At 46.1% G+C, this 114896-nt stretch overlaps 1 long non-coding RNA gene and 2 pseudogenes across 1 annotated transcript; 2 read left to right on the top strand and 1 right to left on the bottom strand.

Moving 5' to 3' along the window:
• The first annotated feature begins 895 nt into the window (after nucleotides 1-895).
• On the top strand, nucleotides 896-1585 carry LOC119341269. The gene is made up of 4 exons (XR_005165007.1): nucleotides 896-932; nucleotides 1121-1210; nucleotides 1348-1390; nucleotides 1539-1585. It is a non-coding gene; the product is annotated as an uncharacterized LOC119341269 (long non-coding RNA).
• An 8801-nt stretch (nucleotides 1586-10386) lies between these two features.
• LOC119339109 lies at nucleotides 10387-11156 on the bottom strand (annotated as a pseudogene).
• Nucleotides 11157-48344: 37188 nt separating this feature from the next.
• LOC119339108 lies at nucleotides 48345-83494 on the top strand (annotated as a pseudogene).
• The last annotated feature ends 31402 nt before the right edge of the window (nucleotides 83495-114896 follow it).

The raw sequence follows: 114896 nt of genomic DNA, 5'->3' as shown, positions 1-114896 counted from the left end.
TTAGGATTGAATACAACAAGAGACGTGCCCATTTCTGTTATAGTACCCCTGAATAAAATGGTAAATACTGCAGTTATCATATACAATCTCTCAGGAGTGAATACCACAAGAAGCGCATTTTTGTTAATATCCCCTGCTTCCTGATGTATTTGTTTCTTGGTAAAAGTGAACTTCCAATGAATATTTTTGTGCTGGAGCAGGCTGGAGGGGTATTCGGCTGTGCACATTTAATTATAGTATCTGGTGGAGATACCCTGTTCAAGGACAGGGGGGCGGGGGTGTGAACTTTGTGAAATCCTGTCCTATTGATGACTTTGCAAACTTATCAGGAGGTGGTGTTAGGAAATCTAAACAGTTTAAACTATATAGGAAGACATTTATAGGTTAGAAACAATCTGTTCTACTTCTGCAGATTATCTAGATAAGTGATGAAGTTTACTTAGTATAGTAAATTTTTTTTCTGTCACTTCTTTATCTACCAAAAGTGTGAACCCATGGTATGATCCACTAATGCAAGCATCGTCATTCTTTTCTGAGTTTGTCTAATTCACATCTAAATGTTTTCTAAGGATGTCACATCTAAGCTCCCACAAATAACGCAGCAACAAGGAACAAAAAAAAAGCTGGGGCAAAAAAAAAACACCACAAACATAGTGGACACAAGGTTAGACGTGACATAAATGTGTCCTAGACAGACCCTTCTTTTCTTAGTGAAACATCAACTTTCCAAAGACAATATTCCAAACTGGACAATTGATACATAGAGCTATTTTACTTTAACATTTAAAGTGTGGCTGCAAATCTGGGATGCAGGAGGTGAAAATTCATTGTCTAATCTGTTTCTCAGTTTCCTCTTTCAGAAACGAGAGATTTTTCAAGACCTTGGTCCACTGCCGTGGCACTCCTTTGGCACTGTTGCTGCACTGCTCCAGGTAGGTTACAGTTATTGCACTGTTCTAAATTCAGTCGCAATGGCAAGAGTACATATGTACTTGTGCAGTTCTTGTTATTTAAGTAAGGGTGGTTGTCCATGTGTATTGATTATTTCAATATGAAATTATTGATGGTTTTGTACATTTTCCTTATTCAGTCTGTCATGCTGTTTTGAAAATTTATGCAGGAGATTGTGTCAATTTACCCTTCACTTTCACCTCCTACTTTGTCGCCAGTTGCATCAAACCGTGTCTGCAATGCACTTGCACTTCTTCAGGTATGCTTTTACATGAGAAAGAAAAGGAAACCCTCACTCCTGGTGGGCCTTGTGGTGGATTGAGAATACTACTGCTTTCATATCATGCTTGCTTGCCATCTGCCCCTCAATTTCATTTTACTTTTTTTTAATTGCAGTGTGTTGCTTCACACCCTGAGACCAGGATCCCGTTCTTGAATGGTACTGAGCGCTGCTGTTTCTATGCCAAGTCTTAAATATTTCCATTGTTTATTGTTAAAAAGCTTTCCTCATTTTGGTGACTTTACAGAATAAGTAAATCTTAACTAGCAGTGGTTAATAATTAAGTCTTCTTCTTTTTCCTTTGCAGCTCACATCCCACTGTACCTGTACCCGTTCCTGAATACTACCAGCAAGACAAGACCTTTTGAGTACTTGAGGCTTACCAGCTTGGGTGTTATTGGTGCTCTTGTTAAGGTAAATTAAAACTAGATACTTATGCAAGCTAGGAATGGATGGTCCATATAGATTTTTGCTTTAAATGGTGAGAGGGTTGAACCAGAGGGGAAAACAGTGATGGGGATTGGCTGTATTCTTTCTTTTTTTGTAGACTATATCTTGTTCTTTTGGTATTCTCATTCCAGTAATCCAGTCATTTTAATCAAATGGACTGGTTGGGATTGGATCCCAGGAATCTCAATAGGAACTGTTATTTTTGAAGCAAACAGGCTAATGATTTGTTAGAAATTATATTGTTTCTTCTTTTGGATATCCGATTCTGATATGTCAGAAACACAACATATCAAAAGTTAGCAATGACCAAACTGGCATGTAACAGAGACACTATAAAAGATAGCCAACATCCAGTTAGGCCAACATAACAGTGAACAAAACTACTGTCAATCAGCTCAGTTCTAGTGCTGTTGGATTTTTCTCGATTGTATTCTTGCAGTTTTGAAAATTCAGTTTATTCGGTTACTGAAAATTCAGTTAATTCAGTTAGGCACACAAATTTCAGAACTTTTGTGTGCCCTAGTACTTGGTGTTTGTAGAAAACCAGGAGTGTCAATGGGACTAGAATTCACTTGTTCTTATCTGGGTTTGTAAAACTTGTTCATGTACTGAACTACTAATGCCTTGTGATGCTCTGAATTACTTGTGATGCCTCTGAATTACTTGTGATCACATTGAGAAAGACTTGTAAAGATGATGATCATCTTTAACAGAAAACAATTTGTGATGATTTTGCTAGTTTGCTGGGTTTTGTCTCCGACCATCGTGTCGTGATGATTTTGCAGGTACACCGAGAGGCCCTTGAGTTTGCCGGAATGTCGATTAACTTCCGTTCCGGCAAATTCGGGTACTCCATATGTCCTATTTTCAGCAAAGGTCATGCTGAAATTTTCCGTGAATTTTAGCATGACTTTGCTAAAAATAGGACATATGGGGTACTTGTGACTAATGCATGGGCCGGGGTATCTTAGTAGTTAATTAAGTAGGATCAAGTGCCCCGGCGTACTTGTGACTAATGCATGGCTTTTAGGGTGCCTCGGTGTCGATAAAAACCGAAATGATGAAAAGTTAGGCTTTTAGGGTGCCTTGGCGTCGAAAAACCCTAAATGATGAGACCATGATCTTGTTCCTTGACAATAACCAACTTTTTGACCAAACTTTGTTTCTATTTAGAGAGAAACATGGCCCACAACGATGAGGCCGGGGGTTCGGGCGGCAAGGCATTCTGGGAGCTGTCCCAGGAGATGGAGGAACAACCTCACTTGTATGAGGCCGCCGCCTTCCCCACCGATCCTGAGACCACGGATGGTGCCACCGAGGATGACCACACTGATGCCACCACTGATGGTGCCGCCGAGGATGCCACCACTGATGATGGCGGCGCACGCACAGATAGCAGCCAGCCGAAGAGGCAACGGAAGGACCGGCGCCCGATCGTGCTCCGCACCCTCAAGGAGGAAGTTACTGAAGTGGACTCCAACGGGAATCCAACGGCGCCCGAACGAATAGTCAAGGGGTACTCGCTTCAGCTCGGGTGCATTGTCCGGAGCACCGTCTCGATCAACACCGAGAACCTGAGGCATCCTGACCGGGGGAATTTGCGCCACCTCCTCTTCACGAAGCTGCACGAACGATACAAGTTCCCCGCTGAATTCGAAAACACAAGCCTCAAAGGGAATAAAGTGAACAATGCTGCCCTCACAAAGATGAGCAAGGCCCTGTCTACTTGGAAAAGCAATGTGAAGAGAATGATCGAGAAAGGTGAGAGTTATGAGAAGATCAAGGAGAAAAATCCTTCGATCACCGAAGATGACTACAACGACTTCAAGATCAATTGCTCGAGCACCGCAAGCTCCCAATCAAGTGAGTGGGGGAAACAAATGCGGGAGCTGAACATAGGGGAACACACACTCGGTCCCGGCGGTTACACAGTGGCGGAGCCTATATGGGACAAGGAGGAGGCGGACCGTGCCGAGCAAGGCCTACCGCCCCTCTTCGATAAATACGGTGACAAGCAGACCAGGAACTTTGTCAGGGCCCGGTACAAGAAGGACCCGAAAACAAAGGAGCTTACCACGGATCCGAAGACCAGGCGGCTTGAGGTTGTTCTGGTAAGGAATACACCCCCGCGTAATTAGCTCCATATGGTTGCATTCTAATTAATGAAGCCGAATTTCTAAATGGTTCACATTCCTTCCGCAGGCGACTGAAAGCAGTAGCGCAGGGTCGACTCAGAGCAACCCTTGGGACACCACTCTAAATAGGGGGTTGAATATAATGAAGAACAAGGATAAGCTCAGTAAGCCGACGTCAGCTGGTCGTGTGGCCGGCAAAGGCTTGTCGACAAAATGGGGGTCATACTATACCGCTGGTGTGCGGAAGGAGAAAAAGACCAGCTCGGAAAGCCAGGCGCGAGAGGTTCAAGAACTCAAGGCACAGGTGGCGCGGATTCCGGAGATTGTCCAAGAGCAAGTGGAACAACGACTCGGAGCGACGATCACCGCCCTTGTGCCTACCTTGATCTCGGGGTTGAGTGCGTGGATTGCGGGCGGCCAACAGGGGCCGCCCCCGATTCCTAGCTTCACGGCCAGCAACTCGCATAATGCGATGGCGGGGCCATTGGTGCCTCCGGCGGAGGCGGCATTGGTGTCTCCGACGCCGGCACGGGAGCTTAATGCACCCGGGTGTACGCCGGCCGGCACCGCTTCAGCAAGCGGCCGCTCCGTCAACTGCACGACCGCCGTTGGCGGTGCCTCGACATTAGTCGAGCTCGACGCCATCATCACGGTAACTAATTAAGCCTCTCTCGGCCGAGGACTTCATCTCCTTGCCTTTGACTGGGCATCCCTGACGCCCTACATGTTTTCGCAGGGTGCCGCCGACGTTCCGTGCAGTCTCCTCCACTTCGTGAACAACGAGTTGGTCGATGTCGCCAAGGGCAAAATCGTTCAACCGGGCAACCCCTTGTTCCACGGTACCCAGATGCCACCCAATTTGTTTAGGGTTCAACTGGTTCGGGTGCTGCCAGGCTGCGACGACTTGTTACCTCCGATTCGACCCGTCGGGGCCGACGATGATGACGTGATGACCCTCAACGCCTGCCTGAGCTGGCCCCTGCTTTGGCCGAAGAGCCAGATTCGTTTGGGGGCGGGGGACACCACCCCAAAGACAACACCGCCAGTCGTGCCGGCGCCAAGTCGGCCCCATGGCAAGACCGCCTTAACGGTGCCGGACATCCCTATGCCACTGGATCCAAACATGCATATGGCACAGGATCAGAACGACGACGACGACGACGATGATACATTTGGCAACGTCGATCAGTACTTTGCCGAGCATGGGTACGATGGCGACTTCATGGGGCCTCCTTCTCAAGAACCAAACCCAACAAAAGACGTGTGCGATCTAGCTCGTACCGCGGAGAAGCCAAGTTGCAACAGGCGCCGTCTGGCGTTCAGCTCTCAGGAGACGCCTCCAGCTGCCGACTTCACCGAGCTTCAGATAGGCGAGGTGTGAAATATTATCAGCCCCAACACACTCAAGAAGGCGGTCTGTGAGCAGAACTCGGTCCCATTATAGGAGAAGAAGAAGGCACGCAAAAGAAAGACTAAGAAGGGTGCGAGCCAGCCGGCACCGAGTACGATCCGTGCTTAGGACGGGCCACCTTCACCGCAGGATATCTCGAGGAGGGTGCATGTGGCGGGTAGGGTGATGCTACCACCAAATATGCTCAATGCTGCAACCGGTGCTATGCGGAGTCTGCACGACAGTGTTCTTTCTTTGGAGAAGCGGCGTCTCAGAGAGAAGGATGTGGCATACCCGGTTTTCGTGGCCAAGGTGCCAGAGGGCAAGGGCTTTGTGGATGGCGACATCGGGGGTACGATCGTCCTGCGGTTTGATGACATCTTTGCTATGTTTAACCTTCATCCGCTGCACTACACCTTCGTTCGGCTATTTTCGCTGAGTATGGAGATGCGGATCATTCGCGACAAGACCCCGGACATCGTGATAGTCGACCCCTTCTACATGCGTGCCAAGATCTTGGGCAGCGCTGGGGACCGGCAAGTTGCGAGTTCTTACCTCGAAGGCGTCATTCTGGCAAACCAAGATAAGGATAACTTCCTCGTGCCTTACTTTCCCGAGTAAGTCCTCCCCTCAACCGGCCCGTAACATATGAATTCTTACTTTTCGATCGTTTTTCTTTTAACATTCCGTGTTTTCTGCAGTGACACACGTTGCACGCTCATCCTCCTAAGCCCCAAATATTCCATGGCCACGTATTTCGACCCGGACCGTCAGTCGAACGTAGACTACACAAATGTCAAGAAGGTTCTTGATGATGTTCTCCCCGGCTACGCCCAATCTGGAGGCACCTTCACCAGGCCTATTCGTAAGTACGGCAAGCACGTGTTCTCCCACAATACGACGTTCTGCTGCGTCAAGCAGCCGCCTGGCGGTCAGAAGGGTGCCTACTACGCCATCCATCACATGCGGGCGATCGTACGGGACCATCATCAACTTCTGCTACCGAGTAAACTCCAAGATTGGGCCGCGAGCGTGTCGGCAATCCAGGACGCGGACCTCCGACAAGAATTCTTTCGCATCCAGTCGGAGTTTGCAGAAATCATCCATCAAGATGTCCTTCGTACCTTGGGGCAGTTCTACCTCAGAAATCAACCGTCCAACAGTGACATCGACACAATGCTACAAATGCAGGATGACAACGCCCGTTCTTTCATGACTCCCACGATAGACGGCGGCTTCATCCACGCTCCGGTCCCTTGAGTCGAGTTGTCTAGTTCTGAAACATCGATTGGCTCATGTTGTAATTAAACTTTAATGAACTTGTAGTATGTCTCTTTGGTTTCGAGAGTCGTTCAACTTAGATGTAATCGATGCTATTAATGTCTTGCTTTTCTCTTCCGATCGTTCTGTTGCATAATTATATATTGCTTATGTATTGTCTGTGAATTGGTACTAACGTTTTGTTTGGCTAGTGCATAGCGATGCCGACGTATGTCGTGTACAAGGGTAAGGTTCCCGGAGTCTACGATGACTGGGAGGAGTGTCGGAGACAGGTTCACCGATTCAGCGGTAACAATTACAAAGGGTACACCACTAGGGCCGAGGCCGAATCTAGATACGCCCGCTATCTAGCGGGAGAGGGGAGGGAGCGTTGGAGGAACCGGATGAAGACGAGTTTCATTGTGATGATGCTCATCGTGATGACCGCAGCTCTCTTCTATGTGATGGTAGTTTAGATGATCGATATCGACTTGTAATGCGAAGACAAACTCGCTACTCGCGGTCTCGAGACTTGTAATATAATGTTCTATCTTTGTTCGGTCTTTTTAATTCGGAGACTAATATGATGAATTGTATTCGGAGACTAATATGATGAATTGTATTCAAAGACTAATCTTCTATTGTATTTGATGAATCTATTGTTGATGTGTGCTGTCTATATTTTGTCAAATTATACATTTTGTAACCTGTGCAAAAAACAGAAAATAAAAAAATAAAAAAAAACCTAATATTCATACTAATGGCGCATCACACGACAGTGCGCCATTAGTATGACAGTGCGTACTAATGGCGCATCACCGGGTGGTGCGCCATTAGTATGCTGCGGTTACTAATGGCGCATCCAGAGGTGGTGCGCCATTAGTATGCCAAAGCACCTAGGTATACATGCCCCCTGGGAGGCATACTAATGGCGCACCCTCGCATATACTAATGGCGCACCAGGTGGTGCGCCATTAGTATACCAGATACTAATGGCGCACCAGGTGGTGCGCCATTAGTAAAAATTACTAATGGCGTGCTATCAATGGCGCACCAGTGATGCGCCATTAATGGCCATATTAGGTGCGCCATTAGTAGTGGTATTTCTAGTAGTGTGATCGGGAGGGGTGTGGCGTACCGCAAAATGGACGAAACAGACCTCCTACGGTCGAAACGGGGGTCCTGTTCATTGGGAGGGGTGTGGCGTACCGCAAAACGGGACTCCACGGGATACTGTTCATCTCCACCGTCGACCTCCTCCAGCCTCCACGGGCTCCTGTTCATCCAGCCTCCAACGCGCGCTACTCCACCGGCTACTGTTCAACCACCCCTCCACGGGCACCCCTCCACCAACTACTGTTCATCCAGCCCTCCACACCACGGGGTCCTGTTCAACCACCCCTCCACGGCCACCCCTCCACCATCTACTGTTCATCCAGCCCTCCACAACACGGGGTCCTGTTCATCAAGAGGCAACGCCGCCGCTCACTGTTCATCCAACCCCCCCCCCACCGCAACACTCACGTTGTTCATTCAATCGATCGGCTTCAGTTAGCAGCAGTAGCGAAGGAATCGCTCGATCAGTTTCAGTTAACAGCCATCGATCGATCACTCTGGTTCGGTAACGCGTAGCCTGCAGTGCAATCGCTCGGGTTTAGTTAGAGCCCAACGCCTCGCTCAGGTTCAGTTAGAGCCAACGCCTCGCACACATGCGCGTACGTGTACCAGAGAAACGCGCATCGCTTCACCCTCGACCTCCCACCATAACCGGGAACTCCCCGAAATTTTCCTCCCCCTCGCTTCTACCACAGTTTTTTTCGTCATGGACGGCCCAAAGAATGTCATGCACCTGCGTCTCCGGCCCGCCCAGGACGAAAAGCCCATTTTCTTTCATGATTTTTTGTCATAGAAGTAGGATCCCACCACATCTATGATGATACCGGGTTTTGTCACAATTATCGTCATAGAAGTGTCATATGTATGACAAAAAAAATCGTTCGGCCCCAAATGTCACGGATGTGTCTTTTTTTTGTAGTGTGATATCAAGCAGAGCACAAATTGAGATAAAGTTGCGGTCCAGGAACTGACCTTCCAAGGGAGCATCATGGTGTGTCTGGTGCATTCATCTCGGGTCACAGGTCGGGTTGTGGGCTGCTGCTTTGCTTCCCCATATAGCACACCTGGTTATCCTAAGATAGCGAACTGAAAACACAAAACATGATTAGGGAGTTGGGAGTTGGTACATAAGAAAAGGAATTCATGCACGAATGGCATATACAACTAAAAATTCAGGCATCACATATTATTAGAATTGCATATTAGATGGCTGCAAGGTAAGTGTTTCTTCATATAAAGTAACTAGAATTAGCACCCAATAGCTAGATAGCATATGGTGGTGATACTAGTTTCAGCTTATCCAGAAATACCAGCATTGTGCACACCAGGATAAAATCAAAGAATCCAAGAACAAGACAATTGGAGCAACCAACTGATGTAGTAACAAGCTTTGATGGTGCTAAATGCAACAGGTTTGCATAACCTGATTCACAAGGCTTCGAGTAAATCGAGTGTCCAGCTCATGGACAACTAGGAATAGAAGGGGGGAGTCAGTCATATCTCACAACAAGGTTCGAAGGTTGTCCTTTAATAGGTGAACGGTGGCGAGCTCATTGACCTACAGCTTTTGTGGAATGGCGACGACATAGATGTGCCACCGTGGGTTGGTGCCCACAAGGAAGCCCACGATGAGAGCCACAACAAGGGATCCACCGGTGGACGCCATAGGCTACAGTGTGGAGAGAGGGTGTACGGCGGCTGCTGGTCTACACGCAACTACGAGGAGGAGCATAATCAATGAGAAACATGGCAAAATTGATAAAGAATAGAAAGCTTTAGGCGAAAGACAACATTTACAAAGGGACTGAATATGAATTCTTCTTCAATAGGACATAGCACAGATAGCTCAGCGGACGAGGATATAAAAAAATAAACTGACATATTTTAGGACAAACAACCACAACCTGAAATAAGCCTGCAAAAGACAGCATGTACACTTGGATTTACGGCTGTAGACATGTATGTACAAATGCAGAACCAGTTAAAATAGTGTACAAGAGTTGATGATCCTAAGATCCTCCTATATATCCAGCACTCAAATACAAAACTTTTAGTATTAACCGCTAAATATACATGTTACGAGGGGTGATAAACAATTTCACATCAAAAGCATCATCCTCCATGTTCCCATAAAAATATATTCCCCGAGATTAACTACTGACAACAGGAAATAGGGGAGTTGACAATCCTATTATCCTACAGACCCAACACTCAGATGCATACATAACAATCACATGACGTTCAGAGGGGGTGATGCTACCAGCCGCGAAGGGAACATAACATGACCCCTGTGTAATCAATTATAATTCTAGTAATAAAACATTGCTAAATAACAAAGCAACACTAGCTGATGGTACCTTGCAATGCTCTCTAAGCATATGTTCCTTGTTCCAGCACTCAAAACAATAACACAATGCAGGTCAAGCAAGCTGACAATTTGATTAGGTGTTGTAGTAATGTTCCCAGCATGAATTCAGCATTTTATTGATGTGTATCCCTTGGATAAATTATCATACAACGGATACAAATGTCTCTTGGCAAGCAAGATCTTTGTTCTCCTAAAAGACCAATACCAACACAAAAGACCTAAAGTTTCTTCAAAAAGTATGTGTACAGATCATGCCTATGCGTCCGATGTGAGAACAAGCAGACTGGTGCTACAACCGGACATAACAAACAGGGACATGCATGCTTATCAGACATGTGTGCCCTCTTTTACAGAACAAAATGCTGGCATACTATGTCCAAACTCTAACGAAGGCACGTAATTAGGGAAAGGAAGTTGGTATACCTGGGTGGGCAGACTACATCGGCACATCGAGAGGGGATTCCTTCTGCAGTACAAGGAGCGAGAAAATCATCAGCATGGGGTCACAAATACAGTACAAATCATCACCGAGTAAGCACGAGGGAAAAGATTTTATCCGACCTTGGTGGTGTACACCTTGACGCCCTTCTCATTGATGTAGTACTGGAGATACATCTTGGTTCAAGGCGCTGGGATCAGTCCTGAAAACTCGAGCAGAAGCAGCCGTATCTGTGAGATCGTCGAGAATCACAATCGCTGATGGAGGCGGGATTGGAGAGGGGAGAGAAGAGAAATTACCAGGAGGTTGGCAGAAGCGGCGGGCAGGAGAAGGAATGCGGCGGCATTATAATTGTGTTCCTCGTCGCCCTCCATCCCAACCACACGCTTGATGACGGCCTTGCGCGGGTCCTCGAGCGAACGAGGAACACGATGTCCCCCGGCGCCACCCGCCCGCGCCGTGGGCTCACCTTGTGCTGAGCAGCACGTCTGTCGCCATGTTCAGCACCGGCAGCATGCTGGGGCCGTGCGGGAAGAGCCGAGGATGTGCTCGCTGACGACGTGGACAGCGCAGAGGCCCTGTGCTATTAGCAAGACGACGGAGGAGGCCTCCCCAATGATCTGGCGCCCCAGGATGCCGACGAGCACGGGATCTGGCGCCACGGGAGATGGGGTTCGGGGCGGTAGCTAGTGGGTGGCGGTGATGATGGTCTGCCGCGTCGACTTGGCCAGCCGCTGCAGGATGACGATGAGCTTACTGGCCGACATGGAGTCCAGCCTGGACGTGGGCTCATCCAGCAGCAGGAGTAACAGGGAGAGGGGAGAGACACCCTATGCTTGTCCGCTTCCTCTCGGTGCCCGATACCCGATGAGAAGGTGGCGAAAGGGGGAGGAGGGGCGGCGATGGAGGGAGACGTCATCGTCGATCTGGATCGGGGAGAGGGGGAGAGACAGGCGGTGACGGGTGTGTTCTTAGAGAAAGGGGAGAGGGGAGAGAGATCCGGATCTGGATTGAGCGACAAGAGGGGCTGCTAGGGTTTGGGTTGGGTTGCTGAGTCAATGAGAGACGTTGGATCCGTCGGGTGTGGACGGTTCAGATCGGCTACAGTGGGGTGATCCGTGAGAAGAGCCCTGATTGGTTCAAAAAATTTATGATTTAAAATAGTTTTTAAGTACTAAAATTAGGAGGATTTTGTGAAGCAGCTATCAAAAATATTTTGCAAAATGGCACAAATAAAACTTTCACTCAAGTTAGACCACATTTTATGGATGATCAGCAACTTGCATACATTTTTTATCTTTCTAGCTATTTTTAATCATTTTTTGAGTGCCCAAAATAAGTTTTTTTGTGAAGGACCTATCATATTTGTTGCAAAATTGGACCAAATCAATTTTCTAAAATATTAGGCCATATATAATGTACAATTGACCAAATGGTTGGGTGTCAAAAGTGTTGATCCACCTCTTTTGAAAAAGACAAATTTCCGCCGATTCAGGTGGAAGTGGATCAAATTTGAACTGCAGCTACCTTATAGTTTGCTCTTTATTTTTTTTCAAAAATCATTTTTAGGTACATAAGTATCTATTTAATCAGAGAAAAACCAAAAGTTTTCCAAGATTCAACTAGTAGCTAGGAACGGTCATGCCCGCGGTTTTGACCGCATGTTGAAACGGGCATAAAAAATTCAAAAAAATCAAATAATTAGAAAACCTATGCATTGTGTCATTATATGTGACCAAGTTTCCAAAAAAATAATAAACTTGTAATACGGTAATTATTTTAAAGAACGTGTTCTCAAAAATGAGCTATCATGTGTGAAGATTCATGGCTTCCAAGCCAAATTAATGATCAATCTTATGGCCACATTCATGACATAGTTTGTTCAAATGACCTCATATCGTGAAGAAGGGTGTACCTTGGAATGGAAAACAATGTTTCCTAAGGAAGTTTTCATTTTCTTTGGACAAAAAAATTGATTTTCCATTTTTTGAGTGCCCAAAATGAGTTTTTTTGTGAAGGACCTACCATATATTTGTTGCAAAATTGGACCAAATCAATTTTTAAATATTAGGCCATATATAATGTACAATTGACCAAATGGTTGGGTGTCAAAAGTTTTGTTCCACCTCTCGTGAAAAAGACAAATTTCCGCCGATTAAGTTGGAAGCGGGTCAAATTTGAACTGCAGCTGCCTTATAGTTTGCTCTTTATTTTTTCCAAAAATCATTTCTAGGTACATAAGTATCTATTTAATCAGATAAAAGCCAAGAGTTTTCCAAGATTCTACCAGTAGTTAGGAACAGTCATGCCGGCGGTTTTGACCGCATTTTGAAATGGGCATAAAAAAATAAAAAAGGAAATTATCTGCATTGTGTCATTATATGTGACCAAGTTGCCATAAAAAGTAATAAACTTGTAATAGGTAATTATTTTAAGAAAGTATTCTCAGAAATGAGCTATCATGTGTGAAGATTCATGGCTTCCAAGCCAAATGATCGATCTTATGGCCACATTCACGACACAATTTGTTCAAATGACCTCATATCGTGCACAAGAGTGCATCTTGGAATGGCAAACAATGTTGCCTAAGGAAGTTTTCATTTTCTTGGATGAAAATTTCATTTTTTGTTTTTTCGAGTGCTCAAAATGAGTTTTTTTTAGAAGAACCTACCATATATTTGTTGCAAAATTGGACCAAATCATTTTTATAAAATACTAGGACATATTTAATTCAAAATTGACAAAATGGTTGGGTGTCAAAAGATTTTATCCACCTCTGGTGAAAAAGATAAATTTCCGTCGATTCAGCAGGAAGCAAGTCAAATTTGAACTGCAGCTGCCTCATAGTTTGCTCTTTATTTTTTCTAAAAATCATTTCTAGGTACATAAGTATCTATTTAATCAGATAAACACCAAAAAATTTCCAAGATTCAACCACTGGCTAGGAACGATCATGCCCGAAGTTTTGACCGCATTTGAAATGGGCATAAAAATTTCAAAAAAATCAAAAAATTGGAAAACCTCCGCATTGTGTCATTATATGTGACCAAGTTACCAGGAAAAATAATAAACTTGTAATATGACAATTTTTTTTAAAAATGTGTTCTCAGAAATGAGCTATCATTTGTGACGGCGGAAACGCACCCTTGCAACGGCGAGGCTGCGGCGCTGCAAGGTCGCCGGAGAAGCAGAACGGCAGCAGCGGCGGAGAGAAGACAAAGAAAGAAGAGAATGAAGGAGTGGGAGGCGAGCGCATGTGCGTCTGCCGCTCCCCCTCCTCCCCCTTCTTATAGGCACGGTGCGACGAAGCCGAGGGGGTGGGACGTGGGGGGCATGAGATTAACTGCGCCCACTACCCCACGACCCACGATTATTGCGCCTTAAAAGCGCGCGGCAACTGCCACTAGAAGGCAAACCGCCCGCCTCGGCCATAGAGGATCCGTGCATGGGCCGAGGCACGGTGGTGGCGGGCCCAGGCCTGCAGCAACGTCTCGTCACGTGCATGGACTGGCAGGCTGAACCAGCTGAAGGGTGCAACGTGGCACGCGGACGGCAGGCGGCCGGCCCGCCACCTGGCGCATGCGCCAGCTGGTTCCCGCCTTCGGACTCCAAATCTTTCCAGACGGCGCGTCTGATCGAGGATGGCTCCTAGCTGCCTGCTGTTCAAGATAGGAAACTGCCCTGGCTTGTCGTCCCCCTTTCAACCGAAAAGCCCGGCCAGATTCGGGGACTACTGTCGGAGTAAATGACCACGGGTAGCCTAACCAGCTCCCTCTGGCTCTTCAAAAAAAGATCGGGCCAACTGCGCCCTCCAACATACAAGATGCAGGGCCACCTTCTCCTTGCCGGCTGTCCAACCGGCCGGCTGCCTGAAGGCGGCAATGCTCTACAAGCCCTCTCAATAAGGGCCGACTCCTAGCAGCCGGCCATCAGAGGGCCGGCTCCTAGCAGACGGTCCATCTCACATCCTCTAAGTTTGCGCCCACATAACGGCGATAAGACGGGGCGTGGCTACAGTGAAGCCTGCCACCCCCGAATCCCGGAGCAAGCGTGGCCACAGTGCGCCGTATGGGGTAGCCACTCCTCGTCCGGCGTGGCACTGTTGCCATGTTGACCATGACATCACCCATGACAGGCCGTCAGTACGGCCCGCAGGCGATGGGCCCCTCCAGCCAGAGAGATACCAAAGGGCAGCCAAGCTCCACCAGTCGGCCTAGGGGGGAGCCGGCTCCTAACAGCCGGCCCATTCCTGCCCTATAAGTTTGTGCACCATTAAGCGGATAACACTGGGTAAGGCTACAGTGAAAGCCCACCAGGCGGCGGCACTGTAGCCATGCTTACCCCGACAAAGCCATCGTCACAAAGAGTGAGGCTACAGTAACCGGCAGCCGGCGGGACCCACCAGTCGGCGGGCCTTAGTGACCGGCGGAGAAGCCAGCGACTACAGACACTGACTGCCTGGACCCGCATCCAGCCGGATTACCATTGTACCCCTAGGGGGTAGGCCTATATAAACCCCCAGGACACCCATGCAAAGGGTTGATCTCTTAGAGTTTTAGACACCACATAGAGAGAAGAGGAGAGCTAGCCTTGCCCTTCTTCTTCCTCTAGCCGAACAGCTCAAGGAGCCTCTTGTAGCTACTTGTCTTGATATAGTGATCATGCGGAGACCCCGCAGAGCAGGACTAGGGGTGTTATCTCCACAGAGAGCCCCAAACCTGGGTAAGATTCGCCGGCGTGCATGTCTTCGCCTTATCCTGTTTCCAGGCACCGGCGATGTCTTACTGGGTCCCACAATGATAAGCCACCCGTTGGCATATGTCGCACCTACCACCCGACAGTGTGTATAGAAAGGATGATTGTGGTAATCTAAAAATCAAAGACTCAAATCATACAAGATGCTCCAAGCAAAACACATATCATGTGGTGAATAAAAATATAGCCTCAAGTAAAGTTACCGATAGACGAAGACGAAAGAGGGGATGCCTTCCAAGGCATCCACAAGCTTAGGATTTTGGTTGTCCTTGAATTTACCTTGGGGTCCCTTGGGCATCCCCAAGCTTAGGCTCTTGCCACTCCTTATTCCAAAATCCATCAAATCTTTACCCAAAAACATGAAAACTTCACAACACAAAACTTCAACAGAAAATCTCATGAGCTCCGTTAGTATAAGAAAATAAACCACCACTTTAAGGTACTATAATGAGCTCATTCTTTGTTTATATTTATGTTAAACCTACTGTATTCCAAGTTATCTATGTTTCATACCCCCCGATACTACTCATAGATTCAGAAAAATAAGCAAACAACACACGAAAAACAGAATCTGTCAAAAATAGAATAGTCTGTTGCAATCTGTAACTTTCGAATACTTATGTAACTCTAAAAATTCTGAAATAAATTGGTGGACGTGAGGAATTTGTCTATTAATCATCTGCAAAAGGAATCAACCTAAAAGCACTCTGCAGTAATAAAATGACAGCTATTCTTGTGAGCGCAAAAGTTTCTGTTTTTTACAGCAAGATCGCAAAGACTTCACCCAAGTCTTTCCAAAGGTTCTACTTGGCACAAACACTAATTAAAACATAATAACACATCTAAAAATAAGCTAGATGAATTATTTATTACTAAACAGGAGCAAAAAGCAAAGAACAAAAATAAAATTGGGTTGCCTCCCAACAAGCTCTATCATTTAACGCCCCTAGCTAGGCATAAAAACAAGAATAGATCTAGATATTGTCATATTTGGTATGCAATCCATAAGTGGCTCTCATATAGATTCATAAGGAAATTTAATTTTCTTTCTAGGAAAGTGTTCCATGCCCTTTCTTAATGGAAATTGGAATATAATTTTTCCTTCTTTCATATCAATAATTGCACCAATCGTTCTAAGGAAAGGTCTACCAGGAATAATAGGACATGTAGGATTGCAATCTATATCTAGAACAATGAAATCTACGGGAACATAATTCCTATTGGCAACAATAAGAACATCATTAATCCTTCCCATAGGTTTCTTAATGGTGGAATCCGCAAGATGCAAATTTAAAGAACAATCATCAAATTCACGGAAACCTAACACATCACATAAAGTTTTTGGAATCGTGGAAGCACTAGCACCCAAATCACACAAAACATAACATTCATAATCTTTAATCTTAATCTTAATAGTAGGTTCCCACTCAGCATAAAGTTTTCTAGGGATAGAAACTTCTAGTTTAAGCTTTTCATCATAAGATTGCATCAAAGCATCAACGATATGTTTAGTAAAAGCTTTATTTTGATTATAAGCATGAGAAGAATTTAACATGGATTGCAACAAGGAAAAACAATATATCAAAGAAAAATTATCATAATTAAATCCCTTGAAATCCAAAACAGTGGTTTCATATCTATGTAAAGTTTTGACCTCTTCAATCCCACTTTTATCAATTTTTGCATCTAGATCTAAAAACTCCATATCATTGGGACGCCTTTTAACTAAAGTTGACTCATCTCCAGTCCCATCTTTATCAAGATTCATATTGGAAAACAAAGATTTAATAGGAGTAACATCAATCACTTTTAGATCTTCATCATTATTATCAGGAGAACTAGAAGAACACGCTTTTACAAACCAATCTTTTTTAGCACACATCCTAGCGGTTGTTTCTTTGCACTCATCAATGGAAATTCTCATAGCTTTGAGAGACTCGTTGATATCATGCTTATGTGGAATAGATCTATGTTTCAGAGAATCAACATCAAGAGAAATTCTATCCATGTTCCTAGCCAACTCATCAATCCTAAGCAATTTTGCTTCAACCAAAGCATTGAAATTCCTTTGCGAACTCATAAATTCTTTAACACTATTCTCAAAATCAGAGGGCATCTTATTAAAATTCCCATAAGATTTGTTGTAGGAATTACCATAATTATTAGTGGAATTACTAGGAAACGGACTAGAATTAAAATTTCATCTATACGCGTTGTTACCAAAATTGTTCCTACCAACAAAATTCACATCCATATATTATTATTGTTCTCAATCAAAGTGGACAAAGGCATATCATTAGGATCAGAATGAACACTTTTATTAGCAAACAATTTCATAAGTTTATCCATCTTTCCACTCAAAACATTAATTTCTTCAATCGCATGAACTTTTTTACTAGTGGATCTATCGGTGTGCCATTGAGAATAGTTAACCATAATATTGTCTAGGAGTTTAGTAGCTTCTCCTAAAGTGATTTCCATAAAAGTGCCTCCCGCGGCCGAATCTAAAAGATTTCTAGAAGCAAAATTCAATCTGGAATAAAAAATTTGTATACTCATCCAAAAATTCAAACCATGTGTAGGGAAATTACGTATCATTAATTTCATCCTCTCCCAAGCTTGTGCAACATGCTCATGATCAAATTTCTTAAAATTCATAATATCGTTCCTAAGAGAGATGATCTTAGCGGGAGGAAAATACTTAGAGATAAAAGCATCTTTGCACTTATTCCATGAATCAATACTATTTTTAGGCAAAGAAGAGAACCAAGTTTTAGCACGATCTCTAAGAGAAAACGAAAATAGCTTCAATTTAACACTATCATTATCCACATCTTTCTTCTTTTGCATATCATGCAAATCAATGAAGTTGTTTAGATGGGTTGCGGCATCTTCGCTAGGAAGGCCAGAAAATTGATCTTTCACAACAAGATTCAACAAAGAGGTATTAATTTCACAAGATTCAGCATCGGTAGTAGGAGCAATCGGAGTGCTAATAAAATCATTGTTGTTGGTATTGGAAAAGTCACACAATTTAGTATTATCTTGAGCCATCATGACAAGCAATCAATCCAACACACAAGCACACAAGAAGCAAGCGAAAAGAGATGAACGAAAGAGGGGCTAAGAAAAGGCAAATGTTTTCACAAAGCATTTTAGAAGTGGGGGAGAGGAAAATGAGAGGCGAATGGCAAATAATGTAATGCGAGGGAGAACAGTTTATGATGGGTACATGGTATGGCTTGACTTGGCGTAGATCTCCCTGGGAACGGCGCCAGAAATCCTTCTTGCTACCTCTTGAGCATTTGTTGGTTTTCCCTTGAAGAGGAAAGGGTGATGCAGCAAAGTAGCATAAGTATTTCCCTCAGTTTTGAGAACCAAGGTATCAATCCAATAGGAGACGACACACAAGTCACCTAGTACCTACACAAACAATCAAGAACCTTGCAACCAACGCGATAAAGGGGTTGTCACTCCCTTCACGGCCACTCACAAAAGTGAGATCTAATAAGATAGTAAAGTAAATATTTTTGGTATTTTTGTTGTATAGATTGGAAAGTAAAGATTGCAAAATAGTAAATGAGATGCGAAATAATGGAAAAGAGATGTAATATAATAGGAAAGAGACCCGGGGGCCATAGGTTTCACTAGTGGCTTCTCTCAAGATAGCATGTATTATGGTGGGTGAACAAATTACTGCCAAGCAATTGATAGAAAAGCACATAATTATGAAGACATCTAAGGCAATGATCATGAACATAGGCATCATGTCTATGTCAAGTAGACTGAAATGATTCTGCATCTACTACTATTACTCCACACATCGACCGCTATCCAGCATGCATCTAGAGTGTTAAGTTCATAAGAAGGGAGTAACGCAATAAGCAAGATGACATGATGTAGAGGGATCAACTCAAGCAATATGATATAAACCTCATCTTTTTATCCTCGATGGCAACAATACAATACATGCCTTTCTGCCCCTACTGTCACTAGGAAAGGACATCGCAAGATTGAACCCAAAGCTAAACACTTCTCCCATTGCAAGAAAGATAAATCTAGTAGGACAAACTAAACCGATAATTCGAAGAGACTTGCAAAGATATCAAATCATGCATATAAGAATTCAGAGAAGAACCAAATAATATTCATAGATAATCTTGTTCATAAATCCACAATTCATCCGATCTCGGCAAACACACCGCAAAAGAGTATTACATCGAATAGATCTCCAAGGACATCGAGGAGAACTTTGTATTGAGAATCAAAGAGAGAGAAGAAGCCATCTAGCTAATAACTATGCACCCAAAGGTCTATGGTAAACTACTCACGCTTCATCGGAGAGGCTATGGTGTTGATGTAGAAGCCCTCCGTGATCGAAGCCCCCTCCGGCAGATCACTGGAAAAGGCCCCAAGATGGGATCTCACGGGTACAGAAGGTTGCGGCGGTGGAAAAGTGGTTTCGTGGCTCTCCCTGATGTTTCTAGGGTATAAGAGTATATATAGGCGAAAGAAGTACGTCGGTGTAGCTACGAGGGGCCCACAAGGGTGGGGGTGTGCCTACCCCCCTGGGCGCGCCCTCCTTGAAGGAAATATGCCCTAGAGGCAATAATAAAGTTATTATTTATTTCCTCATATCATGATAAATGTTTATTATTCATGCTAGAATTGTATTAACCGGAAACATGATACATGTGTGAATACATAGACAAACATAACATCACTAGTATGCCTCTACTTGACTAGCTCATTGATCAAAGATGGTTATGTTTCCTAACCATAGACATGTGTTGTCATTTGATTAATGGGATCACATCATTAGGAGAATGATGTGATTGACATGACCCATTCCGTTAGCCTAGCACTTGATCGTTTAGTATATTGCTATTGCTTTCTTCATGACTTATACATGTTCCTGTAACTATGAGATTATGCAACTCCTGTTTACTGGAGGAACACTTTGGGTGCTACCAAACGTCACAACGTAACTGGGTGATTATAAAGGAGTACTACAGGTGTCTCCAAAGGTACATGTTGGGTTGGCGTATTTTGAGATTAGGTTTTGTCACTCCGATTGTCGGAGAGGTATCTCTGGGCCCTCTCGGTAATGCACATCACTATAAGCCTTGCAAGCAATGTAGCTAATGAGTTAGTTACAGAATGATGCATTATGTAACGAGTAAAGAGACTTGCCGGTAACGAGATTGAACTAGGTATTGGATACCGACGAACGAATCTCAGGTAAGTAACATACCGATGACAAAGGGAACAATGTATGTTGTTATGCGGTTTGACCGATAAAGATCTTCGCAGAATATGTGGGAGCCAATATGGGCATCCAGGTCCCGCTATTGGTTATTGACCGGAAACGTGTCTCGGTCATGTCTACATAGTTCTCGAACCCGTAGGGTCCGCACGCTTAACGTTTCATTAACGATATAGTATTATATAAGTTATGCATGTTGCTAACCGAATGTTGTTCGGAGTCCCGGATGAGATCATGGACATGACGAGGAACTCCGGAATGGTCCGGATATAAAGTTTGATATATGGGATAATAGTGTTTGATCTCCGGAAGGGTTCCGGAATTCACGGAAGGGGTTCCGGATGTTTCCCGAAATGTTTGGGTATGAGAACGCGTTATTTGGGCCAAAGGGGAAAGCCCACAAGGTTTTTGGAAAGCACAAAAGGAAGTTTTGCGGAGTCCAGGGGCCAGACGCCAGGGTCCCTGGCGTCTGGGTCCAGACGTAGGGAACCCTGGCGTCTGGCCCTGGAGTCCGAGAAGGACTCTTGCCTTTCGGGTGAAACCGACTTTGTGGAGGCTTTTACTCCAAGTTTCGACCCCAAGGCTCAACATATAAATAGAGGGGCAGGGCTAGCACCAAAGACACATCAAGAAACACCAAGTCGTGTGCCGGGAACCCTGTCCCCTCTAGTTTATCCTCCGTCATAGTTTTCGTAGTGCTTAGGCGAAGCCCTGCGGAGATTGTTCTTCACCAACACCGTCACCACGCTGTCGTGCTGCCGAAACTCATCTACTACTTCGCCCGTCTTGATGGATTGAGAAGGCGAGGACGTCATCAAGCTGAACGTGTGCAGAACTCGGAGGTGCCATGCGTTCGGTACTTGGATCGGTCGGATCGTGAAGACGTACGACTACATCAACCGCGTTGATAAACGCTTCCGCTTAGCGATCTTCAAGGTTATGAAGATACACTCCCCTTCTCGTTGCTATACATCACCATGATTTTGTGCGTAGGAATTTTTTTGAAATTACTACGTTTCCCAACAGTGGCATCCGAGCCTAGGTTTTATGCGTAGATGTTATATGCACGAGTAGAACAAAAGTGAGTTGTGGGCGATACAAGTCATATTGCTTACCAGCATGTCATACTTTGGTTCAGCGGTATTGTTGGATGAAGCAGCCCGGACCGACATTACGTGTACGCTTACGCGAGACTGGTTTTACCGCCGTGCTTTGCACACAGGTGACTAGCGGGTGTCTGTTTCTCCAACTTTAGTTGAACCGAGTGTGGCTACGCCCGGTCCTTGCGAAGGTTAAAACAGCACTAACTTGACGAACTATCGTTGTGGTTTTGATGCGTAGGTAAGAACGGTTCTTGCTCAGCCCGTAGCAGCCACGTAAAATTTGCAACAACAAAGTAGAGGACGTCTAACTTGTTTTTGCAGGGCATGTTGTGATGTGATATGGTCAAGACGTGATGCTATATTTTATTGTATGAGATGATCATGTTTTGTAACCGAAGTTATCGGCAACTGGCAGGAGCCATATGGTTGTCGCTTTATTGTATGAAATGCAAACGCCCTGTAATTGCTTTACTTTATCACTAAGCGGTAGCAATAGTCGTAGAAGCAATAGATGGCGTAAATACAACGATGCTACGATGGAGATCAAGGTGTCGCGCCGGTGACGATGGTGATCACGACGGTGATTTGAAGATGGAGATCACAAGCACAAGATGATGATGGCCATATCATATCACTTATATTGATTGCATGTGATGTTTATCCTTTATGCATCTTATCTTGCTTTGATTGACGGTAGCATTTTAAGATGATCTCTCACTAATTATCAAGAAGTGTTCTCCCTGAGTATGCACCGTTGCGAAAGTTCTTTGTGCTGAGACACCACGTGATGATCGGGTGTGATAGGCTCTACGTTCAAATACAACGGGTGCAAAACAGTTGCACACGCGGAATACTCAGGTTAAACTTGACGAGCCTAGCATATACAAATATGGCCTCAGAACACGGAGACCGAAAGGTCGAACGTGAATCATATAGTAGATATGATCAACATAGTGAGGTTCACCATTGAAACTACTCCATCTCACGTGATGATCGGACATGGTTTAGTTGATTTGGATCACGTAATCACTTAGATGACTAGAGAGATGTCTGTCTAAGTGGGAGTTCTTAAGTAATATGATTAATTGAACTTAAATTTATCATGAACTTAGTACCTGATTGTATGTTGCTTGTCTATGTTTGTTGTAGAGAGATGGCTCGTGCTGTTGTTCCGTTGAATTTTAATGCGGTCCTTGAGAAAGCAAAGTTGCAAGATGATGGTAGCAATTACACAGACTGGGTCCGTAACCTGAGGATTATCCTCATTGCTGCACAGAAGAATTACATCCTGGAAGCACCTCTGGGTGCCAGGACTGCTGCTGATGCAACTGACGATGTTAAGAACGTCTGGCAGAGCAAAGCTGATGACTACTCGATAGTTCAGTGTGCCATGCTTTACGGCTTAGAACCGGGTCTTCAACGACGTTTTGAACGTCATGGAGCATATGAGATGTTCTAGGAGTTGAAGTTAATATTTCAAGCAAATGCCCGGATTGAGATATATGAAGTCTCCAATAAGTTCTATAGCTGCAAGATGGAGGAGAATAGTTCTGTCAATGAACACATACTCAAAATGTCTGGGTATAATAATCACTTGATTCAACTGGGAGTTAATCTTCCTAATGATAGTGTCATTGACAGAATTCTTCAATCACTGCCACCAAGCTACAAGAGCTTCGTGATGAACTATAATATGCAAGGGATGGACAAGACTATTCCCGAGCTCTTCGCAATGCTAAAAGCCGCGGAGGTAGAAATCAAGAAGGAGCATCAAGTGTTGATGGTTAACAAGACCACCAGTTTCAAGAAAAAGGGCAAAGGGAAGAAGAAGGGGAACTTCAAGAAGAACAGCAAACAAGTTGCTGCTCAAGAGAAGAAACCCAAGTTTGGACCTAAGCCTGAGACTGAGTGCTTCTACTGCAAGCAGACTGGACACTGGAAGCGGAACTTCCCCAAGTATTTGGCGGATAAGAAGGATGGCAAAGTGAACAAAGGTATATGTGATATACATGTTAATGATGTGTACCTTACTAATGCTCGCAGTAGTACCTGGGTATTTGATACTGGTTCTGTTGCTAATATTTGCAACTCGAAACAGGGACTACGGATTAAGCGAAGATTGGCTAAGGACAAGGTGACAATGCGTGGGGGAAATGGTTCCAAAGTCGATGTGATCACGGTCGGCACGCTACCTCTACATCTACCATCGGGATTAGTTTTAGACCTAAATAATTATTATTTGGTGCCAGCGTTGAGCATGAACATTATATCTGGATCTTGCTTGATGTGAGATGGTTATTCATTTAAATCAGAGAATAATGGTTGTTCTATTTATATGAGTAATATCTTTTATGGTCATGCACCCTTGAAGAGTGGTCTATTTTTATTGAATCTCGATAGTAGTGATACACATATTCATAGTGTTGAAACCAAAAGAAGTAGAGTTGATAATGATAGTGCAACTTATTTGTGGCACTGCCGTTTAGGTCATATCGGTGTAAAGCGCATGAAGAAACTCCATACTGATGGACTTTTGGAATCACTTGATTATGAATCACTTGGAGACCCTCTGTCCCCTCTCTTATTTGTGCTGGCTGCTGATTTGCTCCAGTCAATTCTCAATAAAGCCATGCACTTGAGTTTGCTCACATCACCTCTGCAAGTGGAGTCATGCCCTGATTTTCCTACTATCCAGTATGCTGATGACACTCTGGTTCTCCTCCAAGCTGATGCAAAGCAGCTCCATTGCCTAAAAGCACTCCTCAATACGTTTGCAGATGCTACTGGTCTGAAAGTGAACTACAACAAGTCAAGCCTCATCCCAATTAATGTTTCAGAAGACAAGGTGGAAATTTTGACAAATACCTTCCACTGCAAAAGAGAATCATTTCCCATTCAGTACTTGGGAGCACCCTTGGGTCTTCATAAACCAATTGTGGAGCAATGCTTTCCACTTGTCACACGACTGCAGAAGAAGCTTGTGGGTTTATCTTCCTTCATGACACTGGCTGGCAGACTGTTACTAGTAAAATCTGTCTTAAACTCTCTTTTGATCTACCTTATGGGATGCCTTGATGTCCCTGTGACTATTAAAACCCAAGCTATCAAGTACTTGAGGCATTGTTTATGGAGAGGTCCTGATCTAGAGGACCACAGGCCTGCTATGGTTGCTTGGAGTACTATTTGTAGACCTAAGGATCAATGAGGCTTGGGGGTCAAGGACATTTTTGTTCAGAACAAAGCCCTTCTTCTCAAGAACTTGCACAAGTTTTATAATAGGCACAACATCCCATGGGTCAATTTGATTTGGGAAAACTACTATAGTAATGGTGTGTTACCTGGCAATTCTTGGGTTGGATCATTTTGGTGGAAGGCAAATCTCAAGCTCATTGACAACTTTAAATCATTGGCCAGATGTCACATAGGGGATGGTAAAAGTGCTTTATTTTGGTCTGATCTATGGCACTCAGCTTGTTTACAAGACTTGTTCCCACACCTCTTCTCCTTTGTGAAGAACAACAACACTACTGTGCACACCATTATTCATACTGAATTCCTGGAAGATTTATTCCACCTTCCACTCACTGTGCAAGCATTCCAGGAATTTGAAAATATGGAAGACATTTGTATTGCTTTAAGAACCTCTGCCACCCTGGATTGCACTGACACCCGGAGCTACATTTGGGGCAATGACCAATTCTCGGTTGCTCAGGCTTATAAAGTAATGATGGGAGTTAAAATAGTGCCTCAGCAGTTTAACTGGATTTGGAATAGTTCTTGCCAGCCCAAGCACAAGGTGTTCTTTTGGAGATTACTTCATGATAGGCTTAATACCAGGAACCTTCTGCGCAGGAAAACATTCCATTTGGAAAGCTACAACTGTGCTGTCAATAACTGTCCTCCGGAGGAAACATTGCAGCATCTCTTTTAGACCTGTCCTTTTGCCTCCCAGTGCTGGGATCTATTATGCCCTACAAGACAAGCTAATGTTTCTGTGCTTGAAGCTTTTGATGATCTCAGACAAAAATTACATGTACCTTTCTTCATGGAAATCATCATCCTAGCCTCTTGGGCCATCTGGATTTCAAGAAATAATCTCATCTTTCAAGCAATTCAACCTTCAGTTCAGAGGTGGAAAGCAATCTTCCTTGAAGAGATTAACTTGCTCAGATTCAGGATTAAAAAGAGTTATGCTAGGGCTTTCTGTGATTGGCTTGACAATCTTGTTCTGTAATTTGTAATTTATTTATTTTTAGTTTGTTTTGGTACCTCTTTCTTTTTCTTTCTAGGGTTTACCTCAAGCCTTAGTACTGTTTGACCCTTGTTTTTTTCTTTTTGTATTAATAAAAAATTGCAGTGGGGTTTTGCCCTACTGTGTACAGTCAAAAAAAAATGAATCACTTGGTACTTGCGAACCGTGCCTCATGGGCAAGATGACTAAAACGCCGTTCTCCGGAACTATGGAGCGAGCAACTGATTTGTTGGAAATCATACATACTGATGTTTGTGGTCCAATGAATGTTGAGGCTCGCGGCGGGTATCGTTATTTTCTCACCTTCACAAATGATTTGAGCAGATATGGGTATATCTACTTAATGAAACACAAGTCTAAAACATTTGAAAAGTTCAAAGAATTTCAGAGTGAAGTGGAAAATCATCGTAACAAGAAAATAAAGTTTCTATGATCTGATTGAGGAGGAGAATATTTGAGTTACGAGTTTGGTTTACATTTGAAACAATGCGGAATAGTTTCACAACTCACGCCACCCGGAACACCACAACGAAATGGTGTGTTCGAACGTCGTAATCGTACTTTACTAGATATGGTGCGATCTATGATGTCTCTTACTGATCTACCGCTATCGTTCTGGGGTTATGCTTTAGAGACGGCCGCATTCACGTTGAATATGGCACCATCAAAATCCGTTGAGACGACGCCTTATGAACTGTGGTTTAGCAAGAAACCAAAGTTGTCATTTCTTAAAGTTTGGGGCTGCGATGCTTATGTGAAGAAACTTCAACCAGATAAGCTCGAACCTAAATCGGAGAAATGTGTCTTCATAGGATACCCAAAAGAGACTATTGGGTACACCTTCTATCACAGATCTGAGGGCAAGATTTTCGTTGCTAAAATCGGATCCTTTCTAGAGAAGGAGTTTCTCTCGAAAGAAGTGAGTGGGAGGAAAGTAGAACTTGATGAGGTAACTGTACCTGCTCCCTTATTGGAAAGTAATTCATCACAAGAACCGGTTCCTGTGACAACTACAACAATTAGTGAGGAAGCTAATGATATTGATCATGAAACTTCAGATCAAGTTTCTACTGAACCTCGTAGGTCTACCAGAGTAAGATCCGCACCAGAGTGGTACGGTAATCCTGTTCTGGAAGTCATGTTACTTGACCATGATGAACCTACGAACTATGAGGAAGCAATGATGAGCCCAGATTCCGCAAAATGGCTAGAGGCCATGAAATCTGAGATGGGATCCATGTATGAGAACAAAGTATGGACTTTGGTGGACTTGCCCGATGATCGACAAGCCATTGAGAATAAATGGATCTTTAAGAAGAAGACTGACGCTGATGGTAATGTAACTGTCTATAAAGCTCGACTTGTTGCGAAAGGTTTTCGACAAGTTCAAGGGGTTGACTACGATGAGACTTTCTCACCCGTAGCGATATGCTTAAGTCTGTCCGAATCATGTTAGCTATTGCTGCATTTTATGATTATGAAATTTGGCAAATGGATGTCAAAACTGCATTCTTGAATGGATTTCTGGAAGAGGAGTTGTATATGATGCAGCCAGAAGGTTTTGTTGATCCAAAAGGTGCTAACAAAGTGTGCAAGCTCCAGCGATCCATTTATGTACTGGTGCAAGCATCTCGGAGTTGGAATAAACGCTTTGATAGTGTGATCAAAGCATATGGTTTTATACAGACTTTTGGAGAAGCCTGTATTTACAAGAAAGTGAGTGGGAGCTCTGTAGCATTTTTGATATTATATGTAGATGACATATTATTAATTGGAAATGATATAGAATTTCTGGATAGCATAAAGGGATACTTGAATAAAAGTTTTTCAATGAAAGACCTCGGTGAAGCTGCTTACATATTGGGCATCAAGATTTATAGAGATAGATCAAGATGCTTAATAGGACTTTCACAAAGCACATACCTTGATAAAATTTTGAAAAAGTTCAAAATGGATCAGGCAAACAAAGGGTTCCTGGCCGTGCTACAAGGTGTGAAGTTGAGTCAGACTCAATGCCCGACTACAACAGAAGATAGAGAGAAAATGAAAGATGTTCCCTGACGTATGCAATGCTGTGTACCAGACCTGACGTATGCTTAGCAATAAGCTTGGCATGAAGGTACCAAAGTAATCCAGGAGTGGATCACTAGACAGCGGTCAAGAACATCCTGAAATACCTGAAAAGGACTAAGGATATGTTTCTCGTATATGGAGGTGACAAAGAGCTAGTCGTAAATGGTTACGTCGATGCAAGCTTTAACACTGATACAGACGATTCTAAATCACAAACCGGATACGTATTTTTTTAAAATGGTGGAGCTGTAAGTTGGTGCAGTTCTAAACAAAGCGTCGTGGCGGGATCTACATGTGAAGCGGAGTACATAGCTGCTTCGGAAGTAGCAAATGAAGGACTCTGGATGAAGGAGTTCATTTCCGATCTAGGTGTCATACCTAGTGCATCGGGACCAATGAAGATTTTCTGTGACAATACTGGTGCAATTGCCTTGGCAAAGGAATCCAGATTTCACAAGAGGACCAAGCACATCAAGAGACGCTTCAATTCCATGCGGGACCAAGTCCAAGTGGGAGACATAGAAATTTGCAAGATACATACGGATCTGAATGTTGCAGACCCGTTGACTAAGCCTCCTCCACGAGCAAAACATGATCAGCACCAAGACTCCATGGGTGTTAGAATAATTACTGTGTAATCTAGATTATTGACTCTAGTGCAAGTGGGAGACTGAAGGAAATATGCCCTAGAGGCAATAATAAAGTTATTATTTATTTCCTCATATCATGATAAATGTTTATTATTCATGCTAGAATTGTATTAACCGGAAAACATGATACATGTGTGAATACATAGACAAACATAACGTCACTAGTATGCCTCTACTTGACTAGCTCATTGATCAAAGACATGTGTTGTCATTTGATTAATGGGATCACAACATTAGGAGAATGATGTGATTGACATGACCCATTCTGTTAGCCTAGCACTTGATCGTTTAGTATATTGCTATTGCTTTCTTCATGACTTATACATGTTCCTGTAGCTATGAGATTATGCAACTCCCGTTTACTGGAGGAACACTTTGGGTGCTACCAAACGTCACAACGTAACTGGGTGATTATAAAGGAGTACTACAGGTGTCTCCAAAGGTACATGTTGGGTTGGCGTATTTTGAGATTAGGTTTTGTCACTCCGATTGTCGGAGAGGTATCTCTGGGCCCTCTCGGTAATGCACATCACTATAAGCCTTGCAAGCAATGTAGCTAATGAGTTAGTTACGGAATGATGCATTACGTAACGAGTAAAGAGACTTGCCGGTAACGAGATTGAACTAGGTATTTGTCGTGGATTTGTCACGGCAGATGTCCTAGTGAAAGGACTTAGTCGTGGAGCCGTCGCTACGGGTTAAGTTGAAGGGGTTAAAGCGGACACAAAGACACAAGGGTTTATACTAGTTCGGCCCCTTCGATGAAGGTAAAAGCCTACGTCTAGTTGTGATGGAATTGATGTGGTTTCGATGGCTAGGGAGCAAACAAGCTTCTCCTAGGCTCGAGTTGTTGTTGTCTGTCTTTGAACCGCCGCCGGGTCGTCCCCTTATATACACGGGAGACGCCCGTCGGTCCATGGAGTCCCATACCGGTTCATATTCGTATCCCGGTTGGTCTCCCTCTATTCCTAAGTTACAGTACAAGTTTACATATCAAGCCGGTATACGGCTACAGGCTCTAAACCGACTACAGGTCTTGGGCCTTCATCTGCTTATACTACTAATGAAGTTAACCCGGCCCAGGTAGGCCGGTTCACGCCCAGTGGTAATATCCCCAACATTAGGCCCCAGATTGATTTGAACTGGTTCATGTCAATCCTTCACAAAAATCTTTGTCTTCAACATCTTCTGGTAATTGGTAAACTGCCATGTCGTCATCATCTCTGGTTGTTGTAAACCGGCATGACGTCATTACGAAGTTAACATTTATGACGCCTTCTTTTAATAGATCTGCGACACCCAAGGCCTCAGCTCCACTTCCGAAATTTTGGCTCCTGGATTCGCGCGCCTGACACATGTTCGTTGCCTTATAAATAGGACCGAAGGGTCATTTCCTTTTCTCCCCTTCGTCTCTTTCTCTTCATCTTCCTCGCGTCGCCAGCCTCAGAGCTCCGCCGCCGCCGTTGACCTCTGCACCGTCTTGGGCCGCTGCATCAACCTGAACACACCAGAGCACTGCGGTAGCCTTCCGCGTCTTCTTCGATTCTGGTAAGTCTTCGGTTCTTCTTTACATAGATCTGTTCTAGGGTTTCATGTTCTTGCCGTGTTCGTCGCTTGTTCGTGCTCGTACCCAGACTCCTGGATAGATCTGTGAAACCCTGCTCTAATTAGCAGTAGCCTTTTAACATCCGCCTGTAGTTTCACGCTCAAGTCCATAGATCTCATCTACATGCCTGCCCATTGATTCACTTCCGTTCTGCTTTACTCTTTTGAATATTTTCTATTTTTCTGAACTTGCTTCAGATCCATTGCTGCAATAAGACCTTGTGAAACCTGTTTCTGCATACTTAGCCATCCGCAACCTCAATTGCTTTCAATGTTTAGATCGGGCGGTTTAACTTAATATAGAAAAAGTTAATAAACCGGTATATACCATTAGTCCCCTTGTTGAACCGCCAGAACTCTGTAGCCATATGATGCCGCTTCATAGAAATCTGGTTTAAATATACTGCCTCCGGTTTAACATTGTTCATACCAGCGCCTTCTTTTATCCAACATGTTCTTGAACCGGAATCACCTATTTCTTGTAGATCTCACCATGTCCAAACAAGTATATAAGTGCAACTGGGTTCCTTCTCGTGTCACAGAAACTCAGTTGGATAATTTAGTCTCGATCGGCGCTTTAGACAGCAAAGAGACTATCCACTGGAGGGTTCCTGGTGATGAATGTCCTCCCACCCCTCAAGAGAGAGAGGTTGTGATCTTTGCGGATCATTTAGCCCGGGGCTTCAAACCGCCCGGCTCTAAATTTTACCGGGATGTGTTAGCCAACTTTCAACTCCGCCCGCAAGATACTGGCCCCAATTCTGTTACCAACTTATGTCACTTCCAAGTGCTCTGTGAGGTATTCCTTGAAGAGGAACCCACAGTTGAATTGTTCAGAGACTGCTTCCACTTAAACCGCCGCATAGAATTCACTGATGGTCCCAATACCGAATTGGGCGGTATGGCAATTCAGAAAAGGAAAGAAATCACTTATCCCCATGCCAGACTACACAGTCACCCCAAGGAGTGGAATGCAACATGGTTTTACTGCAAAGATACTTCCCCTGATGATGAAAACCCTTTGCCTGGCTTTCGTCCGGAGCGGCTCAGCAATACACACCCCTTCCCACAAAGGTTAAGTGCCAAGGAGAGCAGTAAATACGCTCCGCAATTATCCAAGCTCCGAGCCTTCATGGCCAACGGTTTAACAGGAGTAGATCTCGCACGCTGTTGGATATCATGGAGCATACTGCCTCTCAGCCGGCGCTCCGGTTTAATGTGCAAGTATACTGGTAGTGTTGATGACCCACTCCGACACACCAACATCCAGGTCTCTGATGATGAAGTCACAGAGGCTGTGAAGAAAACGCTGAATGAACCGGAGCACCTCTGCGCTCAAACCAGCCTGCTCCCTTTCTGTGCTACCAACAAACCGCCAGCTATAAGATTTTGATTGTACTTTTGACTGAACCTGTTATTGCTATCTCTGTCTAACATCAATTGCTGCTTAACCAGGGTGATAATCCGTTTTGGAGCAAGAAGCTTCTACAAGACAAACCGGAGAAAGCAGAACGATCAACCCGGCCAAAGACCAAGGTCATCAAGAAACCTGCTAAAAAGAGGAAAACCACTGCTTCCTCTGATCCGGCTGTTGATGACGATGTGGGTAACTCGGACCTTGTGGTAGAACTCGATTCACTAGGCTTACTTTTTACACGCCTTATTGATGATGATACTTGTCAGGACGACACTGAAGCCAGTAATGCTGATGTCACTGAGGTAACTATTCTTTCTTCCGATTCACATCCTTTGCCTTTGCCATAATTTCGCCAGGCAAACCGGAAAGTTAAATTTTCTCATCCTCTTGCTTACTTGGATCCCACATTTCTTATGAAGACTCAGCAACATGAAGCTCGCCGCACAACCCGGCACAGCGGACAGGTAGTTACCTCCGTCGGTTTACCAAACAGTCCGGTTCGAAAACGCCGCTCCGAGGTCTCCGACCTTTTTATTAATTTATATCCTAAAGCGGGTTTAATCCGTCAACCTCTTAATCCGTCTGACTCTGATTATCAGGTTACTTCTCATTCTTCCTCTGGTGAATCATCGGGCACTCAGCTGCCACCACTGAAAACGGTTCTCGAGTAAGCTAGACTGAACATATGCTTCTGGTATACCACGTTATAACTTATATTGTTCCTTGATTCTTTGTTTCTCTTTTAGGGCTAAACCTAAACTGAGCAAGAAAGCCCGCCTGGATAAAGCGGCCGAGGAAGATGTCGCCCCTGAATAGAATAAAGCACCAGATCTTGAAGTGTTCATTCATGAGGATATTCCCAATGATCCTCCCTTGCAAGATGATGCTATTCCTGAGAAAAGGCCTATCAATACCTCAGTCCCTGTTGACCAGCCTGCCATCTCCGTCCGGATTGAAAGATCCCGCAGTCCTTCAAAGCCTGCCGATAAACCGACCACGCCAACGCAAACCGGCGAGTCCAAGGATGATGACTTTGTAATTACCGGCGTAGGTCAGTTTGTACCAGGGAATCCTGTCGTTTTAGCCAAGCATACTGTGAAAGAAGATTTTTCTGCCATGAACAAAGGCAAATGGGATGTTGTACTGGAAACATATGCTGCTCTGAGTGCCCAAGATCTTCATTCTGGTTACTTGAACCGGCTATATACTAGTCATGACTATGAAGCTGACCTGGTAAAGATGATGAGAGATAAATTTGAGGTAACTTCCTTGTGCTTCTTCTTCCTTTAATTACTGCCACTGTATTTATCCTCCTAGCCCCCAAGGGCCGGTTTGTAACCTTCTTCAAGTCGGGACTTGAATATTGTCCTCAATACTTTGAAATCCATCAATGTAGCCCCCAAGGGCCGGTTCAACTTAGTATAGTTAAACCGGGACTCCAATAAAGATTCGAACATGAGAACATAACTGAGCAAATAGCCATTAGCCCCCAAGTGCCAAGTTGAATACCTGTATATAGCTTGGGACTTTGCAATTTTGAAATAGATGAAAATTGAAGGTGCATTAGCCCCCAAGTATCAAACGTATAACTTGTTATGTGGTTGGTACTTCAAATTCTTATACCGTTTGTTTAAAGCCAAGCACTGTCTTTATGCAGGCTAAAGTGAGGATCAAAGAGGACCGGATTACTGATCTGCAGGAAACTTTGAAAACCCAACAAGCTGAAACCGACAAGGCGAGGGAAGAATTAACCAGCGCTTTGAGCATCACAGAACAACTGAAGGAGGGATTCAAGAAGGAGCGGGCTGATTGGGCCACTGAGAAGGCCGCTTTAATAAAAAGAGCTGAAAACGCTGAAGCTGCCCTTAAACCGGTGGTAGATGAACTGACCACCGTAAAGCGGCAAGTACATTCCATGACCGCTTCTATCTTTGGTAAGCTCCTTTTGGTTTCTTTGACAACTCTGGCCTGCTTATAATAGATCCGGTTTGTGATCTTTCCTGTATTGTTGCAGGTACACGTATTGGTCACTTAGGGTCAGATGTTCGGAAGAAGTTGAAGGCTGCCTACACTTTAATTGAACAGTTGTATATCGAAGTGCAGCGGATCATCACCACTGCATCTCATAACAATCCGGCACCCTCTTTAATCCAAGACACTCTTAATAGGTTGTCAATGCTTCCTGCTCGGATTGAAGAACTGAAAAAATCTGCTGCTCGAACTGGAGCCATTAATGCCTTGACCCGGGCAAAAGCATGGGTGCCGGATTTCGATCCTATTGAGGTAGCTCAAGGCTATCCCAGCTTCAAGGAAGATGGCTCAGAGTTCAATGAAGATGACTTGAGGACGATAAACCGTGCGGTACGCCCTCTGGCTTGTCAATTGGCTGAAGAGGCAGACTTGTCGCATTATCAAGCTCAGTACAATGATCAGAACAAACGAGTGCCTGCACCAACTCTTGAAGCGGAGAATCTGATTCCTCCAATCCGTAAGCATACTTACGCTCCTGATATTGAACCGTCTTCTCTGATCCACGAAGAGGCTGTCTGTCAAGCTTTAATGGGAATCGACTGGACCACTGTTGATTTCCAGCCAATGGATAGAGATGAGGAAGCTGAAGCGGCGCGGGACGACCCATGACCATCAGACCGGGGCGATGAACAGGCTTGAACCGGAAGCCGGTTTAAGTAGCTGCTTTATTATGATCCGCCAGAACAACAATGATCTTATTTCGGCACCGCGTTGCCTTGTAATAGGATAGTCAATACTTCTGCCTTGAATATGCCTTCCTGCATAAGTACTTATGCTTTTTCTTGAAACCCTCAATTTATATTTCCTGCAATCAAAAAATCTTGAACTGCCATCGCTGGGCATGAAGTTGGTTTAGCCAGGCTTGAAACGGAGTATTTATAAACCGTTATCATCAAAGGGGAGAAAACAACTCCCATATAAACCATGTTGGGTCATTATGAGCCCCCCTGCTACTTCATGATGTTAACAGGAAAGTTAAACCGGGCATATTTCTCCGGATTACAAATGAACCGAATTCCGTCAGCTGAACCGGTAAAAAAGTGTTGTTGGTTTAAAGGAAACACAACAAAAATTGAAGAATAGTCATAAAAGAGATATGGAAGCAAAGGCAATGATAAAAACCGTTTGCAAAAACATGCTTTACTGAGCTGATCAGATGGTGTTACCATGGTCGGACAGGACCAAGCCCCCAATAGGAGTGACAATGGTTCAAGTCAGCCAGGTCCCCAAATGAAACCGTGGCATTTATGCCGATCAAAAGGCGTGGCAATGGTTCGGGTTCGACCAAGCCCCCAAGTGATTTTGTGGCCTTAGGCCGATCAAGAGGCGTGACTGGTTCAGACTTGACCATGTCCCCAAGTGATCTGGTGGCTTTCGCCTATCAAAAGGTGTAGCATTGGTTCGGACACGACCAAGGCCCCAAGTGATATCACAAAGCTTTTTTGAAAAGCAAATTTCAAGGGGTAAACCGGAGGCCGCTTTAAAGTAGAACAACTCCATGTAACCACGCATGATATGAAAGGACAGAGACCCCGCTTTAGCTGAGGCTCCGTATATTATATAAATGATAATATATACACTGTCATAATATGTACACAGATAGAACCGATGGCTCCAGTGTAGTAAGGCCGAAGATGAGCTATGTTGCACGACCTGTTGGTCTCCTCCTCTGATGTGCGTGAGTCTTTATGCTCTCGAATATTGATCAGATAGTATGACCCGTTGTGCAGATTCTTGCTGACCACGAAAGGTCCCTCCCAAGGTGGGGATAACTTGTGCATATCTGTCTGGTCTTGGATGAGCCGAAGCACCAAATCTCCTTCTTGAAAAGCTCTGGTTCTGACCCGGCGACTGTGATAGCGACGAAGATCTTGTTGATAAATCGCCGAGCGGGCAGCCGCTATGTCACACTCCTCATCTAATAGGTCCAAAGCATCTTGCCGTGCTGTCTCATTGTCCGCTTCAACATAAGCCACCACACGAGGCGAATTGTGCCGGATATCACTAGGGAGAACCACCTCTGCTCCATAGACCATGAAAAACGGCGTGTATCCTGTAGATCGGTTGGGCGTAGTATTGATACTCCATAGCACAGACGGTAGCTCTTCAACCCAACAACCCGGTGTTCTTTGCAATGGAACCATAAGCCGGGGGTTTGATGCCTCGCAAGATCTCTTGATTAGCCCGTTCTGCCTGCCCATTGGACTGGGGGTGAGCCGCTGATGATACATCAAGTCGGATGTGCTCACGTTCACAGAATTCCTTCATAGCACCCTTGGATAAATTGGTACCATTGTCAGTAATGATACTGTGTGGAAAGCCAAACCGGAAAATCACCTTTTTAATGAACTGCACCGCTGTAGCTGCATCACACTTGCTGACAGGCTCCGCTTCAACCCACTTGGTAAACTTGTCAACTGCCACCAAAAGGTGGGTTTTCTTATCCTTGGATCTTTTAAAAGGTCCGACCATATCCAGCCCCCATGTTGCAAACGGCCAAGTAATTGGAATCATCCTCAATTCTTGAGCCGGCACATGAGCACGCCTTGAAAATTTCTGATAGCCATCACACCGTTTAACCAAGTCCTCCGCATCAGCATGAGCTGTCAACCAGTAGAACCCGTGACGAAACGCCTTTGCCACCAGAGACTTTGAACCGGCGTGGTGACCACAATCCCCTTCATGGATTTCGCGTAAAATTTCACAGCCTTCCTTAGGAGAGACGCAGCGTTGAAACGCCCCTGATACACTGCAATGATGCAATTCGCCATTGACAATTGTCATAGACTTGGATCGCCGGACAATCTGCCTGGCTAGAGTCTCATCCTCTGGCAACTCTCCCCGGTTCATGTACGAAGATAAGGAACTGTCCAATCCGGTATAATATGCAGGGCTGCCACCAATTGAGCCTCCGGATTAGGAATAGCCAAATCCGCTTCACCCGGGAGCTTGACTGACGGGTTGTGCAACACATCTAGAAAGACATTAGGCGGGACCGGTTTACGCTGAGAGCCCAACTGGCTTAAAGCGTCCGCCGCTTCATTTTTTCGACGATCCACGTGCTCCACCTGATAACCCTTGAAGTGACCCGCAACAATATCCACCTCATGACGATATGCAGCCATAAGCGGGTCCTTAGAATCCCAAGTGCCAGACACCTGTTGAGCCACGAGGTCCGAGTCACCGAAGCACTTAACCCGACTTAGATTCATCTCTTTAGCCATCCGGAGACCATGGAGCAAAGCTTCATACTCAGCTGCATTATTAGTACAAGGGAACATTAAGCGGAGAACATAACAAAACTTATCACCTCGTGGCGAAGTTAATACGACTCCAACCCCCGAGCCTTCCAATTGCCTGGATCCATCAAAATGGATAGTCCAATATGTGTGATCCGGCTTCTCCTCTGGTGCTTGCAACTCAGTCCAATCATTGATGAAATCAACAAGTGCTTGAGACTTCACCGCCGTCCGAGGTACGTACTTCAATCCGTGCGGCCCAAGTTCTATGGCCCACTTGGCAATCCGGCCAGTCGCCTCCCGGTTCTGTATGATATCGCCCAAGGGAGCTGAACTGACCACTGTGATGGGGTGCCCTTGGAAATACTGCTTCAACTTCCGGCTTGCCATGAAAACTCCATATACCAGCTTCTGCCAATGCGGATACCTTTGCTTGGATTCAATAAGCACCTCACTGATATAGTAAACCGGCCGCTGAACCGGATATTCCTTGTCCGCCTCCTTGCGTTCTACCATAATAGCCACGCCAACTGCGCGAGCATTGGCCGCTACATATAGTAACAACGGCTCCTTGTCGACCGGAGCTGCAAGAACGGGCGGATTGTCTAATTGCCGCTTCAAATCCTCCAACGCTTCATCAGTAGCCGGACTCCAGATGAATTGATCTGTCTTTCTCAGCATCTGGTATAAAGGGATGGCCTTCTCTCTGAGGCAGCTGATAAACCGGCTCAGCGCGGCAATCCGACCCGCCAAACGCTGAATGTCGTTGATACACTTCGGTTTAGCCAGGGAGGTGATAGTCGTAATCTTCTCCAAATTAGCCTCAATTCCTCTGTTGGACACAAGAAAACCCAATAACTTGCCTGCCGGAACACCAAAGAAACACTTGGCCGGATTAAGCATCATCTTGTAAACTCGCAAGTTGTCAAAGGTTTCCTTCAAATCATCAACCAGCGTCTCCTTCTGCCTTGACTTGACTACAATATCATCCACATAAGCGTGCACATTACGGCCAATCTGTTTATGCAAGCAGTTCTGTACACACCGTTGATAAGTGGCTTGGGCGCTCTTGATCCCAAAAGGCATAGATACATAGCAGAAGGCTCCAAAGGGAGTAATAAACACCGTCTTCTCCTGGTCCTTAACCGCCATTTTGATCTGATGATATCCAAAATACGCATCCAAAAAACTCAAATGCTCACAACCCGCCGTGGCATCAATAATCTGGTCAATGCAGGGGAGGGCAAAAGGATCCGCTGGACAAGCCTTGTTAAGATCCGTGTAATCCACACACATATGCCAAGTGCCGTTTTTCTTAAGAACCAGCACCGGATTAGCAAGCCACTCTGGATGGAACACTTCAATGATAAAACCAGCTGCTAAGAGCCTGGCCACTTCCTCTCCAATGGCTTTGCGCCTTTCTTCGTTAAACCGGCGGAGAAATTGCTTTACCGGTTTATACTTAGGATCAACATTAAGAGTGTGCTCAGCGAGTTCCCTCGGTACACCTGGCATGTCAGAAGGCTTCCATGCAAAAATGTCCCAATTCTCATGGATGAACTCGATGAGCGCGCTTTCCTATTTAGGGTCCAAGTTGGCACTGACAGTGAACTGCTTGGACGAATCGCCGGGCACGAAGTCAACAAGCGTGGTCTCAGCTGCCGATTTGAACTTCAGATCTGAATCATGCTCCGTGGTCGGCTTCTTCAAAGGGGTCATGTCCGCCGGATCAACATTGTCCCTATAATATTTCAACTCCTCTGTGGCACAAACCGACTCTGCATAGGCCACATCACCTTCCTCTCATTCCAAAGCAATCTTGCGGCTCCCATGAACCGTTATTGTCCCTTTGTAACCCGGCATCTTGAGCTGCAAATAGATATAACAAGGTTGTGCCATGAATTTGGCATAAGCCGGCCGCCCAAACAAGGCGTGGTACGGGCTCCGGATTTTCACCACCTCAAAGGATAGTGTTTCGGATCAGGAATCATGCTCGTCCTCAAAAGCCACCTCCAGGGCTATCTTACCAACAGGGTATGCTGATTTGCCAGGCACCACACCATGGAACACCGTATTAGACGGTCTGAGATCATTGTCTCTTAGCCCCATGCGGCGGAATGTCTCATAGTACAGGATGTTAATACTGCTCCCTCCATCCATGAGCACCTTGGTGAATTTATAACCTCCCACCTGAGGGTCTACCACTAATGCCAACTGGCCCGGATTGTCAACCCGGGGGGGGGGGGGTGATCCTCCCTGCTCCACACGATAGGCTTCTCCGACCAGCCTAAGTAACGTGGTATAGCTGGTTCAACAGAGTTCACCGCACGCTTGTGAAGCTTCCGGTCGCGCTTATCCAAGCTAGTTGTGAAAACGTGATACTGCCCATTGTTCAACTATTTTGGCTGGCTCTGATAACCCGACTGCTTCTGCTGCTGCTGTTGGTTGAAACCCCCTTGACCGCTCTGATTATTCTGGTTACTATTACCGCCCTGATTGAAACCTGAACCGGAAGCTCCATCGTGACCCGGCCCATGGAAACCGGATCCTGAGCCACCACCTGACCCACGGTCATACCGGAAGGCATTAGAGTTTTTAAATTCCTGCATAATGTAACAATCCTTCCAAAGGTGGTTAGTCGGCGCCTCCTTCGTCCCGTGTTTTGGGCAAGGCTGATTCAACAAATAGTTTAAGCGATCCGGGTTAGGATTTGGAGCCCCATTACGATTCGCCGCTTTACCTCTGCGCCGCTGACCCTTGTCCTGCGCATTAGTGTTAGCCACAAAGTCCATGCTGCCATCCGCTTTACGCTTGCCTCCGTTTCCATGGCCCGCCGGTTTGTATTGATGCCCCTTGGAGTTGCTATTCTTCTTTCCCTTCCCTGCTTCGTCATCGTCAGTCTCGGGATCCTTGGTACTATCAGAATCAGCATACTTCACTAAAGCGGCCATGAGAGTTCCCATGTCATTACAGAACCGCTTCATACGCCCCAACTTCAACTTTAAAGGCTAAAACCGGCAGTTGCCCTCCAGGGTTAAGATCGCCGAGTCAGCATTGATCCTGTCAGACGAGTGCAAGACTTCCGAAATGCGGCGTACCCAATGGGTTGTTGATTCTCTGTCCTCCTGAACACAAGCCGCCAAGTCTACTATGGACTTAGGCTGCTTACACGTATCTTTGAAATTCTGGATAAACCGGGCCCGCAACTGGGCCCATGAACTAATAGAATTAGGCGGTAGGCTTTTCAACCAAGTATGGGTCGTGCCTTCAAGCATCATGGTGAAGTACTTTGCACACGCGGTCTCATCCACATCCAGCATCTCCATGGCCATCTCATAACTCTCTACCCACGCTTCTGGAGATAAATCAGCGGTGTAATTCGGCACATTGCGCGGACCCTTGAAGTCTTTGGGCAGGCGTACATTGCGTAAAGCGGGGACTAAACAGGGCACTCCCAAGCTAGATGCGACCCCTGGCCAGGCTGAGGTGGTAGGACGAACCGGTGTAAGCTGATCCGCCTCGTTCTGTGCTGCTAACTCGGCCTCCCTTCGTGCCCGGGCCTGGTCCACTACATCCTGAGCATCGCGAACACCACCTGCCGGGTTATTGCCACGGGCTGCTTCACGGCCCCGCGCATTGCTTGATATGGCCGGTTCATCTAGGCACCTACTATAGCTCCGTCTTGGACAAGGTGTGGAATGAATCCGATCGCGGCTTTATGAATATGCCTCTTGTTGAATCAAAGCGGTCCAGAGAAGTTCCTTAACCCGGCGCATCTCTATTGCTTGTGGAGAGTCTCCTTCGACCGGGATAGCTTCTAATCGCGCAGCAGCTGCGACAAGATTGTCCATAGGATTAGAATAATGACCCGGAGGTGTCTGGACCGGCGGAGGAATCACAATGTTCTGCCGAGGAGGTTTCATCAGGTGGGGTTGGACCGTCGCTCCTGGCCCTGGTGCCTCGACCCGGTTTACCTCCTGGTGCCCCAGCGGATTACTGGTTCCAGCTCCCGGAGTGCGAAAGAGATTTCGAGGGTCGAACCCTAACGGCAGGCGTGATCTGTGCTTCCGCTTCAAGACCTCCTGTGATGCGTTCTGGTCGAGCATGAGCTTATAGGCCTGGGCATACAAAGGGGCCCACTCTGCGGCCATCCTGTCCTTCTCTACTGCCAGGTCGGCTTTGGCCTGCATGATCTGCTCTATCACCTTTGCAACCTCCGCATCATGGGCCTCCTGATCCGCCGGATTGGCATCTGCCATAAGTACCACTAGTGCGTCAAACAGGTCAGACAGAACTTGAACCGGTGGGTGCACAAGGCCTCCTGCCGCTGCTGCCGCTGCCGCTGCTGATCTGGAGAGCATTGCTGCTGCGGTCGAAGAGTGATTCGCCGCCTGCGTGCCGGCCATGAATATTCCAACCCGGTTGATCTGATCTGGGGGGTCCGGAATACTGTTGCCATCGGAACAACCCCTAATCTGGTCATCTTGCAACTGGTATAATGATTCAGTCTCTCCGGTTGAGGACTCGTCGCCGGAATAGACGACGGTCTCACTACCGTATTCTGAATCGTCCTCATGCTCTCCTCCGTGGATGACTCCGACGAAGGCACGCTTCATGGCCGGTTTAACCTGGGTAGATCTCGCACGCTGAGCCGTCTCGACGAGGTCGGTGCAGATGTCCGGCTCAGGCCCAGGCTCACCGATCTTGCCGATGAAAATGTGTATGCCGCCAAAGGGGACCCGGTATCCGTACTCGATCGAGCTGGCTTCGGGACCCCATCCTGAATCGTCGATGTAGAGCTTGCCGCGACGACTCTTGGTCATCCGGCCCACAGCATAGCCTTCGAGTCCTTTGAGCTTCCCTCCAAGATCATCAAACCGTCGTGCGATAGCCCCACGGTGGGCGCCAACTGTCGTGGATTTGTCACGGCAGATGTCCTACTGAAAGGACTTAGTCATGGAGCCATCGCTACGGGTTAACTTGAAGGGGTTAAAGCGGACACAAAGACACAAGGGTTTATACTAGTTCGGCCCCTTCGATGAAGGTAAAAGCCTACGTCTAGTTGTGATGGAATTGATGGGGTTTCGATGGCTAGGGAGCAAACAAGCTTCGCCTAGGCTCGAGTTGTTGTTGTCTGTCTTTGAACCGCCGCCGGGTCGTCCCCTTATATACATGGGTGATGCCCGTCGGTCCATGGAGTCCCATACCGGTTCATATTCGTATCCCGGTTGCTCTCCCTCTATTCCTAACTTACAGTACAAGTTTACAAATCAAGCCGGTATATGGCTACAGGCTCTAAAACGACTACAGGCCTTGGGCCTTCATCTGCTTATACTACTAATGAAGTTAACCCGGCCCAGGTAGGCCGGTTCACGCCCAGTGGTAATATCCCCAACAGTATTGGATACCGACGATCGAATCTCGGGTAAGTAACATACCGATGACAAAGGGAACAACGTATGTTGTTATGCGGTTTGACCGATAAAGATCTTCGTAGAATATGTGGGAGCCAATATGGGCATCCAGGTCCCGCTATTGGTTATTGACCGGAAACGTGTCTCGGTCATGTCTACATAGTTCTCGAACCCGTAGGGTCCGCATGCTTAATGTTTCGTTGACGATATAGTATTATATGAGTTATGCATGTTGGTAACTGAATGTTGTTCGGAGTCCCGGATGAGATCATGGACATGACGAGGAACTCCAGAATGGTCCGGATATAAAGTTTGATATATGGGATAATAGTGTTTGATCTCCGAAAGGGTTCCAGAATTCACCGGAAGGGGTTCCGGATGTTTCCCGAAATGTTTGGGTACGAGAACACGTTATTTGGGCCAAAGGGGAAAGCCCACAAGGTTTTTGGAAAGCGCAAAAGGAAGTTTTGCGGAGTCCAGGGGCCAGACGCCAGAGTGGGTCCAGACGCAGGGAACCCTGGCGTCTGGCCCTGGAGTCCGAGAAGGACTCTTGCCTTTCGGGTGAAACCGACTTTGTGGAGGCTTTTACTCCAAGTTTCGACCCCAAGGCTCAACATATAAATAGAGGGGCAGGGCAAGCACCAAAGACACATCAAGAAACACCAAGCCCTGTGCCGGCAACCCCGTCCCCTCTAGTTTATCCTCCGTCATAGTTTTCGTAGTGCTTAGGCGAAGCCCTGCGGAGATTGTTCTTCACCAACACCGTCACCACGCCGTCGTGCTGCCGGAACTCATCTACTACTTCACCTGTCTTGCTGGATCGAGAAGGCGAGGATGTCATCGAGCTGAACGTGTGCAGAACTCGGAGGTGTCGTGCGTTCGGTACTTGGATCGGTCGGATCATGAAGACGTACGACTACATCAACCGCGTTGATAAACGCTTCCGCTTAGCGATCTTCAAGGGTATGAAGATACACTCCCCTTCTCGTTGCTATACATCACCATGATCTTGCGTGTGCGTAGGAAATTTTTTGAAATTACTACGTTCCCCAACACTCCTGCCTTGTGGCCTCCTTGTGGCGTTCCAGACTTCTAATCCAAGTCTTCTGGTTTGCTTGCAGTCCAAGAAAGATCATCGCGAAGGTTTCATTCTGTTTGGACTCCGTTTGGTATTCCTTTTCTGTAAAACTCTAAAATAGGCAAAAAAAAACAGAAACTGGCACTGGGCCTCCAGTTAATAGGTTAGTCCCAAAAATAATATAAAAGAGCATATTAAAGCCCATTAAACATCCAAAACAGATAATATAATAGCATGGAATAATTAAAAATTATAGATACGTTGGAGATGTATCAAGATTGCATCTACATACCCTTGTAGATCACTAAACGGAAGCGTGAAGAAACGCGGTTGATGTAGTCGAATGTCTTCGTGATCCAATCATGATCCGTCCGCGAACTCCCGATCCAAACGTTGAACGGATGGCACCTCCGCGTTTAACACACGTACGGCTTGATGACGCCTTCACCTCCTCGATCCAGCAAGCAAGGATGAAGCAGTAGCTCAAGTTCCCGGCAGCCGACGGCGTGGTGGCGGTGGTGGTGGAGCAATCTCGGCCGAGCTTCGCTAAGCGTACCAAGAGAGAGACGAACTACGAGAGAGTGGGAAGGCAGCGCTGTGGCATAGATGGGTGCGGCTGCCCTCCCTCTACCCCTCTATATATAGGGGGAAGGGAGGAGAGGGGCGCCCCTAGGGTTTCCCCAGGGGGCCGGCAGCCACAAGGGGCAACCCTAGATGGGTTTGGGTGGCCCCCCTTAGGTGGCTTGCCCCCTAAGCAAGGGGGAGGCAGCCCTAGGGGGAGCACCACCCTTCCTGGCCTCATAGGATGGGGTGATGGGGTCGCACAGCCCCTTAGTGGGCTGGTGTGCCCCTCCTCTTGGCCCATGAGCCCCCCAACACTTGTCGGGCCCCCTGAAACCCCTTTCGGTCATCCTAGTCATAACCCGGTGCCCCTGGAACACTTCCGTACTCCAATACCCTTCGTCCTATATATCAATCTTCACCTCTGGACCATTTCGGAGTTCCTCGTCGTGTCTAAGATCTCATCCGGGACACCAAAGAACATTCAGTTACCACCAAAACAACTAAACTATACTTATATCGTCACCAAATGTTAAGTGTGTAGACGCTCCGGGTTCGAGAACTATGCAGACATGACCGAGACACCTCTACGACCAATAACCAATAGCGGGACTTGGATTCCCATATTGGTTCCTACATATTCTACAAAGATCTTTATCGGTTGAACCTCAATGTCAAGGATTCAGCTGATCCCATATGTAGTTCCCTTTGTCTGTCAGTATGTTACTTGCCCGAGATTCGATCATCAGTATCGCCATACCTAGTTCAATCTTGTTACCGACAAGTCTCTTTAATCGTTCCATAATACAAGATCCCGTGGCTAAATCTTTATTCACATTGCTTGCAAGCTGATTGTGATGTTGTCTTACCGAGTTCGCCCTCAGATACCTCTTTGTCATACGGAGTGACAAATCCCAGTCTTGATCCATGCCAACTCAACAGACACCCTCAAAGATACCTGTAGAGCACCTTTATAGTCACCCAGTTACGTTGCGACATTTGATACACAAAATGTACTCCTCTGGTGTCAATGAGTTGCATGATCTCATGGTCATAGGAACAGATACTTTGACATGCAGAAAACGATAGCAATAAACTTGATACAATCATATGCTACATTTATAGTTTGGGTCTTGTCCATCACATCATTCTCCTAATGATGTGATCCCATTATAAAATGACTGCTCATGTCTATGGCTAGGAAACCATAGCCATCCTTGATCAACGAGCTAGTCTAGTATAGGCTCACTAGGGGCACGTTGTTGTCTATGTATCCATACATGTATTTGAGTTTCTGGTCAATACAATTATAGCATGGATAATAAACGATTATCATGAACATGGAAATATGATAATAACAAATTTATTATTGCCTCTAGGGCATATTTCCAACAGTCTCCCACTTGCACAAGAGTCAATAATCTAGTTGACATCGCCATGTGATTAACACCCAATGAGTTCTGGGGTTTGATCATGTTTTTCTTGTGAGAGAGGTTTTAGTCAACGGGTCTGCAACATTCAGATCCGCATGTATGTCGCAAATCTCTATGTCATATTGTAGATGTTGCTACCGCGCTCCACTTGGAGCTATTCCAAATGGCTGCTCTACTATACGTATCCTGTTTGCTATGCAGAGTCATCCGGAATGGTGTTAAAGCTTGCATCGACGTAACCCTTTACGCCAAACTCTTTATCACCTCCATAACCGAGAAAAATTTCCTTATTCTTCTAAGGATAATTTTGACCGTTTTCCAGTGATCCATTCCTGGATCACTCTTGTACCCCCTTGCCAGACATGTGGCAAGGCACACATCAGGTGTGGTACACATCATGGCATACCATATAGAGCCTATGGCTAAGACATAGGGGACAACCTTCGTCCTTCTTCTGCCGAGGTCGAGCTTTGAGTCTTACTCAACTCCACACCTTACAACTTAGCCAAGAACTCCTTCTCTGATTGATCCATTTTGAACTCCTTGAAAATCATGTCAAGGTATGTGCTCTATGAAAGTCTTATCAGGCATCTTGATCTATCTCCATAAATCTTGTTACCCAATATGTAAGCAGTTTTACCCAGGTCTTCCTTTGAAAAACTCCTTTCAAACAACCCTTTATGCTTTCCAGAAAAACTATATCATTTCCGATCAACAATATGTCATCCACGTATACTTATTAGAAATGTTGTAGTGCTCCCACTCACTTTCTTGTAAATATAAGTTTCTTGCAAACTTTGTATAAACCCAAAAGCTTTGATCACCTCATCAAAGCGTATGTTCCAACTCCGAGATGCTTGCTCCAGTCCAAGGATCGTTGGAGTTTGCATACCTTTTAGCATCCTTAGGATCGACAAAACCATTTGGTTGTATCACATACAACCTTTCCCCCCGGAAACTGTCAAGGAAACTTTGTTTTGACATCCATCTGCCAGATTTTGTAATTGAAAATGCAGCAACTGCTAACATAATTCCAACACACTTTAGCATCACTACGACTGAGAAAGTCTCATCATAATCAACTCCTTGAACTTGTCGGAAACTTCTTTGCGACAAGTCGAGCTTCATAAATGGTGACATTACCATCAGTGTTTGTCTTCTTCTTAAAGATCCATTTATTCGCATACATGGATCATATCTTGGATTTAATGGCTCCCAGCCATTCGTTGGAATTCGGGCCCACCATCGCTTCTTCATAGTTTGTAGGTTCACTGTTGTCTAAAACATGAACTCTTGTAACAACCCGACCTCAAACGGTCAAGCCTCTGTGTATCTGTGCCATCACTATGAGTAACAAGTTTGGTGCTGTTGATAGACGTCCGGAACAACTTGCTTGTGGCAATTTGGTTGGCTCATGTGGAGGAGATCCAATAGCTCTCTTTGTCTTAATCCAACGATAGGGGAGGCGGTCAATCTTTTCCATTGCTTCAACCGGTCGACCTAATGATTGATAGTTTTACACTCATCTACCTTAGTTTAAACCGAGATATTTTATTTAAAAAATAGATATTCGCTCTGATATAGCCACTAATGACTAATGAACACAAAGAATTTCACAAATCCTCTCTTTGATGTGTTTTCATAGGAAATGGGCTAAAAGGAAAGAAATCACGTGTGAAAATGGAAAGGAAGGAAAATGAAGCAAGAATGAATCTGGAGGAGGCGTGCGAAGACAGAGCAAAAGACAACGTTCCATACGGGCGCAAAGAAACCGAGGCAAATCTTCTACATGAACAACTTTTATAAAGGGGGCCCATCAAAATGTCAAATGTGGAGCGTCGATAGAAGTCAGAACATCATCATCTTCGTCCACAAACCCTAGCCACCGCCATTCCCATCTATATAGCCGTAGTGACCACCATAGTGCTTAGAGGGATCGGTACAAAAGCTTGTGTCGGCAGCTTGTTATACAGCGCCGGAATCTCTAGTTCACTGATGCACGAAAAAATGGAGAACCCTTTTTGGCGCGTTGGTTGCCAATAGGAACAATGCCACACTCCTACCTGCTGCGTACACTTGGGCCAACCCAGCTAGAACCTTCCCTAGTCGATTTCCTTTTTTCTCATTTTTTTCATTTTCATTCTTTCCTTTCTTTTTTCATTTTCATTTTTTCTTTGTTTTATGATTTTCATGTTTTACGTTCCATGTTCCTTTTTTCTTTGACGTATTTTTTGTTTAATTTTTATTTTTATTTTTATTTTAAATTTTGATACATCTTCAAATTCATGAACATTTTTGGAAATTATGATTTTTTAATTCAGAGAAAGTTTTTTGAAATCATGAATTTTTTCAATCCATGATCATTTTTTGACAAATTCACAAACATTTTTCATTTTTAATTAACAACTTTTTGAATCGACGGCCATTTTTTGAAATTTGGGAACTCGCAAACATTTTCTGAATTTTGTGCATATTTAGAAAAATCCTTGAACATTTTTTGAATTCATGAACATTTTGTTCATAATCACGAACATGTTTTGAACAAGTGACCTTTTTTTCGAAATCATGTGTAAATTTTTCCAAAATTTTGAATATATTTTGAATTCGAGGAGTTTTTCAAAAAAATATGAATGTTGTTCGAATCTCAAACATTTTATGATTTCCTCAACATATTTTAAAATCATGAACTTTTTGAATTCATGAATATATTTATGATTTTTTGAACATTATTTGGAAATCTGGAACTTTTTTGAATCCTGTATGATTTTAAGGAAGAAAAAAACAAAAAACTAATAAAAAGAATGAAATGAAAAATAAAAGGGGTTAGACTAAAAGGGCGTGCTTTCGTCGACGTGGGAGAAAAAAGAATGAAGGCCGGCTTGGTGGACGTGGATTGTGCCTTGCATGATTGGCCGGGCCCAATTAAACTGAAACGCATGGACTAAAAAACAAAGACATTAAACAGAAGCCGACCTTTCGGCCTGCGATTTTCCTTCCGTCGTCCCCAATTTACCGGTCGCCGCCCCACAAGAAACCGAGTGGCCAAGGGGGAGGAAAGCAAATCGACTCAGACTGACAATGCATGGCAAGCGTGATTGTCGCATCGCCGACCACAATTCTCCGGGCTCCACGGAGGAGAAGCGGGATCTATGCGTCCTGCATGATCACATCCATGGGTTCTACAGGAAGGCACTCGATCGGCTTCCGATGGGAGCGATTCCCTCGCTGGCCCCATGCCTCCTCAAGGCCAGCATTCCCTTCGGCTTTCTCAACCCGGTCACCAACATCATCGCCAACACGATCGTCTACGCCCCTTCACCGACGCCTGGATCCGACGATGACGAGGTGGCGGTGCCGGAGTGGGTCCTCTCCAAGATCATCACCAACACAAGCGACATATTCGTCTTCGAGCTACCGCTTTGCCGGCACAGGTCCCATGGCATGACCATCGCGCGATGGTCGCTGGACGGTCTTGTCAACTTCCTCACCACCCGCTTCCCCTACCTGTATGCTAAGGAAGCCCTCCGCTACCTGCTGATAACCCAGAAGTATAGAGGGATCAATTGTAGCCTCTTTCGATAAGTAAGAGTGTCGAACCCAACGAGGAGCTAAAGGTAGAACAAATATTACCTCAAGTTCTATCGACTACCGATACAACTCTACGCATGCTTAACGTTCGCTTTACCTAGAAGAAGTATGAAACTAGAAGGACTTTATAGGTGTTGTTGGATAGGTTTGCAAGAATATAAAGAGCATGTTTATAAAAACTAGGGCTGTTTAGATAAAGAAGCAATAAAGTTAGTATAGCGAGTGTGGAAAAGTGGTGGTAGGAGTTGTGAAATTGTCCCTAAGCAATTGACTACTTTACTAGACCGATAGCAAGTTTTATGTGGGAGAGGCCACTGCTAGCATGTCATCCCTGACTTGGAATTCTATGCACTTATGATTGGAACTATTAGCAAGCATTGATGTATACTATGCAACCTTCTTCTTGTAGACTTTGTTGGGCCTCCAAGTGCAGAGGTTTGTAGGACAGTAGAAAACTTCCCTCAAGTGGTTAACCTTAAGGTTTATCAATCCGTGGGAGGCGTAGGATGAAGATGGTATCTCTCAAACAACCCTGCAACAAAATAATAAAGAGTCTCTTGTGTCCCCAACACACCCAACACAATGGTAAATTGTATAGGTGCACTAGTTCGGCGAAGAGATGGTGATACAAGTGCAATATGGATGGTAGATATAGGTTTTTGTAATCTGAAAATATAAAAACAGCAAGGTAACTATGTCAGGACCCCGACTCAATGCCACATCGATCTAGCATGTAACACCTCATATCACTTTGTGGCCCCACGCACGGTATTCCCACGGGTGTCGCCTTACCTTTGCCCGGGACCGTTTGTGCCTTTTGGCACACGTATATGATAGTGTCGCTAGCATCCATATGATGAGGAGCCCGGGCTGACATGGCTAGTCGTAAACCCAAAGTGGCACAAACTTACAGGGACAGGCATCCATGACCCAGCATCGAACATGTCGGTCATCAGCGAGTGAATCCAGGCTGTAGCACTGGGCTAGCAGGACTCCGGTGAACCGGGCTGTAGCGGGCTAACAGGACTCCGGTATTCATCGCGCGACATTTCCCCGAAGGGACAGACACAGGAACGAAGAAGGACACATGCCGGCCAGCCTAAGTGTTCCGGAGCAGTAGCAAGCTACCATGGCTCAGTGGAAACACTAGGAGACATTTCCCGGTAAGAGAGGCTACTAAGGATAAACAACTAGATAGTCAGATCCCACACATACCAAGCATTTCAATAACATACACACAATATGCTCGATATGTGCAAATACAACATGGCATCACAACATGACTCTACGACTCAAGTATTTTATTCAATAGGCTCCGAGGAGCGAGATATTACAAACATGGGTCTCATGACCCAACATTCATAGCATACAAGTCAAAACACAAGCGGAAGCTATCATGTCTGAGTACAGACATCTATAAATGAAAAAGGCTGAGAAGCCTGACTGTCTACCAGATCCTGCCGAGGGCACAAGATCGTAGCTGAGGTAACAAGCTAAACGTCGAAGTCCACGCAGAACTACTAACGAGACTGACGTCTCTCTGCAAAAACATAAAATAGGCAAACGTGAGTACAAATGTACCCAGCAAGACTTACATCAGATCTAGCTACATATGCATCATTATCAACAAGGGGGGTGGTGGGGTTTAACTGCAGCAAGCCAGCTTTGACTCGGTGGCTATCCTGAACTATGACTGCAAGTAACTCTTCTGAGGTGGTGCACACGAGTCCACATATTCACCATATCAATACACCACTATGGATCCGCTCCCGTCTCCCTACGAGAACGCCATCCATAGCACTCACGCTTATCTTGCGTATTTTAGAGTATCCACTTTCACTTGTCTATGAACTGTTATAGGCAACCCAGAAGTCCTTTACCGCGGACATGGCTATTCGAATAGATCATATTAACCCCGCAGGGGTGTACTTCTTCATACATGTTTCCACCACTTAGCGTCTGCACACGACATGTGCTCGGCAGACTTCAAGCAAAAGCCGACGTGGGTGTAGACCACGACCTACCTAAACACTCAAGTCTCTAGTCCAGGTTTATCGCCTATTCGGGTTCCATCCGCGAGGATATCCGGCCGGAGTTTCGCTCACAGCCCCAAACGATGTGTGAAGGGTTCCCGAGACACCAAACGGGCGCCCGGTACACTGTGCCACGTGCCTACCGCATCACAGCCCACCCCTCTGGTCAGCGCTGCGCATGGCCTCCAGCATACTACAAACACCAGAAACTACTTGCAACTCCTGGACAGAGGACAAGGGTGATTAAGAAGTCGAGCGGGGTCATATTTCAGGGCCCAATGCATGGTAGTAGCTGAATCATGGATCACAAACATAGAACTCAGTTCCTAAGGACGGCTTCAATGAGACAACCCACCATGTACTCCTACATGGCCTCTCACCGATACCTTTACCAAATCGTGTTCACACACCTCTGATTCACCCCCGATGAATCAGACCTGACTCAACTCTAAGCAGTAGCAAGCATGACAAACAAGCATGAATGAGTAGGCACAACAGGGCTCAAACAACTCCTACTCATGCTAGTGGGTTTCATCTATTTACTGTGGAATGACAGGTCATGCAAAGGATAAAGGGGTCCAGCTACCGCAGCAAGTAACAGGGGAATCGTTGTTGTCCCAATGCAGTAAAAGAGAGCAGGAGCGAGAGAGTGGGATTGTATCGGAATGAACAAGGGGGTTTTGCTTGCCTGGCACTTCTGAAGATAGTATAGTTCTTCATCGGTGTCATCGAACTCGTCGTCGGAATCATGTCTATCGAGAGGGAATAGATACCGGCAACACAGAAAAGAACACAATCAATGCAATGCGACAATATGATGCATGCTATGACATGGCAATATGATGTGTGATAGGTCTAATGCAACTTGGGACATAAAGGTTTGAGTCCATTTGAACCAAGGATTCAAATGATCACCCAAAATAATAAGTGATATAAGTGCATTAGCTTGTTTCACCTAAACAGCAAGGTTAAAGTGTTCTGACATGCATGAAACTACTACAGATGGAAAGATTGGATATTTCTGATCATTTTTCATATATAATTTGTTTCATTTGGAGTTACAGATTAATTTCTATGATTTTTAGAAGTTTATACTAATTTCTGGAATTTCCTGTAGAAGAATAATTCCAGTAATTAAATTACTGCGTCAGCATTACGTCAGGATGACGTCAGAGGTCAACGGGGAGGTCCAGGTCAAACTGACCAGTGGGTCCTGCATGTCAGCAGTTAATTAAACTAACTAATTTTGGTTAAAAATAATTAGATGTAGTTAGCAGAGGGGGGGCCACTTGTCATTGACTCGGAGGAGTCAACTTGGGCCCACCCAGTCCACGTAAGGGGTCAAACCCGCCGGTCAACAGGTCAAAGCCTGCCGGCGTTTAGCCGCCGGCGGGGCCAGACGCGGCGGCGTGCTGCGGGATTCGCCCACAGGGCCCCATTTGCTGCGCGGAGAGCAGCCACGGGTAGCTGGTGATCGCCCGCACCCAGCCATGGTGGTGGCTTGGCCGGGGAGTGGCCGGAGCTTCGCCGGCGACGAGGTCAGGCGGAGGCCGAAGCTCGGCCAGCTCGTGCGCGGGGCTGCGGTGGCCTAGACGGCGTGGCGCTAGCACCTACGGCCTCTATGCGGTGCGAGGGGTGTGACGGGCACAAGCCCGTGACCAAATGGTCACCGGAGCAACACCGGCGACGTGGTCAGGCGGCGGCGCGTGCGGTGAGCTTCGTGTGCTCACTGTGTTGCAATAGAAGGAGAACGGAGAAGATGGGGAGGTTCAGCAGCTCACAGGGAAGCCGCAGGGGAGGTCGGCGTGCTCGGGGAAGACTCGGTGCGGTCGGGACGACGACGGCGATCTGGGCGGCCCGAGGTTGAAGACGACGGCGGTGGGGATGATGCAGTGGCTCCGGCGTCGTGTGGCTTGGCTAGTCGGCGTAGTCGACGACGGCGAACCGTCCGGACACGGTGAAGGGGCTCGGGGACGGCGTTGGACGCGGTTTTACGGTGGCGCGGGCGCAGCAGCGTCGGCCATGGCGGAGGGAGAGCGAGGGAGAGGAAACAGGGGAAGGTGCGGGTGTCGGCGAGGTCGGGGAGAGTGAGAGAGTTCGTTCCCACGTCGCCAGCTCGACGAGGGGAGCGGCGAGGCGACGGCAGCTGCGTGGCACGCATGCCGTGCTCGCCGTCGAGCACCTGCCTGCCTGCCTGGCCAAGTCAAGCAGCTCACAGAGCGGTGGCTGGGCTGGGCCGGCAGGTGGGCCTGGTGGGTGGCGCCAGGTAAGTGGCCCGGGTGAGTCTCTCTCTCTCTTTTATTTCTGTTTTCTAATTTTCTGCAACTTTGTGACTTTATTTAAAATACTTAAACAGATCCAAAAATCATGAAACTAATCATGGCTACTGTTTAGAATATATCCAACAGTAAACATTTTAGTTTATGATTATTTGAGTATTTAAAATATTTCATAGTATTTAAATGCCCAAATGAAAATACCATATGATTTAATTCAGAGCCCAAATATGTCATGGAAAAATGTGCAACACCCCTGGTTATGTCTCCAGCATTTTCCAGAAATGATGAACATTTTTAAAAGCTATTTGGACTCTCTGAAAATATTTTAGTTGAACCTAGTTGAATTCATTTGGTGCTAGGGTTTAGGCAATCCCCATTTCAAGTTTCATAAAATTTAAACATGATGCATGGATACTACTGCAAAGACAAGCAAGGCCTGGACTGGGGCTGTGACAAACTAATGATAAAAGTGAGCGTAAACGGTATTGCAATGGTAGGAAACAAGGCAAAGAGTTCATACTTTCACTAGTGCAAGTTCTCTCAATAATAATAACATAACTGGATCATATAACTATCCCTCAACATGCAACAAAGAGTCACTCCAAAGCCACTAATAGCGGAGAACAAACGAAGAGATTATGGTAGGGTATGAAACCACCTCAAAGTTATTCTTTCGGATCGATCTATTCAAGAGTTCGTACTAGAATAACACCTTAAGACACAAATCAACCAAAACCCTAATGTCACCTAGATACTCCATTGTCACCTCAAGTATCCGTGGGCATGATTATACGATATGCATCACACAATCTCAGATTCATCTATTGAACCAACACAAAGTACTTCAAAGAGTGCCCCAAAGTTTCTACCAGAGAGTCAAGACGAAAACGTGTGCCAACCCCTATGCATAGGTTCATGGGCGGAACCCGCAAGTTGATCACCAAAACATACATCAAGTGGATCACGTGATATCCCATTGTCACCCCAGATAAGCACGGCAAGACATACATCAAGTGTTCTCAAATCCTTAAAGACTTAATCCGATAAGATAACTTCAAGAGGAAAACTCAATTCATCACAAGAGAATAGAGGGATAGAAACATCATAAGATCCAACTATAATAGCAAAGCTCGCAATACATCAAGATCGTGCCATAGAGAGAACATGAGAGAGAGAGAGAGAGAGATCAAACACATAGCTACTGGTACATACCCTCAGCCCCGAGGGTGAACTACTCCCTCCTCGTCATGGAGAGCGCCGGGATGATGAAGATGGCCACCGGTGATGGGTTCCCCCTCTGGAAGGGTACCGGAACGGGCACCCAGGAGGTTTTTGGTGGCTACAGAGGCTTGCGGTGGCAGAACTCCCGATCTATCTTCGTCTTTGATGTTTTTAGGGTACGTGGACTTATATAGGCAAAAGAAGTCGGTCAAGGGAGCCTCGAGGGGCCTAGGAGAAAGGGGGCGCGCCCTCCTATCTCCTGGCTTCCTCGAACCTTCCCTAGCTTGAACTCCAAGTCTCCCGGATCATATCCTTTCCAAAAATCACGCTCCCAAAGGTTTCATTCCATTTGGACTCCGTTCGATATTCCTTTTCTTCAAAATACTGAAACAGGCAATAAAATAGCAATATGGGATGGGCCTTCGGTTAATAGGTTAGTCCCAAAAGTAATACAAAAGTGTATAATAAAGCCCATAATCATTCAACACATATAATAAAATAGCATGAATGCTTCATAAATTATAGATACATTGGAGACGGATCAGCATACCCAAGCTTAATTCCTACTCGTCCTCGAGTAGGTAAATGATAAAAGAAAGAATTTATGAAGTGTGAATGCTAGAAGGTGCACAAGTTTGATCAATGATAATTTCAATCACCTTTTCTAGCATGATTATATGTCATAACAGTAGTTCATCTCATAAAACTTCTCACGATCAAGTAACAAGCTATTCACATGTTAAAGCATAGACCATAAACTTTCTTGAAAACTAGCAAACTTCATTCTTAGTCATCAAACAATTGCAATTCATCTTATTTTCAGGAAGGGTCTATGTCAGAGCTTTGATTTAGCAAACTCCACATACTCAACTATCATATAGTCTTCTACAATTGCTAACACTCACGCAATACTAATGGTTATGGAGTTTTAATCAGACACTTAGAAAGATAGGGGCTTATAATGTTGCCTCCCAACGTATTCACCTTTGGGTGATGTCAACAATAATAATTCATGCTAACTTACATCCAATTGGATATATATATCAGGATCTTTCCAACACGAGGTGCTTGCCAAAGGATAAAATGAAAAAGGGAAAGGTGAAGATCACCTTGACTCTTGCATAAAAGTAGAAGATAGGCCCTTCGCAGAGGGAAGCAGGGATTTGCAGAGGTGCTAGAGCTCAATTTTGAAATAGAGATAAATAATTCTTAGAGGTATGATCTCATTGTCAACATAACAACCATGAGTTCCCAATATCTTCCATACTACATACATTACAGGCGGTTCCCAAACAGAATGGTAAAAGTTTTTACTCCCCCTCCACCAACAATCATCAATCCATGGCTTGCCCGAAACAACGGGTGCCTCCAACTAACATCAAACCTGGGGGAGTTTTGTTTGCAATTATTTTTTATTTGATTTTGATCTTTTGATCATGGGGCTGGGCATCCCGGTTACCAGCCATTTTTCTCTTGAATGACAAGCGGAGTCCACTCATCTTGAGAATAACCCACATAGCTTGGAAGATACTGACAGCCCCTAGTCGCTACATGAGCGATTCGGGCATACAATACAGATTATCATTTGAAGGTTTACAGTTTGGCACATGCAAATTTACTTGGAACGGCAGGTAAATACCGCATATAGGTAGGTATGGTGGACACTCATGGCAAAAACTGGGTTTAAGGATATTTGGAAGCACAAGTAGTATCTCTACTTGGTGCAAGGAATTTTGGCTAGCATGAGGGGGAAAGGCAAGCTCAACATGTTTGAACGATCCATGACAATATACTTTAACTGAGATGTGAGAAAACATAACCCATTAAGTTTTCTTCCTTGTCCAACATCAACTCTTTAACATGTCATACTTAATGAGTGCTCACAATTATAAAAGATGTCTAGGATAGTATATTTATATGTGAAATCTCTCTTCCTTCAATAATCTTTCATGAATTGTTCAAATGACCAATACAATGCTTGCTAACCTTCAATAAATTTACAACCTCTACTTCTTAGATGTGAAGTCATTACTCCCCATAGGATAAGCTAATGAAACATATATAATTTCAGATTTATGATTTTCAACTCATTCAACCATTTACTCATAGGATATAAGTGAAGCACACGAGTAAAATAACAAACTACTCCATAAAGATATAAGTGAAGATCAATGAGTAGCTAAATAATTTTGTAACTATGTGAAGACTCTCTCTCATTTAAGGATTTCAGATCTTATGTACTTTATTCAAGCAGCAAGCAAAGCAACATAAATTGGCATTGCAAGGATAGCACAACTCATGTGAAGAAGCAAAAACTTAGGCTCAACCGATACTAACCGATAGTTGTTGAAGAAGAAAGATGGGATGCCTACCGGGGCATCCCCAAGCTTAAATGCTTTAGACTTCTTGAAATATTATCTTGGGGTGCCTTGGGCATCCCCAAGCTTGAACTTTTGTGTCTCCTTAATTCCTCTCATATCATGGTTTCTCTTTTTATCAAAAGCTTCATCCACAACAAACTCAACAAGAACTCGTGAGATAGGTTAGTATAAACCAATGAAAAACCTTATCATTTTCTACTGTAACAAATCACTAAAATTATTATTCAACATCGCATACTAAATGCCTCTGCATATTTAATACTCCTATCCTTAAATAGAATCATTAAACAAGCAAACATATGCAAACAATGCAAACATAACAGCAATCTGCCAAAACAGTATAGTCTGTAAAGAATGCAAGATTCATCATAATTCCTAACTCCAAAAATTATGAGAAAAATACTACGATGCAGAAGATTTATCAAAGCTCAATATGCAAAAAGTTTCAACATTATACCATTCTCTGACTTTTCTAGGGAATTTTTGCAACAGCGGTAAACTTTCTGTTTTCAAACAGCAACATGTATACTAGCAAAATAAGCATGGTAAAGGCTATCCTTGACATTTTTATTGAAAATAAAGATGCAAAACATTATTCTAAATAACAGCAAGCAAATACTAACAAAAGAAAATGACGCTCCAAGCAAAACACATATCATGTGGTGAATAAAAATATAGCTCCAAGTAAAGTTACCGATGAACGAGGACGAAAGAGGGGGTGCCTTGGGCATACCCAAGCTTAGGCTCTCGCCACTCCTTATTCCATATTCCATCGAATCTTTACCCAAAACCTGGAAACTCCACAACACAAAACTCAACAGAAAACTCGTAAGCTCCTTTAGTATAAGAAAACATAACCACCACATAAGGTACTGTAATGAACTCATTCTTTATTTATATTGGTGTTAAACCTACTGTATTCCAAGTTCTCTAAGGTTCATACCACTTAATACTAGCCATATATGCATCCAAATAAGCAAACAACACACGAAAAACAGAATCTGTGAAAAACAGAACAATCTGTAGTAATATGTATCAAACGTATACTTCTGGAACTCCAAAAATCCTAACAAATTAGGAAGTCCTAAGAAATTTGTGTGCTAATCCAGAGCAAAAATAATCAGATCAGAATCATGTTTCTGTTAATTAACAAAACTAATTTACTGGGTGCAAAAGTTTCTGATTCTCAGCAGGATCAACACAACTATCACCGTAAGCTATCCTAAAGGTCTTACTTGGCACTTTATTGAAACAAAAGCTATAAAACATGATTACTACAGTAGCATAATCATGTGGACACACAAAAACAGTAAGGGTAAATATTGGGTTGTCTCCCAACAAGCGCTTTCCTTTAATGCCTTTCTAGCTAGGCATGATGATGACAATGATGCTCACATAAAAGATAAGAACTGAAACATAACGGGAGCATCATGAAGCATATGACTAGCACATTTAAGTCTAACCCACTTCATATGCATAGGGATTTTGTGAGGAAACAACTTATGGGAACAATAATCAACTAGCATAGGAAGGCAGAACAAGCATAACTTCAAAACTTTAAGCACATAGAGAGGAAACTTGATATTATTGCAATTCCTAGAAGAATATATTCCTCCCTCATAATAATGTTCAGTAGCATCATGAATGAATTCAACAATATAACCAGCACCTAAAGCATTCTTTTCATGATCTACTTGCATAGAAAATTTACTACTCTCCATATAAGAAAAATTCTTCTCATTCGGAATAGTGGGAGTATCATAAAAGACTTGAATACTATAAATTGTTTCCACATTAAAAGAGTAATGTTCAGAAAAAGGGTAATCATAATCATGACAAGTTTTATAAATATAATCATCACTACTTTTTATAGCATAAGTTTCATCACAATAATCATCATAAGTACCAACCTTGTTCTCATCATAATCGATTGAAACCTCTTCCAAGATAGTGGAATCATCACTAAATAAAGTTGACACTCTTCCAAATCCACTTTCATATTCATCACAATAAGATCCAACATCCTCCAAAATAGTGGGATAACTACTTCCTAAAGTTGACACTCTTCCAAACCCACTTTCATCAATATAATCATCATAGGTAAGGGGCATGCAATCATCATAACAACTTTGCATATCAAAACTTGGGATGCTAAAAATATCACCTTCATTAAACATAGCATCCCGAAGCTTTGGACAAACATTAATTTCAGCAAATATATTCTCAAATATTTCATCCTCATCAAACATAGCTTCCCCAAGTTTGGGCCCTTTCATATCATAAGCATAATCACTCTCATCATTAAAAATATGGATAGCACCAATTGTATAGCAATTATCATCATCACAATGAGTAGTAGGAGCAACATAATTTGGGAGGGATACCTTTTTACCTTTGTTGCTCCTTCTTTTATTTTTCTTCTTCACATTATGTGTGGGTTCAACCTTCTTCTTTGAGCTCCTTATTGACGAGATTGGTTGAATAGAAAGCTCCTCTTCGTTACCTGATTCATCATAAGAAATAATAGGAGGATATTGGGAAGTCTCTTCCATTTCATTAGTGTTCTCTTATTCTTCAATTTGCTTTCTTTTCTTTATGTAATTGGCAATATAAGGATTTTCAATGCAATTCACCGCACAATACAAATAAATCTTCTCTAGATCAAAATCAAGAAATCTATCAAGATTAAATTTTTGAATCCCTCAGTTATATGTTCCATTTCTTCATACCCCAAAAGAAGACTAAGCTCTTTATGATGCTCAAGGGTAATCAAGTTATCACAACTTTTGGACACGATTCGATCATGAAACAATTTGCATTGGAGATTTAAATGACCACGTTCATTGCAAATTTCACAAGGGGTGCCAAAAATATTGAATTTTTCAGCACAAACATCAAGACTTTCTTGCAACCGTTTAGTTTCTACATGCTTATGCCTCTTGCAATATCTATCTTCTCTATTTGGTGTATCTATGCAAACCCAATGCTCTCCACAAAAATCGACATGCTTATAGGAGACATTTTCATCATAACTAGTGCAATCATCATATATTCAAGGAGTTCATACTAACAACATTGAAATCATGCTCATCATTCAAAGATTTAGTATCAAACATTCTATAGATTTCTTCTTCTAGCACTTGAGCACAATTTTCCTTTTCATCATACTCACGAAAGACAATAAAAAGATGAAGCGTATGAGACAAACTCAACTCCATTTTTTTGTACTTTTCTTTTATAAGCTAAACTAGTGATAAAATAAGAAACAAAAAGATTTGATTGCAAGATCTAAAGATATACCTTCAAGCACTCACCTCCCCGGCAACGGCGCCAGAAAAGAGCTTAGTTGACGGGGTGTGAGTGCCGCTTACCTAGCCTCCCCGGCAACGGCGCCAGAAAAGAGCTTGATGTCTACTATGCAACCTTCTTCTTGTAGACGTTGTTGGGCCTCCAAGTGCAGAGGTTTGTAGGACAGTAGCAAATTTTCCTCAAGTGGATGACCTTAAGGTTTATCAATCTGTGGGAGGCATAGGATGAAGATGGTCTCTCTCAAACAACCCTACAACCAAATAACAAAGAGTCTCTTATGTCCCCAACACACTCAATACAATGGTAAATTGTATAGGTGCACTTGTTCGGCAAAGAGATGGTGATACAAGTGCAATATGGATGGTAGATATAGATTTTTGTAATCTGAAAATGTAAAAACAGCAAGGTAACTAATGATAAAAGTAAGCATAAACGGTATTCCAATGGTAGGAAACAAGGCATAGGGTTCATACTTTCACTAGTGCAAGTTCTCTCACCAATAATAACATAACTGGATCATATAACTATCCCTCAACATGCAACAGAGAGTCACTCCAAAGCCACTAATAGCGGAGAACAAACGAAGAGATTATGGTAGGGTACGAAAGCACCTCAAAGTTATTCTTTCAGATCGATCTATTCAAGAGTTCGTACTAGAATAACACCTTAAGACACAAATCAACCAAAACCCTAATGTCACCTAGATACTCCATTGTCACCTCAAGTATCGGTGGGCATGATTATACGATATGCATCACACAATCTCAGATTCATCTATTAAACCAACACAAAGTACTTCAAAGAGTGCCCCAAAGTTTCCGCCGGAGAGTCAAGACGAAAATGTGTGCCAACCCCTATACATAGGTTCATGGGCGGAACCCGCAAGTTGATCACCAAAACATACATCAAGTGGATCACGTGATATCCCATTGTCACCACAGATAAGCACGGCAAGACATACATCAAGTGTTCTCAAATCCTTAAAGACTTAATCCGATAAGATAACTTCAAGAGGAAAAATCAATTCATCACAAGAGAATAGAGGGGCAGAAACATCATAAGATCCAACTATAATAGCAAAGCTCGCAATACATCAAGATCGTGCCATAGAGAGAACATGAGAGAGAGAGAGAGAGAGAGAGATCAAACACATAGCTACTGGTACATACCCTCAGCCCCGAGGGTGAACTACTCCCTCCTCGTCATGGAGAGCGCCGGGATGATGAAGATGGCCACCAGTGATGGGTTACCCCTCCGGCAGGGTACCGGAACGGGCTCCCGAGAGGTTTTTGGTGGCTACAGAGGCTTGCGGTGGCGGAACTCCCGATCTATCTTCATCTTTGATGTTTTTAGGTTACGTGGACTTATATAGGAGAAAGAAGTTGGTCGGGGTAGCCTCGAGGGGCCCAGGAGACAGGGGTGTGCCCAGGGGGTGGGCGCGACCTCCTATCTCCTGGCTTCCACGAACCTTCCCTGTCTTGAACTCCAAGTCTCCCGGATCATATCCTTTCCAAAAATCACGCTCCCGAAGGTTTCATTCCGTTTGGACTCCGTTTGATATTCCTTTTCTTCGAAATACTGAAACAGGCAATTAAACAGCAATATGGCTGGGCCTCCGGTTAATAGGTTAGTCCTAAAAGTAATATAAAACTGTATAATAAAGCTCATAATCATTCAAAACAGATAATAAAATAGCATGAATGCTTCATAAATTATAGATAAGTTGGAGACGTATTAAGTATCCGCAACTACTAAGGTTCATTAAGGTAAAACCCAACCATAGCATTAAGATATATTGGTCCCCCTTCAATCCCGTATGCATCAATTTCTATGCTAGGTTGAAGCTTCTGTCACTCTTGCCCTCCAATACATAGTCCTATCAACATACAACTAACCCTATGGTGTGATCCACGCGCGCGCTCATATGATGGGCACCAAACACTACTAGGGAAAACCTTATACACAGAAATATAGCAACAGCGCGGGTCAAAAAACTGCGCTAGTGCTATATAGCAGTAGCGAGCAAATAAAAACCGCGCTACAGACACAAACTTAGCAGTAGCGCCTGTTGTAAAGAAAGCGCTACTACTAATATTCCCATTGGCAGAATGCTAGGCTACGCATAGCAGTAGCGAGCTTAACAGAAACGCGCTACTGCTAGAGCACAGTTAGCAGCGCGTTTCCAAAGAAGAGCGCTACTACTAACGGAAATAAAATAAGATGATAAACAAATAGAAATTTAAATGAAAATGAAAGAAATAGAAAAAGGAGAAAGGGAAAAATAAAATGTAAAGCAAAATAAACGAAAAAGCGAAAAATCGGAGGAAGGCATAGCAGCAGTGTTTGTTTGTAAGAGGAGCTATAGCTAACATAGCTGCAGCGCGTGCCCTAGACCCCCGCTATAGAAACAGAATAGGAAATTAGCTATAGCAGCAGCGCGTTTTAAGGAAAGTGCTATAGCTAACTTAGCTATAGCGCGTTTTGCGAAACGCGCTACCGCTAAGTTTGACTTAGCCAAAAAACCGTTTCCCCCCACGGCCACCACTTCCCCCAAATCCCTCAAACCCACCCCGGCCCGCGCGCGCGCCGCCGTCTCCCCGATTCCTCGCCCCACACTTCGCCGCCGCCAACGACGCCACCAGAGTCGTGCGCCGTCAACGACACCGGAGCCGCCCCCAACGCCACGGAGCCGCGCGGCCTCGTCAACGCCACCGGAGCCACCGTCGACGCCACCTACCTCGCCGTCACCGGAGACGCCCCTGCCTCCCTCGCCACCACACTGCCTCCGTCGCCACCACCGGAGCCATCATCTGTAAGCCCCCACCCCTCCTCTCTCTCTCATGCATAGGTTAGCCAGTTTAATTAGGTTAATTATCTAGGTTAGGGCAAAAATTTAGTTAGGGCATTGACAGAGAAGTAGTTAGGTTAACTAGTTTAATTAGGTTAATTATCTAGGTTAGTGCAAAAACTTAGTTAGGGCTTTGACAGAGAACTAGTCAGGTTAACTAGTTTAATTAGGTTAATTATCCATGTTAATTAGTGCAAAAATTTATTTTAGGCTTTGACAGAGAACTAGCTGCGTTAACTAGTTTAATTAGGGTTAATTATCTAGGTAAACTAGATTAACTAACTAGGTTAAATAGGTAGGTTAATTAGGTTCGTTGGATTAAGAAGCTAGGTTAAGTAGATTGGCAAAGGTTTTTGATTTTTCAAAAGACCACTATTTTTCAAGGAAAAGAATTTAGGCAAATTTTATTTTTCATTGAAGTGGTCATGTTATATCTTTTCATTGAAGTTGTTCGATTGTGCCCAAGTGGTGGCTTTGTTGTTTCCAGGGAATGATGCTGAGTGGCCTATGTTTTGCCGGAATGTTGATTAATTTCTGGTCCGGCAAATTTCAGGTTCTCGATTTGTCCACTTTTTAGCAAAGGTCATGCCGAAATTTCCCGTGAATTTCGGCATGACTTGTGCTACAAACTAGGACATATCGAGTGCCCGGGATTTGCCGCACCGGGAAGGAGTCAACATTCCTGCAAAACAATAGTCCTTTTTTATGTCATTATTCATTTTATTAGGTCTAGAATTAATTGACTAGATTTAATCATAGGAAACATGGCTAGCAACAATGAAGGACAGGGTTCTGGTGATTGCGACGACGTCTACCGGGCGGCAGACGAATTTTTTAGCTTTACCGACGATCAACAGATGTTGTTGCTGGGCCCGGCATCGGGTGGAGAGGTTAGGGACAAGAAGAGAAGGGGCGGCAGGGCCGCCTTCAGCCATAAGACCGACTTCTGCTGCATCCAGCAACCGAACAATTCTCTTAATGATGGATTCTATGTCCTACACCACATGCTGGAGTACAGACGGGATCACCAGAACCTTCAGCGTCTCGACATTAAGCCTTTCACAAAGCTCGATGACTATCTCCCTGACTTGGATGGATGGCACGACATGATGGAGTGATTGTCGATATATGACAATGTGTCCGTTTAGTCCATACTTTCTTTTATGACAAAACTTTGAGTTATGCACGGTGAAACTTTATTTGTGATGTAATTAAACCGTCCTCCTCGACTAGCGAAAATCACTCTAGTTAGGTCATTTGGGTACGATGAACTTTGTTATTTATGCTTATGATATGTTGTTTCTATTTTTGCCAAGTCTGTCTCTTTGTGTTGCTCAACTATATATGTTGCATATCATCGACTCATGTGACGATGCAGGTGCATAGATCATAAATGGCGAAGAAGTGCTATGCCAGGAGTATATATACGACAAGTGGCCGGAGTGTCAGGCCCAGGTGTACCGGTTTTCGGTTTCCGAGCGACACGCAGTACTTAGTTTAGGTTCACGCTAATGCGAGAGAGGGATACGAACTCATGTACTCAAAGTGATAGCTATTCTCGTGTATATCATTGTTTAGATGGATGACGATGTATTTGCAAGTAATCAAGACTTGTATCGCTATTTTCGAGATTGATGACGAGAGACCACTTTGTGTTGGATGATGATTATGATGATGACATGATTTGATGAGACTAATTGTATGTATATGCTATGATTACATTTGTATGTGGATGATATGCTAAAGATTATTGTATAAAGCCTATTCAAATGCAAAACAAATAAAAAACAAATCTGCAGGAAAAAAACTAATAAAACTAGTAGTAGCGAGGGGGGGATTTAGCAGTAGCGCCGACTTACCAGTAGCGCTTACCTGTAAACGGCGCTGCAGATAATACCAGTAGCGTCCTTTTCTGAAGAGTGCTGCAGCTATTCATGTGTAGCAATAGCGTGTGTCAAGACGCGCTACTGCTATATGTTAGCTGTAGCGCCTTATTAGTAGCGCCGGTACCCGCGCTACTGAGAGGGCCAAAACCCGCGCTGCTGCTAGGCTTTTCCCTAGTAGTGAAAGGACAACAACATAACCACAAGCAAATTAAACCAATCATAGCAATTCACCAATTACCGACAGGACAACGAAAATCTACTCAGATATCATAGGATGGCAACACATCATTCGATAATAATATGAAGCATAAAGCACCATGTTCAAGTAGAGGGTACATCGGGTTGTGGGAGAGTGGACTGCTGTAGATAGATGGGGGAAGGTGATGGAGATGTCGGTGAAGATGACGGAGGTGTTGGTGTAGATCACGGTGATGATGATGGCCCCAACAGCGTTTCGGCGCCACCAGAGGCGAGGGCGAGAGATCCCCCCTCCTTCTTCTTCTTCCTTGACCTTCTCCCTAGGTGGGAGAAGGGCTTCCCCTCTGGTCCATGGTCTCCATGGCGTGGGAGGGGCGAGAGCCCCTCCGAGATTGGATCTGTCTCTCCGTCTCTCTCTGTTTCTGCGTCCCCAGATTTTGCCCTTTCACCATTTCTTATATTCCCGGAGATCCGTAACTCTGATTGGATTGAAACTTTGAACACGATTTGTTTCTGGGTAATAGCTTTCTTGCAGCGAAAGAAGGGAAACAACCGCCTTACAGGGTGTCCATGAGGGTCAGGGACTCGCACTGGGCACTGGATCAATATGTTAGTCCCAAAAATAGTATAAAAAAGTTGACAAAAGTATATGAAAGTTGTATAATATTGGCATGGAACAATCAAAAATTATAGATACAATGGAGACGTATCAGCATCCCCAAGCTTAATTCCTGCTCGTCCTCGAGTAGATAAATGATAAAAGAGATATTTTTTGATGTGGAATGCTACCTAGCATAATCTTGATCATGTAATCTAATCATGGCATGAATATTAAGACACGAGTGATTCAAAGCAATAGTCTATCATTTGACATAAAAGAATTAATACTTGGGCATCCCAAACAAGTAATCATGTCTTTCAAAATATCAATGCTAAAGAATGCTATCCCTTCAAAATCATATAGTCTTGTATGCTCCCTTTTCTTAACACAAGGTACCCCTCATGCCCATCCCAGTGTCAGCCAAGCAATTGATTCATACTTTTTAATGCGCTTCAGCTTTTCAACCGTCACGCAATACATGAGCGCAAACCATGGATATAGCACTACAGGTGGAATAGAGTATGATGGTGGAGGCTGTGTGGAGAAGACAAAAAGGGAGAAACTCTCACATCGATGCGGCTAATCAATGGGCTACGGAGATGCCCATCAATTAATGTCAATGCGAGGAGTAGGGATTGCCATGCAACGGATGCACTGGAGCTATAAGTGTATGAGAGCTCAAACTGAAACTAAGTGGGTGTGCATCCAACTTGCTTGCTCATGAAAACCTCGGGCATTTGAGGAAGCCCATCATGGGAATATACAAGCCAAGTTCTATAATGAAAATTCCCACTAGTATATGAAAGTGATAACTCAAGAGACTCTCTATATGAAGAACATGGTGCTACTTTGAAGTACAAGTGTGGTAAAAGGATAGTAGCATTGCCCCTTCTCTCTTTTTCTCTCATTTTTTTACTTTTTTGGTCGACTTTTTTGGCCTCTCTTTTTTATTTGGGATTCTTTGGCCTCTTTTATTTTTCATAAAGTCCGGAGACTTATCCCGACTTGTGGGGGAATCATAGTCTCCATCATCCTTTCCTCACTTGGGCAATGCTCTAATAATGATGGTCATCACACTTTTATTTACTTACAACTCAATATTACAGCTCGATACTAGAACAAAAATATGACTCTATATGAATGCCTTTGGTGGTGTACCGGGATGTGCAATGATCTAGCATAGCAAAGATATCAAAAATGGACAAGCCATGAAAACATCATGCTAGCTGTCTTACGATCATGCAAAGCAATATGACAATGAATGCTCAAGTCATGTATATGATGATGATGAAGTTGCATGGCAATATATCTCGGAATGGCTATGGAAAGCCATGATAGGTACGTATGGTGGCTGTTTTGAGGAAGATATAAGGAGGCTTATGTGTGATAGAGTGTATAGTATCATGGGGTTTGGATGCACCGGCGAAGTTTCCACCAACTCTCGAGGTGAGAAAGGGCAACGCACGGTACCGAAGAGGCTAACAATGATGGAAGTATACGAGTGCGTATAATCCATGGACTCACATTAGTCATAAAGAACTCATATACTTATTGCAAAAGTTTATTGGCCCTCGAAGCAAAGTACTACTACACATGCTCCTAGGGGGGAGGTTGGTAGGAGTTAACCATTGCACGCGCCCGACCTTCACGCAAAGATAAACAATCAAAATACAGTGCGCGCCAATTTGGTTACATAGTTAGGAGACCATACGTGCATGCTTCGGGAATCACAAACCTTAACAGCAATATTCTTACTACACACAACCATTTACTAGAACATCCCACATATTATCATCTCTATATCGCAAAACTATTGCAAGGAATCAAACATATCATATTCAGTGACCGACAAGTTCTATGTAGGATTTTATGACTAACCATGTGAATGACCAATTCCTGTCATCTCTCTAAATAGATATAAGTGAAGCAAGAGAGTTTAGTTCTTTCTACAAAAGATATGACCACGCTCTAACAAATGTAAGTGAAGCAAAAGAGCATTCTACAAATGGCGGTTTTCTATGTGAAGAGAAACAGGAAATCCAAACTTCAAATGATATAAGTGAAGCACATGAAGCATTCTATAAAGCCATACTCAAAAGATTTAAGTGAAGTGCATCGAGCATTCTATAAATCAACCATGGACTATCTCATACCAGCATGGTGCATAAAAGAAAAATGAAAACTAAATGCAAAAGACACTCCAAGATTTGCACATATCGCATGAACGAAACGAATCCGAAAACATACCGATACTTGTTGAAGAAAGAGGGGATGCCTTCCGGGGCATCCCCAAGCTTAGACGCTTGAGTGTCCTTGAATATTTACTTGGGGTGCCTTGGGCATCCCCAAGCTTGAGCTCTTGCCTCTCCTCCTTCTCCTCATATCGAGACCTCCTCGATCATCCAACACTTCATCCACACAAAACTCAACAAAAAACTCGGTAAGATCCGTTAGTATAATAAAGCAAATCACTACTCTAAGTACTATTGCAAACCAATTCATATTTTGTTTTTGCATTGTAGCTACTGTAATATAACTTTTCCATGGCTTAATCCACTGATAGAAATTGATAGTTTCATCAAAACAAGCAAACTATGCATCAAAAACAAAATCTGTCTTAAACAGGACGTCTGTAGTAATCTGAACATTAACCATACTTCTGTAACCAAAAAATTCTGCCAAAATTTTGAAAAGTAAACAAATTGTATAGAAAGACAGTGCAAAAAGTTTCAGAACCATTTGACGTTCCAGTAAAAAAAATGTAAAATTGCGCACTACAGCCAAAGTTTTTGTCGTGCACCGCACAAACCAACAAGCATTGTAATCATCCTAAAGGCAAACCTTGGCACATTATTTTTATTATTAAACTTTATAAAAGCACACAACATAAATAAATGACTCTCTAAAACTTCCGGGTTGTCTCCCTGGCAGCGCTTTCTTTAAAGCCATTAAGCTAGGCATATAGTGCTCAAGTAATGGATCCACCGTATCCCAAGGTATATCAAAGCCAATTTTAATTAACAATGATTTGTAATTTAGTAGTGAGCACAAATTAACATATATCAAGAAACAACAAAGTCTAACTCTCTTCCTATGCATCGGCATGTCATAAAAGAATAATTCATGCACAAATAGTAAAGGCCAATGCATAATATAAGAAGTTTCTTGCAATTCTATCATGTTGGAAACATAGAGAGGTGGAGATATAGTTCCTCTCTCATAATAATTGCAAGTAGGAGCATCAAGCACATGCATATTATATCTATCAAAATCATCATGTGCAACAGTAAAATGCAACCCATCAACATAATCCTTAATAAGAGCAAACTTCTCCGATATAGTGTAGTTTGGAGAATTTAAAAAGATAATAGGACTATCATGCGTGGGTGCAATAGCAACAATTTCTTGTTTAACATAAGGAACTATAGCAAGTTCATCTCCATAAGCATAATTCATATTGGCATCTTGGCCACAAGCATAGCAAGCATCATCAAAAAGGGATATTTCAAAAGAATCAATGGGTTCATAACAATCATCATACCATTCATCCTTCGGTAAGCATGAAGGGAAATTAAACAATGTATGAGTTGAAGAGTTACTCTCATTAGAAGGTGGGCACGGGTATCTAATCTGCTCTTCCTCCTTTTGTTCTCCGCTCTCCTCATCATCTTTTTCATCCAATGAGCTCACAGTTTCATCAATTTCTTCTTCCATAGACTCCTGTAAAATATTAATCTCTTCTTGGACAGCGGAGGATTCCTCAATATATGGATTAACATAGGCATTAGAAGCATAATTATCATAACAATATTTAAGTATGGCAAAACTTTCAGATTTGTAAAGAGTAGCATCATACTTTTCAATCAAAGAAGCAATTTCATAAGCACCCTTAAAAGCAACAAATTCTTCAATTTGTTGAACATCATAGTAATTATAAACACCCTTAGCATATGAAGATACGATTCCATTATCACTAAACTCACATTGGTACGGAAGGTGTTTCTCAGGGTTTTCAGAACAACAAGTAAAATCATATATTTCATATAAATTCCCAGCATAGCATTGCAAATGATGAATTTGATCCAGTAAAAGTTTCCCTTTTTGAGATAAGAGGTGTCGCACATAAGAAGCATGCTCATCTAAAGATTTGCCCTCAACAAAGATAGTTGGGGTTTCAGCACAAGCACATAGGGATCGAAGATGATCCAAGTAAAAAGCTTCAGGAGTGTGATAGATTTTGAGTGGTTCTTCAACCATTGGTGTAGTAGGTAGGTACAACTATTTTGTTTGGTATTTTGCGTTTCCTACCAATAACTAAAGATAGAGAACAACTTAGAACAACAAATAAAATCTACTTAGTGATAAAGCAAACAATCACACATGAGAATATTCACCCCATGCAATAACTCCCCGGCAACGGCGCCAGAAATAGGTCTTGATAACCCACAAGTATAGGGGATCAATTGTAGCCTCCTTCGATAAGTAAGAGTGTCGAACCCAACGAGGAGCTAAAGGTAGAACAAATATTACCTCAAGTTCTATCGACCAGCGATACAACTCTACGCACGCTTAACGTTCGCTTTACCTAGAACAAGTATGAAACTAGAAGGACTTTGTAGGTGTTGTTGGATAGGTTTGCAAGAATATAAAGAGCACGTAAATAAAAACTAGGGGATGTTTACATAAAGAAACAATAAAGTTAGTATAGCGAGTGTGGAAAAGTGGTGGTAGGAGTTGTAAAATTGTCCCTAAGCAATTGACTACTTTACTATACCGATAGCAAGTTTTATGTGGGAGAGGCCACTGCTAGCATGTCATCCCTGACTTGGAATTCTATGCACTTATGATTGGAACTATTATCAAGCATCCGCAACTACTAAGGTTCATTAAGGTAAAACCCAACCATAGCATTAAGATATATTGGTCCCCCTTCAATCCCGTATGCATCAATTTCTATGCTAGGTTGAAGCTTCTGTCACTCTTGCCCTCCAATACATAGTCCTATCAACATACAACTAACCCTATGGTGTGATCCACGCGCGCGCTCATATGATGGGCACCAAAGGACAACAATATAACCACAAGAAAATTAAACCAATCATAGCAATTCACCAATTACCGATAGGACAATGGAAATCTACTCAGACATCATAGGATAGCAACACATCATTGGATAATAATATGAAGCATAAAGCACCATGTTCAAGTAGAGGGTACATCGGGTTGCGGGAGAGTGGACCGCTCTAGATAGATGGGGGAAGGTGATGGAGATGTTGGTGAAGATGAAGGAGGTAATGGTGTACATCGCGGTGATGATGATGGCGCCGGCGGCGTTTCGGCGCAACCGGAAGCGAGGGGGAGAGAGCCCCTGAGGGAGTCCTAGATTAGGGGGTGTCAGGATGGCCAGACTATAGCCTTTGGTCGGACTCCTGGACTATGAAGATACAAGATTGAAGACTTCATCCCGTGTCCGGATGGGACTTTCCTTGGCGTGGAAGACAAGCTTGGCGATACGAATATGTAGATCTCCTACCATTGTAACCGACTCTGTGTAACCCTAACCCTCTTCGGTGCCTATATAAACTGGAGGGTTTTAGTCCATAGGATGAACAACAATCATACCATAGGCTAGCTTCTAGGGTTTAGCCTCTCTGATCTCGTGGTAGATCTACTCTTGTACTACCCATATCATCAATATCAATCAAGCAGGAGTAGGGTTTTACCTCCATCGAGAGGGCCCGAACCTGGGTAAAAACATCGTGTCCCTTGTCTCCTGTTACCATCTGCCTAGACGCACAGTCTGGGACCCCCTACATGAGATCCGCCAGTTTTGACACCGACATTGGTGCTTTCATTGAGAGTTCCTCTGTGCTGTCATCTTTAGGCCGATGGCTCCTCCGATCATCAACAATGATGCGGTCCAGGGTGAGACTTTTCTCCCTGGACAGATCTTCGTATTCAGCGGCTTTGCACTGTGGGCCAATTCGCTTGGCCATATGGAGCAGATTCAAAGCTACGCCCCTGGCCATCAGGTCAGATTTGGAAGTTTGAACTATACGGCTGACGTCCGCGGAGACTTGATCTTCGACGGGTTCGAGCCACAGCCAAGCACGCCGCACTGTCATGATGGGCATGATCTAGCTCTGCTGCCGGACAGTGCCCTGGAGGCCGCGCAAATGTCCGCTCCGACTCTTAGCTCGGAGCTGACTGCGCCGATCGAGGATGGGTGGCTGGACACCGCCTCGGGGGCTGCTATCCCGACGGCGATTGAGCCGAACACCAACCCTGTCCTTCGTGAAGCTCGCGACTCCAAGGTGTCAGACTCCTCTCCGGACTCCGAACCTTCCGCGCCCCTGCCAATCGAATCTGATTGAGCGTTGATCATGGATTTCACTGATGCGTACATCTTTCAGCACTTGCCCTTTGGCGACATCCTGAATTCGCTAAAGTTTCTCTCTTTATTAGGAGAGCCCTGGCTGGATTATGGTCAGGAAGGTTGGGATGCGGACGACGAAGAAATTCGAAGCCCACCCACCACCCACTTCGTAGCCACTGTGGAAAGTTTAAACGACGTGCTCGACTTCGACTCCGAAGACATCGACGGTATGGACGACGATGTAGGAGACAAACATGAACCAACACCTATAGGGCACTGGACAGCCACCTCATCTCATGATGTATACATGGTGGACACACCTAAAGGAAGCGACGACGAGGAACAACGGGACGTCACGAGGGATCATTCCCTCGAAAAGCAGTCAAAACGGCGCCGTAAGCGCCGCTCAAAGTCCCGCCTCGACAAAGACAACAACCATACAGACCCAGCCATAGAGCAGGGCGAACCGGTGGATGACGAACATGCTACCGAGCAACAGTCCGAAAAGGACAATCTGGATAAACAACCCGTCCCCAGCGAAGATAACAGTCCGGGCGATCTCATGCCGGACAAGTTACTAGAGTAGAAGAACCTCCACAAAAGGCTCGTCGCCACTGCGCGTAGCCTGAAAAAGCAGAAGCGGAAGCTCAAAACAGCGGAAGATGCGCTCATAATCAGATGCAGCAAAGTACTCAACACCGCAGACAAATACGGCGATAGTCGCCGAACAAAGAGCTACCCGAAGCGAAAACTACTGCCCGAATTCGATGAGGAGGCCGTAGAGCCTCCGCAATCAAAGAACAAGGAGGCCACTCGGTCGGATAGACGACCCCATGGCAGACATAGAGCGGCAAACGGCGTCGCACACAAGCCGGCCCTCGATCCGCACACAAATTCGCATGAAAAAGATGGCCCAGATAGATCTATCTACGGGACAAGAAAGCAAGCTCTAGTAAGCAATGCAACACATCAAGTATCCGAATACTATGGTACACCTAAACACAGGGGTGCTGCACACCCCCTATGTTTCACCAATGAGGTTCTGGATTATAAATTTCCAGCGGGATTCAAGCCCGTAAACATAGAGGCATACGACGGAATAACAGACCCTGGAGTCTGGATTGAGGATTACATCCTCCACATACACATGGCTAGAGGAGATGATCTACCCGCCATAAAATACTTGCCCCTCAAGCTCAAAGGGCCAACTAGGCATTGGCTCAAAAGCCTCCCCGAAAACACCATTGGAAGTTGGGAGGAGCTCGAGGATGCCTTTCGGGCAAATTTTCAAGGGACCCATGTCCGACCTCCGGATGCAGACGACTTAAGTCACATAACTCAACAACCCGGAGAGTTAGCCCAAAAATTCTGGAACAGATTCCTTACTAAAAAGAACCAAATAGTCGACTGTCCGGACGCCGAAGCCATAGCAGCTTTCAAACATAACGTCCGAGACGAATGGCTCGCCAGACACCTCAGCCAAGAGAAGCCAAGAACAATGTCCGCATTAACAAGCCTCATGACCCGCTTTTGCGCGGGAGAGGATAGCTGGCTGGCAAGATGCAGTATCAGGGATGGAAATGGGAAACCACGACGCAGCAAGGAACAGCGTCGGACCAAGGGCAATAGCCCGAAGAGCACGACAGTCAACGCCGGATTCAAAAGCTTACGGCAGAATCATAAAAAAACTTCCCCCTAAGGATAACAGGGACGAGCTATCTAACTTAAACAAAATCTTGGACAAGGTATGCCAAATCCACAGTACCCCCGAGAAGCCTGCAAATCATACCCACAGAGATTGTTGGGTCTTCAAGCAGTCCGGCAAACTCAACGCCGAACACAAGGGGCTCGACACACCAGGCGAGGACGATGACGATCCCCACAAGCAGAGCACCGGAAAACAAAAGAATTTCCCACAAGAAGTCAAAACAGTAAACTCACTTCGCGTGACAAAAGGTAAAAATAGAGCGGCGCCCATAGAGGTATGCGCCATACGACCTACCCAGAGGAGTCCCGCCACTGGTTGTTAAAACCAATCACCTTCGACCATCAGGATTACTCTAGAAGTCTCCGGAATGCAGGACGGACTGCCTTGATATTAAATCCGATAATTGACGGACTCCAATTTACACAAGTCCTAATGGACGGCGGCAGTGATTTAAACCTGCTATATCAGGACACAATCCGCAAAATGGGGATAGACCCAGCCAAAGTTCACCATAGCAACACTTCCTTTCAAGGGGTAATTCCTGGCCCATATGCCCATAGTACGGGCTCTCTACTGCTAGAAGTTGTGTTCGGCTCACCCGACAACTTCCGCCGCGAAAAGTTAAACTTCCATCTCGCCCCATTTGCAAGTAGCTACCAAGCACTCCTGGGATGCGAAGCTTTCGCCCGCTTTAACGCAATACCGCATTATGCATCCCTTACACTTAAAATGTCCGGTCCGCGAGGCATCATCTCCTTAAAGGGAAATATCGAGTGTTCCTCGAGCGCGGAAGATTGTGTGACTGCCTTGACAGCCACACACTAAACTGGCTTTATCCAAGCACCTACACAGGTCGTTCAGACCCCGGACACGGTTAGACGAGTCCGGTGTAAGCATACAAGGGCTTACCAGCCGCATACCACCGCACAAGGGGCTCCGCGCATATACAGCAAGAGACAATAAAGCTCAATTTCCTCCCTTTTACAGATGAACACCATGCTACACCCGTCCAGGATACGGCACAACGGAGACACAGGCGCAGACGTGCAGTAGGGACCCGTTGCAAGGATTATTTTCAGATTAAGACCCTGCATAAACCCTTTTTTACTGTCTCTTGTTGATACACATCCCCTGGTTTCTTGCTATAACCAAGGAGGAGGCTGGCATTTTGGCATGGGCCACGTCAGAATTTTGCGCGTACCTAGACACCAGGGGCTTATTACCAAGGGCGTTGTTCGGCCCGTTTTCATAAAGACCGAATACCTTAGGGAGTGTTCGGCGTCTCGAGTTAGGCCTTATATGCATCCGCTCCGAATCATGTCTTTGGTCAAATGTTGGGTTTTCCCGGCTCCTATGTTTTGCCGCCTTACGTTCCGCTCTCTTGGTTAACGCGGCACCAGGAGAACTACTGCGATTTTGCCCCGGTTCGTCCAGGCGAGCACCTCAGTAGAGAAAGCCGAAAACTGACTGTCATGATATAGCGTGAGACTGGTCAACCACTCCATGACCCGCCGAAATCTTTAGGATTCCTCCGCATAGACGAAGGGCTGTTTCCCGGTCAGGCACATACGCGCCCCGAATTCGGGTGAGCGCGGTGCCCCTAGGGGCTATATAGTAGCCCCACTGTCAAACTCCTATGGCTAAGTGAAAGTGATAAAGCATTATAGTCCGGTTGCCTAGTTTGCTGCGCTACCACCTCCTTTATAGGACCAAGACGTTGGATAAAGTGTGAAAACGCACCTTTTGCAAACACCCCCGCATTATATGCGTGGGGGCTGAAGCCGAAGACTGCCATCTTTCAGGTTATATACACATATACATTAACGGCCACACAGGAGGTGCTTTAATTCTTGAAGGCACAAGTATAAAAAGCTTTTATATTTCATTGAAACATTGTTTCACAATAATACATGTTATTCGAACATAATATCCTTCGAGCACTGCGTCTCTATTAAACGAGCGCCCTGCAGAACTTCCTGAAAATAGTGCTCGATAGGCACTCGGCTTCCGTCCAAATCTTGGGATGCAACATCGGTGGCCTTCATCTCCGCCCAGCATGTCTTGACACGGGCAAGAGCCATCCGCGCACCCTATATGCATGCCAACCTTCTCATTGCATTGATATGCGGCACCGCACCAAGGAACTGCTGCACCAAGCCAAAATAACTCTTTGGCTCAGGCCTCTTCGGCCACAAAAGACTCACAACATCCTTCATGGCAAGTCCGAATAACCTATTCAGCTCCGCCCATTCGGCCAAGTGATCGGTTAATGGAAGTGGGCGCTCTGGATTATGGAACTGCAACCAAAAAACCTTTGCCATTTCATGATCCTCTTGATCTCGGAAGTGTTCGGCCGCGTCCGCGCCACTTGCCGCCAAGTCCAGATAAGCATCCTCCGCACTCCATAGCCGGTCCAACTGAGCATATTTAGGATCCATGAATTTCCTCCGGAGCAGAAAGGGCTTTCCAGCAGCGATATCTCCGGCCTGACGCAGCTCCTCCTTCATAGCTCTCATCGCAGAGCGACCATCCTTGGCCACGGTAGCGGTCTTCTTCAGGTCCTCTTGTACCGCTCGATCTTCTTTTTCAAGAAGCTTGCAGCGGTCGGCAGCATTCTTCAACTCCACGGCCATCTCAGCCATTTCCTTCTTGCTTCGGCAATGAGCAGCTTGTTCGGCTTTTAGCTCTTCGACTGCCTTTAAGGCAGCCGCGTCACTCTTTCTGGCCTGCTCCTTGGCTCCGGCGAGTTCTGCCCGTAGGTTCTCCATGGCAGTGGCACCATCTGCATCAAGCATACTTGTTGTAAGGCACGGGCATCAAGCTCCCTTACCAGGTGTCCGCGGAGAAATTGCATACCTTGTGACTCATCAAGTCGCTTATTGACAAGCACGACATCGGCATCCGCCACGTCAAGTTGCCGCTTCAGTTTGGCATATTCATCAGTCCGGCCAGCCACCGGACCCTTCGCCACCTACATAGGAAGGGCGACATATTATACCTGGGATTATGATCCTCGGCGTGCTGTCATTTTTTGACAACAAACCAAGCCTTAGGGGCTACTATCTACACAGGGCGCATTGTATATGCGGAACTGTCAGAAGGTACATCATTTTGCGTACCTCAAAGCCTGTCAGTAAACTTCTGACGGCTTCGTGCAATCCGCTCTCAGCGAATGAAACCCTTTCAATCACCATACCCATTAACGCACGGTGATCTTCTGAGATAGACGCTCGCCCGAGTAGATCCTTCAGCTCCTCCGACCAAACACCAGGTGCAGCTGGACTCGTCCGATTGCCTTTTTCGAAGGCCGGACGCGGAGGGCTTTGAGGGGAAATATGACTGCCTTCCGGCTCCGCCGGACTCGGAGAAACCCTCCGCGATGACACCTCAGGGTCGCCCGCCTCGCACGACGGTACGGCAGGGGGGGCGTTTCACTCTCAATCATCTCCGGACGAAGATCCCTGAAAATGAGCTCTGCTGAGAAGGGCTGAGATCCAAACTACCTGGTGAAACTTCGGTTATCTTCATCAGAAATAGGGCAGGGATATCCTTTATTTTAATAAAAACTCCCCTTTTTACTTACGGCTCGGTGGAGGGCTGATCCCCTTGGGGGCATAATGCGGCCGAGGCATCTCTCAGCGCAGGACTCTCTGACGAAGATTTCTTCCCCCGCTTTGTGACCATGGTCTCCGGGTCTTCAGAGGCGGTCCTCTTCTTTCCTGGGATGGAGGGATTCTCACTCCCTCCTTTCCTTCCAGCCTCCTTCGCGGAGGCGGTAGCTTCCTTGTTCCCCCCTTCACCTTCTTCCAAAGGTGCAACCTCCAGCATCCTGGTCAACATTGCATCTGGCGTGGTCTCTGGGAGGGGGGCCAGACATCTGATTAACTTTGCTTTCGCTATCCACTTCTGTTCAAGGGACAACTCTTTTATGAGCAAATTCATGATAAATATGGGATTGCGTGTCCGGGTACAGGGCTACTTACTTGAGTATCCGGGCGATTGCAGCTTAGACCTGCGTCCTCGGTCAAGTCCGGACACATCGCTTGTGATCCGAAGAAAAGCTTGTACATCTCCACGGGCGTCACGCCCATAAAATGTTGGAGAGCTCATGGCCCCTCCGGGTTAAATTCCCACAGACGGAGGGGGCGACGTCTGCAGGGCAGGATGCGGCGAATATGCATGACCTGCGCTACTACGACCAGAGTGATCTCTCTCTCTCTCTCTAGGAGATCTTGAATGCGGCCCTGCAGCAAGGGCACGTCCTTGGACGGCCCCCAGTCAAGTCCTTTATTGACCCATGACGCCAGCCGCGGTGGAGGACCCGAGCGAAAGGCAGGTGGCGCCACCCATTTGGTGCCCCTGGGAGCTGTGATATAAAACCACTCTTGTTGCCACAGGCTGAGCTCCTCCTGAAAAGAGCCCTCGGGCCATGGAGCATCAGCATTCCTGCTTATAACAGCCCCTCCGCACTCTGCCTGCTGCCCCTTGATCATCTTTAGCTCCACTTTAAAGGTCTTGAGCCACAATCCGAAGTGAGGGGTAATGCGGAGGAAGGCTCCGCATATGACAATGAACGATGAGATGTGGAGGATGGACTCCGGATCCAAGTCGTGAAATTCCAACCCATAATAAAACATGAGCCCCCTCACGAAGGGGTCCGTCGGGAAGCTTAGCCCCCGAAGAAAGTGAGACGCGAACACCACGCTTTCACCAGGCTTGGGAGTGGGAATAACCTGCCCTTGGGTAGGCAGCCTATGCGCAATTTTGCCGGTTAGATACCTGGCATCTCTTAGCCCTTGCACGTCTTCTTCCGTAACGGAGGAAGGCATCCACCGGCCTTGCTGGTCGGAGCCGGACATCATCGAATGTCCGAAGCGCCTGTATCTGGAGCTTTGGGTGTTGGAACTCGAGGCGAGGGGCGGAATCGATTGAGATTAAAAGAAAGGAGTGGAGCCTTGGTCTCTTTATAGAGAGGTTGAATACCAAGAGCCTTCCCCGTGACCGTTTGGGACTCGCCTTCAATAGAGGAGACGTGCCAATGGGCACGGTTGGGTTACCCACGCCCATATTGATGAGAATCTCGGAATAAGGGGACACGATCTCTGCTTTGACAATACGTGCCAAGGAAACCACCTCGCTAAACGCGCTGAGGTGGGACAGTAAAAATGATTCGAATAAAGGCTTGGCCGTGGTGTGATGTCACGCCATGAAATACGTCAGCAGATTGAACTTGTGTAAATATTATTCTCTCTACGGTGGTATGTGGAACTTATTTTGCAGAGCCGGACACTATCCTTGTGTTCAAAATCTTCCATGAAGTATTCGGAGGAGGAACCCACCTTGCAATGCCGAAGACAATATGCGCGCCGGAGTCGTCGTCATTGAAGCCTGGTTCAGGGGCTACTGAGGGAGTCCTGGATTAGGGGATGTCCGGATGGCCGGACTATAGCCTTTGGCCGGACTCCTGGACTATGAATATACAAGATTGAAGACTTTGTCCCGTGTCCGGATGGGACTTTCCTTGGCGTGGAAGAAAAGCTTGGCGATACGAATATGTAGATCTCCTACCATTGTAACCGACTCTGTGTAACCCTAACCCTCTTCGGTGCCTATATAAACCGGAGGGTTTTAGTCCATAGGACGAACAACAATCATACCATAGGCTAGCTTCTAGGGTTTAGCCTCTCTGATCTCGTGGTAGATCTACTCTTGTACTACCCATATCATCAATATCAATCAAGCAGGAGTAGGATTTTACCTCCATCGAGAGGGCCCGAACCTGGGTAAAAACATCATGTCCCTTGTCTCCTGTTACCATCCGCCTAGACGCACAGTCCGGGACCCCCTACCCGAGATCCGCCGGTTTTGACACCGACAGCCCCCCTCCTTCTTCTTCTTCCTTGACCTTCTCCCCAGGTGGGAGAAGGGTTTCCCCTCTGGTCCATGGTCTCCATGGCATGGGAGGGGAGAGAGCCCCTCTGAGATTGAATCTGTCTCTCCATCTCTCTCTATTTATTCGTTCCTAGATTTTGCACTTTCACCGTTTCTTATATACCCGGAGATCCGTAATTTCGATTGGATTGAAACTTTGAACATGATTTGTTTCCTGATATTAGCTTTCTTATGGCGAAAGAAGGGCAACAACCACCTTACGGGGTGTCCACGAGGGTCAGGGGCGCGCCCCCTGCCTCGTGGGCCCCTTGAGCATCGTCTCGCGTTGATTCTTCTTTCCAAAATTCATAAATATTCCAAAAATATTCTCCATCATTTTTATCCCGTTTGGACTCCATTTAATATGGGTTTTCAGCGAAACAAAAAACATGCAACAAACATGAACTGACACTAGGCACTGGATCAATATGTTAGTCCCAAAAATAGTATAAAAAGTTGCCAAAAGTATATGAAAGTTGTATAATATTCGCATGGAACAATCAAAAATTATAGATACGACGGAGACGTATCACCTGCTCCTGGGAAGGGCCGACCTTCGCGCCGCCGTGCGCCTCATCGAGCGAGATCAGAACAAGCGGCGCGGCGCATCGAGCATCACCTCCCGTACCACCATGGTCGCCTAGGAATGCACCGCGGCGTGTGCGAGGCATCCTAAACCGAATGTCCTGGTGAAAGCGTCATTGATTATGGCCTCTCGCCTATCCGATGTCACTACACTTCTTGCTGGACAAGACCCTCTCTCCCCTGCAACCCTCAAGAGCCTTACCGAGTTTCTCAAGCAAGAGCCCGCGAGCTTGGATGATCTCACCAACCTATCACTGTATCATCTTTGTGTCAAGGAGAAAAAGAAGAAGAATAAGAAGAGGAAGAGAAGCCAGCAGACATCAGAATCCATAGAGGGGAATAGGCCACGGAAGAGGAGGCTTGGGCCTCAGTTGACATTCAGATCCACTCTCTCTCTAAAGCTGCTTCTCCTCGGCAAGATCCATGGTCACTACTTACAAGCACTTGCTAATCTGCCTTGGGATGGCCTGCGCAGGCGTCACCACTGCAGCCTCCTCAAGGGTGGGTATTGCTATGGCCCCAGGGATCCTGTCTCCAACATCATCCTCAACACCATCTGGCATGGCTCTACGTTCCCTACGCCCCAAAAGTTCGAGCTGCAATTCAAGGTGGACATGATATGCACACGCATGCTTGCACGCATGGAGTGCTGCTCTTTTTACGGCCTCGTTACCTTCCTTCGAACATGTGCTCCCACCATCACGGAGCACGACGCTATCTGGTATCTTTTCAGGAGCGACGCCGATGTCCACAAGGCCATCCGCAAGTTAAAGAAGCATGGTCATGCTGTGTGTGACAATTACCAGGACGCCTATAGGCAAGCGGCGGTTGTCTCATGGTATGTCGACTCTGACGCTCTGGTGAAGTTTGCCACGTCTTCCTTGAACATGGAGTCCGACAAGCTGCCAGCTATTTTACAGGGCACACTCACCAATGATGTAGTTGAATGCCTTGCCATGGCTCTGCCACCTACCAAGTCAGAGGAGCAGACTCAGCAACTGAACTGGGTGACCTCAAGCTCACATGTCTTGAGCAAAAAACAGAAGATGTTTATTTCAGAGTTTTGGAAAAAAAATTAGGCGCGAACAAAACTTCTTTGTCAAAAGGGTCAAGGCGGCATTGAGCGACTACTCTCGGCAAAAAGGGGTTGGTGCAATTTGCCTCTATTTTTCCTTTTCTTGCTTCTGAATTCTAACATGCATCATTTTGTCTTCCGTATGCTGAAATTCTTTTTTTTAATTATCGGCTGCGCTCTTCTGCGTTGTTACGTACAAGTCCACTATAAACTTCATACCATTTGTGGTGTGAATCCTAAAGTACCTGACGGGCCAAGTGTTGCTCTCTATAAGAAGAGGCTCCAATTTGAGTACTTCCATGTCAATTTCTTGGCAACGGCTAATCGACCAAATTCCGCTGTCAGAGCTCCAGAACTGTTCTTCGCTCAATGTACCAATAGTGTTAAAGCTATGCGGGACAGACCATCCTGGTGCACCCCTGTATCGAATTCTTGCATAGATAATGGTATGCTCTCAGCTCTGTATCTCGTGGAAAATTCATTATGTCATTGTTTTCGAGCCATTGACAAGATTCAAGAAGACGGTATTAGGTGCTCGCTTTGGTTATCAATATGTTTGTGAATCCTTTTTCTGACTTATAAGTGATACTGCTAAGTTGAGTGGCTTATTTCTTCGGTGGTTCCAAATTAATTGCACATTGATATTTTTATGGCAGAAAGTGATAAAAGTATTTTGTAGCCGAGTTGTCTATTCAATATGGTCGATAGCTAAGTCCAGGATATGTTTCTAACATATAAAGATAATTAGCCTCAAAATTCATTACTCTTTTGTTTGAGACGGGCACATAAGTACCAAATGGCTCATGGAGTCCGTTGAGGTTTACCTAGCTAAATCATATTCCAACACAGTTCTCGCAGAAAACAGGGCATGCACGTACATAGTGCTTGCGGTGGCATGAAATTATTGGAATATGTTACTTGTATGTTTCGTAGTTGTAAGACAAGCAGTAGTTGGGCAAATCAGTCTTTTTCCACTACTATGGTCATAAGAGTATGTTATGTCACCTGTATCGTTATCAAATTGTTGAAATGTGTTGTCTGTATGTTTCCATTACCGTCATGGAGTTTATGGGAACAATAGTTATTCATCTAAAAACATTTACACCTTTCCATTGCTTTGATCATAGTTGTTGTTCTCTTCATAAATTTTGCAGTGGTATAACAACTTGTGTGCTGGACGGTTGTTTTTCATCTCTTATCTCATACTCCATCCATGCCAAAGTAACTGTCGTGGTTTTAGTCAAATTTGAAATCAATGCCTACTACCTAGGGAAAGAAATCAGAGTCCAAGAGAACACCACTAGTGGTTTGAAGAAAAGGCAGCTGCATATGTATCAGCAGCGTCCTTTGGCAATTTATGATCCAAGGCCTTAGATTTATAACTAACTCAATTTGATGGCTGTCATTTTTAAAATGACATGGTTTAACATGGATTCTGCGTTACAATAATGAGAGACAAGAAGTATATGATTACAATAACTTACTTCGAGATAATTAGAATAGTGTTAATGTATTCTAATATGGTCATAAGAGATACCATAAAGGAATACAAATTCTAATTGAGCTGTTGATTTATTAGAATTCGAGTTTTCCTTTATTTATTAATACAACTACAAGAAATGGGCAAGATATTATTTTTCAGCTTACTATAAAGAATCAGTAGGTATGTATATCCATAAATAGTGTTTTTAAAGTTGTTCGAAAAATCTATGATATGGGAAGAATAGGAAATATATGTGTTATGGTGTGGCAGTGTGGCATTGTCTCTCTAACTTCATATTTTGCATTCAGTTTTAGTATACATATTGTGAAATTTGTATTATCAATGATTAAAGATAGTACTTAGTCAGGACATATAGTAGGATTTATTTTATGTGCATTAAATGCTTTCTTAATAGTCTAATTCTTTATGTTTATTCTGATACAAGCTCGATGCTTCTCTTGTAAGTTTAATGGGGCAAAGATCGTGCATCCATATGATGAAATATATTCTGGGCGCTATGAGGATTTCATTCTAACAGCTCAGGGAAAACATGGCACTCCAAATGGATTAGTTATCAGTTCCTGCCATTCTCATTCTCATATGATGGCCACCATGACAGAAGATTTTATTTATTTCGATCCCAATACAGACTCAAAGATTTCAAAGATGACTCCTATTTCTAATGTGGCTTGGGAGTTGAGAAAATGCACGGGTAGAATCTTTTGATAATTTTCTGCTTTCTATGATGGGACATAATGTACAAAATGAGAATATATGACTACACAATGTATAGCAGACAGCAAAATTTGGTTCTGAAAGTCATCCTTGTTGTCAAACAGGGCAACTGAATAATCCTGTGCTTGTGAGGAGCAACTCATTAACGGCCTAAGGTTTCCAAGAACCAAGAATAAGGAAGTGTATGATTCCAACAAGACTACTATGCCACTTCAACTTCAGTAAGGAAAACTGTGTCAGTTCGACCTACTTTCTATATTCTACTATGGTGCAATAATTAATATGGCCACACAATGAAGCAACCTGACATGGTTAACTGAAGAGTATTAACCAAGATGCAAATCCTCCAAGAAGTTGGTGAATTATTAATGGTTTCAGTACTTGATTTGGTGAAAAATCCTCATAAATATATTGGTCTCCAAGTGTGCAAACAGCCCAACCAAAGCGAAATAAACTAATCTCTTCAGCACTATAAATCATAGAGGTCGGGAGGAATAAGAAATAAAACATCTACTGCCATGAGCAATGTGGTGCGAACTGTTGGAGATATGCCCTAGAGGCAATCATGTATGATGATATTTCCTATGTGTTTATGAATAAAGATAGTCCTTGGATATTATCAATGATGTGTATCAGCAAGTACGTGACTTGTTTGTGGGACTATGCATTGCATGATGACTGTCCTAAAAGGTCCCTAGTCGAAAGGGTTGTGTGGACGCGCAGCCGACTAGACTAGCATATGACACGGTCGATGGCTTGGTCTCACTAGCCATGGAGCATTGGATGCTAACCGGATAATATGGACTTGGAAAGGTCTGCTCGGATTCAACGTAGTCGGATCCGAGTCGAGATAAGGTCCGAGTCGGACAAACCCAACTATGAGACGCTGCGATATGTCATCTGTGAGTCTCTAGTACAACATACGTTCTATGTCCTAAGACCTGAGCTGACGCATGTACTCGGGATGGTGACAGACTTGCTTTGGGCCGACCAAACGCTACTCCGTGACTGGGTAGTTACAAAGGTAGGTTTCGGGTTTGTCCAGTCCCATGCTGCGAGACATGGTCGAGCAAGATGGGATTTGCCCCTCCGATCAGGAGAGATATACTATGGACCCCTCGTGTGATCCGACCAGGATAAGAATGGCCATGCGACAGGGATTATGAGATAATCCGGTTTGTGGTCGGTATCACTGGAACGAGAAAGAGGTCGGGCTAGCACAAGGATGACAGTCTCGCCTTGAGCCCGACAACATATATCGTGTGGCAAAGGGAACAGAAGTGTGACATGTTGTACAGGTTCGCCTAAACAGCTTCATGGTCTACTTGGTGGTCGGCACGCCTTGCTAGAGGCCGCTACCAACCGTACAGGTCGGAGGTGATCCGAACTGCGACCAAGCCGACTTGAACCTAAGGGGTCGCGCACTTAAGGGAAGGAACCTACGAGGTCGGTTCATAGGACACTGGTCGGATGTGATCCGAACTGGACTACGAACGTGACCGAGTAGACTTTGGGCTTTAGGGTCCGTGCGAGGCCCAAGTGTTGAGCCCGCGACGGACACCTACATAAAGTGGAGGTACGGCACACTCAAGTGGTTGATCGCTTTAGCGTTGCGACTAGGGTTTGCATGTGTTGTGAATAGCCACCTCCACTCGTCGCCGACTGTGTGATCGGACCTAGCAGTCCGCCGCACGGTGTTCCTCCTGCACGCGCGGATACCGTTAGAGGCGGTGCACTTGCGCCGCTCCGGCGAACTTGTACGTGGGATCGGACGACCGGATATTCGAGGGAGATCGAACGAGGAGGAGACGATCCACGCAGACGCGCTGCCCCAACTCTTCTTCCACTGCACGGCACTGCGCGTCTAGTGGTAACGAACTGTGATCCATCTCCCGTAGCATGTTCTTGGTTGTTCTGCACGTAGATTTAATTTGCAGTCGACGCACCCTACCGTAGAACCCAACACGAACTTCAACAAGATAGGGAGGCATCTCTGGACACAAAAAATATGAAAGGGAGGCATGGAAGTTATCCCTCGAAACATGCTTTTTCCCTGCTTTGTACATAAAGCAATCACTGAACCAAGTACACGGCTAAATGATATAAGATGGTGAGGTAGCACTCATACAATGCCAATCCCAAGATAACCGGATCACGCAGAACTACGCTACCGAAAGAAAGTATTGGGAAAACCAAGTACAACGCCACACAATGCCCTAAACACCTAAGCTCCATGACAACACCCCTAGGAGGGAAAACGGCACAAAGCGTCACTGCTGCTGAGTCCAAAAGGGACAAGGGTCTTCACTCGGAACCATGGCACAAAGAGGAGCACCACGATAACGTCTTCAGGAAGATAATGACGCTCGCAAGTGTCACCGTCGTCGGTGACAAAGCGCAGAGCTTTCGCTCGGTAGCTCCCCTCTGCCACCACGAGGTCTTCAGAACATGCGCAACAGGTTCAGCTCCCTAGGTCCGGATCGGGGCGACGCAACTGCCAAAGACAACAAGAGCACCCGAGCCACCCACCGCTACCCTCCTGCCGCCCACACGACCAAGTGGGAGCCACCACCACCGGCATGTTGCCCGCCGAAAATCCAACCATGCGGACCGCCATCCAAAGCCTCCGCTCCGGCATCCACATCACGGCAAACAAACCACAGAAGGAGGAAACGTCTCCTTTCATTCCTAGCCCAGCATCAGTCACGGGGTGGGCATATAAACCGAAAACTGAAGGACCGAACCGTTTTGACCTCGACCGAAGCCGAAGTGACCGAAACCGATTTTTTCGGTACTGAGATCGGTTAGTGATTCGTAGAAACCGAATTCGTTTCGACAGTTTTGGTCCCCATGCTCGGTCAACCAAACAGACCAAAGAACCATCAAGGCCCACCACTATCTCCTCCTTTCCATGTCTCGACGCCCGCAGGGCAAGGCAGCTAGCGACGTCCTGATCCCGACCGTCTAACTTTGATCGCTAACATTTTTTTATCAAGAGAAAGCCGATCGCTAACCTGGTCTGTAGAAGGCTAGAAACCCTATTCTATAGCCCACACAAAATAGCCCAGACAAGCAGCCGACCAGCACAGCCCAACGCAGCGCTGCTGTGCCCAAGTGCCAGGCCAGAGCCCACTTCAGTCTCTTTGGTACATAACCGAGTACCAAACTGATCGATCTGTCCACCGAACGCTCGGTTCCACTAATTCCTGAAGACCGATCGGTGCTTGTTTTTTAGGAACCGATAAACGTAAAATGCCGAAGTACCGAACCGTTTGGTTCGGGGGAACCGAATGTCCCTAGCCAGTCCCGATGGACCGAGGGGGGCACAACCCCATGACACCGATGGCCGCCATCGAGCCCACTAGCGCGATGCCTTAACTGTTGTCACGGGCACCGATCCGCTTGATAGGATAGCGGAGACCCGACCACTAGCACCGAACACCACACCCGCGAGGAGAGGGATCTCAGCCTGCAGGCACCACCGAGGCCAAGCCAAATCTTCCCTACCCGGTGCAACCGCATCAACCCGCCTCGGGCCGAAATCTAGCCCATCCGAGCGTGAGCCCTAGGACAGAGCCAATGCCGTCGCGTGTGTGGTAAGGTCGGCACCGCGGCAGACACCCGCCCAGCCCCGCGCGTTGCCTACTCGGTCCCAGGAGTAGGGAGATCGCCACCTCTACCCTGCGCCGCTAACCAGAGCCAAACCGTCAGAGTGACGCCAAGAGCTCGACTGGCCCACACCACCGCCAGTCACCGGAGCACCAGCTTGGACTCCAGCCAATCCCAGCGCCGCACGCAAGCTCCCCAGGACCAAATTTGAACGGATCTAGCAAGGAAGCCACTTGTGCACGTCCGCCCAAGCTGAGAACCCACACAACCGTCGCCCTAAAGACCAGCGTCAGCCTGCCACCACGCCATCGTAGCCGCACGCACCATCGACCAGCTCGCTCGCCGCCGCGCCGAGGATCCCTACACCAGCCCCAGGCCCCACCCGACCCGCTGTCCCACGCCAGCACGCTCCGGGCAGAGAGGATCCAGGGCCCCGCCACCACCTACGTCGGTCGGGCTTTTCCAGGCGACACCTCGCGGCGGTGGCGAGGGAGGACAGGCGTGGGGTGCTAGGGATTGCCCCTAGTCGCCAGCAGGGCCGATGCGGGGGGGTGGAGGGGAAAAAGAATGCAGGAGCTAGCTGCACACACTACAAAAAAAAGACACATCCATGACATTTTGGGCCGAACGAAAAAAAATTCTGTCATACATATGACACTTCTATGACGATAATTGTGACAAAACCCGGTATCATCATAGATGTGGTGGGCTCCTACTTCTATGACAAAAAACCATGACAGAAAATGGGCTTTTCATCCTGGGCGGGTCGGAGACGCAGCTGCATGACATTCTTTGGGCCGTCTATGACAGAAAATTTCGGGGAGTTACCGGTTACGGTGGGAGGTCGGGGGCCGAGCGATGCGCGTTTCTCTCGTACACGTACGCGTGTGTGTGCAAGGCGTTGGCTCTAACTGAACCCAAGTGAGGCGTTGGGCTCTAACTGAACCCGAGCGATTGCACTGCAGGCTACGCGTTACTGAACCCGAGCGATCGATCGATGGCTGTTAACTGAACCCGATGGAGTGATTCCTTCGCTACTGATGCTAACTGAAGCCGATTGATTGGATGAACAGTGAGCGTTGCGGGGGGGTATGGATGAACAGTGAGCGGTGGCGTTGCCTCTGGATGAACAGGACCCTGGGGTGTGGAGCGCTGGATGAACAGTAGATAGTGGAGGGGTGGCCGAGGAGGGGTCGTTGAACAGGACCCCGTGGTGTGGAGGGTTGGATGAATAGTAGACGGTGGAGGGGTGCCCATGGAGGGCTGGTTGAACAGTAGCCGCTGGAGTAGCGCGCGGTGGAGGCTGGATGAACAGGAGCCCGTGGAGGCTGGAGGAGGTCGACGGTAGCCCGTGGAGGCTGGAGGAGGTCGACGGTGGAGGTGAACAGTATCCCGTGGAGTCCAGTTTTGCGGTACGCCACACCCCTCCCAATGAACAGGACCCCCGTTTCGACCGTAGTGCTCCAACACAAGTCCGTTTTGTCTATTCTGCGGTACGCCACACCCCTCCCGATCAACAGGACCCCCGTTTCGACCGTAGGAGGTCCGTTTCGTCCGTTTTGCGGTACGCCACACCCCTCCCGATCAACAGGACCCCCGTTTCGACCGTAGGAGGTCTGTTTCCTCCGTTTTGCGATACGCCGCACGCCTCCCGATCAACAGGACCCCCGTTTCGACCGTAGGAGGTCCGTTTCCTTGTTGTGCGGTACGCCAGGCCCCTCCCGATCAACAGGATCCCGTTTCGAACGTGGCCGGTCAAACACAAGGTCGTTTCCTCCGTTGTGCGGTACGCCAGGCCTCGTTTCCATCGTCTGTTCCGTCCAAGCCCTCCGATGAACACGGCCACGCATTCCGTTCCGACCCAGCCGGTTGGCTCCCCATGAACACGACGACGATGTCGTTTCTTCGTTCCGATCCAGCCATGTACGTATGCGCGAGTAGGCATTCGAGACCCTGCCTGTATGTACGTACGTGGTCGTATTTTCTTTCTTGCACCCTCGCCGCTGTACGTACGTGTACATGCTACGTGTGCGCCTCTACTACGACACGTGCGCGCCTCTACATCTACGACATGTGCGCGCCTCTACATCGACCAGTATGTACGTACACATTCGCAACTAGAATGACAACGCTATGTATGCTTCGACCAGGTGGGTCCCGACTGTCAGGCACTTCCTTGCGTGCGAAGATGTAGCTGGTGGGTCCCAGCAGTTAGGGGGCGAATCGTTTCTTTTTTTCCCGGACGCACTTCCTTGCGTGCGAAGATGTACCAGGTGGGTCCCAGCAGTCAGGGGGGCGAATCGTTTTTTTTTTTGCCCGGACGCACTTCCTTGCGTGCAAAGATGTAGCTGGTGGGTCCTAGCAGTCAGGGGGGCGAATCGTTTTTTTGCGAAATACGGTGGCCCGTCCGGTGGGTCCCCGCTGTCAGGTGGAAGAATAATTATTTTGCACGTAATAAGGAGGCACTTCCTTGCTACATCCATGGACCCAGCTATCAGCCTCTGCACGTACAGTCCACGTACGATGGAAGCCGCTCCTTGACCACGTTGACCACGCCGCGCCGAGAGCACCAGGGCGGTGGACGACGGCGAGGCCTAGGAAGGGGATGACGCGGAGACGGGGAAGACGTGGCAGTGGATGCCCACACATAGAGGAGTACGAGGGTTCACTGGTTCGCTGCAGTGTGAGGCTGCCGTCGCCACAAAATAATAGGGGGTGTGGGTGAGTAGAGGGATGGTGAGGGAGTCCTGGATTAGGGGGTGTCTGGATAGCCGAACTATCACCTTTGGACGGACTCCTGGACTATGAAGATACAAGATTGAAGTCTTTGTCCCATGTCCGGATGGGACTTTCCTTGGCGTGGAAGGCAAGCTTGGCGATACAAATATGTAGATCTCCTACCATTGTAACCGACTCTGTGTAACCCTAACCCTCTTCGGTGCCTATATAAACCAGAGGGTTTAGACCCGTAGGACGAACAACAATCATACCATAGGCTAGCTTCTAAGGTTTAGCCTCTCTGATCTCGTGGTAGATCTACTCTTGTACTACCCATATCATAAATATTAATCAAGCAGGAGTAGGGTTTTACCTCCATCGAGAGGGCCCGAACCTGGGTAAAAACATCGTGTCCCTTGTCTCCTGTTACCATCCACCTACATGCTCAGTTCGGGACCCCCTACCCGAGATCCGCTGGTTTTGACACCGACATTGGTGCTTTCATTGAGAGTTCCTCTGTGTCGTCATCTTTAGGCCCGATGGCTCCTCCGATCATCAACAACGAAGCGGTCCAAGGTGAGACTTTTCTCCCCGGACAGATCTTCGTATTTGGCGGCTTTGCACTGCGGGCCAATTCGCTTGGCCATCTGGAGCAGATTGAAAGCTACGCCCCTGGCCATCAGGTCAGATTTGGAAGTTTGAACTATACGGCTGACGTCCGCGGAGACTTGATCTTCGACGGGTTAGAGCCACAGCCGAGCGCGCCGCACTGTCACGATGGGCATGATCTAGCTCTGCCGCCGAATAGTGCCCTGGGGGCCGCACTAGTGCCCGCTCCGACCCTTAGTTCGGAGCCGTTTGCGTCGATCGAGGACGGGTGGCTGTACTCCGCCTCGGGGGCTGTGATCTCTATGGCGATTGAGCCAAACACCAACCCTGTCCTTTGCGAAGCTCATGACTCCAAGGTGTCGGACTCCTCTCCACACTCCGAACCTTCCGCGCCCCTGCCAATCGAATCCGATTGGGCGCCGATCATGGAGTTCACCACCGCGGACATCTTTCACCACTCGCCCTTTGGCGACATCCTGAATTCACTAAAGTCTCTCTCTTTATAAGGAGAGCCCTGGCCGGACTATGGTCAGCAAGGTTGGGATGCGGACAACAAAGAAATTCGACTCCCACCCACCACCCACTTTGTAGCCACTGTCGAAAGTTTAAACAACGTGCTCGACTTTGACTCCAAAGACATCGACGGTATGGACGACGATGTAGGAGACAAACATGAACCAGCACCTATAGGGCACTGGTCAGCCACCTCATCTCACGAGGTATACATGGTAGACACACCTAAAGGAAGCGACGACGAGGAACAACGGGACGCCATGAGGGATCATTCCCTCGAAAAGCAGTCAAAACAGCGACGTAAGCGCCGCTCAAAGTCCTGCCTCGACAAAGACAGCAGCCATACGGACCCAGCCATAGAGCAGGGCTAACCAGTGGACGACGAACATGCTATCGAGCAACCGTCCGAACAGGACAATCTGGATAAACAACCCGTCCCCGGCGAAGATAACAGTCCAGACGATCTCACGCCGGACAAGTTGCTGGAGCAGAAGAATCTCCACAAAAGGCTCGTTGCCACAGCGCGTAGCTTGAAAAAGCATAAGCAGAAGCTCAAAACAGCGGAAGATGCGCTCAAAATCAGATGCAGCAAAGTACTCAACACCATAGACAAATACGGCGATAGTCGCCGAACAAAGAGCTACCCGAAGCGAAAACTACTGCCTGAATTTGATGAGGAGGCCGTAGAGCCCCCGCAATCAAAGAACAAGGAGACCACCCGGTCGGATACCCCATGGCAAACATAGAGTGGAAAACGGCACCGCACACAAGCCGGCACGCGATCCGCACACGGATTCACATCAAAAAGATGGCCCAGTTAGATCTATCTACGGGCCAAGAAAGCAAGCTCTAGTAAGCAATGCAACACATCAAGTATCTGAATATTACGGTACACCTAAATATAGGGGTGCCGCACACCCCCTATGTTTCACCGATGAGGTTCTGGATTATGAATTTCCAGCGGGATTCAAGCCCGTAAACATAGAGGCATACGACGGAACAACAGACCCTGGAGTCTGGATCGAGGATTACATCCTCCACATACACATGGCTAGAGGAGATGACCTCCACGCCATAAAATACTTACCCGACAAGCTCAAAGGGCCAGCCCGGCATTGGCTCAAAAGCCTCCTCGAAAACACCATTGGAAGTTGGGAAGAGCTCGAGGATGCTTTTCGGGCAAATTTTCAAGGGACCTATGTCCGACCTCCGGATGCAGACGATTTAAGTCACATAACTCAACAACCCGGAGAGTCAGCCCGAAAATTCTGGAATAGATTCCTTACTAAAAAGAACCAAATAGTCGACTGTCCAGACGCCGAAGCCTTAGCAGCTTTCAAACACAACGTTCGAGACGAATGGCTTGCCAGACACCTCGGCCAAGAAAAGCCAAGAACAATGGCCGCATTAACATGCCTCATGACCCGCTTTTGCAGGGGAGAGGATAGCTGGCTGGCAAGATGCAGTACCAGTGACCCAAGTACATCCGAAGTCAGGGATGGAAACGGGAAACCGCGACGCAGCAAGGACCAGCGCCGGACAAAGGGAAACAGCCCGTAGAGCACGACAGTCAACGCCGGATTCAAAAGCTCACGGCAGAACCATAAAAACTGCCCCTTAAGGATAACAGGAACGAGCTATCTAACTTAAACAAAATCTTGGACAAGATATGCCAAATCCACAGTACTCCTGGGAAGCCTGCAAACCATACCCACAGAGATTGTTGGGTCTTCAAGCAGTCCGGCAAACTCAACGCCAAACACAAGGGGCTCGACATACCAAGGGAGGACGATGACGAACCCCACAATCAGAGCACCGGAAAACAAAAGAATTTCCCACAAGAAGTCAAAACAGTAAACTCTCTTCGTGTGACAAAAGGGAAAAATAGAGCGGCGCCCATAGAGGTACACGCCATACGGCCTACCCCAGAGGAGTCCCGCCACTGGTTGTTAAAACCAATCACCTTCGACCATCAGGATTACTCTAGAAGTCTCCGGAATGCAGGACGGACTGCCTTGATATTACATCCGATAATTGACGGACTCCAATTTACACAAGTCCTAATGGACGGCGGCAGTGATTTAAACCTGCTATATCAGGACACAATCCGCAAAACGGGGATAGACCCAACGAAAATTCGCCATAGCAACACTTCCTTTCAAGGGGTAATGCCAGGCCCATATGCCCATTGTACGGGCTCTCTACTACTAGAAGTTGTGTTCGGCTCACCCGACAACTTCCGCCGCGAAAAGTTAACCTTCCACCTCGCCCCATTCACAAGTAGCTACCAAGCACTACTGGAACACGAAGCTTTCGCCCGCTTTAACGCAATACCGCATTATGCATCCCTTACACTTAAAATGCCCGGTCCGCGAGGCATCATCTCCTTAATGGGAAATACTGAGTGTTCCTGGAGCGCGGAAGATTGTGTGACTGCCTTGACAGCCACACACTAAACCGGCTTCACCAATCAAAGCACCTAAATAGGTCGTTCAGACCCCGGACACGGCTAGACGAGTCCGGCGTAAACATACAAGGGCTTACTAGCTGCATCCCCTGTACAAGGGGCTCCGCGCATGTACAACAAGAGACAATAAAGCTCAATTTTATTCATTTTTTGAATCATACTTTGTTTATTAAACATAACGTACATTTTCGCATGATCTTTTTCAACTAAGTTCCTCTCTTTTACAGATGAACATCGTGCTACACCCGTCCAGGATACGGCACAACGGAGACACCGGCGCAGACGTGCAGTAGGGACCCGTGACAAGGATTCTATTCAGATTAAGACCCTGCGTAAACCTTTTTAACTGTCTCTTGTTGGTACACATCCCCTGGTTTCTTGCTATAGCCGAGGAGGAGGCTAGCATTTTGGCATGGGCCACGTCAGAATTTTGCACGTACCTGGACACCAGGGGCTTATTACCAAGGGCGTTGTTCGGCCCGTTTTCATAAAGACCAAATACCTTAGGGAGTGTTCGGCGTCTCGAGTTAGGCCTTATATGCATCAGCTCCGAATCATGTCTTTGGTCAAATGTTGGGTTTGCCCGGCTCCTGTATTTTGCTGCCTTACGTTCCGCTCTATCGGCTAAGGCAGCACCAGGAGAACTACTGCGATTGTGCCCCGGTTCGGCCAGGCGAGCACCTCAGTAGAGAAAGCCGAAAACTGACTGTCATGATATAGCGTGATACTGGTCGACCACTCGATGACCCGCCGGATTCTTTAGGATTCCTCCGCCTTGACGAAGGGCCGTTTCCTGGTTAGGCACATATGCGCCCCGAATTCGGGTGAGCGCGGTGCCCCTAGGGGCTATATAGTAGCCCCACTGTCAAACTCCTATGGCTAAGTGAAAGTGATAAAGTATTATAGTCCGGTTGCCTAGTTTGCCGCGCTACCACCTCCTTTATAGGACCAAGACATTGGATCAAGTGCGAAAATGCGCCTTTTGCAAATACCCCCGCATTATATGCATGGGGGGCTGAAGCCGAAGACTGCCATCTTTCAGGTTATATATACATATACATTAGCGGCCGCACAGGAGGTATTTTAATTCTTGAAAGGCACAAGTATAAAAAGCTTTTATATTCCATCGATACATTGTTTCACAATAATACATGTTATTCGAACATAATATCCTTCGAGCACTGCGTCTCTATTAAAAGCGCGCCATGTAGAACTTCCTGAAAATAGTGCTCGGCAGGTACTCGGCTTCCGTCCGAGTCTTGGGATGCAACATCGGTGGCCTTCATCTCCGCCCAGTATGTCTTGACACGGGCAAGAGCCATCCGCGCACCCTCTATGCATGCCGACCTCCTCATTGCATTGATATGCGGCACCGCACCAAGGAACTGTTGCACCAAGCCAAAATAACTCTTCGGCCCGGGCCTTTTCGGCCACAAAAGACTCACGACATCCTTCATGGCAAGGCCGGATAACCTATTCAGCTCCGCCCATTCGGCCAAGTGATCGGTTAATGGAAGTGGGCGCTCTGGATTATGGAACTGCAAGCAAAAAACCTTTTCCATTTCGTGATCCTTTTGATCTCGGAAGTGTTCGGCCGCGTCCGCGGCACTTGCCGCCAAGTCTAGATAAGCATCCTCCGCACTCCACAGCCGGTCCAACTGAGCATATTTAGGATCCACGAATTTCCCCCGCAGCAGAAAGGGCTTTCCGGCCGCGATATCTCCGGCCTGATGCAGCTCCTCCTTCATAGCTCTCATCGCAGAGCGACCATCCTTGGCCTCGGTAGTGGCCTTCTTTAGGTCCTCTTGTACTGCTCGGTCTTCTTTTTCAAGAAGCTTGCAGCGGTCGCAGCATTCTTCAACTTTATGGCCATCTCGGACATTTCCTTCTTGCTTCGGCAGTGAGCAGCCTGTTCGGCTTTTAGCTCTTCGACCGCCTTTAAGGCAGCCGCATCACTCTTTCTGGCCTGCTCCTTGGCTCGGGAGAGCTCCGCCCGAAGGTTCTCATGGCAGCAGCACCATCTGCATCAGGCATACATGTTGTAAGGCACGGTCATCAAGCTCCCTTACTAGGTGTCCGCGGAGAAATTGCATACCTTGTGACTCGTCAAGTCGCTTATTGGCAAGCACGATGTCGGCATCCGCCACGTCAAGTTGCCGCTTTAGTTCGGCAAATTCATCAGTCCAGCTAGCCACCGGACCCTTCGCCACCTACATAGGAAGGGCGACATATTATACCTGGGATTATGATCCTCGGCGCGCTGTCATTTTTTGACAACACACCGAGCCTCAGGGGCTACTATCTACAAAGGGCACATTTTATATGCGGAACTGTCAGAAGGTACATCATTTTGCGTACCTCAAAACCTGTCAGTAAACTTCTGACGGCTTCATGCAATCCGCTCTCAGCGGATGAAATCCTTTCAATCACCGTACCCATTAACGCACGGTGATCTTCTGAGATAGACGCTCGCCCGAGCAGATCCTTAAGCTCCTCCGACCATACACCAGGTGGTGCCGGACTCGTCCGATGGCCTTTTTTGAAGGCCGGACGCGGAGGGCTTTTAGGGGACATACGGCTGCCTTTCGGTCCCGCCGGACTCGGAGAAACCCTCCGCGAAGACACCTCAGGGTCACCCGCCTCGCAAGACGGTACGGCAGGGGGAGGCGTTTCGCTCTCCATCATCTCCGGACGAAGATCCCCCGAAGATGAGCTCTGCTGAGAAGGGCTGAGATCCGAACTACAAGGTAAAATTTTGGTTATCTTCATCAGAAATAGGGCAGGGATATCCTTTATTTTAAAAAGAGCTCCCCTTTTTACTTACGGCTCGGTGGAGGGCTGATCCCCTTGGGGCCACAATGCGGCCGAGGCATCTCTCGGCACAGGACCCTCTTACGAAGATTTCTTCCCCCGCTTTGAGACCATGGTCTCCGGGTCCTTAGAGGCGGTCCTCTTCTTCCCTTGGATGGAGGGATTCTCGATCCCTTCTTTCCTGACAGCCTCCTTCGCGGAGGCGGTAGCTTCCTTGTTCCCCCCATCACCTTCTTCCGAAGGCGCAACCTCCAGCATCCTGGTTAACACGGGATCCGACGTGGTCTCAGGGAGGGGGGCGGACACCTGATTAACTTTGCTTTCACTATCCACTCCTGTTCAAGGGACAGCTCTTTTAAAGGGCAAGTTCGTGATAAATATGGGATAGCGTGTCCGGGTACAGGGCTACTTACTTCAGTATCCGGGCGATTGCAGCTCAGACCTGCGTCCTCGGTCAAGTCCGGACACATCGCTTGTGATCAGAAGAAAAGCTTGTATATCTCCACGGGCGTCGCGCCCATAAAATGTTGGAGACCTCGTGGTCCCTCCGGGTTAAATTCCCACAGGCAGGGGGGCGACGTTTGCAGGGTAGGGTGCAACGAATCAGCATGACCTGCGCTACTATGACCAGAGTGATCTCTCTCTCCAGGAGGTCTTGAATGCGGCTCTACAACAAGGGCACGCCCTTGGACGGCCCCCAGTCAAGTCCTTTATTGACCCATGACGCCAGCCGCGGTGGAGGAACCGAGCGAAAGGCAGGTGGCGCCACCCATTTGGTGCCCCTGGGAGCTGTGATATAAAACCACTCTTGTTGCCATAGGCTGAGCTCCTCTTGAAAAGAGCCCTCGGGCCATGGAGCATCAGCATTCTTGCTTATAACAGCCCCTCTGCACTCTGCCTGCTGCCCCTTGATCATCTTCGGTTCCACTTTGAAGGTCTTGAGCCACAATCCAAAGTGAGGGGTAATGCGGAGGAAGGCTTCGCATACGACAATGAACAATGAGATGTGGAGATGGACTCCAGATCCAAGTCATGAAATTCCAAACCATAGTAAAACATGAGCCCCCTCACGAAGGGGTCCGTCTGGAAGCCTAGCCCCCGAAAAAAGTGAGACGCGAACACTACGCTTTTGCCAGGCTTGGGAGTGGGAATAACCTGCCCTTGGGCAGGCAGCCTATGCAAAATTTCGCCGATTAGATACGTGGCATCTCTTAGCTTTATCACGTCTTCTTCCGTAACGGAGGAAGGCATCCACCGACCTTGCAGGACGGAGCCGGACACCATCGAAGGTCCGAAGCTCCTGAATCTGGAGCTTTGGGTGTTGGAACTCGACGTGAGGGGCGGATTTGATTGAAGTTTGAAAGAAAGGAGTGGAGTCTTGGTCTCTTTATAAAGAGGTTGAATACCAAGAGCCTTCCCCGTGACTGTTCGGGACTCGCCTTCGATAGAGGAGACGTGCCAACGGGCACGACTGGGTTACCCACGCCCGTATTAATGAGAATCCCGGAATAAGGGGACACGATCTCTTCTTTGAAAAGACATGCCAAGGAAACCGCCTCGCTAAACGCTCTAAGGTGGGACAAAAACGATTCGAATAAAGGCTTTGCCGTGGTGTGATGTCACGCCACGGAATACGTCAGCAGATTTAATTTGTGTAAATATTATTCTCTCTACGGTGGTATGTGGAACTTATTTTGCAGAGCCGGACACAATCCTTGTGTTCAAAATCTTCTATGAAGTATTCGGAGGAGGAACCCGCCTTGCAATGCCGAAGAAAATATGCGCGCCGGACTCGTCGTCATTGAAGCCTGGTTCAGGGGCTACTGAGGGAGTCCTGGATTAGGGGGTGTCCGGATAGCCGAAGTATCACCTTTGGCCGGACTCCTGGACTATGAAGATACAAGATTGAAGACTCCGTCCCGTGTCCGGATGGGACTTTCCTTGGCGTGGAAGGCAAGCTTGGCGATACGGATATGTAGATCTCCTACCATTGTAACCGACTCTGTGTAACCCTAACCCTCTTTGGTGCCTATATAAATCGGAGGGTTTTAGTCCGTAGGACGAACAACAATCATACCATAGGCTAGCTTCTAGGGTTTAGCCTCTCTGATCTCGTGGTAGATCTACTCTTGTACTACCCATATCATCAATATTAATCAAGCAGGAGTAGGTTTTACCACCATCGGGAGGGCCCGAACCTGGGTATAAACATCGTGTCCCTTGTCTCCTGTTACCATCCGCCTAGACGCACAGTTCGGGACCCCCTACCCGAGATCCACCGGTTTTGACACCGACAGATGGCCTGGCCAGCGGAGGGAGTAGTAGGGGGCAGTGAGGCCTCCGCCGCATCGCAGCCGGCCACGGGAGGCAGGAGCACGAGGCACGACCAGCACTGGTTTGGACGCTGGAGCAAGAAGACCAGAGGTTGAAGAAGCACTACAGCCGTTGGATGGACATCGTACGGTCACTGGAGCTAGAATCGTGCATATTGACTAAGTTGACAAAGCCCTCCGTCCCCGTCAACTTAGTAGGCCCACAAGTCAGCCTACCACCATGGTGGGTCCCAGCTAGCAGGGGGAGTATTCATTTTTTTTGTGCGTAATAAGGAGGCACTTCCGGTGGGTCCGAGCTGACAGCGGGGGGGGGGACGTTTTTTTCGTGAAATATGGTGGCCCGTCAGGTGGGTCCCAGCAGTCAGGGGGAAAACGTTTTTTTCGCAAAATACGGTGGCCCGTCCAGTGGGTCCCTGCTGTCAGTTGGAGGAATCATTATTTTCCGCGTAATAAGGAGGCACTTACTTGCTGCGGCCGTGGACCCAGCTGAGACTCTCCACGTACAGTATACTTCCGATGGAAGTCGTTCCTTGACCACGTTGACCTCGGCGCGTTCCGTTGCATGCATGCATCCATGCGCATGGTGCGTCCCAACTGTCAGCCTCTCACGTACAGTCATCTTCCGATGACTCTCGGTTGTTGACCATGTTGACCACACCGTGCCGAGCGCACCCAGACTGGAATGACCCGGAGATGAGGAAGACTGGGTAGTAGAGTCGCAGATTGAGAGGAGTGGCAAACTTCACTGGTTCGGGTGCACGGCAGCACAGCTGCGGTGCACGGGAGATAGGAGCAAGAACAGAGGTTGAAGAAGGAGCACGGCTGTTGGATTAACATCCAATGGTCCAGGTGCTAGAATCATTTGTTGATTAAGTTGACAAAGCCGTGCATACACATCCGCTTAGCGGGCCCACAAGTCAGTCACCAAATCTGACGGGTCCCAGCTGTCAGGTGGAGGAAACATTTTTTCAGCTTAATAACGAGGAACTTTCCTTGCGTGCGACCATGGACCTCGTGGGTCCCAGCCGTCACGCTCTCCACGTACAGTCCTCTTCCGATGACTCTCGTTTGTTGGCCACGCCGCACCGAACACAGCGATGCGCTGGATGACGGCGAGGCCCCGGATGGGAACGACTCGGAGATGGGAAAACGCGGCAGTGGAGTCACATATTGAGAGGAGGAGAAGGGTTATAATTGGTTCTGTTGCGGCGTGGGGCTGTAATCTGTGGAGAATAACAGGAGGTGTCGAGGGGTGGAGGGATAGCCTGGCCGGTGGTGGGGTAGCGCTTCGCAGCGATGCGTGCTAAGCAGAGCCGCTAGCCGCCGAAGGCCGGACCAGGCGGTCCCGGCGACGCTGGAGGAAGAAGACGAGAGATTGAAGGTGCATGCCGGTTGTTGGATATAAATCCAATGGATGTGGATGACACAATCATTTGTTGACCAAGATGACAACGCCCTGCGTAGGCTTCGAACTATTGGCCCACATGTCAGCCTGCAAAAATGTGGCATATATTTAACCCATGTTTTCTAGAATGTACAGTCCATTTGCTGGGCTGGGTGAACAAATAATTTCGCGTCAATCAGGCCCATTTATATTTTCTAAGAAATCCCAGCCCATTTGCACTTCCTTGAAATACACATATTAGGTGGGCTCGTTATATATATAATGTTATGTTAGAAGGAGCAATTAATATCAAAGAATAAACCGGAGAGGCACATTATATATATATATAATTAAGAAATTAGCGAGTTATTGCTCAAAATAAAAATGAGCGTGTTATTATTAAACTGGTCCTTAAAATCTTCGCAAGCTTTTGTATGCAATCACTAGGATTTTCCTTGCCTGTGAGTCAAAAACAACCAGGATTTTCCGTTAAACATTTACTTTTATAAGTTAATAACACGTGGGATGTTTTTATAATGTATATATAAGTCTCTATAAAATATACTATAATAGTAATAATATAAATATATATAATGTGCTTTGAAGGGAAAACATAAATTGGACATAGCATTACTTTTATAAGAGACCTGAGTTTTATACCCGACAGTGGGCATACTAACAAGTTCACACACAAATACAACAGAAAAGGTAAACATTCATATCAAACTCAGGTTCACAGGACACATTCATATTCATAGCCAACATTCACTATCAACAACTCAAAAGATTCATATATACACAAGCTCAGCATATCTATGCATCCAAATGATTGATAGATCACACGACAATATTCATACATAATTCACAAAAAGATTCAGATATACACATGTTCAGTATGTTTATGCATCCAAATGATTGAGATCACCGCCAATATGATCCATGGACGAACTTTAATTACCTAGGGTACAAACTAGTAAATGGTGTTCAATCGGAGGTACTTCTTGCTAAAATTAGTTCTTGTACGAGTAAACTTTTGAGTACATAAGAGGCAGCACAGACGGTCTTAACTTTGCTTGTAGGTTTATCCTCAAATAGTGGCCTCGTGCCGAGGGAGGTTTGAGCAACTTGGCCACTACTTTCATCCAACTAGTTTACTAGCTCATCTTGGTCCTATATCTCGCCAAAATTCTACATTGCAGACGAGAAAGGAGGCGGTTGAGAAAATGAACCACCCAAATTTTTTGTGCAGTTCAACTGAAATGGAGCATCCTTGGCGTGCAGACTGATTAAGTGCCAGATGAATATACGCATAACCAACTTGTCTGGAATCTTTAGACTCCATGCCATATAGTTCGCTACCATATGTGCCGATAACCAAAAGGCACAAGTTGGGACCAAAGACTGGACTGTGTTTTTCTGGGCTATGCACCAAGCAATATTTTTGGCGTTCACTCTCCTAATACTTGGAGTTTGACAATTGGTTGACGCTGGTTGATACTCGAATGAATATAGGCACTTCTTGTCAACATCGATGCTTGTCTGAGTGAACTTTGGAGTACATAGCAGCAGCATAAGTACATGTCCATCTGATCATTTTGTGCAGTTCTACTGAAATCACCCGATGTAATGATTTGCCTGCGAATTCAGGCTCCAAATTACTCCTTTATAAAATCGGCAAATAGTAGCACAATACCAAATTACCAATACATATGACAAGCACAATAATCAGGATAAAGACCAGTACCAACCTGTGTGAGGTAGCATATCAATTACTATTTCCTTTGACTGGAAGCCGAGATAAGCCAAGCGACTGACAGCAAAGGAAGAAAGCAAGCGGAGATTAGCGACTGACAGGAAAGGACGGAAGCTGTCGAGGCAATGAAGCACCCAAAGTTTTTGTGCAGTTCCACCAAAATCGAGCATCCCTGTTGGCACATATATTGAGTGAGATTACTGTAATAGTGGGACTATTTGATGAAACATACACTAACAAATAGAAGCACCCTCATTATCTTAATGGGTAAAGTTAGCAACATAGTAGTCTTGCTTAAAGAGAGGTATTAGTTTATTTAATCAGTGCCAATTAGCTCAACTCAACACTCAAAGCATTGCCATTTATCATAGGTTGCAAAACTTAAAAGTGCAAAGATAAAGGAGTTTCTCATGACAGTAGCATGATACAAATAGAGATGACAACAAACTAATATGGATGAAGGCCTTAGGCCCGTACCAACCTGAGAAAAAAAGCTTATTCATGTAGTCCCATAAGAGATGATAAAGCACTCACTGGAATCACACAATAGTATATATTTTTGTGCACTTCAAATGTATGGTTGAAATCACTCTTGTTTACCAATACTGAGATTATATCGAAAGATTATCAAGAACTTCCAGCAGTGTTAAAGCACTGGCTGGGATACAGTTCATTGTATAGTCTTGTGTAGTTCCACTAAAATGTATGATTGGCACAACATGATCCCTATTTGCACAAGTAGGAACAAGGTGAAACCTTCATTAGCTTAGTGAGAAGGATAGGAAGACATTAGCATATTACTCAAACAGTAGCATCAAATTCATGATGGACAATACGCAAAACATTGCCTCATTGAACCAGTGGCAATAAATTGACATGCAAAACAATAGCAATATTATGTCATGACACTAATAATATTCCCTCCCTGCTCCACCACATGATTCACCTCCATAGACAAACATTCACACGTACATGATTCAGCATAGGGTCCTACTGAAGATTTGTTTAACTCCAACAGGAAAATTAGGCAGTAATAAATTAGTGGTACTTAAGTAATCCTAATTAATTAAGTGAGACAGCAGAAGTGGAAGGGCTCCCTGGAGGATCGTCTCACATGTAAGGTAGTCGTTGCCGGAGCCCTTGAATAGCCTTGACTGAGGCCTCTGGCTTCAGCAAGATCGCCTTGGCACTGTTTATTCTTCTTCTTCTTCCTCTTCATGCTCTGTTTCTCTTTCTCCTCACCAGTTGGTGAAACCAAGTACATGATTGGCCTTCTAATTCAGAATTGGTTTTGTCAGTGAGGGAGTACAAGTGTACTAGTAAAAAACAGCATTATTTTCTCATGGCAGTCGGAAAATAGAGATGAACACATGCATTAAATATCATTCTTACCTAAAGGAAGGTTATGGCGCCAATATGGATGATGAGGATTGGAACACAGATCTCCCTTTGTGCAGTTCCACAAAAATGAACCAACTGTTCCATTCTGACATTCCAGTTAAACAGCACAAATGTCACTTCTTTTAAGAAGAGTTTTGTGCAGTGCACCAAAAGGTCACAACAGCAACCAGGTGAATTGGATATCCCTGTTTGCACAAAAAGGCAGAGAGGAAACAGTCAGAGTCTCGAACAATTATAGGCAAAAACATTTGGCTAAACTTGTCAGAGTCTCAAACAATTACAGGCAAAAACAGTGGCATGGCTTCATTTTTACCAGGGACATTATATTAAGAACAGCTAAGGCTGCGTTCGGTTCACAGGTTTGGTGCAGGATTTTTGTAGGAACACAATTCCGACGGTATTATTTCCCTTCCAACCGTTCGGAACACGGGAAAGGTGAATAGTGCTTCATAGGAAAGCTGGTCTGGTAGTACTGATTCCATCGGATTAGAAACATCCATGCGCTGCTCATTTTTTGGGCGGAAGCCCGAGGCAGGCGCTCGCTACCATGCGTTAGACAGGTTGTTGTGCTGTGTTTGCCCGAATAAAAATATCAACCTATGTGTGGTATGTGAGGTGAGGACAAGAGTAGTCACTGTGCAGCTGAATAAACAAATAGCATCTCATACTGCCAAGCATGCTACTCTACAGAAACAAATCTGTACATTTCGTAGTCCATCCGAACACATTCTCTTGAGAGTTTCCTCCGGTTCGCTGTTCCATAGTTTTATACCTACATTCCTTTCCTATTCCGGTCCTCTTTTCTGCCCCTTTATTCCGACCGGAGCCTAAATATTTGGTATAAGGGCATGGGACAGTGGGTGCACCAGCAGTACAGCACCATGTACATAAACAGGGGCATAAAGTGGTGATTCATAGTTTGTTGCCCCGAGAAACAAACATCCAAGAAACATATCTGGGTTAGTCCCATTTTTGTTCACTCTAGCCACCTACTCCTATGTGTGGATAGCAAATCTAGTCCTGGTCATACCACTGTGTACAGCGTTACCCCTATATTTCCCTTTTCGACCAAGAGACCGGTTGGATGACCAGTCTGTACTACTTTCATCCCCTTTCCTTCCTGTTTGTACCAAGTCCGATGTACTCCCTCCGTCCAGAAATACTCGTCGGAGGAATGGATGTATCTAGATGTATTTAGTTCTAGATACATTCATTTTTCTGCATTTTTCCGACAGGTATTTCCGGACGGAGGGAGTACATACTAAATTCCCCCACCCCCACTTTATTTCAATGACAAGTATTTTCGGACGGAGGGAGTACAAGATTCGACTCCATGAAGTAGCTTTACCTCTAACAATAGAAGGAAAAAAGTAGGTGACGTTGGACCATCCGATCGAGAGGGGCTGAGAGGTAGAAAATGATGCACATGCAGTGACGTAGCGAGCTTGGGAAGTAGAGCTAAGGCGGTTTCGAACAAAGATATACCTGAAGGTCGTCGGGATGTGGATAGGTGGGTGGCGGGAGGCCAATCCGCCCACAGGCAACTACGAAGGGATCGGAGGACCTCCCGCGCCAGCGCTCGGCCAGAGATAATGGTGTGGCCGGCAATGGATCTCCTCCCTCGCTGTCGACGACGGCCTAAACGCTGCCCCTCCCCCCTTCACCGGCGGAGGGGGATACGTCCGGATCTGTAACCAGCGATGAGGATAGAAACCTAGTGTTTTTTGAAGGGAGAAAGACAGTGTTACTACCCCTATCTTGTTTAGATTTGGAGAGGATGAGAGTGTGTGAATAGAGTAGCCCTAGCAAGCAAGAGCGGAGGCTCCGGCCTATATATAAGTAGTGGGGTAGTTTTCCTTTTTCACTCCATCAAAACAACCGTTTAAAATTGTGTACTACTACATGCCAGGTCGCGGTTTTTATTAGTTGTTGATTGTTTTTTGAGATAGCTACCCGCTTGTTCCAAGTGGTGTTACGGTGTGCCAGGTCGCACTTTGTATCGTTCAAGTCTGGTACGACAAGTCCCTCCATTAAATGAACAACCACCCCCTCGTAAAAATTGTGAACAATCCCACAGCTAAAATTAGCGGAAACGTGGGTTGCCCCAACATGCATTATTATGTATATATTCTACTCCCTCCGCTCCTAAATATAAGTCTTTTCTATTAGCCACACCCAAGACAAGAAATTTTTTTATTAGAAGTGAACCCCACATGTCATAGACACAAAAATTGTGGCAAGATTCCCTTAGGCAAGCCAAAGTGTGTCTAACAATTTGAGCAACTCAGGTTAGGCAAGTGTGGCAAGTGTGGGAAAAATAATGTGGCAACATAAGACAAACATAGTCACAATCCAAACAGCCCCGTAATTTTTTGTGACATGCATGAAAATTTGGTTAGTTAAATTTATAGTCAAAATTTGGCAAGGTGCATCAAATCAACACATGCAAGTATCAAAAGGAAAGTCACGGCATGCATGCATGCGTTGTACTCCCTCCGTTTCCAAATACAAGTCTTTTTAGAGATTGCAACAAGTGACTACATACGAAGCAGAATATGTCTACTCCTACATACGAAGTAGCCCATTTGAAATGTGTAAAAAGACTTTTATCGAGTGCAGTGCTTTGATGTGTCGCGTCAACTCATACAAGACCGGGAAATTTGATTACTACGACGCCCTCATCCTCGCGGACGAGCTCCGGTGCCTTAACTACACCTGCCTTTGGCTGCATGACAGGTGGGCCAACCACCTGTTGGGCCCACCTGTCATAGACGCAAAGGCAGGAGCAGTAAGTATCAGCTTTCGCTACACGCTATCTCTCCCGCACGAGGTGGACGGACATGCAGCAGTGGATTCGATACTGTAGAAGTAGGAGTAACATCATTGTTCGTCTTCTCGAAGAGGCGAAGAGCCAAGCGCAAACCGAACATGGCAGTTGCGAACGCTTGCGTGGTGCGGTTCCTTGGAGTACTAGCCAGGCTCTTGCATGAGACAAAATTGCTATTGTTTAACAATTAAACTCCATTATCCATTGGTTGATACTCATTCTGCATAGGTCCACGCGCTTAGCACCGTTTCCTCCTGGGGTCACCAATGTTTATTTGCTAATTAATAGCATTCCATGCAATGAACTAGCCATTGCAAGTCATTAAAAGCATGCACACCTCTCATCTCTTATTGGTTGATATGTATGTCAAGAAACAATAAACAAGGTGGAAAGTAATGCACCGCGCCTAAGTGTTTTGGGACTATTTGGTTTTCGTAAGATGACTTACACACCTAGACGGAGGGAGTAGTATATACCTGTAAACCGGAAAGGAGTATTTGCCTTTCTAGAGATTTTAACAAGTGACTAGACTACACCGTGTGCAGTACCCCCTCCCTTCTGGTTTATAGGGCTCAAATCTCAAATCTCATGAACCAAGGCATTTTGCGATTGGAGGAATGTACCGTATCTCGTACTTTACAAAACTACCCTAATTAAACTCATGCATTAATTACGTAGTTCTCTTGTTTTCCTCTTCGCCTTGGTAATGGTGCATAATATTGAGCACTCCTATATGACTAGCCGCTCTATCTACATGCGGGACATTTCAAAGCATCCGGGCCTGCGTGTCATCCACCAAATCACAGCGAGGTGCTACAGTCGAGACTCACCTGTCACCCCGGTGTGGCTGTCATGACCCGTCATATGACAAAACCCACACCTTTACTAGCAGTGGTAAGGTGGCCTCCAAGTTGGACTGGACGAAGCAACCATCATTTCATTGGAACGCTTGTTCAAGCCCTTTCTTCCCTTTCTTGAAGAAAACCTCACTCCAGGCTACTCACTTCTGCCATTTTTCTTCTCTACCGACGAAGGAAAGGTGGGCGAATTAGTTATGCTGCTATATTTTCATTCCAATAATCTTCTTTTTGCGAAACACCGACCGATTCTCACATCCTATTCTTTTCCCGTTTTCATTGCGATTGTGGTTTCCTTTCGATTGCTTTTTGTTTGTCAGTTCATTGATGGATCCTGGAGCACTAGGCAAAGAGTTGCTGGTAGACAACCACTGGAGACAGCGATCTCCAGGAAGTGAGCACCGACCAACGAGTTGACCATGTTGGCGGGCCAACCCATGGAGACGAAGAACTCCAAGAAACAAGCACTGGCCAAAGAGTTGAGGACGTTGGCAGACGAACTCCTCAAAGAAAGTTGGAAGAACAGCAAGGGCCCCACCATGCCTACCCCGGGAACTCTGATTGCCACCTATGTGAGGCTCAAGACCGAGTTTGAGGAGATAGTCGCCGTTGAGAAGCAGTATTCCCCTGGCAAGGTGATGGCCCCCATCGAGGACGAGGAGATGGCCCCTAGAGGGATGAGATCCCCCGGTGAGCTGCACAAGGTAAAAAATACTGGCTTATTACCATAGTTGTGGTTTTTGATTATTTGCAATGTGCTTGCTTTTTGATTATTTGCAATGTGCTTGCTAATATGTTAGGGTTGTGCAGGTGCTGGTGGTTGTCCTTGATGATTCCGATGTCGTGGCCCGTCCTGTTGGCATCGCCCCGGAGATCGATTCCGATGCCGCTGTCCATCCTGTGGACATCGCTCCAGAGATCGATTCCGATGTCGCGATCAGTCCTGTGGACATCGTGCCAGAAATCGATTCCCACACCGTTGTCCGTGCTGTGGTCATTGCCCGAGAGATCGATGACAAGAAATAGTTGGTCGCGCTAATCCTTCATGGTAGTTTGCATTGCCTTGTGTTTAATTACCAGAATGATGCGTGTTATCAAACCATCTCAGGGCTAGTGCACTGTCTTGTGTGGGCAGATCTTGCTACTTTTGTTTGATAGTGAATCATGCGATGAATCATGCGAACCCTCTCCGAGTTATGGAAACAGATGTATCCTCACCAACTTTTGATGTAATATATGGCATGCTTAGATGTAAGTTTGAACTGTTTATCATATCAGCAGGGCTTGTTTGATGATTCTTGGTGTTAGTAGGCTAGCTACTGTGCGAGCTATAGTACTTGCAAAACACTCACCGAAGAGAAATGTTAGGGCTGATGAGCTCGTGGTACGCTTATACTTATCCCTCATCGATCGACCAATAGCCCTAGCTCCTAAAATTGTAGGGTTAGCGATCGATCAGACAATAGTCGACATACATTCGGGCCTCATTTGGTTCATAGGGTAGGAAAATTGTAGCAAAAGTACAGAGAACGTGCAACACAAAATCATAGCAATGCAGAGACGTACTCCCTCCGTTCCAAAATAGATGACCTAGGCGGGCTAGTTTGGCCTAGTGGGTTTCAGTGATATGACGTGGTACAGTGCCGTCCAGTCTTCGCGTGTGGTAGCAGTATTGCGGGTACAGTAAGTTTTCTTGAAGAAGCGGAATTCAACGAAGTCATGATGGTTCCTTCGTCCGAACAACTTACAGTGGGAAAGGTTGGGCCTATGATACGACCGGGGTAGACCAGGATAATTTTGTGCATGGCAGGTGGACCAGGATGGTCCACGTCCCACATGTCGGCGAATGAAAGTATTCTTTCCGATATAGAGGACGAGCAACGAGTATTCATTGTTTATTTTTGATGAAAGCTATTGTCTCCACTATTACTCCTTGACTTTGTCAATGCCTCTCTCTCCTCCACATAAGCGGGGACTACTTGCTATGCATGCAGCGGGCAGCTGGCGTCTTGAGGGGCCAGGGCGGTGAGAGCGGGCTCCGGAAGCGGTCCAGACTCCAGCATGGCCCACCTCACATTATCACCATATATTTCTTGGAGTCCGTGCGCGGCGGGAGGGCGATCTCTTCTCCCTCCCCCGTTTCTCTCTTCTCAGCCGACGCCCGCCAAGCGATTAGATTTCGGCTATCGACAATTTATTCAATTATGGTCCCACATGTCAGTGAAATTGCAAGACAACGCGTGTCCCCTCTGGTGAGCGGCGTGCGAGCCGGACTGCCGGGGTTGCGACGCGTACGAGTCATAAGTGTGCTGCCTTTTCCTTTAGAACTTGCGAAGCGTAACATTTTCGCGTGATCGATCGATAGAAATCCAGAACAAAATGACGAGGGCGGTGCTTTCCCGCTCGTTAGGCGCTCTAGTTCGAGTGATATGATGTGCTACAGTGCCATCCACTTGCTACATTTTTATGTAAGCAAGAGTTTACACTCTTACGCTGGAGGAGTGCAAAACACCGCGGATCTGATTTTGATCGAGGGATAACTGTTCCCTGCCAAATAATGGAGGATTGTTAGCGATTATAGCATGCTAGTTAGGGCATCTCCAGCGCTGGCCCACAAATTTACACCGGCATCTGTCCGAGGACACTGATTGATGCCATCCGATGCTGCCCGCATACCTTTCGAAAACTATATGAACTAACCGGACGAAATTCGTGCAAACAAAGCAAATTTCAAATTAACTGGATGAAATTAACCAGATGAAATTCATTACATTTCGAAAACTTTTCCTACAAACTGGACGAAATTCATTACATATTTCGCACAAACCGTACTAAACCTACTGTAAACCTAATCTAAATGATCGTCAGCGCCTGACCACCATGTCCGGCCATGAACCCAAGAAAGTCAGCCATTGCCTTTGCCTCCTCCTCATCCGCATCGATAACCTCCTCCTTCGGCCGGAGCACAAGGTTCTGAAGATTTCCGCCTCCACGTCGCTGTCAAGCGGCTAATCGGCCGCCGATGTTTAACCCACCAAGCTTGGTGTCAACTGAGTGGAGTAGCGGTGGCCTTCCCGGGACCAGAGCGGCGGTGACCTACCATGTACTACTCTTCCTCGCTGCTGGCTTCGTGGTCGTGGCGGCGGAGGGCTGCCAGGGGGGTGCCGGCGATCTCCTTTATTTGCTCCTGCGACAGTACGTTGAAGAGAGCTTTGGAGTGCACCCAGAGCGGAGCCGCCGATGTCCCTCGTCTGCTCCTGCGACAGTACGTCCAAGAGAGCTTCGGAGCGCCAGGAGGCCATGGTTGAAGTGGTGCCGACAGAGGGAAGGGACCGGAGGAGAATAAGTGTGGGTCTTTGGCTATGGCTAGGAGCTGGGGCTCAAGTTAATATAGCGGGCGAATGGCAATGAGCCGCGGCAGCCGGATGGACAGCTGGCGCCGGAGTAGGTTCGTTGGGCGTGAATGGGGACACTGCTTCAGTGACTTAACTGCAGATGCGTTTGGGTTACTGACATGTGGGCAAAACGGGCGTCTGGCCCGCATGTTAGTGACACACCAATTGCACCTGCAGTTAAGTCTGGTGAATGCGGCATTGACATTCTAGAGAGACGGTGACCGTTTTAGGTGGGAAGCGCGCGCTAGCGATGGAAGGGGTTTTGGTGTGCAGTGGCACTAAGATCGGTCGCTCACGATAGTACATACTCCGTACCATACTACCATAGTACCCTCTCTAGCTTAGGCTATTTTATAGATTGTCGTTGTGATGGACGATATACATGAGCAAGGCGGTCCGAGTATGACCGTTGGTGTTGAGCTAGGTGAATACATGCTCGGCGTTCGCGTAGGCCTCCATCAAACGTCTAAACAGTAATGTCAGGCACCGCTAGGGCGCGCAGGTGATGGGCTCGCCGTTTGCGTTGTGCCATGAGCAGGACTTTGATTTAGAGGGCGACGTGCATGCATTAGCATGCTTTGACAGCGTGAGCGTGAGTGTCTGACGCGAAGTATTTCATTTTCATTTGGCTGACGAGGGTGCATTGCAGCGACGAGTCCGTGGTTTGATTCCCCACATACGCATAATTTTGGTTTTATAGTATTTCTTTCTCCATTCACAGGTAGGCCCGCGTAGATAGATAAAGAACACGAGCTGATGAGGCGCATGCGGACTGTTTGACTAGTCAACCATACAAATACGGAGCTATACGTTGAGCCAATGACCGTATAATCACCATATCTCGTATACAATGATCAAAGTGAGCTATCAAGACAAGTTCGATGACCGCCAATGCATTTTACTTGGTAATAAATGACCAGGATTGAAGGGGAATCCTAATTTGCTTCGTCTTCTGTCCTTGAGCTCTTGACAAACCAATGCACTATATGGTTGTCCGGCCACTCCACCCCAGAGCTCTCACCAAGCGTCGTTCATGCCACCACGCCGCACACTAACCGGTAAGGCAGCGATGGGATCCCGCCGCGCCGAGTTCCTTGCCGCCCACGAACACAGACAAAATGGTAGGGAAGCGATGGCATCCCGCCGTGCCGAGTTCATCGCCGCTCGCGACCTCACAACTATGTGGGAGGAATTTGAAGATGCCAAGGCCGAATGGGCGGTAGATCAAGAGGCGGCCAAAGCCGCACAGAGGGAGCGGAAAAGTCAGAAAGCACGCAAGAAAAGAGAGGCCCGCCGCCGCAAGAAAGAAAAGGATGCACGCGCTGCTGCGGAGAGGTCGGCGGAGATCCAAGCACGGTGGGGTGTCGCCGACAAAGCCGGGAAGGAGAACGACGGCATCTGTCTAGCATGTGAGAAGTAGTAGTACTAGTAGTTAGTGTGTGTGTCTGTGTCTGAGTACGAGCATGTACCAGTACTACTAGTTACTACTATAGTTTTTAGAGCAAATTACCAGTACATTAGCCTAGACTAAATGGAAACATTCCTATCATATGCATCAAATGGCATCTCTTTCTCTATAGGAATTGAGATGCATGTCATCTCACTTCCTATGATTTTCATATTCCTATCCTATGAACGAAAGGAGGCCTCTGTTGGAGTAAATACTATAGCTAGTAGTACTGCTGGTACAGTAGTTTTCTTCAAGAAGCGGAATTCAATGAAGTCATGATGGTTCCTTCGTCCGAGCAACTTCAAAGTGGGAAGTGGTCCTGTGATTTGATGGCTCATTAGTCATTGTTACTGCGGCGCGACGACCTAGGTGACTCTCCCTTGGAGTTATGCGTGCATGGCAAGTGGACCAGGATGGTCGACGTCCCACATGTTGGCGAACGGAAGTATTCTTTCTGATATCGAGGAGCAAGGAAACCGCGTGGTATAGTATCACTGCTGATTGGTTCGCAAAAAATAGTATCACTGCCGATTTATAATTATATTTTATTTGTCATGAATGCTAGCGTTTCAACTCTTACGACGAAGGGTGCCAAACACGGCACGTGCTGGATGTCCCACACGTCAGCCAAAGGAGTGGGACATGAATAGCGTGGTAGAGCCCAGCGTAAAAAAGCAGCATGGTAGAGCTTCTCCACTTCTTACACTTCTGGGTCGGAGACCACACATAGTAGTACTTAGTGGTATGAACGATACAAAGTGCGACCTGGAGAGAAAGACACGTCTAGTTGGAAGGTCTCAGAGCATACACATAAACAAATATAAAAGTTAATATGTGCCTCCAACTAATATAGTAGTAGTAGAGTACTTAGGCACGTACTCTATAACATCATCGTGCATTGCACGTACAACATTTAGTGGTAGTACGTAGTAAGAGACAAATGCCGCCCAAGAGTTCCCTTCTCGACCTACTTTTGGGTGTTTGGTAGAGTGTATGGAGGGTGCATGAGTCCACACTAGTTTAGCACAAATACACTAGAAGCATGCATGAAGAGAGCATGCATGAAAAGGGGTGTTGAGTTGAGCATGCATGAAGAGGGAACAAATATGCTGAGACGAGAACGCAACCAAACACACCCTGTATGCCACGCCTGTTCATACCATTTGTGCCTTTCTACTTCACTTACTGCGCTACATTACTCAGGTTCGTACGTCCACTCCTGGGTACATGTTCGTCTCGTAGTTCCAGTCCCACGTGTTCTTCATATAGATGGAACAATCGTTGCATAACATGTGCACCTTGATGCTAGATGTCTCACGTGTTGGCAAAAGGATGAATAAAGCTCACGTAAAAAATAGAGTGGAAGAACATAGATTCCGGACGACCGAGAAGGAGCAAGGAACCTCGTGGTGGAGCGTCTGCACTCATAATATTTAATATTATTCAGCGATATAAAATTAACCAATCATCTCCACGGTGGACTAGAAGAGTACGAAACACAGCAGCCCAGTGTAGTTACATCATACTAGTACATGGCTAACTCACGCTATCACCATATTTCTTGGCTTCTGTGCGACACCTATCTCTAGTAATCCAGCAGCCTGTATCGCTTCTCCCTCCTCGTCTCTATCTAAGTGCGGCGGGCTGACGTTTCTGCCGTCTATTGAGGTCGGTTAACTATCACATGTTAGCGACATGCCAAGAGCATTCTAAAAAAATTCCTTTCAAATTCCGTTTTCAAAAAGAAAAAAATCCTTTCACGTACGAATTTCCTGTACGCTTTGAGCAACTTGCATGTCCTATACTGCTCCTGTTTGATACTCTAACTTAGCTAGAGGTTAGACTAACTCATGACTAACCCTGAACTAACTGTAGCCAAAGAGGTGTTTGGGTGACAGGGTTAGATTGACAATAAATGCACTTCATGGAGAGAGAAAAGTGATTTTTCAGTGGTCCCAATGAGAACTATCTCCAGTTAGCACCTCTTGGGTGGGATAGTTTTTTTGGTGGGTTCGGTGCAACTTGCTCCAATTTAAACCCTCATGCTTGGATACTTTAGGGCTATTTGAGCCCCAACTAGCTCAAACTAACTCTAACCCATGGATCCAAACAGGTCCTATGGCCAGTCTCGACGCGGAGCAGTCGCGTGCACCGGGAAGCGGCGCTCTCTCGGTCGTCGCGCCACTTCAAAGCCGGCGCCAGTGAGAGGTCGCCTCCGCTCTGGCCGGGCATTAATGCGGCACTGACGCTCCAAGGAGACGCTGACTGTTTCACGCGGGAAGCGCGCGCTGGCAAGGGAGTATAGGTTTTGAACCGTTTCAGGTGTAGTAGTAATGGTAGTTTGCAAAACTACTCAATTATTGCACTCAGTTTCCTAAGAAATTGTGGTAAAAAACGTTACTCCACAGCCCGCTTCCCTTCTCCTTCCTGCTCATGATTTACGTGGCCATGTTAACGTGGTTGTGTCAAAAAAATGTCACTTCCTGCTCGTGATTTGTGTTATATAATTACAAGAAAGATCCTCGTGCATTGCACGGAACATCAATATGCATTCTTTTACAAAACACCTATTGTGATTGACCCATGCAGAATAATCCCATGTGTAAAAACTAATGATATCTCAAGAATTTTATCGGAAAACTAGTATCTCGAGAATGTCATCAAAAAAATGAAAGATGAGAGATAAGGGTGGTGACTGGTGGTCGGAATGGGCGGAGGCATGGGGATGGACGGCGCCGGCAGGCGGCAGCGGCCACCATGCATGCTAGATTGTTCCAGAGACTTATTCCTTTTTTAATTGCTGAGCAATGAGGTTGCAGGAGATAATGATGTGGAGAGAGGCGCGGGTATCTTTTGTAAAACTATCATAGTTCGCTTTCTATCCGTCAGATATAGATCATACGGTCTGTATTACAAGATGGCAGGCACACCATCATCGCCAACTCATTTTTTTATAAGGGTACAGTTGATAAGTTTGCTGACTACTAAAGTAAAGTGGAATCTGTCCATGTTATGCAAGTAAATAAAGGTGACTGTTTATCATACAGGTAAGGTTGGATGAAGGGTGGTAGGAACAAATGCTCTGCCTAGAGCATGTGTGTGTGAGATGGAGTCTTAGTGTGTGTGTGGGGTGTGTGTGTGTGTGTGTGTGTGTGAGAGAGAGAGAGAGAGAGAAGAGATAGAGAGATGGAGTCTTAGTTTGTGTGTGTGTGAGAGAGAGAGAGATGGAGTCTATGTGTGTGGGGGGTGCGTGCGTGTGTGTGTGT

This window comes from Triticum dicoccoides, chromosome 7B (assembly GCF_002162155.2).
Source record: "Triticum dicoccoides isolate Atlit2015 ecotype Zavitan chromosome 7B, WEW_v2.0, whole genome shotgun sequence".
Taxonomy (NCBI): Eukaryota; Viridiplantae; Streptophyta; class Magnoliopsida; order Poales; family Poaceae; genus Triticum; species Triticum dicoccoides.
This window is presented reverse-complemented; position numbering and strand designations above follow the sequence as displayed.